The sequence below is a fragment of the Eumetopias jubatus genome, unplaced genomic scaffold (assembly GCF_037043125.1).
Source record: "Eumetopias jubatus isolate StellerSeaLion01/CBP00866 unplaced genomic scaffold, mEumJub1_p1.0 scaffold_5, whole genome shotgun sequence".
In the NCBI taxonomy this organism is placed as follows: Eukaryota; Metazoa; Chordata; class Mammalia; order Carnivora; family Otariidae; genus Eumetopias; species Eumetopias jubatus.
In genome coordinates this window covers 54,266,044-54,387,939 of record NW_028274811.1, presented here as the reverse complement: position 1 = coordinate 54,387,939, position 121,896 = coordinate 54,266,044, and the positions used below count along the sequence as shown (strand labels likewise).

General features: G+C 36.4%; 1 protein-coding gene across 3 annotated transcripts; it reads right to left on the bottom strand.

Moving 5' to 3' along the window:
- Positions 1–796: 796 nt before the first annotated feature.
- Positions 797–87,750, bottom strand: TNPO1 (transportin 1). 3 transcript variants are annotated; one of them, XM_028089614.2, is made up of 25 exons: positions 87,672–87,750; positions 53,450–53,563; positions 50,709–50,784; positions 46,999–47,148; positions 43,638–43,744; positions 41,859–41,992; positions 37,527–37,608; positions 36,349–36,471; positions 34,133–34,251; positions 30,284–30,344; positions 29,545–29,713; positions 26,144–26,296; positions 24,780–25,005; positions 22,783–22,954; positions 21,675–21,761; positions 20,396–20,503; positions 20,103–20,261; positions 19,935–20,022; positions 17,205–17,303; positions 16,897–16,992; positions 13,980–14,055; positions 13,006–13,105; positions 9,831–9,905; positions 8,770–8,912; positions 797–6,551 (listed from the first exon to the last, which is right to left on the bottom strand). In XM_028089614.2, the coding sequence occupies exons 1-24, from the start codon at positions 87,684–87,686 to the stop codon at positions 8,805–8,807; spliced, it is 2,697 nt and encodes an 898-aa protein (XP_027945415.1). In that variant the 5' UTR covers positions 87,687–87,750; the 3' UTR covers positions 797–6,551; positions 8,770–8,804. The 3 variants fall into 3 exon arrangements, with proteins under 3 accessions (XP_027945415.1, XP_027945417.1, XP_027945416.1); XM_028089616.2 differs by lacking the exon at positions 87,672–87,750 and adding an exon at positions 53,697–53,825; XM_028089615.2 differs by lacking the exons at positions 797–6,551; positions 8,770–8,912; positions 9,831–9,905; positions 13,980–14,055 and having other exon boundaries at positions 13,001–13,105.
- Between the last annotated feature and the right edge of the window lie 34,146 nt (positions 87,751–121,896).

Sequence of the window (121,896 nt, the reverse complement as noted above, 5' to 3'; positions counted from 1 at the left end):
CTAAATCCTTAAATCTTATATTCTTTCTTGCAGATGTGATTTGTATTTTAGAGTAAGATACCACCAAGTTTCAATTCTTTTTTCCCCTTTCCGACACAACTGAGGTTATCTCAAATATTTTCATGAGCAGGTAACAAAAGGAAAGAAATTTGAGGAGGCTCATATCCCTTAATGTTTTTTGGGGTGCACTGATCTAATTTCAGGTTCCTTCCTTGTTCTGAGATGTTCCAAATCTCAAATAAAAAAGACTATTCAACAGCTGTGCACACATTTCTCCTGAAATGTATTAATACATTTAATTTTAGTCACATGCAACTCTAATAATGGATTACAACCTGACAACTATTTTTGTAACTATCAATTTCCAAAAACCAAGTCTGAATTTTTTGAAGGATAAATAGGAAGCCTTAATAGGACAAACATTCATACACATTCATGCAGTCTATCCTTACAATGTTTTATTCAGGACTTCGTCTTTTAATTCCTTTTGCAGAGCAGTATTTTTTCCCTCCTGTGTCCACCAAGAGGTAAACCTAGAATCTACTGTTTAGAAAATACACCAACAGCAGTTAAATTAAAACATGGGGCAAAAATTTTTACTGAATTATACAAACAAAAAAATACTCAATTTAAAAATGGTTGTCAAACAAGAGTGTACTATGTGTAAGTTAAGAAAAAAAACCTCAAATGAAAAAAACCCCCAACAACAAAAAACAACACAAGACTTATCTGGATCCAAAATGGGGGGGGGGAGGGAAAGCTCATTTCCTTTCATTAAAAATCAGAGTGAAACATCTATAGTTAAACAACTTTATTAACATAGTCAAGCAGTGATTAACATTCACATCTATTATGTCACATCATACAAATGTAAATACAAAATTACTACAGTACAATATATATTCTCTGCATGATCCAAAATATTTGGTGGCCCCAAAAAACTCTCTTTAAAATTCAGCAGCTTATCAAAAATTAAAACCATATTCTATTTAAAATGAAGATCTGTTAGCACAGAGTTAGACTTCAAGAAATATCAATTTAGTACAGTTTGAGAAGTTGCAGGAGGATATATTTGAAGGACACATTCTAACATAGTGTGGCAGGTACAGGAAACATCAGATTTAAAGCTTTTAAGCATAACTCATACAACCTAAGTTGTCAGCAGAAAGATCCAGTTATTTATAACTAAAGCTAAAACTACTAAATTATTGCACCCAATGTTAACATGAATATTAATTGTAAAACTGCTTTATAATATGAAGTGAAGTCATTAACCACGTTTAAACATCTCTTCTCACAGATGATAATCTATTAAGTAAAATTAATTACAGTATTGTCTAATTATTATCTCCATAAAAATCATCCAATCTTAATTTGGTTATATATCCACATAGGAAAACATCAATAAGGTAATACGGGGAAAGTACAGTAAAACCCCTTTATGAGGCTGGTATTAGGAGGGGACAAACACTGCCTTATAGGCTAACCATGTTATAGTAAGCTTTGAGGAAGATAATTAGATTTGCAAAACAACTAACTCTGCATAATACCAAGCCATAGTAAAAGGGGACTCACTCTATGGTAGATGAACAAAAATTTTAACAAAAGGGAAAATACTATTTTCCTAATTGTTGATACAGTGCTTGGCAAATAAATTTGGTTTGGTTTTAAAATGTACAAGAGGTGAAAAAAACACTCACCATTTTAACTTCCCTCAAAATCATGCATACATTTTTTTTTTTTTTAAAAAACACAATACATTCTGGGATACAAATCACAATAAACGGTTGCTATAATTAAATGTGTACCTTAAAATTAATATGTATAATAATTAGGCATAAAGATAAAGAATCCTCTACATATGTAATACCAATGGGGGAAAGGTCTAAATAAGATTGAAAAAATTAGTCACAAGTCACCTGGAAAGTGTACAAGTGAATGACTTTTATGTAAAATTTAAGAGGCATTAGAAATATCTCCATATTTAATACAATATGAAATGTACTAAGGTATACAATGCTCTTGCATGGTATAATTACTAGATGATATTGTTACACAGCTCTTTATTGATCTGATTTTTCAACTAGATTATCCCTTAATCTGAAGACCAGTTTTAAGATTCCAAGGCCTACACTTCAATAACAGTACTAGTAGCAACAGTTAGTGTTTTCCCCCTTGTAATATTTGCAAAAAAACATAAACAAAAACACCTCAATAAGCAAAGCTGTGTGTATTTTATTTTAAGTACTACTAAAGGATTTAAATTGCAGTTATGCATGGTACACTCTTCTCTTGGGAAGAGTGTCTTTTGCACCGTTATCTGTTAATACATTCAATATGAATAATATAGATTATATGAAGCAAAAAACCCACTTTTTTCTTTATAGCAAAGGACTAAAGTTAAATTTAGACTAAAGGGCTTAAGATATAATTAGTTTAGTTCTGGCATTTCAGCTATGCAGGGTAATTTAATATAGGACAAAAAAAATCCATTTTCCTATCTTGAGGGTTTGGTGAAAAGGAGGACCAAATTGAACTCTCTCTCAAGGTAAACCTGCATGCAAAAGGCTTGCCAGGAGGGATCTTGCCACCCTAGTCTGCTAGAATAAGGACTGGAAAATCCGACTAAATGCAAAAATTCTTAATGAAATATACTAAAAAAACAAATTAAGTATGATGACCCCTTAATAAGCATATGTCACCAAAGCAAAAAGGATACAAGAGTATTCACCTGAGATAAAACTTGTATCTGAATATTCCGTAACTGAGTAGACAAAGCATTTCAATAAAGTCAGTTGAAATTATTTTAAAATATACATCTGATCCTATTTTACAATATATGCAATTTAAGCAATTCAGATCAATGAAAAAGTCTTAACAAAAAAAAAAATCACAGTGTTTATCAATATGTTAATTACAAAATGTAGGCTACTTATTTCGTTTTTAAGATGTAATGGCTTGGTTAAGTGTCTTAAAATCTATTCTTCTGAAACCTAACTTGCGTCACAAAATCAAGTAGCAATAATGTAAAGCATCAGAACTGGCTCTTAAAGATTATTTACACGTTGATTATTTGGGAAATAACCAACTAAAAAATATAAAAAAGTGATTTTTTTTTACACAGTATGAAGTTATTAAAGAGATTAGACAATACAAAAAGCAAAATTCTTTCCTGAATTAATGAATTCTGTGGCACTAAGTTCACCTAATGGACTGACTACAACACTGAACTGCCAAACATGCATTTAAATTATATTAAATACACTTTCTGTTTCCAACTTAGGTTGATCAGCAGCTTTTGTTCTGTTAGAATCCTTCAAAGAGAGAAGCTCGAACAGGAAAAAGAAGGCATATATAAAACAGTAAACACTGACCTCCTGAGGTTCCTACAACATAAAAATATTCAAGTAGAAAATCTACATCACTTAGCAGCGGCTATTTCTGTAGTTGAGCACACTAACAGCACTTTAGTGTGTAAGGAGCAGATGAAGTAAGCCGTGCTTTAAGCATGCCAAGAGGCAGAAACACTGGAATGTAACAAAGACAAACACAAGTTCATAGACATTCAGTCAACATTCAAAACTATTAAGACTACACCACAAGAATTAAGTTGCTTTATATATATCCCATGATGTATTAAGTTTTATCAGAATAATAAATGCTAAATCAGAGCTTACCTCAAAAGATAACTTAAATGGCTTCTGCAAATTCCTATGCTATACTATGTATCTGAAATATAAATTAGGGAGAAACAATAACCTCAAGGGGGGAAAAAACACAAAAAAACCCAACCCAATCAGGTTGCCAGTCATGTTTACTTAATTTTACTTTCTATTTTTAAATTAAATTTCCTTTTAATTTAAAAACAGTTAAGCGACTACAAAAATGGGCACATTCTTATGTTATCTGCTTAAGTGAAAACCAATTTTTAATCGAATAGGTGACAAATTGCTTTTCAGTCAATATAGAATTGTCAATCACAGGTCCAGATAACTTTATTGAAGGTTGTTTTTTTATGTTTGTTTTAGTAAAGTGTTTGGAGAAGAATTCTGCCATATCTTTTTGACTTAAATTTTACTTATTCCAGAACACTAAGGTATCTCCCATATCAAATTCTAAAAAATATTTGAGAAACTATAGACAATCACTAGGATTTAAGGATAAAATAGCTACTTTAATCAGGTTTTGAAGACTATGAAGCAAATTTTGAGCTCCCAGTGAAGCAAGGTACTAGAAAGCAAAATGCTACATACCCTCTGGATCCAACTTAGAATTAAAAAAAAAAAAAAAAAATCGGACATTGTAAAATAGGATTTAATTTCAGGCTCTACAGACTGAAATTTGCAAAGCCAAAGTAGAGGAAAAAAGGTGAAAGAACATGTTTAAAAAAATACACACATATACACACACACACACACACACACACAATAACAAAAACCTTTTCTGCATGCTACCATGCATCTGAAATTTTTTGAAACGGTATTTTTAAATTCACACGCATACAGCTCAAACTTCAGTGCAATGGCTGTATCATTCAACACCTTTAGAAGAACAGAACCATGCAAAGAGGAGCAACTGCTTATAAAAATGGTTATTCAGGATTTATTCTGCAATGCAAAGGTGACAAACTAAAATATAAAAAGGTTGTTATGGCTTAACATTTTTGTTGCAGATTAAATATGCAGCATTGAAAAATGGAAAGGTGTTGGCTTCATCTCTGACCAGCAGAGTTAAAAAGAAAAATCTCTCCATTTTCCTTCATCATCATGGGATACACTGTTCAGGCAATCCAAATTAATAAAGACTTGCACTTTCATATGGACACAAGATCAAGTGTACCAGTTAGGTTTTCACATTCACAGTATATAAGAAAATACACATGGAAGGAAAAGTAAAGGGTTAACTTAACAAGGATTTATTCACAGGAATACATGTAAGTAGAGAAAAATAACAGAAAAGCTAAACAAATGAAATGAGGAGGATCCAAACCAACTTTCACTCTGTAGCTGTTTACTTGCACCCTGTGTGCATATATCTAGGGCACAGAGGGCCACCAACATGCGCCAATACAGTGTAGGAACCCTGCATTACATCCATTAACTTAAACATATCTTTAAGATCATGCTTTGAACAAAAAAAGAAAGCTTAGAAGGCAATATGTTGAGTGGGAATAAACATTGAAATATAGCAATCATGTCTTCAACTTCTACAATTGTCTTTATGTGCCGACTAACATTTATGCAGCCTCTTACAGATCTTTTACCATGTATTGTAAGTTTTAGCAGTTCTGATAACATCACTAGTAGTATATAACCATGCAGAAAGCACATCACACTGACAGCACATCGGCAAAGATTCTGCACAGGTATATCAGCTTTCCACTTTGTGCAGGTTACACACGATACAATATCAATCTTACTCCTAACAAGATCCTAAAAAGATATTTCAAGGCCTAGCTGTAAACTACAGTACTTTATATCTATATTCTTAATAAAAATAAAAAATCCACAAATCTTAAAAAGGAATTTTAAATGCAGGGCTATATTGAATTGGTAAACTGCAACACAAACTGGCGCAACAGAGGTAAATGAATACCAATCTCACTCTATGTGATGCAAGCATGCTACTTTCCCACTAATTTAAAGTACTTTCAATCACTATGAGCCAGAATGCATGCCTGAACCTTAAACTGCACTTTAAAAAGAACGTCTTGGCCTAGAAATTAAATCTAATGAAGTACAACCATCAAATTATATCCACTACATTAATGTTATAATGCAAAATCAAGATGTCAATCTTTAGTCTGATATGCCCAACCCCATTTATTCCTCCCTCCCTGCCCACCCCACAAAGGTAAAAGGAGTGACTCATTTGGCATTTCACAGGGTGCTTCATTGTTTAAATTTGTTTCGTTTTATTTCCAACTTTTTTTGGGGTACCTTAAATTGTAACTTCCAAGAACCTGCTTCTACTATGGGTAGGCAAGCTGATTTTAATTCTATTAGCTTCATTTGTGTAGTTCTTCATCAGCATGCAAAAACAAGGCCCCAACATGTGGGAAAATTTATAAAAATCTTTAAATTAAGGGGAAAAAAAAAAAGCTTCTTTACTGTTTGTAACCCCCATTCTTAGGTTTCCTTTATTGTGCGCTATAGAATTTTTCCTCTTTCTTATTATCCCTATGCATCATTTATGTGGTTCTTGTTTTGGTACAATTCCCCATAATATTCCAGGATGTACTGTTTTGTGAGTAGACTGAATAGGTTTTGTTTTTTTTTTTGTTTTTTTTTTGTTTTTTTTTTTTGTTTTTTTTGCTTCTTCACATCCAGTGCGGAGTTGTAATTGGAGACAGATTTCCACCCACAAAGGCTCCAGATGTTAAAACGTTTCCCAACATCGACTTAATACAGTGACGGCAACACCTCCCTCCCGCCCCTCCCAGTAGGGTTGGGATTGTACTGTATTCCCTACTGGTTTACCCTTCCCCCCTGTAAAGGGTAACATTTTCCCTGGGTGCAGAGGCTCCCTCATAGTCTCCAAGACTGAAGGACCTGTAAGAAAACAAAACAAAACAATTTTATATTTTAACAATGGTTTCTCTTAAAGCCAGTGAACGCAAAATAAATCAAGTAAGAATGCTACCTCTAACTAGAGAAAATGAAAACTGGACAAATTACCGAAGATCATGCTAACAGTCAATGATAACCCATGTTGCTACCTTCCCCTATGGCTTTCAACAGTCATCTACATCAGATATGAAAAGTGACACCAAGCTGGGGACATGCAGAGAGATGTGTGGAGCACTACATTATACAGATGAAATTTAGGTGGCTGCCTTGTAGGATGCTATCAGTCTAATTTTTTATCCCCCTTAGAACAATGGGCCCCAATGGGAATTGGTTATTCTTCACTTAACAAGTTGCCTTACATTTTCAAAATCAAGTAACACTTTCTTTAAAATAATCCTTTACTTGGTGAGAATGAAAACATTATTATTTTTTTGCCAAAATGTCCAATATCAAGCAAACAAAAATTCTAATCCATCAAAAAATAAAAGAACATGACTTCCTGTTGGTTGTCTGGTGTTATAGCTTACAAGGCAACTAAAGGTGTTCACACTGCACTAAGGTTACTACAGTCAGTAAATAGGAAAAAGTAAATTTTAACATCTCCTTCTAGATGTTCCTTATTAATAATTCTTCTGATCCTATCCTACCCAGTCATTTCCTATGTTCTCAGACTTCTTGATTTTCCTATAAAGGACCTTTTCAACACTAGCAGTTTTAGTGATTCTGATGCACATTAAGAAATAAAATTAGATCACTAGGATATTGTAACCAGTGCCTAACAGTGGTCATTTCACAACAAAAATCTACTGCCCACTCAAGCCAAACACTGGACATAGATGAAGACTGATGTGAATTCAGAGGACGATTAGCCCATCTGTGGGAAAGTGCAAGCAGCACCTTTTCTCTGCCTCTGAAAAAAGGCAGGAATAGAAGATCGTGATCTACTTTTTACCCCTAATTAGAAAGCAGGTAATTATTTCATGCCTTGTTTCAGAACACGATCAACTCAATAAATTCATAATTGGTGTTACGATAGAGATCACAGAAGTTAATAAATCTGAAAGTGCTAAAGACTCTGCTCACTGTTGTATCTTTCAGGCCTTGATGTTAAGAGTCATTCCTCATCCATTACACTCTCATGATTTAACATAAAGATGATTAAGCACTATTTCAAAATGCTAAAGCCACAAAACAGCCAAAGGTCTCAACACTACAGGGGGGCAATACACAAAGGGCTCTGAGATATTCCGGAGGCTGCGAGTCCATTTCTATTGCCTTGTAGGTTACACAGCATGTATGTGGAAATCTTCCCAGGTTTAAAACCTAGCTCAAAGTAAGCAAGAGAGCAAACAAAACTCCAATAGAGAACATAATTAAATTTGGTGGACATCTTCTGGACACACATTGAGTATACTCTCTGGCTCTCCAGTCAAGTGTGTCTCAGAGTTCATGTTCAAAACCTAAAGATTCTCCTTGTTCACTGTACTGACCCATATTCCTAACATTTATTGAGCGAACTTAGTGTGTTAGGTAATATACTATGTTCTGGCATCACATATAGTTTACTATTTAATCTTCAAAATAACTCAATGAAGGAACTGAAGCTATGAGATCAGGATTGTTAAAGTACAGAAAAACTGAAGGAACAAGAGTCCAAATGGATTTATCCCTCTACTACCCCAAATCCAAACAGACTCGTCCATTGTCCGTTTTAAAATACAGTGCAGGTCACATGGTAGGTGCTCAATAAAATACATGCTGAAAAACGAATATTAAATATTCCTATCTACTGAGCCCAAAACTAGTTGCAATTTTAGCGGGTTTTTCTCAAAAGCTCACAACACAGAAGTCCTTGATATATCAGAGATTACAGAACCACAATTCAAATAATGTTTACCCTGCCAAAGTGAATGTGGGTGACTTCTTATAGGGCAAAAATTTAAAAACTAGGATTAGTTTGTTGAGTAATCCAAACAGCATACTAATTTGGTTTTCTTTTTACTCAGGATTCAAAGTAGAACCATGTATTTTACCTTGCTTGCTAGTTTCTAAAAAAAATTCTCTAGCCTTAAGTAATTTTAAATTCCAAGTCTAATACTGCAGGAGTTTTATTCAACCTCTGTAGAAAACACAGCAATTTCAGATTGCAGACCTAAGTTTCTTTACCCTGAAAACTTCCCACAAACTTCTTACAACTTACCCCTAATTATGGGACTGCAGCTCAAGTGTATGAGATTAAACACCATAAAAAGCTGCAAGACGCTCTTTTAAGGGAAGCGGAAACTGGTCAGAGAAACGCCTCCAATTTTCATCCCCAACTTGATTTTTAAATCCATGAAGGATCTGCAAAAAGTGAAAAAAATCATTATTCATCACCAAGCAAGAGAAAAATTCCAATCTGCAGAGCTTCTGAAGTAAAACACTTACTGACTTTATTTTTCTAAAATTTTATCCATTTTAAATCAATAATTCTCAAACTTTGTTGGATTCCATATCACATCTTGCCTAAAAGCACCTCATAATATACCCTAAACCTTGCTTTTGAAAAGTTTAGAATTCAAGCAAGTGTCCTAGTAACAGATGTATGTGAAGCAAACTCCGACCTATCACTAATGGAAAACAAACAAAAAGGTACAGAATTCACCCAAGGGATAAATTTCTATGCCACATTAAGTTTTTTCATATTGGAAACATAACAAAACTTTAAGTTCATGTCTGCAACCACAGTTGACTAATTTTAATATCAGAGGGTTCAAATGGGTAACATTTTATTTCTTATTTTGTTATGATTCAGTACTGACTGGAATTAATCCAAAGGGACACTACTAAAACAAAGAACTATACAGATTTAATCCCTGTGGAAACCACTTCAGATTTACTTTGTTCAACAGTTTCCATTATACTCCAAATCTCAGTCAGCCATCTTTGAAAATACATGCTATTTTGGATAGGTGGGATAATGGGACCACATGAATCAGTGGTATTGCTTGAGAAAATATCTTTTAAGTGTGTCCCCCCCTACTGATACGGACTCACTGTTGTACCTTAAGAAAAGACCAAGCCAACTTCTTTGCCAAGAACAAGGGATATGGATGTGTGTGTGTGTGTGTGTGTGTGTGTGTGTGTGTATACACATATGATCTACCAATATTGATTTAAGCAGAGTCTGTTTCATATGAAATATAAAAATAATTTAAGCTTTCCAACTAGTATTGTAATAGTCCCAAGATGTTTATCATCAAGACTTTATGGTTACCTTACCTTACAGAACATGTCTCTCAGATCATCTTTTGGGTTAATCCACGATGCAACAGCATCACAAAAAAATATAAAATCCTGTAACAAGCAGGAAATACACCTTAGACTGCTACTTGTCAAACACAGCAAAATGTACCTATCATGATAGAATCCTACCTGAAAAAAACCATTTTTTTCTTTTTTAAAAAATTTTATTTATGTTATGTTAATCACCATACATTACATCATTAGTTTTTGATGTTAGTGTTCCATGATTCATTATTTGCGTTTAATACCCAGTGCTCCATTTGATACGTGCCCTCTTTAATACCCATCACCAGGCTAACCCATCCCCCACCCCCTCCCCTCTAGAACCCTCAGTTTGTTTCTCAGAGTCCATAGCCTCTCATGGTTCATCTCTCCCTCCAATTCCCCCCCCCTTCATTTTTCCCTTCCTACTATCTTCTTTTTAACATATAATGTATTATTTGTTTCAGAGGTACAGGTCTGTGATTCAACAATCTTCCACACAATTCACAGTGCTCACCATAGCAGCACATACCCTCCCCAATGTCTATCACCCGGTCACCCCATCCCTCCCACCACTCCGGCAACCCTCAGTTTGTTTCCTGAGATTAAGAATTCCTCATATTAGTGAGATCATATGATACATGTCTTTCTGACTGACTTATTGTGAAGATGTCAATGCTACCTAGAGCAATCTACACATTTCAATGCAATCCGCATCAAAATACCATCAACGTTTTTCAAAGAAATGGAACAAATAATCCTAAAATTTGTATGGAACCAGAAAAGACCCCGAATAGCCAAAGGAATGTTGAAAAAGAAAAGCAAAGCTGGTGGCATCACAATTCTGGACTTCAAGTTCTATTACAAAGCTGTAACCATTTTTTTAAAAATCAACTATGATAAGGAATTATAAAATAATGCCTGTCCCTATCATTTCACCATCAAGAAACCTCTACTCATTGTTTATATTGGAATGTGCTTTTGTATTTCTCTTTACATCCCAGAGCCCCAGTCTAGTAAATATTTAGCACCAACAACAGAATGAAAGTACCAAATGAGCACCAATTTTAAAAACCTTCATTTGCTGAAATAAAGAAATACATAAATTCAATAATCTCACAGTTCTGACTGGCCTAGAAATAACTTAAAGCTAAGTATATGCCAAATAAGCTTGATTTAAATTTTTCAGTTTCAGACTGAAACTTAAAATGACCAAAAGCTAGAAAGAAAAACTAATTATATAGTTGTAATTAATAACTAACTCAACCCGACCCAGTGCAAACAAAAAAATCCAATGCTCAATCACTAGAAAAAACTGGGTTATTCTCACTATAAGAACAAGGTGACAAAAGGTATATACTTTAAATGTTTCATTTAAGTATTTTTCAATCTTGACTATCATATTGAAACAGCAGTTCAATACAGAGCATTAAGATACTGCTTATGTTCTGATATGTCAACTATTTAAAATTTTATTAAAGTCAGAGAACTTTCTTAATTTCAAAATTTACTGAAGTATGTGCATAAAACACGTATTTAAGCAAATAAAATTCCAAATGCCTGAGGTTCATGGTTTATTCAAATTGATTCCTTGTCTTCCAATATCAAAGTCTGATGTTAAAAACTTAAATATACACATATCTACAATTTGTGATTAAAAATTTAAACATAAAAAATAAAACTTAAGATATTTTCTTTTAACCACATCCAAATAAAATATGTAAAAAGCAGAGATTTCTACCAACCCTTAAGTTGGTAGTGATTTAATGACCACATACGTATGTGTTACTTACTTTCACGGTCTTAAATGTTAATTCAAAAACAAACAATAAAATCCTGATGGGAAAATGCTTCCTCTTAATATAACATTGTATCAGATAACTCTAAAACACATTTAAGATGACACAAACTTCTTAAGCATTGAAAAAACCAGAAGCTTAATTCCAGGAATTTATTTTGCAACTAGGAACTATTTCCAAAGATAGTACCGGCCTGTTTTCATACTAAGTTATTGTTTTACAAATGTGAAATTAGTCAAAAGATTTTTTCCATTTCTAATTTATAAGTTTTCAATGCCTATCACAACATTAATTTGAGTTTTATGGCTGGTAATTAATAATATTTCTAAACAAATTAACAACACAATCATTAACACAAGACAGGAGGTATCAAAGATATTAATTAAAAGTAATGTTCAAAGCATGTACCTCCTGGAAACGAAAGGCTATTTTCTTGAAAATACCTCCCATACTTTCTTTTCCTTACAACTCATCTGCCGAGCAACCTGGGATACTTAACCTAGAGTTCCACCTCCTGCCTTTTGTTGATTTCAGACACACGCGGTCAATCAACGTGTTCCTGTTTTGTGTGTCTTGCAATTTGACACTTGGATCCAGAGGTTATCAGACTCATATAGGATACTTTTGCCAAAAAATTTTTTTAAATGCTAAAAATGTCCAGATACTATCTAAACACAGACAGGAGACAAAGAGAAATAAATCCTAAACTCTCCAAGTTAAAAGCATTTTCATTGGTTAATTCAGTATTCTGAATACTGGAAAAAACATTTTTTTAAAGATTTTATTTACTTATTTGACAGAGAGACAGTGAGTGAGGGAACACAAGCAGGGGGAGTGGGAGAGGGAGAGGCAGACCCCCGCCGAGCAGGAAGCCCGACGCGGGGCTCGATCCCAGGACCCCGGGACCACGACCCGAGCCGAAGGCAGACGCTTAACGACTGAGCCACCCAGGCGCCCCCACTACTGAATTTTTAAGTTTAATTCTAAATAAGAGAAAGTAACCTACTACACTTGGGTCACTCTCTTAAGTGTCGCTATCTGGAAATTCAACAAACTGAAACTCAATGGAAGGAGGCATGTACAAAGCGAATGTGGACGAAAGCTGCTCTGGCTTAATTCAAGGCAAGACTACAACCTCAATATCCTAATGTGCTATCTGCTTCATGACAAAAGAAGAGTGAGGGAGTCATAAACAAGCATTATCATTTCAAAGTATTCAGAAGTCTGCAGCTTTTTAAAAACACTTCTTTATTATCTTCCACAAATGTGTAATCTATGATACTTCCCTAATCCAAGTGTTAAAGTAATTGGCCCTTCAAGGTTTCATTGCTCAGAGCACTAAAGGTTAGTCAGTCTCGGTGGCTTCTTACTTGGATTACTCCGCTGGGGTTCACACTGATCATGGTGCAAATCCCACGGAAGGCTGAATCCTTTTCCTCATTGTCCCTGATGTTTCTCAGAGAGGTGCACCTACGAAATTACAGACTGAGGTCAGCATTTAAGTAAAAAGCAGCTTCAATCACAATACTAATGGACAGTATTTAATGGAATAAGCACCACAGTAGAGATAATGTTTAAATTCAAAGGATTTTCATAATAAGCTTTCTCATTCTTCCTGCACGTTTGGCCCCTCTAATCTCAATACAGCAGAAGCCTTGCAATTCACATTTTCTTATTAAGAGACCACATCTCTAAAAGGGACAGTTGATTCTAATCTCCCATTTAAAGCATTAATGAGGTTGAGCCAAAAGTAAATTACGAATTTTTAAAACTGTATTATGACTTGTATTCCATTAAACACTACTAAAAATGACTTGAAAGATTATCAATTGAAAGAAGCAGAACATAGGATTTACTGCCACAATATAAACTATTATTACACAACTTATGGTGTAGATGTTTAACTTTAACATTAACAAGCAAATAAGGTTTTTATACATAACGTAATTTAAACATGTATTTCTTAATGCAATCCAAGTTTTCAAATTAATTCTAAAAAAGAAACAATGCAAAAACCTAAATTTATAGAATTTGCATGCATCTTTATTTAACTGGTGGATATTTAAATGCTTTTCATGTATAATCAAGCTTTTTAACACAGCAAGCATGTGACAATCTTATCCCATGCATCAATTAGTCGTTAGCCACAACATAAAATAAATATACATGACGATGCTACTGAAAAACCTCACAAACCTGCTAGGACAAGATTAGTCACATGGTTGGCAATGATTAAGGATTGTGATTTTTGTAACCAACTGAAAATATATCTAAAAGTGAGATAGAAAGAGAAAGAAAGAGTGAAGAAAAATGAATTAAAAAAAAAAGATTGAATAATACACACCAGGGTCTTATAAACTGCTGTAGCATGGGGGCCACCTCTTGAGGACAAACGTAACCAAGACGACCAATTGTTATTGCTAAGGTAACGCAATCACGGTTATACACCACCAAACGCCAACCAAGACATGAGCAAATGAGGGGGAAGGAGAAAAAATAAAGAAAAAACAACAAATAACTCAGAAACAGAAACCAACAGAATTTGTGTATGATAATAAACATAAGATTTCACCAGTGCTGTTTATTACCACCCCCTAAAATAAGGGGCAGCAACATATATGGCATACTCTTGGAAAAAGGAAAACAAAAGGAATTAAAAAAACTTCAAAGGTTGAGAGAACACCAAAAACCATGATGAATTGCTTTTCTCGCTCAATCAAGTAAGAAGATATTCTGTTAATCAAAAGATGAGCGATTAAATGCATGGATTTAGAGATTCTCCATTCAAAGCCAGTTGAAATTTCAGAATTTAATAATGAAATCTATGTTTTTCCCCCAAGAAATATTAGTAAATGTGAATGATTACATTTCTGAATTGTTTACTCAAACACAGTTCTCAGAAGTTAAAACAGTTAAAATTACTTCTCTATGTCTTTTTAAATAAGTGATTTCCAATCTTTCAAAATCAACTAGGAATTTAATCGCAATTTAGGTAGTTTTGTTCATTAACATTTCTGGTGGACCATTTGTTGCCTGATATCAAAATCAACCATCAAATTTTAGGTGTTGCAGTATGCAACGAATGAATGAATTAGAAAATTGCTGTGCTGTGTCAATTCCATTCCAATTAACCTCTGATGGTGATGATAATGGTAACAACTCGGGTAACAGCCCACTAATTTCACAAACCATAATTGACATGAAGGAAATTTACAGTCCACTGCAATGATGTGAAATGTGGACGAAAGGAACAAATAATCTGTCTTTGCTATATAAAAGGCATAGCACAAAATAGATGAAACATTATACTGATCACATGCTAATATTTTACTTAAAAATTTCGAAGTGGGAATTACTCAAACATATTCACCATCAAAATTCATTCAGGAAGTCCTTAAACTTACGAAGAGCTAAAAGAAGTTGCAACTCAGAACTGCATTCTGCAATTCAAAGGTACATACATATAAATACATTTATACACAACGGGAAAAAAAATACAAACAGAAAACAAACCATAAGGTGCTTTAATGGTGTTCTCTCAAAAACTTACAGGCTAACCTTTCATAAAAAAAGGGTGGGGGGGTAAAGAAAAATGTTTAAGGATTACTTGAAGCAAACTACACAGATAATACTAAAATCCAGCAGATTCATATGAAGCAAGAGAAAGAAAACCTATGTTCAAAAGACACAAACTATGCAACATTCTCATTAAACAGGCAAGTATGAACAATCCAATGAAACATGCGATAAAGCAGATGGTGGTCCATTGAAAAAGTTCAGTGTAGGATATACTAGTTGGAAAAAGAGCAAATAACTGCATACACTAAGGAATTGGCTTTATGAAATATTAAGAAAATGGTAATTAAGTTGCTAAAATCTACAGACATTAGCCATTGACAATGGTTTTATTTTTGTAATTAACATCCACCCGCCCCTTTTGGATAAGGAATACTGGAAACATTTTTTGCAGCCACTTGTGATAAGATTAATCCAGCGAATCCCAAGTGTTTTTCAATCATATCAATTTAATCTGTCAACTTGATGGGCATTATCAACTACTTTTTGGTTTAGAGCAGAATCATACTTAAGAATATAAACTTATAAAGCCAATTTGTTAAAGGAATTGTCTAACAAATTCACAAGCTGATATCCCACAAGAAACTTTAATATACATTACATTCAACATTTATCTGCAGTTATGCATTCACATTTAAAAATAAATAGGAAATTTCTTTAGGTTCAACAGTAATTTTATAATGGCAGGTGTTCCAAATCTGAATGTCATGTATAGGTACTGCATTCTAAAGAGATAAAAACCTGACAAGATTTCATAACCATCCTAATACACAGATTTTTGTACTTTTCAGCAAGAAAATCTAATTCACTTTATGATATAAACAGTACCCATACAGCCAAACAGCTATATAACTGTTTCTTAATTCAAAGATTTCCTTCCATACCAATAAACATATCAACTTTAATCACATTAAAATATATACTTTCTATAATTAAAAAATATAAAATTAAAATGTCTTTGAAAACAAAGTTTTCTTATTTAGAAGACCTTATTTTAATCTTTGTCCAGTATTTCGGTAAAACCCTATGAATATATTTACTGGAATTATCTTAGTTATATAAAGAAGAGGATGTGCCTGATTGAAAACAAAATTCACATCTTTTATCATTATTAACAAAAATCAGGGAGGGTAGAAAGAAATCACCCTGAAATGTGTTCTATAGTATGGAAGGTACTCTTTAATATCAACATGCTCTCTATAAATGCAAAAGAGAAACAAGCCTCCTGAATAAAAATCCCACAAGGTACTGCCTAAGTTCTCAATTTGAAGGAAAATATACAATGAAATACAAAATACACATGCCATTGTTAACCAATTAGCCCCTACACTGATGTCTATTTTTGGCCACAATTTTATGGATTAAAAAAAAAAAATTACTTGCCCAGCTGCCAGTTACTCTCTGAATTAACATAAAATTAAAATTCATATTGTTCAATAGTTATTTCAGCTAGGGTCCATTTGAGGGAGGATTAAAACACAGAATAGGGGAGAAGTGTTTTTTAAAGTCTCTGAAAATTGGTTATGCAATACACTTAAAACAGTACGGATCATTACTGAAATCTCAAACAGCTGTTAATGATAAGCTGGGTTTCTAAAGCTAGCTTTGCTTTGGTTTCTCTACGCATCTTAACTTTAAAAGGCAAATAGTTTTCTCTTCACCATAACAGTTCAGTCATATGGTACCTGTATTCTCTAACAACGTCTTTGGTGTGTTGGGTCTGTTAATGATTTCTACAAGCTGGTGCAACACCATAGGAATATAAGGCTGCATCTCTATACCTAAATCACCCCCAAAAGAGAAAACAAAAGAGAAAAATTTTAATGTTAAAATATCAACATAAAATACCTTGCTCCCTTTATTAACTGTGACATAGATTAATAATAAACATATATATATATAAAACCCACTTAAGTTAAAGAGAAAAAGCAATTACAAAAATACAAAGGCATCTAAAAATTTACAGTGCTTTTAAAGGGGAGAAAGATCTTACCCATTTGAATGGAGATTTCTCCAATTGCCCATGTGGCATTATTGCAGACTGAAATGAACTCTGGATTTAGGTTGGTTCCCAGTATAGGCATGAAATCAGCTAGAAAAAAAATTTTTTAACAACCATGTAGTAAACTTTTCAACAGCAGTGTATTGTGCTTTAAAGGAAATCTACTAGGTGGAAACTGAAATCTAGGCAAGAAATAGCAAATTTTAAAAGGTTTTGATAATATTTAAAGTGAAAAAAGCATTATTTGGCCACTGAACTTCCTATGAAGTAGACCAGGAAACGTAAGTTTTGGTCTATTTTAGGTATCATTAAAATGAGTTGGTCAGAGTAATAGCTCGTCATCAGATGGAAAAAATTCAAATTAAAAATGAGGAAAACATGATACAACTTTCTTCAAAGCTAGTTTTTCACACACACAAATTTTTTAAAAAAATCAATGATTTTGGCTTTTAAAGTAACTTTGACCTTAGTGCTCAGATTATGGTCTCTAAACATCATTTTCCACTTAAAAGGAATGAGGAGGGCTCTCAGAGAAATGTCTCATTGCAGGCTAAAGGCAGGAAATGTACAAAACAAGCCTGGACTATTTTGTCATACCAGGAAGGACTAAGGAGCCAGTTTGATTATGCTCCCACTGCCAGTGGTAGGACAATTTGAGCATCATGAATTCATACTGACACTCAAAAAAGAACCAAACACAAACAAAAACTGAACTCCGAAACACAATATAGATACCTGTGGAAGATGCTGGGAATCAATTCATTATTTTGAAAACTGGTAAACAAAGAGAAAGAATCAAGTAATTATCCTGCCTCCCCTATATGGTTTGTACCTCACGGTAATAATACACTGGTATGAGAAACGTCTCTATGTATATATTCTCACTGTTAAATCAAGAATTAGAGTAGCATCTTTTTAAATCCCCAATAAGTTAGCAGATTTATTTTTTTAAAAGACTATTTATTTAAGAGAGAGTGAAAACGAGAGAGATCACAGAGGGAGAGGGAGAAGCAGACTGGCCGCTGAGCAGAGAAGCCAGATGCAGGGCTGGATCATAGGACCCTGAGATAACGACCTAAGCTGAAGGCAGATGCTTTACCAAATGAGCCACTCAGGTGCCCCAAGTCAGTAGATTTAAGCCAGGGTTTCTAAATCTCAGCAATACTAATAATTTGGTCCAGATCTACCTACTAGGTACGAGTAACACACCCCCAGGGTTAAATGTCTCCAGACACTACCAAATGTTTGGGGTTGAAGATGTTAAAATTGCCCCTGGTTGAAAAACCCTGATCTAGAAAATGATCATCACGGTTGATAACATAAAAAAAGAAACAAAAAAATGATAGACACAGTGTACCTCCTGAAGAAGAGATACATGGTTTATAAAGTCTTAAGAAGAAAAATAAAGAAAATCCTTCATACAAGTTTAAATTCATAAAAACTACATCAGGTGGTTAAGTATTGGTAGAAAAAGCCTTCCATAAAATAAGAATTCATTACACTCTCATTTACAGTAGTTAGGCTTAAACTTGAGGGTTTAATATACCATAATTAATGTTATTATCCAAAGTTCAGAAATACAGTTGTTATTCAAAGGCACAACTGGGAAGTGAAGTTGGCCAAAGGGTGCCAACTTCCAATTATAAGTCAGTCCTGGGGATGCACCGTATGACATGATGACTATAGTTAACAATACTGTACTGTATATTTGGAAGTGCTAAGAGAGGTCTTAAAAGTTCTCTTAGTAAGAAAAAAAATCTTTTAAGTATATGAGGTGTATAAGTATATATTTGATATATACCTATATCAAATTGTCGTATACCCAAAACTTACACAATGCTATACGTCAATCATCTCTCAATAAAACTGGGGGCAAAATATATATATCTATATATATAGATATATATATATAGATATATATATAAAAAGTATATATATATCTATATATATAGATATATATATAAAAAGTATATATTTGATATATACCTATATCAAATTGTCGTATACCCAAAACTTACACAATGCTATACGTCAATCATCTCTCAATAAAACTGGGGGCAAAAAGCCAAAAAAAACGCTAAGTACAACTGTATCAAATGAAAAAACCATTTCAGGTCCATGCTTTAAACCATGGTCCACTAAATCGTGTATCATAAGAAACTAACATCCAAAACATTGGGATATAGAAATCAAAGAAAACCAAAAACCCATTTAATCCATGATTTTGAAAGCAATTCAGTTTATGTTATTCGAGGAATCCCTTATTATCGTCACAAAAGGCTACGACAAAAACAAAACCAAATTATTTACTTTCGAAGTAAATTGTTTGAAGTTTACTATGATATCTGAAAAAGTACACTGGTTTATGAGAAAGACTATTATTACTTGTGGGTACCTCTAACCCCCCAAAAGGGCGGCTACTCAAAATTACCAGTAAACTTGCATATTGTACCAAGGTTTCACAGGTGGCATGTCCTTCACACTAAAGTAATACTTTTCCAGCTTTTCTCCAGTCATACGACTGGAGCCTAATGAGCTGCTCAAGTGATTATAAATTCAAGGGAGCAAGGGTGTTCCCATCCTACCTGCTTCACTCAGAGCAGCTTTAACTAGTACATTTATAAATGTTGGAATTCCATGACATTTCAGTTTAATAATACAGAAATATAACTGATGTAAAACTAATGTTAAGCACATCATAGCAGTAGGAAATATTCATACCTATACAAGGCTTAACATGCTGAAAGCAAGCTTTCGTCAGGTCACCTAACAGGGCGAAGGAACTCTGTCGAACTTCTGGCATTTTATCCTACAAGGAGTAAGAACAAATTAACCCCAAGGTGACACAGAGAATCAGGTCTTGATACATTTTAATTTAACAAGTCTCACCTGCATGCATTGATACATTAGCGTTAGAATGTTACTTCGGGCTACTAGCTGTTCAATGTTGCCTCCAAGTCCTTCAGCCAGACCACTGAGTAAATCAAGAGCCACTATCATAAAATCTTTATCAGGAGCCTCATATTGATCTGGTTGAGCATTGTTCAGCTGAAATCAGACCAAAAGTTTTAAAAAACTTAGTCTGAATCAATTAGATTAAAAAATTTGTATACATTATGTCTATCCTTAGAAAAATGTTTACGATGCCAGGGACGGTAGATAGAAATATTTTTTAAAAATACCATGGCTTGTGCAAGAGTCTTCTGTACTAGGTTTACACAACGCTGGTACACAGGTTCACAGTATGGAAGGAAACCAGACTGCAGGGCTGTGGCAACTGAAGATAGGCACTAGAAAGAATAAAGTACAAATGTAAATTTCTGGATATACTTAAAATTATGATAAATGCTTAAGAGCATACTCAGTAAGTTTCTGGTCATTTATGAGCCTGCTCTACTATTCTACAATAGTAGGTTATCTTTTCCAGACCTCTCCTTTTTAGATGCCACCCGTTGCCGTTAAGTTTGCTGCTGGTAAAGGGAGGTTTCCTCAAAAAAGTTTCTGTAATGAACATTATCATTAGAGAACCAGGTTAACTATTGTGTGTGCTTATTTTTTTCATCAAATATAAGAGATATTTGTTTATCCTCTCATCCTGCTCAACGATATGGGTGGACTTTTAATGGGCATATTCTGAGCCCCTGCCTTAAAGTAAATTAATGATTTTTCTCGTTTTGTTGGGCCCAGAATCAGCCATTGCTTAGTCATGTTAAGTTTTTACTTCTCTGGCTAGGGACAAACCATGGCAGAAGTGATGACCCCTGAAATGACAGGGGAAACAAGAATGACGATGATTGAAATGGCTTTACCAGTATCAATTCATTTAAGTTATATTTAATTGCATGTTCAATTATTTGAATAACATCAACTATCAAACCTCAACCTGGACAGAAAGGGTATGAAACAAAGTCCCTCCCTTACCAGCATCAAGACTCAATGCTACTTCACATTTGACTATGTGTGTCTATATACAATAGGTACAGAACACATTAAATAGTTGTGTGTGTGTGTGTGTATGTATATAACACATAATTGGAACTATATTAATTGTCATGGTATAGCTATATGTATCTATATAAAGAAATACAATTAAATATAGGACATATATATGCGGATATGGAAAGACCTCCAAGATAACTGATTATCACTGAAGCAGAGCAAAGCAGAGCAGGTGAGAAAACATGTAATATAATCCTTGGACAACCTTAAGAAAAACAAAACGAAACAAAACAAAAACCAACTTAACACATCCATTATGGTTTTTCTATTTAACAGTATTTCTTAGTATGGATGTACCATAATTAAGGGCAGTTACACACTTATTCAGCATTTTTGACAGAAATGGTTCAAAATGTACATTTATTAACATTTCCTTCTCACACATCCCCACATTTTATATTTACACATGTTTTTGATGAAACACACTATTAGATTAACTAAAGGTTACCCAGCTTAGCATACCTCAAGTAAAGGGAAGAGATCTTTATCTTCATCCTTTAACATGTTCCATTTCTGGATCAGTGGAGGCATTAGCATCTGAATATATTCCTATTCGTGAAAAACACATAAAGCTCCACTATCATATGTAAACAAGTCCATTTTGGGTCTATGAAAATTAAAATCTGTTTAGAGTAATTGTGTAAAATCATTACTGAATGCATTTTAAGACAGTCTGCTCTTCTTAGCACCTTTAAAATTTTCATTTTCTGCTTTTATATAACCTTGTTCTATTTTTAAGTCATCTTATATCCTTTTTGAAATAAAATGTATACAAATATACCACTACCCAAAAACTATTTGATCATAATCAGGGATAATTTGTGTAAGTTTACTCTGAACTTTTTCAGTCCTGGAGCTTGTAACATGTAGTATGGTCCTTGCTGTATACTATGTTAACAAAACCAACACTGAAGCAAACCCACGAAGTGTCCTGCACCAAATTTTAGGTATAACTTCTATACATAATTTTTTAAAGACTTTTCATATAGCAATTATAAACATGTAATCTATTCTTCTGCTGGGAATTCTGAGCCTGAAATTCTATTATTTAAATCCTATTTAAACAAAGCCAATTCCACCATCCTCTTTTTAACTCTACTAAAAACAGAGTTTGGATCCTTAGCCATACCACTATTTAGCATTTCTAACTAATTATTATCCCAATTTCTAACTGTCTTATCTTAGTGTATATTCCCCATACTTCTAAGTTCCAGTGAGAAAACAAAAATGTCTAGATGTGGTACTCTAAAACTTTAGTATTTATGAAGTGGTAGATAAATACTTGTAATTAAGTAAAAGCTGAAACCCACAGGTAAGACGTTTATCATCCCTTTTCTCGAAAGTGTTGGTGCATTCATGTGATATGCTGATATGATTTCCACACCAAGAACTTATTTACTTGTAATATTATCTAAGTAAATATACTTGCTGATATCTTAAGATCTATATTATTAAAGTAGCCCACACTAAGTGTTCACATCTCCCCAATTTCATTTCTAAATATATGTTAACCTTTTGATTATAAACATGGTACATATTCTTTTCTTAATAGTTAATCACAGATACTCACTGGTTTGTTTAAATGATGTCCTACTGAATCTGCTAAAGTTCCTATGGCATCATAAAGAATGAGCAGGTTCTTATGCTGGTATTTACTAAACGCGAAGACCAAGGTATCAAGTATATAAGCAAGGTAAGGAACAAGTTCCGTACAAGCCTCCTCTTCTAAGGTAGCAAAGGCACTACAGTTAAAAAAAAAAAAAAAGAGAGAGAGAGAGATATTATTATTGCTGTAGTTTATGACAGAGATAGGAAAATAAGTCTATAGAACATTTACACTTTATATGCCTATCTCTTTACCTCACCATACCAGAGGCTTATTTTTATTATTTCTTCCCTATTTCTTTCAAAGAGGCTGTCACCTATGGGCATTTGCTTCACCACAGTAGTAAAATCTAAAACTGTTGTTGGTTCTTATATTCAGTCACTCAACAAATTTAGCGTAGTGTCATGACCTCCAAAATGTTTCTCTTAGCTGGAGGGGGAAATGGGATGATGCAGGTGGTCAAAGGGCACAAGTTTGCAGTTATAAGAATAAATTCTGAAGATCTAAAGTACAGCATGGGGACTATAATAATGCAGTGTTGTATACTTGAAAGTTGCTGAGCGTAGACCTTAACCATTCTCACCACACAAAAAGACTTAAACTTATGTCAACTATGTGAGGTAATGGATGTCTTAATGATCTTGATCTTGCTAACTGTTCCATAATGTATATGTTTATCAAGTCATCACATTGTACATTTTAAATATATGGATTATTTTTGTCAATCTTTCTTCAATAAAGCTTAAAAATGTTGGTCTAAAGTTCTACACCATACATTAGAATGCACAGTGTGTTTGTTATTACAGATTTGCCTTATGTATGGTTTACCTACTAAGACAAATATACACAAAAGGCAAACACTCCAGAGTCTGAGTAGTTACTTCAATTTAGGCCTAAATTTGTCTGGACTCTAAGGTGTACCTGGCTTTTCATTTCTAAAATTAAGGTTTGTATTATTTTCTATTCTACCCACTCATAGCAATTTCCTAAAACATTAAGCCATTTGTTAGTGAAAGCCTGGTCTTAAATTGTGAACTATGTTATGTATAACCTTCGCAGCACTTGCCATGAATTTTGATTATATATAGTCGTTTAGTATTCTATACTAGCCTCTAAGTTTAAGATGGCAGGGACTGTAAACACAGCATTTAATATATGCCTAACAACTAATAGTTAAAAAAAAAATCTGCAGGAAACCAAACATAATCTGTATCTGCCCCTCATTTAAAAAAAAAAAAATGTAGTTAGTGCTAGTAATACCAAAGCCCTTTTGGTTCAATGTTCTTTCAATCAGAATGCTTTCAGGTATTTTTGCTTCCCATCTGGTAAAGTACAACTCCACTTAAATTTATTTTCCTCTTTTTCAACAGCTATTTCTTATTAACAAAGTCAAGAGTAAAGCAATTCTAATTAAAAAGTTAAGAGCTATAAATATGTAAGGCCTTTTTAGAACACAAAGGTTTGTTCCAGAAAACTGGAATATTTATAGTAATGAAACTAACTGCTGATCTGATATAAAAACACAGACAGCCCCAAACCCAAACGACAGAGCAGCTACTGGAGTGGATTCACTAAGTGAAAGATGGTAAGTCACTGTAGGACTTTCTATGGAGTTGTGGGAGCTGACCTTTAAAACTAATAACGTGAATCTGCTCAAACTTTGTTATTCCTTTAAGAGCCAGACCCCCACTATCACCATTCCAGATGTCTGCGAGAATTAGGATGAAAGAGAATTCTGTTACCATAGCCACAGAGAAAAAAAATGAGTTGAAGGAACAGCTAAGACTGACACCTAGTTGACTCACGTTTTGATTTACAGAATCATCAGATAAAAACTACAGGTAATAAAAGCTCCATTAATCGTTTAAAACCAACATTCCACCACAAAGCTAAAAGTTATTTTCTCACTGAAATACCTACTCCCTTTCCCCACAATCTACAATGTTATGGATTTGTCCCACCTGCAGGCAGCTTCTTGTACTCTCTTGTTGCTGTCCAGGATTCGCTTTAGCAATTCTGTCATTAATGGCTTCAGGTACGTATCGGGGGGCTGGCTGACTACCCAGTGTGCATAGCGGCTAAGAGTCCAGCACGTTATGGAACGCACAAGAGCCTTTTTATCAGAGAGGCACTGAATAAGGTGAGGAATGAGCTCAGGCAGGTATGGAATCATGCCTTGCATACAACCTGGAAAAAAAAAAAGTAACAAATCTCTCAGAAAGTGTAAAAATTCATTTAAAACAAAATTATTTCAGTTGAATACTAAACTGATAAACGCAGCCATGAAAAATATTCAGATCAAAAAAATAGAAAACACATTGAGATCATCTCCACTGCAATAAATAGTCTCTAATAATCTGTTCCAAAATTTAAAAAAAGAAATGAAAGCTACTTGCTCCTAGGTCTTCTGGTAGGGTTAGGAAAACTTATTTTACTTCTGCTACACAAATTACGGCTTTCAGAAGTGCCTACAAAATACTCTTGTAAATACAGGCTTACCTCCAAGACACAGTAACCTTTAGGGGGGTTAATGAGGCTCCTACCATGTTTCTTGCACTTACCAATGGAGAAAATTATTTTTCTAGCAAGGGGGATGCTTCTGACATCAGTCTTCTCATTCTGCTCCTTTTATTGTAACAGAAGCATTTATAAAATATCTCGGTGGGGTTAGAAATAAGCCTATGGCTGTTTAATAATAGTTAACTGGTTCAAGGTAAAAACTTATCCTAGGATGGCTTTTTTTTTTTTTAAATTGCATTCTTTTACTGTGAGTGAGGTTGAGCATCTTTTCATGTGTTTAAGGGCTATTTGTCTTTCCATTTTTGTTAGTTATCTGTTCATATCATTTGCTAATGCTATTAGGTATCTCTTTTCCCAGTTCATTCCTTTTATTTTTTAAATTTAAATTCAATTAACATATAATGTACTATTAGTTTCAGAGGTAGAGGTCAGTGATTCATCAGTCTTATATAATACTGGTGCTCATTTTATCACATGCCCTCCTTAATGTCCATCATCCAGTTATCCCATCCCCCAACCCCCTCTCCCCTCCAGCAACCCTGTTTGTTTCCTATGATTAAGAGTCATAGGACTTATGGTTCGCCTCCGTCTCTGATTTTGCTAAGACGGCTTTTGAATTTGAACATCTTTTTTAAGGTTTATATAGATCATAGTGTCATCTATTCCACATCAGCAACACAAAAGCAAAAAGGTGTATGAATTCCAGACTGAATAACAATGCTTATTAGAATAACATTCCTTAAAGTGGTCCATCTGCATTAGGGCCTATTAAGGACTTCACAGTTCAGTTTTGACCTAGACTTACCTTCAGCAATTGCTCCTAAAACCAAGATGCCGGATTCTTTAACAACCCATTCATGATGAAAAAGTAATTCTTTCAAAAGGGGCAAAATGTGTGGCAAAAGCTCATCACGATACACATTTGCAAGAACATCTAGGGCAGCAGCAGAACATTTTCCTGAAGAAATATTTAATTCAAAAATATTAAACTCTATTATCATAACCCTATTATTGTATCTGTTACAACACTTCATTCATACATCTAGAGTTTCAAAGAATTCAATTAAATAGGAGGCAGTCTGTCTCTATCAACAAGAAATATTTTATGACCAAGAATTAGCAAACTAATTATGAAGATACTCTATTCTGTACATGACTGTCACACTAGGATTCTTTTGTCTGTACAGAAAAATCAAAACACTGTTCCACTCAATTTAATGCTTCTAGGATATGATGCCCACTTCTACAAACCTGCAGTAAAATGTATACATTTATTATTTCTACTTAACATTCTTAGTGATAGATCATTCAGAATCAAATACGTAATGACTCAGCAGGAGGTTAGGCAAATAAATCTCACGAAGTCACCAGCACATGAAGCGTTAAGTAAGCCAGAAAACATTCCTTCCAGATAAAGGAACTATTAGCCATGGAACTATGTATCAATTCAGATTTCATTTAATGTAATAATTAAGAAACAAAAATTTTAAACAAAGATATAATCAAGTATAAAAAATTTTTCCCAATGGGATTAGACATACTAAACAGTTGAATACAAATCATTAAACAATATTAAAATCCTTTTTGAAAAAAGGCTGTTCAATTGGCTAGAAGTAACACCTTACTCATCTGTAAGGGTCTTAGTTATACTGTATGGTAGATCCATATAAATGAGTACTATACTACCATGAAAGACAAAGAAATCTTTATGTACTGATACAGAATGAGTTAGTTATATGATAAATGGAAAAGAACCAACAGAATACATTTAATCTCATTTCACTGCTGGGAAGTCAGCCTCTTCTCAAAAAAAAAAAAAAAAAAAAATATATATATATATATACATACACACACACCACACACCACACACACATTTTCCTGCATGTGAACAGAAAAACTTCTGGAAGGATATAAAAATGGGTGGGATGTTAAGAGAAGTAGTTCCCTCCCCCAATTCAATGTACATTACTGATTTGTGAAGTTACCTATATTATAATCTTGCTCCAGCCTAAAAGGAGGGATATACTATGAGGTATAGTAGCCCCCCACTGCATCAGTTTTGCTTTCCATGGTTTCGGTTACCCTCTGTTAAGTGCAGGCTGAAAGCAGATGCTCCTCCTTCTGACGTATCACCAGAAGGTTAACAGTAGCATAACACTGTATCATAATGCCTAGTTCAATCACCCCATCTCATCATGTAGACATTTTATCATTCCATATCATCACAAGAAGGGTGAATGCAGCACAGTAAGAAATTCTGAGAGACCACATCACATAATGGTTATTATGGTATATTGTTATAATTGCTCTACTTTAACATTAATGTTGTTAATATCTATGGTACCTAATTTATACATTAAACTTTATCGGAGGTATGTATGTGTTAGAAAAAACAGTACATACAAGGTTTGGTACTATCTGTGATTTCAGGCACCGACTGGGGGGAGGGGGGTTTAGAACATATACCCCTGTAGATAATAGGGGCTACTACAATCTGAGAGCTGTGAAGACCTTGGGCTCTCTTACTGTTGGAGATCTGGGTTCCAAAATTAAGTGTGCCGTTAGTACTAGCCATGTTAATTAGCCAACCTTGGGTAAGTTTCTCTTTTTGCAGTTTCCTTACCAACCTAAGGCTGTTGTAAAGATTAAATGGGATATGCACATGCCAAGTCTTTGCCCTAGTACTGGGCATACTGGACACTCTAAAGGAACTGTTACAGGAAACTAAACGGGAAAGAGGAATTAACATTATTTAACCAAGTGAATTACATAGTCTGGGCTGATGATTCATATCTTTAACTGGTTCATCAGTTACTAGAAATTTCAACACTCTGAATTGCAGCAGTGGTTCTTAACTAGGGGCAATTTTGTTTCCCAGGGGACAACGGGCAATTTCTGGAGACACTGTTGGTTGTCACAACTGTGTGTGGGGTGGGGTGCTGCTGGTATCTATGAGTAGTCAGGGGCGCTGCTCAACATCCTACAATGTACATGACAGCCACCACAACAAAGAATTATGTGGCAAAATGTCAACAGTGCCAAGGTTGAGAAACCCTGAACTAGAGCAGTGAAGCTTTAAAAATCAGCACACCAACAAGAACAAAACACAGGTCTCAGTCCCTCATCTCACTAGACTGTAGCCCAGAATGCCACTTCAACAGATAGGGATTTGCAGCCAAGGCTAATAACTAACAGATTTTACAACACTTCTTTTGTAAGTTTAAGTATGAAAGAAAAGCAATTTATCCTATTTTACACTGATCCTTGATGATTAACTAACGCATGCAAATTATCATGAAAAGTAAGTTTATGTTAAGAAAACAGGAAAAGCTTGTGGCCAATGTTCCTATTTCATAATGTCAAATAAAACGTATGGCCTTTTGAGAAATGACAATTTGAGGTAAGAAGAAGTCTTTAAGAAATAGAGTATCAGATAAGAACAGGTCCACCAGGAAAACACAAACCAAAACCACAATAAGGTAAGCACATCTACTAGGATAGTTACAATAAAAAGGTGAACAAAAGTTGGCAAGCATATGGAGAAACTGGGACTCTTTAAAGACAGTGCTGGTAAGAAAGTTAAATGGTGGGGCCACTTTGGAGAACAGCCTAGTAGTTTCTCAAAAGGTTAAACAAAGAGTTATCACATGACCAGTAATCCCACTCCTGTACCTGCAAAAGAAGTGAAACATATGTCCACACACAAACTTTACGTAAATGTTCATAGCATCAGCACAACAGCTAAAAGGGAGAAACAAAACGTCCATCAACTGATGAATGGATAAATAACATGTGGTATATCCATATAATCATTATTTTTCCACATTATAAAGAAAGAAAGTATGGACGCATACCAGACCACGACAAACACTGAAAACATGCTAAGTGAAAGATCAGTCATGAAGGACCACATATCGTATGATTCCATTTATAGGCAACATCCAGAATAGGCAAATCCAGAGACAGAATAGAGACTGGTAGGAGTTCTGGGCTGGGGGACTGGAAGAAAATGGGGAGTGACTGCTAGTAAGAACAGGGTTTCTTCTTGGGGTGATGAAAGTGTTCCAAAATTTACTGTGGTGATGGTTGCATAACTGTGAATATATGAAAAACCACTGAATTGTACTCTTTCATGAGGGCATTGTACAATGTACGAACTAGTTCTCAATAAAGTTGCTACCAAGGCAACTTTTCTTTTTGACTTACTTAGATTCCAGTCAGAAATTGTATCATCATCATCAATTTCATCGTCGTCATCATCTTCCTCTTCAATTCCATCTTCATCATGCTGCTGAGCCACTGTCCTTGATCGATGAAAACGTGGCCTTATATCCTGTTCACTATCAGGAATTGTTTCATCTTCTTCAACATCACCCTGTTTTGTTTTGTTTTTTTAAAGAAAAATCTTGATGATATTCAAATATCATTATAAGCTAATATATACGTGAGTAAAAGAATCAGAATATTGAGAGATGATGCCATGTACATGGTTCTGAAGTAACCCCCACACCTCTTTATTAAGAACCACTCCCCTCTGCAGAAAATAATTCTTTGTTGAGGAGAGAAAAAACTATCATATAACACATGTTAGGTTCAGGCCCTTTTAACTGCATTACACTATCTCCCATCAGCTGGAATAATCCAGAGTACCTGAATAAAATTCAGACCATATTTAATATATTTTAAATTAAACTACAAATAACTTGAATCAAAAGGAAATTTATGCTAACTCTACCAGTGTCACCATCTGGTTCCAGTGAAGTTAGAGAGCACATTAGCACCCAAATTCATTGTTGGCTTCTATCTTTGAACACTGCAGCATATAATATATAAGAAGAAACATACTTACACAGGGTCTATTTTAAATAAATATGCTATTAGATTCAAAGACTCTAAAGTCAATAAAAAACAACATTGCCTATTCATCAGAAAACAGTTTCCTTACCTTAAGTAGGATAATATCTATATCTGAGTACTTCATGCCATTCACTAATACAGGAATCAATCTATAAAGAAATAAATTCATGAAACAAAGATCTAAAAATCTCATAAGAATTATTAAGAAGTCTTAATGATTTTACATATACTAGAAATACCAAAGAGACAACCACCACTGCTAATCTGGTCTTGGAGCATATTCTGTGATGTCTGCCCTTCTCAAATGATGAGTATTCCTAATACATATCCCAGGCCCCTTACATACTCACGCATGGGATCTACCGGATGGAATCTTATCAAAAATAAGGTAGACTGTCAATAGTGGTTAGAAAAAAACTAGTAACAAAAAATTTAGTAATTTCTCCCATAAGAATTTATCTTGAACATCCTAAGAAACACTCCCAATTCTTAAAGACGTAGGTTTCTTGATGAAGTAACAAAATTGCAAAAAATCTGAATGTCTGTCATTTAGGGCTTGGTTGAAAATAAATTACAGTAAAGTTAAAAATGAAACAAAAGCGTGTAAAACACATTTAGCATGGTTCCAATGGAGTTAGAACAGTGAGATTACCCATGTAATTACTTGTATAAACAGACTACCTAGGAAGAATATACAAAAGAAACTGGTATTTTTGGAGAGAAATTAAGAACAAATTTCGAATAAGAAAATGCTTAAATCAGGGTATCATATCTAATCTGAAGCATTAAGGTAATCATTAAAACAGAACCAAGATGTCTGTAAACATGGAATCCCAGGTACTGTGGAAAAGTTGGAAAAAAAAATTTACCAAAACACATAAAAGGTCAAAATACTAACTTCAGTTCCTTTTGTAGCTATGAGAATTTTAAGCTTTGACCAGTTTCTTAAGTTTTGATGATTTCCTTTCTCACTGGCCCATGACACAACTTAGAAATCTGAGGATAAAAGGTTTTGAGAAAACTTGAGAAACATTTAAGAAGTCCATAGTTATAGGGGCACCTAGGTGGCTCAGTCAGCTGAGTGTCCGACTCTTGATTTAGGCTCAGGTCATGATCTCAGGGTCAGCAGATAAAGCCCCACCTAGACCTCCAGGCTCAGCACTCAACAGGGAGTCTGCTTGGGATTCTTTCTCTCTGCATCGACCCCCCGCCCCACCGTTGGCATGTTCTCTTTCTCTCTCAAAATAAATGAATAAAATCTAAAAAAAAAAAAGTCCACAGTTCTCTGCTTCTGAATTCTACCTTTAATTGTTCTGAGTGGCTTGGGAAATGTGAACAGCCAAAAGAAATTCATACTCATGACTACCAGCTGTGGGTTTATTAATAAGCACTTTCCTTATAATTTAGTGAGAAAGATATTATGATCTTCATTTTACAGATGAGTCAACTGAGGCTCAGAGAGGTCACATTATTTCCACAAGGTCATTAATTTTAAGTAATGGGAGAGTGAGTCAGAATTCAAAATCAGTTTGGCCTGACTCCAAAAATAATTTTCTTTCCCCACACCAGATATAAGAAACTCTCATCTCTATATTCATGTGTTAGGCCTTTGTAGAGGCCTTACTTCAAAGAGTTAAAGCCTTCAATGTCAATTAAATAAATACGTGCAAAACCAATTTTGAGTACAACTCTACCATCCATGAGGTAAGTTTGTAAACACTTGTTAACTAAAGGAATAGTAACTAGGAAAAAGGAGTGGGATTTAAAATTCCCTAAATAGATATAAAAAATGTGGGACAGCCACACTTTCACGTTGAAAGTCCTTCTAAATTCAAATGCAGATTAATAGTAATTTAACATTATAGCTAAAACACACAACTATATCAAATTTATAATAAATAACACTATTTTACAAGCTACAGGCATTTTGCAGCAGTCAGATCCATTTCAATCACCAACAATTAAATCATTTATCATCTCTGTCAGTAATTTGGGGGAAACAGTGAGGACACATGGCAGGCTATAAAATATTGCAGTTACTATGAGGTGAAGTAAAGAAGTAAAGACAGTGAGACCTGTCTATTCTAAGATGGAAAAAATTATAAAGTTATGGAGAAAGAAGAGAAAGAGAAAGTTCAAAGAGAATATAGCTATTTGATGGAGTGAGGTGCCTGAAGAAAAACATTATGCTATCCAAGACCATCAGCTGAAACACTGGTTAGGTAAAAGACAACTCACATGAAAATCTATCTTTAAGTTTTGGGGTAAGATGAAGGGTCACTTATTTTCCCTATAAAGCAGAAGTGCTGAGAATGAAAGAAGAGAATTCAGAAGAGCAATAATGGTTTGAATAGTTGCTCTAGTGAATGGAAGATAAAAGGTGATCTGGAACAAGAAAAACTAGCAGCATGAAGGGTCCACTTGACACTGAAAACCACAGATTTCTATAGCCATCAGTCCTCCTGGTGGTGGACTTTTCCCAACAGCCTAAGACGCAAAGACAGTTTATTAGTCCAAAGCAGGAGAGATGCAGGGTAGCTGGACATTTATGGTCAACAGAGTTGATTTGTGGATCACTGATGTCTGTGCCAGAGAAAGAAAGAAAGAAAGGATGTGCAGGAAATAAGGGACTGATAAAGATGGGTAAGAAAATGAAGTTGGCAAGTAAGATTCGGGATTAACTGTGACCACGTAGCAACACGGCATGTGTCTAATGAATCTTGTATGGCAGATCATTATTTTTAGGTCTAATTGTAAAGGAGCTTTCTCCTAAAGCCTCATGTAGCCAATGAAAAAAGAGAATTTTTTCCCCTTTCTTTTTAAAAGTTAAGCTCTACGCCCACATGGGGCTTGAACTCATGATCCTTAGATCAAGAGTAGCATGTTCTACCAACTGAGCCAGGGAAGGCGCCCCAATAAAAAGAGAAAATTTTAAAAAAAGCTTTTATTTTTATTTATTTCAGATAGAGCAAGAGCTGTCACAGAGGGACAGGGAGAGGGAGAAGCGGACTCCTCATTGAGCAAAGATCCCAAATGCAGGCTCGATCCCAGGACCCTGCAATCATGACCTGAGCCAAAGGCAGATGATTAACTGAGCCACTCAGGTGCCCGCAAGAAGATTTGAGAGAGAGAATGTGAGTGAGCATGAACGGGGGGAGGGGCAGAAGGAGAGGGAGAAGCGGACTCCCCTGCTGAGCGGGGAGGCTGACAAGGCTCAATTCCAGGGTCCCAGGATCATAACCTGAGCCAAAGGCAGACGCCTAATCGACTGAGCCACCTGGGTGCCCCTGAAAATTTCCACATCTTAATGTTCTTCCATGAGGCTGTATTACTTTATTTTCAAAAAAAGGTTAAGCATTACTTCTTCTAAAAGTAAATGATTTTAATACATGTAATCAAATCATTATGTTGTACACCTAAAACCAATACAATGTTTCATGTCAATTATATCTCAATAAAATTGGAAAGAAATATTTTTAAAATATTTTTAAGATATTTTAAATAATTTAAGATATTTTAAATATTTAAAATATTTAATATTTTATATTACAAGCCTAAAAATAGGCTTGTAATACGCTAACCAAAAATTGAATAGCATCACAACTACTGGAAAATCAGTTCTGGGAAGAAAAAAACCCCATCAGAGTCTAGAGTCAAACTGAAATGATTAAAAAAAAAAAAAAAAAGAACCATGCCATGAATTATCCAAAATTAAGATTATGATTTAGAATAAACCATCTGTAATAAAAAAAAAAAACCAAAAAACTGCTTCCTGAAAAATCTCTTTAGTTACAACCTATGGTTATGGCAAGTAAAAGTAAGTCTGACTTCTTTAGAACTTCATTCCCCGATGGCAGAATGCAACATAAAAATGTAAAAATAAGGAATCACTGTTAAATTTAGGAACAAGGTAGCATTCAAAAGAAAGAACACTTACTTAGGAAGATGCCTTACGAGTACATCTTTGCATATGGGTTGCTCAGCCAAAGTGAGCCAGAATTCACAGGCTTCTAAAGCCACATTTTCATCTTGATCTTGCGTCCTCTGTAGCATGTACTGAAAACAAAGAAGCATTAATATTAGTCAGTTTAAATCACAAAATTAGAATAAACCTAATCCTTTCTCAGCAAGTTAAAGGTCCTCTGCTATCGCCTTGAACTCTACAGTGATTCTCAGCCTCAGCTTTGGATTTTTTAAGAAAAGTTTCCGAGTCAATTCTAAAATGCAGTCAAACTTAAGAACAACTGCTTTAGAATGCTGCCTAATGAAAAGTGTTCCAACTATGTATGGTGTATCTGCTTCCGGATAGGCGTGTTTTCTTTTATGAAACCACTGAAATTTTACTTTTTTAAAATTTTTATTCTTTTAAAGATTTTATTTATTTATTTGACAGAGAAAGACAAAGCAAGAGAGGGAACATAAGCAGGGGGAGTGGGAGAGGGAGAAGCAGGCTCCCCAGTGAGCATGGATCCCAGGACCCTGGGATCATGACCGGAGCTGAAGGCAGACGCTTAACGACTGAGCCACCCAGGCGCCCTGAAACCACTGAGATTTTAAACATGTATTAATAAACAGTTTTCTTAGAAACATCAAAAAAGTCCATTATACCTTTCATTAAAAAATGAAGGATTTTTTTATAACAATTATTCAACCTGTCTCTTGTATGTATTTTCACATATGTAAAGTGATATATACATATTATACAATTACAAAACTTAATTTTTTTATATTTGGAAGTAGGGACGTTTCTTAATGCAACTATAGTCTGTAGTGTCCAACATGCCAAGCCAAATTCACTCTTAATTGTAGGAACATCTGATCTGAAATTCAAAGGCAGTGTCTTCCCCTCTTTAAAAAACCTTCACGTGCAAAAACAAAATATACAATCAAAGGTATGCATATGATTTCCCAGTGTACCTGGGCCTGGAAATGGGGTCAAGTGTTGGATGAAGCCTCTGTACATAGCCTCTTCTAGACTGAAACATCTCACATGGCAAAATGTGGCAGCACAAGAGTTGTGATAGGCCAACCCCTATTACATTCCACACCATGTCCTACTATGCTGAGTATTGCTAAATAACTGTAGCATTTTAAATTAGCACCCCCCCCTCGTGACATGGCCCCAGAAAATGATAAAATATCTTTAACTTTCTGGTTAGCTCCAACTTTCACTAAACCTGCAACCTACTCGACCTGATTCTTCTAAGCACTTCAGAGAGAACAGGTTCATCAGATAAAATGTCACTTATTCCCATCTAATGCTGCTACATATCTTTACAACTATATTTTCCTTATGTTTTAGAAAAGAAGTTGCTATACACTGTAGATGCTAGCCTTTTGCTAATAGGTCTTAGACCCCCATCCTTTAAAAAAAGATCTTCCCTCTCCACACCATATAAATCTCTGGAGGTGAAAAGGAGAATCTAAATAATGTATTATTTAATACACTTGGAAAGCTCTATATACTACTCACGTACTATGATCCAGTAATATGAAAATTAGGTGGTACAGTCTGCAGCTAGCAGGACTGAGTATTGCCCAAACAAGTTATTTTGTTCTTCTAATAATTCTATCTTGTTACTATGTATTACTTCCTTTAAATATGGTTAACCAATGATCAACGTACTCAGAATTTCCTAGTAAAATTATTTTAATTGCATAGGGATTTGAAAGAGTTTTAAAATCTAAATGGTTTGCTCGAACTAACTATACAATTACGTATTTTCTACTCCGAAATTTCACTTCTACCATAAATCGTTAAGTGGATCAGATCAGCTTTACCAATAATGGGTGGAAAACAAACACTTATAATTCCAAACTGCAATGACACAAGAATGTTCCACTTAACCTACCACAGTTCTAGTTATCATTTAGCCTAACACATATCTAGTGAACACAAATAATTTAAATATTTTAGTTATTCGTATTAAAAGCTAGCTATTCCTTTAAATAACTTTCCCCCTCTATAAACACCTTAAATCTCACGAAAGAAAAGTCACCATAAAGAGAACTTATAATTTTAAGATAAACATGAACTGTTTTTCATAGTTCACTGCCAACAATGTGTTATACAAATTTAACATTATACATTTTGTTCCCAAGATCTTTCTTGGGCGAAAAAGGAGGAGAGCGCTTTTAAGTCACCCGTGTTACCTCAACTATGTTATGCATGTGAGGAAGCAGGCGATCCATTCGAACTTCAAGCAACATCACAAGTGCCCGGCACACATTTTTCCGTACCTCTGGTTCTTCATCACCAGCCAATGCAAAGAGGTTCTATTGCATGAGAAACATTTTTTTCTAGTTAAGCATTCCAATATATTGGAAAGGTTTATACATAATAACCAGTCATCTGTAAATTAGTAACATTTAAAGAAACCCTAAGAAGATAAGGTACAAATAAAGACTGAATTGAATAACAGGCCTGCAATATTAGGCCATGAATAATTAATTAAATATAGGATGACAAATGCCAAAAAGTATGATTTTGATAAATAATCTAAAGCCATTCTTTTGGCTCAGGTCATCCATCTCATGGGTGTGAGATCGAGCCCCACGTTGGGCTCTGCACTCAGCAGTGAGTCTGTCTGAGTCTCTCCCCACCGCGCCTCCCAACCCAGGCTCACTCTCTAAAAATAAATAAATCTTAAAAAAAAAAATAGCTGGAGAGGAAAAGACTATTTAAGTCTCATTTAACGAACACTGAAAATAAAAGTGAAGTGCTTAAGGAACTTTAACAACTTGAACTTTAACAACTTTAACAAGCTGTTATTAAGTGATAGTAGTTCTGAAAAAGAATTCTATTGCTTTGAGCTCATGGCCAGAAAAATATGCTGGACTTTTTGCTTTTACCAAAAAGGTAAAAGGGCCTTTAGAAATGCTTCCAGAGATTTAATTGTCAAATTTCCCCCAACACCTCTAATTCTACAATGGAAACCAATGGGAAATGAAGCACCAGCCTTTTATTAGTCTGTGCCTTCAGATTCTTAATAAAGAGTAAGTTTAAGGTTAATCTTAAGTTTAAGATTATTCAGACTCAAATGTTTTGTTTCAACTACTGCAAATGAACTGGGAGACTCAATTTACATTTGGAATTTGAATAGTATATTAAAATAAAAAATTTCTAGTTAAGATATTGAACACCCACAAACCATAATCGAGGTTTGTACCATAAGTAAAAAAATCAGTTTAATAGAGGAAAAATGCTTTTATTTTCAGTTAACAAAAATCACCAAGTCTACACTGTATCCAATTTTAATACTATGAGAAATAATTTGACATTTTCTAACTTTCCCAAAAGCAAAAGGGGGAGGGGGAGAGACAAATCTTACCTCAATAAAAGAATCAATGTGCAACATCAGAGCTTGAGTCCTACTGATGATAAACTGATTGACACATGCAACAGCATGAGACCTAGAAATAAAATTTAAAATTTAACACATACTCACTACAGCTTTTTTCTATTTACAGAAGACTGACAAGAACTTAACTATTCCTCCATAAAATAATTATGGTGTATGTATAACCATACTGTATGTGTTTATACATACCTATATATGTATAAACACATACACACCCTGAAAAGCATGAGTTAAATTTCTTTGTATATTTAACACAGAATATAAGTGATATTACGTCAAAAACACAGGTTCCAGAGCATTAAGTTAGTACTTCTCTTCAAGTGTAAAGTGTTGAAAAGGACATGTGCACATTTTTAATAGTGTATACCTCTGAAGAGTGGGAAGGTGGACAGAGGCATAATGGAAATCTGTTCTGTATACCTACAGATTTTAAAATAATGGCTATTTATTCCTTTTAAAACTAAAAATGAGGAAAAGTCTATAGTCTTTGTGTTCAGACATAGCCAATTCAACTCCACAGCAATTCCTAATGGCACTACCTTTAAAGCCAATCACTTCTTTCCCAGTCCAAACCATAATTTCCTATCAGGATTACTCCAACAGGCTCTAACTGGTTTTCTGACTTCCACTATACCAAACCCCACTACAACCTTTTAGACACAGATGAGTAACATCACATTATACCCTTGTACAGACTGCTCCAAAAACACAATCTACTTTTCCTACAAAAGATCAAGTGGTAAATATTATAAGACCTCTGCAGCAGCTTCATTCCCCATCCCCCAAACACAGCCTTTTGAAGTATAAAATCATTCTTAGCTCATGTTATGGGCTGAATTTGACCCCATGGCTCACAGTTTGCTGACTACCGGCCTAGACATTCCACTACAGTGTGGTTACTCCTACTTTCCTAACTTCATTTCTTACCGTGCTACAAAGTTTTCTTCTTTTGTCACTGTAAAAGGCTTGTCCCTAACTCCAGGACCTTTATACTTTCTGTTCCCTGTCTTACATGTCCTTCTCCCTGACCTTTCAAAGATTTGCTACTTTACTTTGTGCAGGGTCTCTGCACAAATGTTACCTTTACAAAAAACCTTCTATATATGATACCTGTGAATTACTGTCTAACCCCTTATTCTCATTATTTTTCCACAGCACTCATCATGAAATTATTTCGTTTGTCCTGTCTCCCTCTTCTGATAACCCAAGAGAAAAAGACAAAAGAAAAAGGTACTACAAACAGCCAATAAACCTATGACAAGATGTTCAACATGACTAATGACAGAGAGGTAAACCATCAAATTCATAATGAAACACAATTTTTTATCTATTTGACTGGCAAAAATTAAAATACATGACAATACTAAATGCTGTGTACCCAGAGAATCTTATGCTTTGTTAATAGAGTATAAATTGATGCAACTACCCCGGAAAACTTTGGTGTTCTTTCCTTGTTATTTGCCTCACGTCCCAGAAATTCCCCCCCCAAAGATTTTGTCTTTCTAGAGAAACTCTTGCAAATAGACAAACGGAGACAAGCAAATAAATGTTTTCAGCTGCACTAACCACAACAGCAAATACCTGGAAGCCACCCAAAAGCTGGCGGGGGCGGGGGGGGGGGGGAGGAACATGAATAAACTGTGTAATCACAATGCCAAGTACTATACAATAGCCAAAACAAATGAGCTATAATGACAAAATATGGATGAATCTTAGCAACATATTAAATTTAAAAAGCTGCCAAAGATTAAATTCATGAAATACTTTTTATAAAGTTAAAAGCAAAGACATACACACACAGACATGCATTTTACATATATATGCAATACATTTATTTTTTAGGGGCACTTGGGTGGCTCAGTTGGTTAAGCATCTGCTTTCGCCTCAGGTGATGATCCCAGAGTCCTGGGATGGAGCCCCACGTTGGGCGCCCTGCTCAGGAGGGAGCCTGCTTCTCCCTCTGCCTGCCGCTCCCCCGGCTTGTGCTCCTTCTCTCTCTGACAAATAAATAAAATCTTTAAAAAAAAATTATTTTTTAACAGTGCAAGAGAAGGAAAAGTTGGGATTAAATGTGGGTTGTCATCAAGACCTTAGCTTTTGTTTTAGGTGGTAGATTTGAGTGATTATTAAAAATAATAAGTAACTGAAGACAAAATGGGGGGCGCCTGGGTGGCTCAGATGGTTAAGCATCTGCCTTCGGCTCAAGTCATGATCTCAGGGTCCTGGGATCGAGCCCCGCATCGGGCTCCGTGCTTGGCAGGGAGCCTGCTTCTCCCTCTCCCTCTACTGTTTCCCCTGCTTGTGCACTCTCGCTCTGTCAAATAAACAAATAAAATCTTAATAAATAAATAAAGACGAAATGGAAGTGGGCCATGATGAGAACGTCATGAGCTAAAAATCATAACCCAACTTTGTGTACCTCTGGTAGGATTTAAAAAATAAAATGGCTCTAATTTTTCAATTGCTTAGTCATGCGATGGATAAAACTACATTCCTTTGCCTCATTCTATATTCTCCAAGTTCAACAGGTATTGAGATGGAAAAACATTTCTAAGAGTACATAGGAAATTATCAGTTAAGCTGTATAAATAAGTTATTAAATAAAAATGTAGAATAAAATCCTATAAAGATGGAGTTTAGTGTACTGCTAAAATATATAGCAGATACATTTATCCAAATATACATTAAAATGGAGAAAAATGTTTAATGGTACGTAGAACAGATTCTCAAATGGGTAATAATGAACATTCACTGAATGGACATTTCTGTATTACTAAACTCTACCTAGTTAAGTTTAAACAAATGACCAGCTACAAAAATGTATTAAAATTACAAAAAACTTTTATGTCTAGCAATGGACATAATTGCCAGGAATATGTTTTTTGGATTTTTCTGTTTTTCTTTTACTTGCTAAGAATTGGACACAAAAAATTGAGTTTCTGAGAAGTAACAGGCAAATTACCACAATTTCTTTCATCACCTTAGTTCAAAGATTAAAAGACAACTTCCTAGGGAACATGAACTCTATCTCGTTAACTATTTAGGGATGAGTAGCATTTTATTTTGAAAATGTTACTACTTATTTGCATGACACTACCCTAAATGAGCATCTATTAAAAGTTTCCTCTCTGAGAACAACACTGCATTAAGTACCACTTAAGATGAAAAGTAAAACTAATCGAGATAAAAGAAAAAGAACTAAATACAGAATTTAAGCAAGAAAAAGATGCCTGATTACCCTCTGGTCACACTGTTTAAACCATAATCCTCTGAATACAGCTTGGAATCTTGGAGTAAGCTCTAAAGGACATCTAAACTAACAGTTATAGCATATGCATTAAAGTTCATGCTGTTGGATGGATATCCTTAAATAACCACATCTAGGATACTGCATAATTTCTACTTTAAATAGTAATATGGTTTTTGATCATTCTACATAAAAACACGAAGCACTGACAACTGGAAACAACAAAAAATCAAAGCAACTAACAATCAGAACAGCAATGACTTTTCCACAGTAACAATAAACAAAAGACAAGTTAGATTAAAACATGTAATTGGAGAAGAGGGAAAAAAAAAGTACAGCAGTTTGGCGGAACTTCTGGTGTAGTTACAGACAGGAATCTTACACACTTAAATAGTGTGAAAGCATCATGATAATTATAGCTTGATAGGACAACAGAAGATAAATTAGTCAAAAGTTAATTTAATATTTAAATATAGTATTTCAACAACTATATGCTAGGCACTGTTCAAGAAACTAGGGATATACGGGAAAACAAAGCAAGCCAAGGTTAACTTCTGGCCAAGCAGGCCTACTGATTTCAAAGTGTACTCATAAAACCTTCCACCTTCATGCTCAAAACGTTTTTAATCAGATGCAAAACTCTTAATCTAAAATTACTAAATAATCCAGATGTCATATTGGCGGAATTTTTACCACACACCTGCAAATGAAGGTACATGTAACTTGGCAAGATCCATAAATTAAAACACAAACAACCCCAAAACACAATGAATTTCAGCCTTACACAAAGTACCTTAAAAGCATGCCTGTTAATCACTACAAATGTAATTAGCCATACAGAAGTTAAAGAACTATCCTGTTCAATTACAATTTCATCAGAAAAAGTTAACAGTTCATGGGTTTTGCTATTAAAAGGAGTAAATTTCAACTACTGAAGTTCACCTTTGTGGAACATCAGTATCTTTTGCCAATCACAAAAATATTAGGTGATGCAAAATAAGAGAGTGTTCAGGCTTAGAGTTCATGAATTAATTTAATATTGGCTACACAGATACCTTATTTTTGGACTACTGTGCTTGAAGAACTGTAAAAATTTGGGGATCATGATGTTAAGAGGACGATCTAACACATCACTATCTAAAATCTCAGCAGAATCTTCACAGATCTTCTGAAGGGCGCCAAATGCTCCCTGTGAAAGACATTTATATTATTAGAATTAATTAAAAATGAAGCCATTTTAAAAGCAAACTGAGGAATATTGACTAATTTGTAATTTGTATGCATTAATGTTCTCAGCCCACATAAAATACTGCCTCGTAAAATCCACAAGTTTAGTCATCAATTTTAAGAGAGAAATCACCATGCCACTAAGTTATCTAAAATCTCAGTCCAAATATAATGGTGCGTTATTTAATAACTTAAAATTAGAGGATATTCTGGTTGGCAGAGACTGCAATAAAAAGCTAACTTCTAAATATTCTTGTTAATTTTAAGTCAGAAAAAAGTCTTAACATCATTTAAAAATTATGTATATGTAAACCATTCACTGGATAATGACAAATTCGGTTAAAAGGGCAGAAAATTCAAACTAGCAACTATTTCCCTATACATTTTTACACCAAAGGAGCCAACCTAGAGCTCCTACACACAATAACCTGCTAATTACCTCAAACATCTAATTTACTGCTTGTAATTCCATCAGCAGCAGAAACCTGGTGCCTATTTCCATGGTGCAGTTAATTGAAGAATACTTTCTCTTTAAAATGTGACTTATATAGAAGCTCCATAATTCCATGATTACTGCAGTTTTAATTTTTTATTTTTGGTAAGTGCTTGTTTTAAAATTCTGATCTCCTGGGGCACCTGGGTGGCTCAGTCATTGGGTGTCTGCCTTCAGCTTGGGTCATGATCCCGGGGTCCTGGGATAGAGCCCCGCATTGGGCTCCCTGCTCAGCAGGAAGCCTGCTTCTCCCTCACCCACTCCCCCTGCTTGTGTTCCTGCTCTTGCTGTCAAATAAATAAAATCTTAAAAAAAAAAATTCTGATCTCCTTTCATATTATTACCACTATACCAAAGCACAATTTAAATTTTAATCAACTCTTACTCAATGTTTGAGTACTAGTATTATTTTAATTTTTCTGTAATCTTAATGTATTTCTAAGGTGTTATTAGAAAATGTATATATGAGAAAGATTTTTTTTTTTCAGGGAGGGAGAAGCGTAACTTTAAAGACCCCTTTGCTCACTCCCTCTCTCCAGTCCAACCTTTCCCTCTTTCAGATCTGGCAACAAACTGCCTTTTTTGTTAGGTTATTCCTTTAAAGAGGCAAAATACCTAAAATGGTTTCCACTCAAAACAGATGTCTACACAAACTGATAAAGTACTGATAAATAGTGAGAAATCCATAGACTCCCTTTCCCACATGGAAAGCTTGCTACTGATCAGTGGCAAACAGGACATAATTACTACATGATTAAAGCTAGATTACATATACTTCAGCCATGTCACAAAATAAGAGGCACAGAAACAATTTAGAGAAGGCAAAAAAGTGCTCATGGTTGGTAAATTTAAGCCTATCTTCGAAAAATACCACATTAATGGATTAACTGATTATACTTCCTTGTAGTAATTATAGTAAAGAGGCTTTATAACTTAACAGTCCTTATAGAAACTGTAAGATAAATATTTGGTCACTAATGTAAAATAAGAGGGTAACTTGAAGATTTCAAGTTTTTGAAGTTGTATGTCTCAGAGAAGTTATTTTTTCCAAAAGTTACAAATCCACAACATGACAAGAAAAAGAGAAGAAAATGTAAGAAGCAAATTTCTTTACTTCACAAGTGTTGTAATCTTCAGAATCCAATAGGCTACAGAGTTTCGGTAGGAGGTCAGGCCAATTCTGCAATTCTCCTTTGGAGGCTATGGTTGTAATCAAAATACCTTAAAAGAAAACACATATATTTAGGAAGTCTGACTGCATTATGTTAGATATTGCCACGTGAATGCACGCATGCACACACATTCATTTAAATGGCCCACATCAGCCCAAGACCTCCAAACTACATAAATAGTAACATTCACCAAGGACCCCCTTTTCACCACATCTGTAGAAAAACCACAGCATAAGTTGGAGGTTTTTAATCTTGTTTTCCAACACTTTACCCTCTTTTGTACTTTTAACAATTATTTGTACAAAAAGTCTATACAACTTGCACTTTTCCAACAACAAGAATAGTTGACTCATTAAAATTATAGCTGACCCTTGAACAATGTGGGGGGCATGAGTGCTGGCCCCCTAGTCGAAAATCGACATGTAACTGCTTACTCCTCAAAACTTAATAGCCTATTGCTAACTGGAAGCCTCAATGGTAGTTGATTAACAAATTTTGTGTATGACATTATTTTATATGGTTTTTACAATAAAGCTAGAGAAAAGAAAATGTTATTAAAATCATAATGCAAATACATTTATTGTACCTACTGAAAAATCAATTCCACACATAAGCAGACCCACGCAGTTCAAATCTGTATTGTTCAAGGGTCAAATGTGTTCCTCCTTCACAGAAATTGTACAATATATAGACAAAGACAATATACCAAAACATGAGCAGTGCTTATCACTGGGTGATGAGTATGAGTCTGTTAGTTTTTCACAAAAATACATAAAGCAAAAATCAGCTCTTTGATCTAAGCTAAGATGGATCACAGCCATGGACCATGGTAGGGAGAATGAAAGTAGATGAGCCATCAATGGGTAATAATCCATGTGTGCAACAATCCCTCTGGTATGGAAAGACCCACACGCTCCTCCACCAGTTTTCACCACTACAGGATCAAGGATGAATCACTGGCAAGGTGATCTTGGATTTTGGAGGCTGAGAGTCACATGCTCACTGATCACGTCACTCTGACTGGATTGTTTCAACGTGTTGTGTAGTTTAGTTGTGACAGTGAATGAATGTGCAAATATACAAATACATAACAAAAGTTTTGTGTTAATGTTTCCCTCTGCCTTAACAATTTAACATGAATAATATTCTTCGTTTGATGATTATAGACCTTTTAGTACCATAATTAAGGTCTGTATAAACTCTGACAGTGGGCAAATTACATGTACTCTAAACTTCAAAACGCTAATTTGTAAAAGTGAAAAAAAAAAGTGTTCTCTTGTTATTATGAGAATTCAGTGACATATGCAAACAAAATCCCTGCCTGGCATACAATAATCAATGATTACTACTAAACAGCAAATTCTATTTGTTTGGGTATATAAATTGTCTTTACGGTTTTGAGAAGGTTGCTCCCAGTGGCAAAAAGAGCTAAAAAACGTAAAGTTGTTGCCCAATATGCACTCTGCACTAAAAACAAAACAAAACCAAACCTAAATTATATGGTAAGAGTCAATGGATTGATAGCATTTTTAAGATATAACCCTTAAAAGTCTTCCAGTAAGATCAAAAAGCATCAAGGCTGCTCCTTCTTGCCAATTATTCTTTCATAAAGTTAAAATTTGTAAGAATTGAGGGTGAAAGAAAGCTCTGGATCTGCCTAAAGAAAACTAAACATATCTTAAAACAAGCAGTAACAAAAATTAAATGCCAAGCTACAACTTGGCACCAACAGACAGCTGACATTCATTACTTGTGCTAGAAGAGCATTAGAGAATGCTGATCGACCAACAAATTCAAATTTAACTGGACCGTATAATTTCATCCACTCCCCCAAAAATCTTTTCCCCATATTATATAAACACACATAAAGGATAGTCACTAAAATAATAAAATTACAAACCAACCATATACTTTTTTTTAAAAAAGATTTTATTTATTTATTTGACAGAGAAAGACACAGCGAGAGAGGGAACACCAGCAGGGGGAGTGGGAAAGGGAGAAGCAGGCTTCCCTCGGAGTAGGGAGCCCAAGGCAGGGCTTGATCCCAGGACCCTGTGATCATGAGCTGAGCCGAGCTGAAGGCAGATGCTTAACAACTGAGCCACCCAGGCGCCCCCCAACCATACACTCTTTAACAAGAGAAACAATTTTACATTTGTCTAATGGATTACCACATAGTCAACGAAATGTGGTCTTTTCAAATAAACTTCCTTGGCAAGATTCCTAATATGTACTGTTAAGATTAAAAATATTTGAGAAGTCTGGCATACCCTCACCATTCTTTTTTACCAGTGTCAAGAGTTGGCAAAACATTAGGAAGGTATATGAGGGTCCATTAGAACAAATTAGGAATTCCCTTTTCTCAAATCACAAATGCCCTCCATCCCATTTAAAATCAGTGTTAATAATGACAGTATTTAAGACATGTATATTTTGAGAGATGTCAGAGAGCCTTTGCTTTTTAAGTAAAAGATGAACTGGGTACTTTTCAAACCCACCATGAGACAAAAAATACAAAAGTAAAGAACTTTCAATGAAAATGATTTAATCATTATGAAGGTTCTTAACTGACCTCCATTCAACCAACCTGCCAGATTAACAGAAGCTTTCCAGGTCCTTGTAAAAATTTAGCTGCTTAAAGCCCACGGCATACTGAATACTGCCCGTTAGTAGGCCACTCTTGAGTCCTCCTATTTCTGCTTCCATGAATGCTATTACCAAAAGTCGGTGTGTTTACTCCCAAACCTATTTATACCAGCTATTATAATTAAACATTTTAATTCAATATTACATAAACTGATAGTTCTTTTACTCAAGCTGGACACTCTGGAAAGACTCAAAAATTGCTGTAATTAGATACAGACAAGGCAAATATTAAAAACAAGGGTAGACCTAGTAAATAGTAAAACCTAAGGTCCTATTCTTAAGTTGTTTTACGAAGTTTTATTTCCATGTAAAGAAAGTGAAGCTGGAAATTATATCTCATGTATTACACAAGGAAGTCAGATAATAAGGAACTCAAATAAAAGGCAGCAGTCCTAAATTAATATCATCTGTTAATGTCCCACTTCAAGGAACTTTGATTAAGCAACTACCAGTTGCTCTGGTCTCACTACTTGAAGGATTTTACTATAATAATGAACATTATTTCCAAACCATTTCAAAAGTGGCAATGAAAAACTCCCTTCCCCCCTCACAATTCAACATGAAGCAGATGACAAAAATTCCTATAATAGTCTATCATCTCAAAAAACAACCCAGTTACAAACCGGATAAGCAAACTACCATAAAAATATAACTTACCTACAGTGGCTCTAATCAAAGGAGAGGAGTCACCAATATTGTTTAAACATTCACTCTTAATAAAGTCTGTCACACCATTTGGGAAGTTCTGAAAATGTGCTTTCACGTTATTCTTCAAAATGAGACCACTCAATGATCTTGTGGGTTCATCTGTAATAAAACAGTATTATTGACTTTTAAAGTAGTTTTCATTTCAAAATACATAAAAGCAGTAACTTTTAAAATACTTATAGTCAAAACTTGATTGCAACATTCCAGTAATTTTGCTATAACCAGGGGAAAAAAAGGTATCATAAATGATTATCGAAAGATTAGCTCCATGATTTGTAGTTCAGAGTTTCTCAACCTTGGCATTATTGACATTTTGGGTCAGATAATTCTTTGTTGGGTGTCGTCCTGTGCATCCTATGATGTTTAGTAGTATCACTGGCCACAGATGCCAGTATCACCCTTCCCAAATTGTGACAACAAAAATGCTTCCAGATAATGTCTGGATTGCTGAAGGGGTGGGAGGGGTGGGATGGGTGGGGTAAACTGCACCTGGTTGAGAACCACTGACTTAGTTTAAGAGTTAATTTAGTTTATATATGGCCACTGTACTCAAGCTTTATTGGAACCTGATATAAACATCAAATTACAGATCTGAAAGTATTAGTGACTAAAAATATCCTATTAAAAAATTAAGTGGACAAAGAATATATGGGATCACCTTCACATACAAATAACTGACGTTCATTTATATCATGTTTCTCACTTGACTCTGAGCTAAAAAAAAAAAAAAAAGGATAAAACAGTTTTAAAATTTCCATAAGTTAAAAATAGAATTTACATGAAAAAATTTAGTCCTTAGATGGGTGCTAACAAATTTTTAAGAAATTTAATACTAGTAGAATGTAACTGATGCTTTACCAATTGACATCACCACCAGTATTAGCAAGTTATTATCTTCTTAATGCTTATTAGGTACTAAACACTGCTAAGTGCATTCCAAATAGTGTGCTTTTAATCCTCACCACCTCGTGAGACAGGAGTTATTACCCCCACCGCACAAATGAAGAAACTGAGGGCTGTGCCAAAGTCACACAAAGCTATTAAGTGGGGAAGCCAAAATATGAACTTCAGGAGTCTGGCTCAAGCCTAGACTCTGATGCATGCTACAGTATCACCCTCCTCACAAGACTGGAGGACATGAAGAGCTGGTGTAGCGAACAGAATACGCTATTACAGGACTACTGTTTTACAAACGCTATTAAAAAATAGAATACTCTGAGCTTATTCTAGGTTGCAGTATGCTCCCATAGTCTGATTGGCACTGAGATATTCTAGGGTGACACATACTGAGGGGCAAAAGGAGAGCAAAGTTTCTTTGCAAATAAACCCCATTCAGGCCATCACAACAATATACTCTAAAACCTTTTATGTCACCGTTTAAAAAACTTCTTTCTGGATTCAATTACAACCCATTCCAATGAATAAATTAAAATGAAACAAAAACAGTTCTAAATTCTCTGGCAAGTTTAGAACTGCCATAAAATAAATGAATATCTAGATATTTAACTTCTTCAAGCAATAATCCTTTTGTCTAAGTTAGCCTTTAATAATTCAGTCATATAATTTTATCTTAAATGGCACGTATTTGTTTGTAAGTCACTACTGTTTTTACAATAAATGCTATAACATAGTCTTAATAAGTCACAATACAAAGCAGAAATGGTTTAAAATTAAAAAGTATTTTATATTAAAATATTTACTTTAGTTAAGGTAAAACATATCCTGTCCTAAATCCAAAAAGCCACCAATCAACCATTTACTTTTTTAAAAAAAGGTAAGCCTTTACTCTATTGGACCTCGATTTGCTGTTAGATGGGCTTATCTCTGAGGTCTCTTCCAGATCTAAAATTTTACTCCATGTAAAAATTCCGTGTAAACAAATTCACAAGAGAATGGTGAACAGATTACTAAATAAGCATTTTGTGTGTCCTCTGAAATAAATGTTAAAAAAAAAAGTCATTTATGTTCCTTCACTAATATGATGACCCCAATGCCAATTTTCTTTTAAATAGAAAACTAGACGTTGTAAACTTGTGTCCCAAATAAGACACAAGAAGAAATATTAACTGTTACACAAATGTTTAGCTCTATGTCCTTTGAGAAATGGTGACTAATGAATTGGAGGTAGTTACACACAACCTCTCTTGCTATTTGAATTCTATGTCTGCTTTTAAAAATACTTATTCAAAAAAATAAAAAAATAAATAAAAATACTTTATTCTTACATCCCCAAAAAGCTTCAAGAAAGTATAATATCCTAACAATCTTTAATATTTGGAATTTAGGATGTGCACACTGACATGAAAGAGTAGATGGCTTGGTGAAAAATAAATTTAAAAAAAAATTTTTTTTTTAAAGATTTATTTATTTGAGAGAGCGAGAATGAGAGAGAGAGTACATGACAGGGGAGAGGGTCAGAGGGAGAAGCAGGCTCCTTGCCGAGCAGGGAGCCCAATGCGGGACTCGATCCCGGCACTCCAGGATCATGACCTGAGCCGAAGGCAGTCACTTAACCAACTGAGCCACCCAGGTGCCCAAGTTTAAAATTTTCAAGTAGAACAATGAGTTTACAAAAATTCATTTACTATATACTAAAGTTCTTTAAAAAACAAGTAACACTGATTTGATTACAAATTAGTATGTGGGAAAAATAGAATTTCTATATTAAGAAACCAAAGTATCAAGTATATTTAAGAAACTAAGAATATTAATTGCTGAATTTAAATTTATGCTGAAAGAATTTCTAGTTTCTTAAAACCTAGATTTAGAAAGTTTTAAAGTTTCCACTACATCCCTCAATCACAAATTAAAATCCCTAAAATTAGCTAGAATATTGAAATTAATTAAAAAATCACTGTGCTGTATAAATTATCAAAATCTTAACAAATACAAGATTAAAGAGGGGTGCCTGGGTGGCTCAATCAGTTGAGTGGCCGATACTTGATTTCAGCTCAGGTCATGATCTCAAGGTCCTGGAATCAAGCCCTGGGTGGTCAGCTAGAAGTAGGTCTAAGGATTCTCCCTCCCCCTTTCCCGTTGCCCCTCCCCCGACTTGTGCACGTGGCTCTAAAATAAACGGGTAAATCTTAAAAAAAAAAAAAAGATTAGTGAGATTTTACTACACCTTAAGGCCATTAACCCCCTAGAACCTTGCGGATGAACCCTTACAGAGAGTCTGGTAGTCCAACACAGGCATTATATAGCTGAAAAAAGCAAGGCAGGTGAATCAGTGTAAGTGTCTGAGACTTGTTTTCCATCTCCAAGCGCCCTTGTTTTTTTTTAACTAATTGCTCTATGGCTTCTGAAACATCACTGAACAGGGTATAATATTTTCATTTAGAGGCCAGTTACTCAATAGTATTTTAGTGCCTATTGTGTGTATGACAATGTTTCAGGAAAGGAATCTTCAATACTCAAATAACTCTATGAAGAACACCTTTTGCTACAATGTAAGTTCCATGAGGGCAGAGATCCTTATTTTGTTTAGTTTTATTGCCCCTGAGCCTGGAAGTTAAGTGGTGCTCAATAAATATTTGTGAAATGAATAAAGTCTACTGGGACTAGTGGTTACTACAAAATGCAAACCTTTGAAATGAGAGTAACTATCATATTTTAATAGGTCTTAAAGACCTTTCCAAGTTTTTACAAACCTTACTTACCTTCAGATTTTAATTTTGTAAGAACAAAAATCAGGTAGTTGTTAAAATCTGGATATTGATTGAGTTGTTCCAGTTTCTAGAACAAACAGTAGTTAAGGAAACTTCTCAATGTAATCTAAGGAAAAAATTAAGCGTTTAAAATCAAGAATCCCTTTCATGATATTTTTAATCTAGCATTCTTTTAAGAAGAATGAAGTTACCTTATTAAAACCATCAACACACTATTCCAAGCGCACACTAATGGTTATGTTAAATCTCCTAGGCGCTTTATGGCTGAAATATTAAACTCAATACTTTATATCAATTATATTCATTACAACATAAGCCAAGTTTCACCTTCAGAATGCTCAACATAGCAAAAAAACTTTCAAAACAGAATTTTTTATTTATTTGACTTTAAAAACTTAATCAGAATGGTATTTAGGTATAAAAATAATGACAAAAATGAAAAGCATTCCAAAGAAAACAGGTCTTTAAAGATCATTTAGAGAAATTAACTTTATAAAAATGCCACTTATACACAAATCTATGTATCAAGTCTAATACTATTACATAAGGTCAGTATGAAATTACTGAATTGCAATAGTTCTACAATTGTCCACACCTCCCCAAAATCTAACATTTCTAGTGACTTAAATTTGCAGGTATTTCATTCTGTTGGCTGTCAACAGTAACATAATGTTCTATTTTATCTTTCTTCACGCCCTCTTAACATCTAATATTCTTAATAATACTAATTGTTTTATTAGACAGAAATATTCAAATGTTTTTACTGAGATCTAAAAGTTTTTTTATTTAAACCCATGGTACAAGCTCTAGGTACATTGTATTAGCTATTTATTTCATACTAGAATACCCTCAATAGTTAGTGGTCAGAACATTAAATAAACTAGCAAAAGACATTCTCTAGAAAATTTCCCAAGTCTACTTTCTTTGACCAAGAAAAAACCACTGGTTTCTTTCTTTAGTAAATAGCCAATATTAACAAGATGATGTGCTAATTTTTCATAAAAACTTCCTTGTAAGATTTACTTTCTTAGAACTTGGGCGATCTACCCATATTACTAATAGTCTTGCAAAAGGTGCTCACGCCTATACAAAAACAACAATAAAATAAATGCTTCCTAAGGACACACAAAAGAACAAAGTCATCCATCATTAGGCACTTTGAAAATATAAAGCAACGTGTATTTTTATTTGTCTACTGAAATTTAATTTGTTCCTTATGCAGAAGGCATACTATGCTCCAGGCCCACAGAATAAACTAAAATTGTCAGCCCAAGCACAGTACCGGACATATAAAAGGTATTTAATAAATACATACCAAAACAGGAAATAATGATATATAGTACTATAGAAGAAATTACAAGATGGTTATGGGCTTGGCTTAACTTAAGAAATAACTGTCGTACAATTACCTGTAATTCATTAAATGTCAACTTCTATCATTCCTACAGCCATGACAACACAAATTAAGTCTGGGCTACAGCAAGGCTTCAGATACAAGGTCCAACACACCCCAAAGCTACCATTCTTACCTCAGTATTAGCAGCATTATACCCTCCGGTTTTAAATTAGTACATTAACTAAAAAGCTAGGTACTTCCTCACCTATTTAAAGTTTTAACTTACAGCAATGCAGTACTTCTTCGACTTCAAAACTTATCTACCAGAGTTTCTCACGGAATTGTATATAATTTCACCTTTACAGTGTATTATATTCAAATAAGCCTAAACTACACTAAAGAGCTTACTTACCAAATTCTATAGTTTTGCTGTTCACTAATAGAAATCAAATTGTTTCTGCAAAAACAGCAGCTTTTAAGTTTTTTTTTTAAAGAATCCCTTAGCCTCAAAGGAACAGACTAAATAAGCTAATGAAAAAGCTTATTTATGACTGGGTGAATCCATCTCCTTTATCCTATCCAGTAAGAGCTCTTTCATTTGTCCACCGTTCAGGGCACCACAGACAGCACACAAGGCAGAGATTTTGCTGCTGCTTTTAACCTTTTCGGTCTCTAAAACCGTAGCAATATGACCGCTACCCCAGGAAACTCGGTAAACACGGAGTAACTGAGCAGTCAGCCTTTGAGCCAAAAGGACTATTTCACTAGGGAGCCAGGAAGCTTGCAACAGGTGTGAGCAAGAGCAGCTCCGGGATGAGACCTGAGGACCCCCCGCCCCCCAACTTGCAGGTTTCCAGCACTTTTAAGGCAGGGGCCTCGAAGAAACCCCAGGCCCAACGCGGCGGCAGTTTAAACCCCGCGCCAGCTCCACCCCATTTCTGGCGACGCTCGGCCCTCCACCCGGACTCTCGCTCGGCCCGCCGCCCCCTCGGCGCGGAGCGCATTGTCTGGGGCCGGGGTCCGCGCCGCCCCCGGGCCGCGCCCGCCCGCGCAGCTCTCCACCCCAAGGGCAGGTTAGCGGTGGGCGGGCGGGGACGTGGCGGCCCGGCTGGAGCACATGTCGCGATCGCGGGCGGCGGCTGGGAGCCCCCGCCTCCCGCGGGCCGGAAGCCGGCGGCAGCACCCCAGACCGGGCTCGAGGGCCGCGTGCGCGAGGCGCCGGGCAGGAGCTGCGGCGGCGGGCGGGCCTCTCCCCGCGGGCGGGCGGGCGGGCGGAGGGCGGAGGGATCCGGGGAGCGGGAGGAGGGGGAGGGGCGGCAGGCGCTACCCGGCCGCCGGGAGCGGGCCCCGCGCGGGGCGAGCCGCGCGGGCGGCGGCAAGGCCTCGGAAAGGATACTTGTTGCACGGTTCTCTGGATGGTGGTGTCTGGGGACTGGGACTCCTTCAGCAGCTGCAGGATTTGCTGAAGCCCTTGCTCGTCAGGTTTCCACTCATACTCCATCTTGGTTTGCTGCAAATAAAGCCAGACACAGGAAGAGACGGAGCAAATGTTACTCCCCGTGCACAGGCCCGAGGGCTTCCCGCGCCGAGCAACCCCCCTTTCCCCGCCAGAACGACCCCTTTACTCCCCAGACGCCTCGGACCTGCTTGGGGTGCCCCGAAAGAAGTCTCGGACGGCGAAACCCGGGGGAACTGATCCTAGCAGCTCGGCCGCCAACGTCTGGTGCTGCTGCTGCCGCCGCGGCCGCCGAGCGCAAGGAGCCGACCAGACTGAGTCACCGCGAATTTGCAATCTGGCCCCTAGATCCGCTCACGGGAGCCCCCTGGGTCCTAGTGCCACGCAGTTTTCTCCAACCCAACCCAACTGGAGTTCTGTCCAGATTATTACTGATTAAAGGACTCATCAGAAGTCGAGTTCTTATCGAAACCCTACGAAACACCTGAAGAGATCTGATTTTGGGTTAGTCATTTTAAGTTAACATAGTGAATAATGAACAATGACTGGAATAGGGAAAAAAGCCTGATAATTCCTGACAATACTTAGAAAAAATTAAAAAGTTTACATTTCAACTTGATATACATAGCACTAATATTTGGTCTAAAATATTAAATTTGTATTGTAATCACAACCCACACCTCGATAAACAATGTTGCATTTACATGTGCAGAACGTGACTGAAAAAACTGCATTCTTTTATGAACTTCTGAACTCAAGTGAAATAAATTCCATCTGAAATAACCACATTTCACAATTAAGGACTTGGGGTGAGGGAAAAACAAGAAAACGTAATTTTATAAGTGGATCGTATTTAATTCCATTAAAGTGTTTTCACATACATTTTCTCATTTCATTCTCAAGCCAACCTGGGGAGGTATTATTAGCTCCCATGTGCCAACTATGGCTCAAAAAGATCTGAGCAAATTACCACGGTTAATTAGTGAAGACTGGGGGGGAGTATAGGTTTCTTAAGCTACTAAGAGTTGCATCTGCTACAATCAGTTGAAACTATTATATCAATGACACAGTTTCATTAAAACTAATGCTTAAACAAAAACAAAACTTAAGAATTGTAAAAACCAAACAGTATGATGAAAGAATATTGCATATGGCTTTATTACTACGTGAGAGTTTGACAGATGAAATTAGTCCCTTCCTAGTAGGAGTCTCTTCCTAGTAGGAGTCCCTTCCCAGCAGGGGTTAAAATTACCTGACCTTAGGGCATGTCTCTAGTTAGCATTGTGTTTTTTTTTTTTTCTTTCCTTTTTTATCTTTTAAACCTTTCCTCTTTCCTTCACCCTTATTTTCTGGTTAATATCTTGTAATGCGGCTTTGCTCACCACCTCCTACAGACTTCTAAACTACCCAAAGTGAAAGCCCAAAAACAAAAACAATAATCATCTAGACATGATATCTGTTAATACTGTGTTTTTATTCCAGTCCTCACTCTGTGTGCTTATATGTACATCATATTTTATAATGGAATTGTCCTGTTTTTTGCCCACCTTCATGTATCATTATTTACTGAATGTATTTTTTTAAAAACATAATCATATTCCCTTGTATTGCTGACGTAATTTTAATACACTTTGATATATACACAACCTATATAAATCAAAGGCAAACAACTAAATGATTACAAACTGAAGATGCCTGTGTAACCAATGCCCATATCAAAATACAGATCATTACCAGTGCCAAGGTCTCCACTGTACCCATTTCCCAGTCATCCAAAGTAATCCCTATTATTAATTTCTATCATTATAGATCTCTCCTCCTTCCCTCTTACTTCAGAAACTTGTTAAAAATTACAAAAATTATAACATCAAACAACATGGTTGTACACATAAAATTTTTTTTTTTAAGATTTATTTATTTGACAGAGAGAGAGACAGTGAGAGAGGGAACACAGCAGGGGGAGTGGGAGAGGGAGAAGCAGGCTTGCTGCGGAGGAGGGAGCCCGATGCAGGGCTGGATCCCAGGACCCTGGGACCATGACCTGAGCCGAAGGCAGATGCTTAACGCCTAAGCCACCCAGGCGCCCCCACATAAAGTTAATTCAATCCTACCTCCAAGCTTATGTCCATGATCGAATCCGTTATAAGTTTGGTATGAATCCTGCTACACCTTTCTTTCTCAAACATACATAGAGTTCTGGTTTTGTTCTGTTTTAGGATCATACTACAAATTATTAATCCTACAACTTTTAAACACATAGTATACCATCATTCCCGGCCAAAGTATAGATTTAACTCATTTTTAATAGCTGCATATGGGTCTTTAGAATGGATAGAACATAATTTGTTCAACCACTTCTTGACTGGCTTCCAGGATGCCTCTACTTTTTTTTTCTTTTTTAACCACAATAAACAACACACACAAAAAATAATCTTCTACTAATGTCTCTACACAGTAGTGGCAACCCAGTGGGACTAATAGACCAAAAGTATGTGCACTTAAAAATTTCTAACAGTTATTACATTACTTTCTAAAAACAGTTATGCAATTCACACTCATCAACAATATGGATGTTTCCCGTATCTTCACCAGCACATTCTTTTAATTTTTGTGAATCTAATGGGTGAAAACTTAATTGCTCCTGATACTGGGGTAGGGGGGCAGGGAGAGGTTAAGAGGAGGGAACCTAAAAATCTGAACTTTAGTTATGAGTTGGAGCTGCAACCATGCACATCACACCAGTGGAGGTGACGTTTGGATAGCCTACTTAACTCCTTAGCTGCCCTTTTGAATAAGTGCAGTTGGGGCCAATAGCAGCCAGTCCAAAAGGCATCTTTATCACATTCATCCTGAGGATGAGTGCCCCATAATATCATTATCATGCTTCTGTCTTTATCCCTGCACCCAAGTATAATTTTTTTTTCCAAACAGTTTAGTATTAAGAACATTTAATTTGATCAGCCTATGATGATGGGATAGGTAGAATGAAGATTCTAACTCAAGTTATTGGGGACAAAAGATTCTCAAAAATATTTGGAAACTGCTTGATAAGGGATCTCAGGTCATTTTGAACTTCTATACCACGTTTTTCTTATTGTGGTAAAATGTACATAAAATTTAGCATTTTAACCATATTAAGTGTACAGTTTAATGGCATCAAGTACGTTCTCATTGTTGTGCAATTACAACCCCTATCTCCAGAACTTACCACATTTTAATAGCCATTAAAATTAGGAAGAATCCTCTGCTAGGGTAGCCAGAGGGATCACAAATCTAGATAACATCTGAAGTACTTCAAGCTAACCGAGGACACCAGAATTCTGAGGCAGAATTCACTAAATAGTAAACTACATCCATAATAAATAGAATATCATGATTAACACTGGCTGTTCTTAAAGTAATTCTTTATACTATTCTTTATTCATGTTGAAGACTAAGATCTAGATGTTTCAAAAAAGGTAAGTAGTACTTCAAATTTTTCTCTTTTACAGTATGCAAATCATGCTGACTGGGCCATGGCATTCCATGGTGACCACCCTCCCCACCAACCAGACTCTTCATTAGGCAAGACAGTTACTTGAACTAGCTAGATAGAAGATGACACCAGAATGGAAAGTAGTCTGCTAAGTTACTCTAAGATACCATTTGGGGCCGTCAGCAAATGAAAGACTCCCAAACTGTTAAGAACTTACAAGTACATAAAAATTTTGAACTTGCCAGAGTTGAAAAATCATGCGAGGTAAAGACACTGGTTGAAAAAAGTAAAAATAAATCTAGTTTCTTCCCTGCTGGAGGGGCTGTAAAATATAGTTTAAAAAGCAGATGGGAGGTCTGGACTCAACCAACCTAAGTTTAAATCCTAGTTCTTCCACTTAGTAGCTGTGAAAACCTGGGCAAGTTAATTAATCTCACTGAAGTTCAGTTTCTCAACTATCAAATGAGACTGTATCAACTCTATAGTAGGATTATACGTACCTGCTTGGCATATGGTATGATTTGAAATATAGTTTGTTTTTTTTTTTTTTAAAGACTTTATTTGAGAGAGAGAGAGAAAGAGAAAGAGACAGAATGTTCAGGGGGAAGAGCAGAGGGAGAAGGAGAAGTGGGCTTCCCGCTCAGCAGGGAGCCCAAAATCATGACCTGAGCCAAAGGCAGATGCTTAACTGAGCCACCCAGGTGCCCCTGAAATATAGTAGTTTTACTTGTCACATCATTGGTTTTCTACTGCCTGCAAGATAAAAATCTAACTTCTTTTTCATGGAAGAGGCCATTCATGATCTGGTTCATCACCTCTAGCAACAGCTTTCTCTCTTATGACTTAACCTCAAACTTTATGCTCCACCAGTACCACCTGAGCCTCTTATACCTCTGAGCCTCTGAATAGGATTTCCTGACTGGAATATTCTCTTTACATTTGACAATTTGGCAAACTCCTTTGCACTCTTCAGAGCTATGCTCATCTATCCAATTTCTAAATATTTATTGAGAGTCTTCCTTGGCACTATGATTAATACTGGATACTATTTTTCTTCCATGGTATTATTCCAGGACTTCCCCATAAGACTTACATGTTTTTTTCATTACAGATCTAAAGTTTATAGCTATCGCCATTTAGGAAACTATCATATTATATTATAATTATTTCCAGTTCTGTCTTAGCAATAGATCATGTATTCCTTGAGAAGAGGGACAGTGTCTTTTGCCCTCTTTGCCTAGCAGAGTCTGATTCAATAAATATTTGTTGAATAAATACTACTGCTGTTGCAATTAATTCAACTGAATATTAAGCTGAGCAACTACCATGTGCTCAATGACCAGCAAAGATTCAAAGGTGAATAAAATATTGTTCTTGCCCTCACTAAACTAAGCTCTGATTTAATGAGAGACAAATGTGTGCTCTATGAATGAAGAATATGAATAAGGTGCAACACGGAGAGAGAGGAACATAAATATATTCTGCCAGGAAAGAGAAACACGCTTTACCCCCCCACCTTTGGTTCAGAGCTTTTTTTCCCTTCTAATTTCAATTATATTCAAAAAAATATTTACTGAGGAGTCAGATGTTTCCACCTCTATGGTGAATTACAAGAATGTGATAACTGTTGCTATCATTGACATAATTTCCCAAAACAGTGAACAACTCCAAAGAACACAAGGCATACTCTTCCTTCAATAGTACAGTAGTTTTATTCCTGGAAAACCCAACATTTAATTAAAATCCTGCAAAAAATTCCATGTGTATATGTAAAATCATGTTAGGCTTTAGGCTAACATTTTTTCACCTATGTGACCATCTAAGTGGGAGAGTCAAAAGTCATTCAGGGCTTAAGATAATTCTTAATGGTAAACATCTAGAATCCCTCAGCCCCACCGACTAAATACCAATAGCACTTCACCAATTCTAGGACCCCCACACTCACCCCAGACAGCAGCACTATGGTAGGAGAACGACTATGGTAGAACAAGTACAAGGGCTGGGGGGACATTAAACTTACCCCTTTAGGAGGTCAGGAAAGAACCTCCCTGAAGAAGTGACTTTTTACCTGAGAATCGAACAGGAATTACCAAAAAATGAACTCTATAATGTATTAAAATTACCTATATTTTGCAGATAAGTAAATTGAGGCACCAAGAAGTTAAATTTAAACTTGCCCAAGGTTACTTACATAATAAACGAAGCCCTGATTCAAACCTAACTAATCTGGCTCCAGAGTCCCGTCTCTAAGCCTCTGATATACTGCCTAACAGAAACATCAATTTCTGTAAACTGGGAAACTAACTGTAAATAAAACCATTTGTATTCTAAAGGAATAACATATATTTGATACCTTTGCCATGAGGTAAAAGAGAAAAGTAAAAATCATATTTCACTATTATAAAATAAATAAATAAAAGCAATAAACAGAGCAGTATGTATATGGGAACATATAATAAAAATGAGATATTTCAATAGTGCTGAGTACACAAGTTCAAGATATTCTAAATCTAATCTTTATAACAACGCTTTGTTGTAACTAGGTGGTATTATCTTCATTTGACAAACAGATAAAACAAAATACAACTTAAGTCATTTGCTGAATGTGAATCAGATTTGTAGACTTCCAAAGTCAATGTCTCTTATACTGGCTTTTTACAAAAAGATGCTATGATGAACAAGGAAGAAAAAAAAATTAGAGATATCCAAAGGGCTAAGAAGAGACTATTTTTTTTTAAAAAGATACTTAATAAAATTTTTATGAGAACTCAATCAAAGTTCAGGTATGAGAGAAAAAAAGGCAAAATCTAAAGGTAGCAGATTATTAATAACTTAAAAAATGAGGTGTTTTAATGTCAAAGAATCAAAATGTCAACAGGCTTGTTAAATTATAGCTATCAGTGAATCTACAAAGTCCTTTAAGAGATTCTATAAAGTAATCAGAGATCAAGGCTCAGGAACGAAAAACAGAAAAAGCAAAACCCAACTGTGCAGCCCAAGCTATTTGAAAGGCGCTCAGATTAAAGAGAAGGGACCACAGCATATGGCTCCTCCGATGTTACAAGGTGTGAGGCACATAACAGGTTTTAAATCATCCCTGATTGATTGAATGATCTAGTTCACTTCTAAGAATTATGCTAAGAGGTTAAAATTGTAATCCTCAGGCATTACAATTTATTGTCATCTAAAAGCAAAAAAGATTAACAACAAAAAAGAAAAGGGAAAACAGGTACTAAGGGAAATTTAAATAAATATATTCTTAGAGTGCCCTTTCAGGAAGACCTTTAAAGATGACTAGACATGTGACTCAAATACTTTACAAACATTAAAAAATAAATAAAAAAAAAGGAGTCTAGTATCAGAGTGAACAGATGGTAAGAAGGAAAACCCGATCTCAAAACCCAATCCAATCTACAACCAGGTACTTCCCATATACTTCAGCTCATTTAATATTCACAACAGCAGTATGAGGTAGATATTAACTCCATTTTGTATTAACTGAGGTTGAGGGAGGTTAAGTACTTGCCTGGCCAGTGTGTGGCAGATTGGGCATTTAAAACCAAATATGTGTGATTTCAAAGTCTCAACTGTGCCTAGTAATAACAGCAACCCTGTTATCATTTACGGAGCACTTCTACGTGCGAGTTATTACACTAAGTGCTTTAAATGTATCATCTCATTGAATTCCACGAGTAGGGACTATTATCATTTCCATTTTACAGAAAAGGAACAGGCTTAAGTCAAGTTAAGTATATCCAAGGTCACAGAGGTCATAATGAACAAAGGCAAGTCCTAAGCCCAGATGTACCTGACTCCAGAGCCTGTCCACTGAAGCATGCTGTTGTATTATTCTCATTCTGCCACTTTCATGGACATGTGACTAACCATTAACAGAACTCTTGGCTAGACTTCTTGAGTAGACTTCTCTTTTCCATGCATAACCAAAAATTCAGTAACTCTATTGATTAGTGTCTACCTTCTTCAGTTCAGGTGTGGTTAACTGCACCTTGCTTTTCAGAGTTTTAACTCCTCTTTCCAGAGTTTAAACTTTTCTTTTTCTTAAGTTTTATTTATTTAAGTTGTCTCTACACCCAATATGGGGCTCGAACTCATAACTTTGAGATCAGGTTACACACGCTTCAAAATGAGCCAGTCAGGCGCTACAGAGTTTAAACTACTCATTTTTATTTTTATTTATTTTTTAAATTTATGGACTAGTTTATTATAAAGGCACTATATCAAAATACCTTTAATACATACCTACTATCTTTACTTCACAGCCCAAGCACAAAAATTCACACTGGTTTTAAAATCACGTTAGCGAAATGTGTTCATTACACACAAAGGTTTTCTTAAATTTTATGTCTATACAGATCAGGAAACTATGGTTCTCCATACTAAGTCATCTCTATACATCAAACTTGAGTTAACTATCTAGTTGAAAATAGTTGGCAATTAATTGGAATAGTAAGATAATGCAAAATATGCCTGTGGGGGGTTGCTTATTAATATTGACCTTAAAGAACTATACAGTTAATTTGCATATTTTGGTCTGATGTCTTTGTGAAGCTTTATCTTCTTTCAAAATGGTAAACTATTTTTATTATTAGTTTCAGAGGTGGAGGTCAGTGATTCATCAATCATATAATACCTGGTGCTCCTTACATCTCACGCCCTCCTTAATGCCCATCACCCAGTTACCGCATCCCCTCACCCCCCTTCCCTCCAGCAACCTTCAGTTTGTTTCCTAGATTAAGAGTCTCTTATGGTTTGTCTCCCTCTCTGATTTCGTCTTATTTTTTCCTTTCTTCCCCTATGATCCTCGGTTTTGTTTCTTAAATTCCACATATGAATGAGGTCATATAATTGTCCTTCTCTGATTGACTTATTTTGCTTAGTATAATACCCTCTAGTTCCGTCCATGTCATTGCAAATGGCAAGATTTCTTTTTTTTTGATGGCTGAGTAGTATTCCAGTGTGTGTGTGTGGTGTGTGTGTGTGTGTGTGTATACGTCTATCTCATATCTTTTTTAACCATTCATCTGTCAATGGACATCTGGGCTCCTATAGTTTGGCTACTGTGATCATTGCTGTTATGAACACTGGGGTGTACATGCCCCTTCAGATCACTACATTTGTATCTTTGGGGTAAATACCCAGTAGTGCAATTGCTGGGTTGTAGGGTAGCTCTATTTTCAACCCTCTGAGGAACCTCCATACTGTTTTCCAGAGTGGCTGCACCAGCTTGCATTCCTACCAACAGTGTAAGAGAGTTCTCCTTTCTCTGCACCCTCGCCAACATCTGTTCTTTCCTAACTTGTTAATTTTAGCCATTCTGACTGGTGTGAGGTGGTATCTCATTGTGGTTTTGATTTTATTTCCCTGATGCCAAGTGATGTTGAGCATTTTTTCATGTGTCTGTTGGCCATTTGCAGGTCTTCTTTGGAAAAATGTCTGTTCATGTCTTCTGCTCATTTCTTGATTGGATTAGTTGTTATTTGGGTGTTGAGTTTGATAAGTTCTTTATAGATTTTGGATACTAGCCCTTTATCTGATAATACATTTCCAACTATCTTCTCCCCTTCTTTCATTTGCCTTTCAGTTTTGTTGACTGTTTCCTTTGCTGTGAAAAAGCTTTTTATCTTGATAAAGTTCCAATAGTTCATTTTTGCCTTTGTTTCGCTTGCCTTTGGAGACGTGTCTATCAAGAAGTTGCTGCGGCTGAGGTCGAAGAGGTTGCTGCCTGTGTTCTCTTCTAGGATATTAATGGATTCTGTCTCACATTTTGGTCTTTCATCCATTTTGAGTCTATTTTTGTGTATGGTGTAAGAAAATGGACCAGTTTTATTCTTCTGCATGTGGCTGTCCAATTTTCCCAACACCATTTGTTGAAGAGACTGTCTTTTTTCTATTGGACATTGTTTCCTGCTTTGTTGAAGATTAGCTGACCACAGAGTTGAGGGTCCATTTCTGGGCTCTCTATTCTGTTCCATTGATCTGTGTCTGTTTTTGTGCCAGTATCATACTGTCTTGATGATGACAGGTTTGTAATACAGCTTGAAGTCTGGAATTGTGATGCCACCAGCATTGCTTTTCTTTTTCAACATTCCTTTGGCTATTTGGGTTTTTTTCTGGTTCCATATAAATTTTAGGATTATTTGTTCCAGCTCTGTGAAAAAAGTTGATGGTATTTTGATAGGTATTGCATTGAATATACAGATTGCTCTACATAGCATAAACATTTTAACAACATTTGTTCTTCCAATCCATGAGCATGGAACGTTTTTCCATTTCTTTGTGTCTTCCTCAATTTCTTTCATGAGTGTTCTATAATTTTCTGAGTACAGATTCTTTGCCTCTTTGGTTAGATTTATTCCTAGGTATCTTATGGTTTTGGGTGCATTTGTAAATGGTGTTGACTCCTTAATTTCTCTTTCTTCTGTCTCACTGTTAGTGGATAGAAATGCAATTGATTTCTGCGCATTGATTTTATATTCCTGCCACTTTGCTGAATTCCTGTATGAGTTCTAGCAATTTTGCGGTGGAGTTTTTTGGGTTTTCCACATAGAGCATCATGTCATCTGCAAAGAGTGAGAGTTTGACTTCTTTGCCAATTCAGATGCCTTTTATTTTTGTTGTCTAATTGCTGAGGCTAGGACTTCTAATACTATGTTGAATAGCAGTGGTGATAGTGGACATTCCTGCTGTGTTCTTGACCTTAGGGGAAAAGCTCTCAGTTTTTTTCCCATTGAGAATGATATTCGCTGTGGGTTTTTCATAGATGGCTTTTATGCTATTGAGGTATATACCCTCTATCCCTATGCTGTGAAGAGTTTTAATCGAGAAAGGATGCTGTACTTTGTCAAATGCTTTTTCTGCATCTATCGAGAGGATCATATGGTTCTTGTCCTTTCTTTTATTAAGGTATTGTATCACATCGATTGATTTGCAGATGTTGAACCACCTTTGCAGCCCAGGAATAAATCTCACTTGGCTGTGGTGAATAATGCACTGTTGGATCCTACTGGCTAGTATTTTGGTGAGAATTTTTGCATCCATGTTCATCATGGATATTGGTCTGTAATTCTTTTGGTTGGGGTCTTTGTCTGGTTTTGGGATCAAGGTAATGCTGGCCTCATAGAAAGAGTTTGGAAGTTTTCCTTCCATTTCTATTTTTTTTCCATTTCTATTTTTTTTCCATTTCTATTTTTTGAAACAGCTTCAGAAGAATAGGTATTAATTCTTCTCTAAATGTTTGGTAGAATTCCCCTGGGAAGCCCTGGGCTCTTGTTAGTTGGGAGATTTTTGATTACTGCTTCAATTTCCTTGCTGGTTATGGGTCTGTTCAGGTTTTCCATTTCTTCCTGGTTCAGTTTTGGTAGTTCATATGTCTCTAGCAATGCATCCATTTCTTCCAGATTGTCTAATTTGCTGGCATAGAGTTGCTCATAATATGTTCTTATAATTGTTTGTATTTCTTTGGTGCTGGTTGTGATCTCTCCTCTTTCATTCATGATTTTATTTATTTGGGTCATTTTTCTTTTTGGTAAATCTGGCTAGGGGCTTATCAATCTTATTAATTCTTTCAAAAGAACCAGCTCTTAGTTTTGTTGATCTGTTCTGTTCTTTGGGTTTCTATTTCATTGATTTCTGCTCTAATCTTTATTATTTCTTTTCTCCTGCTGGGTTTAGGTTTTCTTTGCTGTTCTTTCTCCAGCTCCTTTAGGTGTAATGTTAGGTTATGTATTTGAGACCTTTCTCGTTTCTTGAGAAAGGCTTGTATTGCTATATATTTCCCTCTTAGGACCACCCTTGCTGCATCCCAAAGATTTTGAACAGTTGTGTTTTCATTCTCATTTGTTTCCATGGATTTTTTAAAATTCTTCTTTAATTTCCTGGTTAACCCATTCATTCTTTAGTAGGAGCTCTTTAGCCTCCATGTATTTGAGTTCTTTCCTTTTTATTTATTTATTTATTTATTTGAGAGAGACTGAGAGATAGAGAGCACGAGAGGGAAGAGGGTCAGAGGGAGAAGCAGACTCCCTGCTGAGCAGGGAGCCCGATGTGGGACTCGATCCCGGGACTCCAGGATCATGACCTGAGCCGAAGGCAGTCGCTTAATCAACTGAGCCACCCAGGCGCCCTTGAGTTCTTTCCTAATTTCCTCTTGTGTATGAGTTCCAGTTTCAAAGCATTGTGGTCCAAAAATATGCAGGGAATGATCGTAATCTTTTGGTACTGGTTGAGACCTGATTTGTGACCCAGGATGTGATCTATTCTAGAGAATGTTCCATGTGCACTTGAGAAGAATGTGTATTCTGTTGCTTTAGGATGGAATGTTCTGAATATATCTATAAAGTCCATCTGGTCCAGTGTGTCATTCAAAGCCCTTATTTCCTTGTTGATATTCTGCCTAGATGATCTGTCCATTGCAGTGAGGGGGGGAGTTAAAGTCCCCTACTATTACTGTATTATTATCATTGTGTTTAATTTTGTTATTAATTGGCTTATATAATTGGCTGCTCCTGTATTAGAGGCAAAAATATTTACAACCGTTAGATCTTCTTGTTGGATAGACCCTTTAATTATGATATGGTGTCCTTCCTCATCTCTTATTACAGTCTTTGGTTTAAAATCTAATTTGTCTGATATAAGGATTGCCACCCCAGCTTTCTTTTGATGTCCATTAGCATGATAAATGGTTTTCTACCCCCTCACTTTCAATCTGGAGGTGTCTCTGGGTCTAAAATGAGTCTCTTGCCGACAGTATAGGGATGGGTCTTGCTTTTTTTTAATCCAATCTGATACCCCGTGTCTTCTGATTGGGGCATTTAGCCCATTTACATTCAGAGTAACTACTGAAAGACATGAATTTAGTGCCATTGTATTACCTGTAAAGTCACTGTTTCTGTATATTGTCTCTGTTCCTTTCTGGTCTATGTTACTTTCGGGCTTTCTCGTCACTTAAAGAATCCCTTTTAATATTTCTTGCAGGGCTGGTTTAGTGATCCCAAATTCTTTTAGTTTCTGTTTGTCCTAGAAGCTTTTTATCTCTACTTCTATTCTGAAGGAGAGCCTAGCTTAAACTTTTCATTTTTAATCAAAAAGACTCACAGCAGTAATACTTCCCATACACTTAACTTTTAGTCACATCATTTTCAACAGCTTAAAACAGGATCTTATAAGATTCTGTATGTAAAACTCGTGGTAACCATAGAAGACAAATCTGATAGATTATGAAAAAGGAATTAAAGCATACCAATATAAAAAGTCATCAATTGATGGGAAGAAAGAAACAATCTACAAATCAGTCAAAAGAACAATTATCAAAATGGCAATAATACGTCCTTACCTATCAGTAATTACTTCAAATGAAGTGGATTACATTCTCTAATCAAAAGACAATGGAGAATAGATTAAAAAAAAAAAACAAGATCAACAATATGTTGCCCATTGAGAGATTTACTTTAGCTTTAAGGACATGCACAGGCTGAGGTTGAAGAGATGGCAAAAGATATTTCAAGTAAATGGTAACCAAAACAGAGCAGGGTAGCAATACTTACATTGGACAAAATAGACTTTAAACTAAAAATGGTCTAAACAGACAAAGAAGTTCATTACATTAATATAAATAGGTCAATCCAATAAGAAGTTATATAATTACTGTAAATATTGATGCATCCAACATCCAAGCACTTAAATATATAATGTAAATACAAACAGAACTAAAAGGAGAAATAAAAAGCAATACAATAGTTGGGGACTGTAACATCCCACTTTCAACAATGGGTAGATCATCCAGACAGAAAATCAGTAAGGAAGCAGTAGACTTGAACAACACTATAAAGCAAATGGACCTAACAAACATTCCATCCAACAGAGGCAGAACACATATTCTTCTCAAAGCGCACACAGAAAACTTTTTTTTTAAAGATTTTATTTATTTTTTAGAGAGAGAGAGAGAGAGAGAGAGAGAAAGCACAAGCAGTGGGAGTGGCAGGCAGAGGGAGAAGCAGGTTCCTTGCTGAACAAGGAGCCCGATGTGGGACTTGATCCCAGGACCCTGGGATCATGACCTGAGCCAAAGGCAGACGCTTAACCAACTGAGCCACCCAGGCATCCCCACAGAAAACTTTCTATGACAGATCATATGTTAGACAATGAAATGAAATACACCTCAACAAATTCAAGATAGCAATTATATCAAGTATCTTTTCTGATCACAATGGTGAAACTAGAAATCAGTAATAGAAAGATGGAAAATTCACAAGTACATGGAAATTAAACAACACACTCCTGAACAACCAATGGATCAAAGAGTAAATCAAAAGAGAAATAAAAAAATACCTTAATACAAATGAAAAGGGAAATCCAACATCTCAAAAGTTATAGAATGCCGCAAAAGCAGTTTTTTTAAAAAAAGATTTTTTTTAAAGATTTTATTTATTTATTTGAGAGAGAGAATGAAATAGAGAGAGAGAGAGCATGAGATGGGGGAGGGTCTGAGGGAGAAGCAGACTCCCTGCTGAGCAGGGAGCCCGATGCGGGACTTGATCCCGGGACTCCAGGATCATGACCCGAGCCGAAGGCAGTTGCTTAACCAACTGAGCCACCCAGGCGCCCCTAAAAAAAAGATTTTATTTATTTATTTGTCAGAGAGACAGAGAGAGAGAGGGCGTGAGCACAAGCAGGGGGAGTGGCAGGCAGAGGGAGAAGCAGGCTCCTCGCTGAGCAAGGAGCCCAATGCAGGACTCGACCCCAGGACCCTGGGATCTTGACCTGAGCCAAAGGCAGATACTTAACCAATTGAGCCACCCAGGCATCCCAGCAAAAGCAGTTTTAAGAGGAAAGTTTATAGTCATAAGCACAGACATATATCAAGAAAATATATCAAACAACATAACTTTATACTTCAAGGAAGTAGAAAAAGAACAAAGTAAGGCCAAAGTTAGAAAAAAGAAGGAAATAATAAAGATTAGAGCAGAAATAAATGGAATACAGATTAAGAAAACAATAGAAAAGATCAACAAAACTAAGAGTTGATTCTTTGGAAAGGTAAAATTGACAAACCCTTAAGTAGACTAAGGAAAAAAAGAGGAACCCAAATAAATAAAATTGTAATGAAAGAGCAGCTATTTCAACTGATACTACAGAAATACAAAGGATCATAAAAGGCTACTATGAACAATTATATACCAACAAATTGGACAAGCTAGAAGAAATGGATAAATTCCTAGAAACATATAACCTACCAAAACTAAATCTGAAGAGACTTATAATAAGTAAGGAGACTGCATCAAGTTAAATCCTAATAAAGAAAAGCTTAGGACCAGATGGTTTCACTAGTGAATTCTACCAAACATTTAAAGAAAAATTAACATGAATTCTTCTCAAACTCTTACAAAAAATTGAAGAGCAGGGAAAACTTCCAAACTCGTTTTACAAGGCCAGCAATTCTCTGATAGTGAAGTCACATTAAGGACACTAGAAGAAAACTATAGGCCATTAACTCTGATGAATATAGATGTAAACATTCTCAACAATTACTAACACAATGAATTCAACAGCATATTAAAAAAATCATACACCATGATCAAGTGGGAGTAATCCCTGTGATGCAAGGACAATTCAACAGACAAATCAATCAATGTGATATATCACATTAATAGAATGAAAGAAATCGTATGATCACAAGAAATGCAGAAAAAGCATTTGACAAAATTCAATTTCCATTCATGGTAAATCTCAACAAATTTGGTGTAGAAGGAACATATCTCAACATAATAAAGACCATCTATGACAAACCCACATGTAACATACTCAATGGTGAATGGTTGAAAGCCTTTCCTCTAAAATCAGGAACAAAATAAAGATGCCCATTCTTACCACTCCTATTCAACATAGTACTGGAAGTTCTAGCCAAAGCAATCAGGCAATAAAACCATTTTACCTTTTACCTTTGCATAGCAAAGGAGACCATCATCAAAATGAAAAGGCACCCTTCAGAATGGGAGAAAGTTTTGCAAACCATTATCTGCTAAGGCAGGATGGGAGAAAGTTTTGCAAACCATTATCTGCTAAGGAGTTAATATCCAAAATATATAAGAAATTCATACATCTTAATAGCAAAAAATCCAAGTGATTTGATAAAAAATTGGACAAAGACCTGAATATACATTTTTCCAAAGATATTCAAATGGCCAACAGGTACATGAAAAGATGCCCAACACCACTAATAAAAACCAAAACCAAAATAGCATAACACCTCAAACCTGTTAGAATGGCTATTATCAAAAAGAACAGAGATAACAAGTGCTGGCAAGGATGATGAGAAAAGGGAACTCATATTGATGGGAATGTAAATTGGTGCAGTCACTATGGAGGTTCCTCAAAAATTTAAAAATAGAACTACCATATGACCCAGCAATTCCACTTCTGTGTATTTATCAGAAGGAAATAAAATCACTATGTTGAAAAGATAACTGAGCCCTCATGTTCACTGCAGCATTATTTATAATAGCCAAGACATGGAAATAAATTTGTGTCCATCAACAGATATATGGATAAAGAAAATGTAACAGTTGACCCTTGAACAACACATTGGGTATGAACTGTATGGGTTCACTTAGATGCAAATTTTTTTTGATACAAATACTATAAATGTATTTTCTTAACACTTTCTTTTCTCTAGCTTACTTTAAGAATAAAGTATATAATACATACAACATAATTAATCAACTTTTTATGTTATTGGTAAGGCTTCTGGTCAAGAGTAGGCAATCGGTAATTAAGTTTGGGGGGAGTCAAAATTATACGTGGATTTGCGACTGCACAGTGCTCAGCACCACTAACCTCCATGTTACTCAAAGGTCAACTGTGTGTGTGTGTGTGTGTGTGTGTGTGTATAAAATGGAATATTATTTACCATAAAAAAGGGAAGGAAATCCTGCCATATGTGACAATTTGGATAAAACTTTAGGGCATTATGCTAAGTGAAATAAGTCAGATAGAGAAAGACAAAAACTGTATATTACCTATTTGAGAAATAAAAAGAACACCAATCTTAGAAACAGAGAGCAGACTGGTGCTTGCCAGGGTAAAAGCAGGGAGGGGAAATGAGTAAAGACAGTCAAAGGATACAAACCTCCAGTTATAAGCTGATTAAGTTCTGGGATGTAATGTATAGCATGGTGACTACAGTTAACTAAGTTGAAAGTTGCTAAGAGAGTAAATCTTAGAAGTTCTTACCAAAAAAACAGTAATAATTTAAAAAACTACAACTATGTGAGATAATGGATGTTAACTAAGCTTACTGTGGTAATCATTTTATATATATACATATATCAAATCATTATGCTGTACATCTTAAACTTTCACAATGTCATATATCAACTGTATCTCAATAAAACTAAAACATTTTTCTTAAAATAAATAAGTGTTTTACTATTATTTCTCCCCCTTTTCCCCCCACCAAAAAAGACTTGGGTTTGGAATGGAGGCCTTCCTATTCTTATTCCAACGTTTCTTCTACTCCAAACTGTTCCTTTAATTCACGGCTCATAAAATATTTAAGCATAATTAGTAGTTTGTTTTAAAATAACATTGCTCTACACTATTTATGTGTGAACATATATATTGATAGCTCTTGGTAAAATCCTGGTATTGAATGATTTAAAATATATCAGTACCAGGCAAGTTACTGATTATATAGCTACACTTACTATATTTAAGGAGTTGGTAAAAAAGGGCTATGATGCAAATAGTCTAACATTTTTGCGTAACACATCTGAAATTATAAAGTAAGTCAATACAAGGTATGAGCCAATATTTTAGAATCTATGTGTTTATAAAGTGAGACACTATACAGTTGATAGAAATCTAAGTTGATAATTTTTAGAAAAATTAGCACATTAGGAAAACCATTACACATCATTTTGTTAACTACAAGTATACTGTGTCATTGTGGTTAGATTGCTCCTAAAGTACTGAAGTGACAGAGCCCTAAGAATTTCTCATTCATGTCTATATCCTTGATTGTTATGGTGTAATGAGTTGATTCACTAGTTCACATTTTCAAGTGTAAACAGAAAAAGGGATATAGCACTATACCTCTTGGCAAAGGCTGAATTGGAAAAGGGGCTGGAGTACCTTAGCCAATAAAACAGAAAGGTAGTGGTTAAATGGTTAAAAACAGAAATGGTAAGTGGTTAGTAGGCTGATCACCATTAGCTTTTACCTAATCTTTCCTTTGTTCACTGAAATCTTTCTCACACTTAACAGAGGCACATATCATTCAGATTTTAACTGTAGAAAGCAGAGACAGGAGAAACAATTTATGAAAGGAAATCAATTTTTACAATTTTAGTTCCTAAGCTGAATATTGTTCTACACTATTTATTGTTGGTAAGCTGGAAGATAAAGGAAGCATGGGTTCCAGAGTCCTACATATAAGGGTTCAAACCTCAGTCCTCCCAATTGTCTTTTTGAGAAAACTAGCTTAACTTTCTAAGGCACAGTTTAGTTTTTTGTGAAATGGGATGAAGAGAAGATTAAATGAGAATGCAAAATGCTGCAATGGTAGGTACTTAATATTCATTCCCTTTGCACTTCACCTCCCACTAAAATTATCATTAAGACTGGGCTGCAAGGTTGGTTCAACATCTGCAAAGCAATCAATGTGATACAATACATTAATAAAAGAAAGAACAAGAACCATATGATCCTCTCAATAGATGCAGAAAAAGGATCTGACAAAGTACAACATCCTTTTTTTTTTTTTTAAAAGATTTTATTTATTTGAGAGAGAGAGAGAGAATGAGAGATAGCACGAGAGGGAAGAGGATCAGAGGGAGAAGCAGACTCCCTGCTGAGCAGGGAGCCCGATGTGGGACTCGATCCCAGGACTCCAGGATCATGACCTGAGCTGAAGGCAGTCGCTTAACCAACTGAGCCACCCAGGCGCCCAACATCCTTTCTTGATCAAAACTCTTCAGAGTATAGGGATAGAGGGTACATACCTCAATATCATAAAAGCCATCTATGAAAAACCTACAGCAAATATCATTCTCAATGGGGAAAAACTGAGAGCTTTCCCCCTAAGGTCAGGAACACGGCAGGGATGTCCACTATTCAATATAGTATTAGAAGTCCTAGACACAGCAATCAGACAACAAAAAGAAATCAAAGACATATGAATCGGCAAAGAAGAATTCAAACTCTCACTCTTTGCAGATGATATGATACTTTATGTGGAAAACCCAAAAGACTCCACCCCAAAACTGCTAGAACTCATACAGGAATTCAGTAAAGTGGCAGGATATCAAATCAATGCACAGAAATCAGTGGCATTCCTATACACCAACAACAAGACAGAAGAAAGAGAAATTAAGGAGTCGATCGCATTTACAATTGCACCCAAAACCGTAAGATACCTAGGAATAAATTTAACCAAAGAGGCAAAGAATCTGTACTCAGAAAACTGTAAAATACTCATGAAAGAAGTTGAGGAAGACACAAAGAAATGGGAAAACGTCCCATGCTCATGCATTGGAAGAACAAGTATTGTGAAGATGTCAATGCTACCTAGAGCAATCTGCACATTTAATGCAATCCCTATCAAAATACCATCCACTTTTTTCAAAGAAATGGAATAAATACTCCTAAAATTTGTATGGAACCAGAAAAGACCCCAAATAGCCAAAGGAATGTTGAAAAAGAAAAGCAAAGCTGGTGGCATCACAATTCTGGACTTCAAGCTCTATTACAAAGCTGTCATCATCAAGACAGTATGGTACTGGCACAAAAACAGACACATAGATCAATGGAACAGAATAGAGAGCCCAGAAATGGACCCTCAACTCTATGGTCCACTAATCTTCGACAAAGCAGGAAAGAATGTCCAATGGAAAAAAGACAGTCTCTTCAACAAATGGTGTTGGGAAAATTGGACAGCCATATGCAGAAGAATGAAACTGGTCCATTTCCTTACACCACACACAAAAATAGACTCAATATGGTTGAAAGACCTCAATGTGAGACAGTCCAACAAAATCCTAAAGGAGAACACAGGCAGCAACTTCTTCCTAGAAACATCACCAAAGGCAAGGGAAGCAAGGGCAAAAATAAACTATTGGGACTTCATCAAGATAAAAAGCTTTTGCACAGCAAAAGAAAGAGTCAACAAAACCGAAAGACAACAGACAGAATGGGAGAAGGTATTTGCAAATGACATATCAGATAAAGGGCTAGTATCCAAAATCTATAAAGAACTTCTCAAACTCAACACCCAAAGAACAAATGATCCAATCAAGAATCGGCAGAAGACATGAACAGACATTTTTCCAAAGACATCCCAATGGCCAACAGACACATGAAAAAGTGCTCAACATCGCTCAGCATCAGGGAAATCCAAATCAAAACCTCAATGAGAAACCACCTCACACCAGTCAGAATGGCTAAAATTAACAAGTCAGGAAACAAAAGATGTTGGCAGGGATGTGGAGAAAGGGGAACCCTCCTACATGGTTGGTGGGAATGCAAGCTGGTGCGGCCACTCTGGAAAACAGTATGGAGGTTCCTCAAAAAGTTGAAAATAGAGCTACCCTACGACCCAGCAATTGCACTACTGGGTATTTACCCCAAAGATACAAATGTAGTGATCTGAAAGGGTGCGTGCACCCAGATGTTTATAGCAGCAATGTCCACAACAGCCAAACTATGGAAAGAGCCCACCCATGGACTGATGAATGGATAAAGAAGATGTACACACGTACACACACACACACACACACACACACACACACACACACACACACACACACACAATGGAATATTATGCAGCCATCAAAAGGAAAGAAATCTTGCCATTTGCAACGATGTGAATGGTACTGGAGGGTATTATGCTAAGTGAAATAAGTCAATCAGAGAAACACATGTATCATATGATCTCACTGATATGAGGAATTTTTTTAAGGTTTTATTTATTTAATTGACAGAGACACAGCAAGAGAGGAAACACAAGCAGGGGGAGTGGGAGAGGGAGAAGCAGGCTTCCCGCTGAACAGGGAGCCCGATGCGGGGCTCAATCTCAGGACTCTGGGATCATGAACTGAGCCGAAGGCAGACGCTTAACGACTGAGCCACCCAGGCGCCCCATGATATGAGGAATTCTTAATCTCAGGAAACAAACTGAGGGTTGCTGGAGTGGTGGGGGGTGGGAGAGATGGGGAGACTGGGTGATAAGACACTGGGGAGGGCATGTGCTATGGTGAGCATTGTGAATTGTGTAAGACTGCTGAATCACAGACCTGTACCTCTGAAAGAAATAATACATTATATGTTTAAAAAAAAAAAAAAGAAGATAGTAGGAAGGGAAAAATGAAGGGGGGAAAATTGGAGGGGGAGACGAACCATGAGAGACTGCGGACTCTGAGAAACAAACTGAGGGTTCTAGAAGGGAGGGGGGTAGGGAGATGGGTTAGCCTGGTGATGGGTATTAAAGAGGGCACGTTCTGCGTGGAGCACTTGGTGTTATACACAAACAATGAATCATGGAACACTACATCAAAAACTAATGATGTAATGTATGGTGATTAACAGAACATAATAAAAAATATATATATTAAAAAAAAAGACAGATTTACTGATGGTAGTTCGTACCATCAGACATTAAGATGAAGGTGAAATTATTTTTAAGATTTTATTTTTAAGTAATCTTTACACCGAGCACGGGGCTCAAACTCACAACCCTGAGATCAAGAGTCACATGTTCCACTGACTGAGCCAGCCAGGCACCCCAAAGATGAAATTATTTTTGTACGACTAAAGGATATGCAACAAAACAGGCTGTGTGACTTGTCATTTAAATGAGGTGGTAGTCTCTAAAGAAATAAAAAAATCAAAACAGAAATACTGAAGGAATAAGAATAAGAAGAACAAAGTATTAGAAATAAAATGTTGAATAATTAAATCAGATACAAATGTAATCAATCTATAAAAATTTTATATGGGCAAAAATTAAGTAATTGAGGGTAGTCTTCATAGTATGCAATGAGACAGGAAAAGAATATCACAAAACAAATTCCATAGAGGTAGTCCACAAATGGAAAAAAATAGCAAGAAATAATAACAGATGGTACTATACAACTAATCATTTAGCACAAAAAACAACAGCATACATGTTGTGAGTGTTCAAGTCTGTTTTCCTCTGTGACAGAGACTGAACCAAGACTGAGGCATAAAAAATTAATACAAAACCTAGAATGAAATGTGAGATGGTAAGGCAATCTGAGGACACAAACAATAATGCTAATCTACTATATATACTAACAAAGTGTTCAGCTTATAAGAATATACCCTTAAAACTGAATCTTGGCTTAAAAAGCTTATTGTCCTCTTCCAAATAGAGATACTGAGTTATTAGCCAACTGATTATCACGCCCTTATCACCATCCATCCCCTTCAGCCCATGAAACTGGAATTCATCAACTTTAACTGTACTCAGAGAATAGCAATCATAACATATTATCTTCAGAACGAAAACATTAGACATCTATCCAATTCTTTTATTTTATTTCTAAAGATTTTGTTTATTTGAGAGAGAGAGAGAGAGAGAGGGAGAGCACAGAGGGAGAGAGAAGCAAACCCCTACCCTACCAAGCAGAGAGCCCGATGTGGGGCTCCATCCCAGGACCCTGAGATCATGACCCAAGCTGAAGGCAGACACTCAACCAACTGAGCCACCCAGGCGCCCACAATCCTTTTATTTAAAAAAAATGGGGAAACCAAGACCCAGAAACATTACAAATGAATTAAGAGAAGAATCTGACTTTAACTTTTAAAAACATAGAAGATTCAGTTCTATAACATGAAGTTCTTAACCCCCTTCATTTTTTTATAGTATTCGGATTTTCTGCTTCTTATCTACCAGTAAATCCAAAAGTTTTTTCTAAAGGGAACTGGGTAGCCCTCAGCCCATGCCTAAGTATTGGGTCTAATGGCAAAGTTGTGACTGCATTTCCTAAATGCGACTGATTAAACCAAGACTAGGTACCTGACCCCGCATAGGATGAATCCTGGCATGAAAGGATGAGCTAAATCAACTGAATTTCCTTTCTCATAAATAGGAATAGAAAGTACTAGGATCATTTACCACTTACCAGTTCGCAAGGAAGATGCTAAAATGTTATGATGTGATAGGCGGCGGGGGGGGGCATCATTAGATTGCACATGCAAGACAAAATTACAAAGGGGAGGAAATTCTAAGCAAGCAGAGAGGAGAATGGGTGGCACAGAGAGAAGCAGGGAACCACTGAGCAAGATTACATGGTCCACCAGACTGAGAATTAACAACTCCTGGGAGCTGCCTTGCTTGTGATGCCTTTCTACTTCCACAAATGACTTAAATATAAACCTCTCACTTTCTCTTAAAACAATTTGGATGCATTTTTCTTCCTTGGAACCCAAACAGCTTAATTATAATAGAAATATTGAGTAACTACTATATATATAATCACATGATTATATATGTTAAATGTTATATTATAACAAGCTATTCCCAAATTCTATTTGCTTTAAGTGGAAGGAATTAAACTTTGTAGGGAGTTCTCTAGGAACTGTAAGGAGGCTGATGATTATTGTGGAAATCCATTTCCTTAGCTTGAACAACCAGAGTAAATTGGAGAGCTGACATGTAAGTCTCTGAGAGATATGGAATATAATGAATATACCCAAATGGGTGGAGAATAAACTGAGTAGGAAGACAGAGACAGCCAAGAATAAAACCAGCTGCCAATCCACGTGTACATCCTCTTTACAAACAGCAGAATTTCTTACTCGTTTACTTCTACCTTTCCCCTGCCTTTTCCAAATTATACTATTTTGGTTTTGAACACTGGCAATCACTGCCTCTGCTGCCATCAAGGGAAAAAATTCCTCATGATATTCGTTTTATGAATACTTTACACCTGTGAGAGATGTAGGATTAGTGGCAATTTACCCTCACTATGATGTTAGCTTTCAAGTAATACTGGTTTCCCAAGGCTAGGACAGTCCACATGTCAAAGAACCTCCAGTATCTCTTACATTTCCAGGAGGCACCACAATTTATAAATATGGTGGATAAACACAAGACTTATTTGAACAAATAAAAAAGGGAGCTCCTAGCATATCAGAGCAATACAAAGTTAGATGATGCAACAAGATATTAATATATTAATTATCTGGTAAACTATTTTAGAACCAATAGACAACACACGAAAGAAAATTCTCAAAATACAAGAGCAAACAAACCTGGGAAAATACTGAACCTTATTAGTAATCAATAAATGTAATAATGAAGTAGAATTTTTAGACTAATTAGCAAAGATAATTTTATAACAATAATACCCTATGCTGCTGAAGATATGATGAATCAACTCCAACAAATTGCTGAAGGTAGAATAAACTGATAGAACCCAACAGAAATCAACTCAGCAACCTGTAGCAAGAGCCATACGCATTTTTATACCCTTTGTCCTCATGATTACACTTCTTAGACTGTATCCTAAGAATCCTAAATAAAGGAAAAAAAAGTGTTATTCTCAAAGATTTTATCCTGGGATTATTTCTAATACAGCAATAAAAATATGGGTAAACATTCAACTGTTACTATGTTACTATGCAGTCATTGAAAAAGACCATTAATTTTGTAATGACATGGAAAATGCTTATGATTAGAAAGTGAAAAAAGTGATAAAAAGTTGTATGTAGAGAACAACTACAAATAAGTAAAACACGTATAAGATAAAGAGAATTGTTAAATGAAAAAGACTAGAAGGAAACAATGAAAAGCTAGCAGATTTAGTGTTAAGATTATGGGCATTTTTTGTTTTTAAAAAATTTTCAATACTGTGGTCATACTACTTTGAAAATGAAAATAAATAATAAAAATCTCCAAAAGTGTAACTGAAGTCATAAATAGGACAGGGCAAAAGACCTTAGAAAATATTCATAATAATGATAGATTCATCAAAAAGCTTAAATTACACCTTTTTTACTTGTTAAAAAGTCAAGAAGGTGTGAAATATAGTTTGGAAAGTTTTATGCGAAAATGCTTAAAGGTTATGGCTCCTAAAGGGTTAAATTTTATAAAATTAGAAAATTGAAATACTTGCAGAACTTTTCCCCAGATTATGCCATTAAAATGAGTAGATACAATGATATAAAAGAAGAGAGTGGAACTAAAAAATCTTTATAACAATGGAAAAAAATTCAGTTTCTGTAAAGCAAAAGAATTATACCAAAGAAGTTGTTTTATAATCCCAAAGACCTAGTCTCAGAAAAAGAATGGAAGTTTAACTTTTACTTAGATAATGGAAATTACTATAGTTTCTACATTTCTGATTAGTTTTTTAGATTACAGTTTAAATATCTTATATGCATGGAAAAATTTTTAATGTCATGATAATGAATTAATATTAGGACTTATTTAAATGTTTAAATGAAATACTAAGTAAAGATATACAGAAAAGTAAGATTACTAAAAAATTTAAAAGAAGAATACCAACATTTTGTTTAATATAAAAAAATTTCAGGGCACCTAGGTGGCTTAGTTGGTAAAGCATGTGACACTTGATCTTGGGTTCTTGAGTTCAAGCCCCACACGGGGCTTGGAGATTACTTAAGAAAATTTTTTTCAAATCACCTCTCATCAAGTTCATAATTTTTCAAAATACTGTACATAATTCCAGAAGTACCATTTAAGAAAAAAATCAATAAATAGCTTGATTAAACCCTATGTGGAATGAGAAGAAATGAAAATCCCACGAAAATGTAAAAGCCAAAAGCAAATTAAAATAAATTTTAGCTTAGAAAAGAGGGTCTATAATTCTTCTTCAATGGTTCTTAAGACTTTTGTGGGAATAAATTCTAAAGATTCTCTCAGTAATCACAAGTATGAATATTACAAGCAAAATTTACTAATGTATGATAATAAGATTTCAATTGTAGAAATAAATAAGCACATACTACAAATAATGTGTCATGTAGCATATACTAAACTGATAAAGGTTAGAGTTCTGGTTCTTTTCATTTTACTATTCAATCATTTGTGTCATATACTATTTTACTCTTTAAGAAAATAATTCATAAATCATTTAAAATTAAAACTGTCAGAAAACAGTAAACAAAAACTTTAAAATTTAAAAATTGTTAGAATCATCAATGGATTCTTCTTAATATATTTTTCTGCCTAAGGAAGTTAATGTAATAACTAAGAAGGGATGGAAAACAAATACATGTTTACAAATCATCTTCACTTGAAACCAATGGTAAAGTTCTGTGTACCTATGTAGTCTATGAGATAGATATCATCCATGAGCATACACTTGTAATTTGTAGACAAAGGAGTCTAATGAAATGCTTCAAAAGCACACATTATTTCCATTATACTAAACTGATTCTTAGGAAAAAAAATTGATTCATTTATTATTAAAAAAACCACTTTTCCTACATGATTTCCTTGGAATAGGGTTGGGTGCAAAGAAAGTAAATCTTTAAATCACATGAAATATTTCCATTAAAAAAAATTTCATAGGGGCGCCTGGGTGGCTCAGTCGTTGAGTGTCTGGTTGAGCGTCTGCCTTCTGCTCAGGTCATGATCCCAGGATCCTGGGATGGAGCCTGAGTCAGGCTCCCCGCTTAGCGGGAGGCCTGCTTCTCCCTCTCCCACTCCCCCTGCTTGTGTTCCCTCTCTCGCTGTGTTTCTCTCTGTCAGATAAATAAATAAAATCTTTAAAAAAATAAATAAAATTTCATATAGCAACGAATCCACATTTACAGTTCATAAAATACATAATCTCCAGTCAACTCTTCATTATGCTTTCTTACAGTACTATGCATATTCTAGAAGGAAGGAACTGCAGAAATTAAATCAATAAGCAAACATTCATTAAGCACTGATATATGCAGGATTTTATAGCTGGAAACTACAAACACAAATTCCTAAGATTTCTTTATGTTATTAAGTTCAACAATTCAATGTGTTGTAAGGTATTTGAGGAACCTGATTCAAAACATTTGAGATGTCCAGGAGTTTGTATTTCCAAGATTCAGAAAATGATAATTTTACCTGAAATCACAATTTTGTCCTGACTGCTGAGCAACTGAAACTCTACTAGAATCTCATGGAAGTATGAATGTATCAATTGTTTTACAAATAAAAATTGCCTGCTGTGTACCTGATCAGCAAGTACCAACAACAAAACAAAAGCCTCTAGCCCTCTAGGAAATAAGGGGAAAGTAAAGTTGGGATTTTTATTAGAGCCTTTTCCTTTTCATGCTTCAACCTTTTATTTCTCTACTGGCTTTTAAAATTCCCCATCAAATCCCTACATTAAATCTTAAACTACTATACGACACTCATGAATCTGAGCTTACTATTTGCACTAAAACAAGACTCCGAGAAAACCTCCTACCTTTACAGTTTTTCCAGTGTTTCATCCTTGACTTACAGAAGGATAAAGTGTGAGGGCAGAAGGATGGGCGACACAGACCTTTGAATCACAGCCACAGCCTTTCTGGAGCTAACAAACCCAGTGTAACTCATGGAGCTTTAGGACCAACTGCTTTCGGATCACGGGTCTTTAAGCCTTCTGTGCCATCCACAGCCAAAATAACATCAGGAAAAAAGGCGTATCAGAGATCTGGGGTGATTGTCTCAGTTCTTCTCTACAGGAAGAAGAGCTGGCTGGCAACCCTGCACAAATCACTTACACGCATTTGGTTCATTTCCCCAGCTATAAAGCAACTGAAGACCATGGTCCTCCCAGCTTTCTCTAGAAGTGAAACATTTTGTTGATTATAAACAGTCTGGTCATATTCCACACATAAAAGCCAGACTTTCTTCTTTATACTTGCTACTCAAATTCTCCAAGCCTTCAGCGAAACTTGTGTTCAACTCAACCATTCAAACGTAGTTAATGGGACTACTAAGTTATATGGCATTTGATTCTTTCTGCAAATACTTGGGCTCTTGTATCAGTCTTAGGTCACTTCTTACAGAAGTCACATTCAATAGCATGAACAATCTTTAGTTGAAAATGTCCAAAAATGTTTTATCATAACTTGGGTTTCTATCCAACAGAAGTCTTTACCCATTATCCCTTTAAAACTGTAACAGAGACTCTGTAAAGCATTACTTAATCAACTAAAAGTCCAATGCCTGGGTGGCTCAGTCAGTTGGGCTTCAGACTCTTGGTTTCAGCTCAGGATGTGATTCAGGGTCATGAGATAGAGCCCTGCAACGGTTGGGTTGGGCTCTGCACTCAGCGTGGAATCTGCTTGAGCATCTTTCCCCCTCCTTCTCCCTCCTCCTCTGCTCCACCCCCCTGCTCATGCATGCGCTCTCTCTCTCAAATAAATAAATAAATAAATAAATAAATAAATAAATAAATAAAATCTTAAAAAAAAATCTAATGGAGCATTCTAATTCTTGTTCTGGAGCACCTGTGGTTTCAATGATCCACTGTTTAATGCTCTTTTCCTAAACTAAGTCTCATAATATTTTCTAATAAAGGTTTGATAAGCAGCATTTTTATGAGCTTAAACAAACTCTTTGAAACACAGATCAGGGCTCTTTAGATCACGCCCATATACTGCCAACTGAACTCTATCACAAAAGAATTAACCAAGTATTTTATTTTGCCTTTCTAAACAATCAGCACCAATAACCCTGAAAACATATAATGTATGCCAAAGTCTGGTAAGTTTTACATACAAAGTTTAAATATCTTTACTTTCCTTGCTTTTCTTTTTGTCCTAAAGCTCATCAGGGTGACATATTAAACTCTGATCTACCACTACGAAGAGTTATAATCCAGATCTAGAAAGTTAAAATCATCCTCTCGATATAAGGATCATTGCCTCTGATCTATATGTTTGACTTACCTGTCCATTTCAAACAGGGAATTTCAGATTTTTCCATGCATTACTTGAGAGGCACTGTAGTACAGAGCTTAAGAATGCAAACCCTAGGGACGCCTGGGTGGCTCAGTCAGTTAAGCTCCTGCCCTCAGCTCAGGTGGTGTTCCTGGGGTCCTGGGATCGAGTCCCACATCGTGCTCCTTGCTAAGTAGGGGACCTGCTTCTCCCTCTGCCTGCCGCTCCCCCTGCTTGTGCATTCTCTGACAAATAAATAAAATCTTTTAAAAAAAAGTGAAATCCTGGAGTTTCTCTGCCTGATTTTGAGTTCCTGTCCTGCCACTTATTAGTCAGAGAAAGAATTAACCATGGGGTCATTATGAGGATAAAACAGCCAAGTTTCATACACCTAAAAACCTCTATGTAGAAAAGACAGAGTTGTCTTTTCCTAATGGTTTATAGTGCTTGGAAAGAAACTATTTTTCTATTTTATTCCACTCTTAACGCAAATCAATGTTGTAAGTTTCTTGTTTCAAATCTTCCAATGGCTCATGCTAGGCCCAGTAGGTTATCTCTTCATCAAATCCCTCTACTATAAACTATAGAGATAATTAAGACCCACCAGTCAAATTGGTCAAACCCTTCAGTTTCCATACCGTCCCTGACTGTTTTTGTACCACATTTGAGATGGTATGACTCACAAAGCAGAAAATATTTAGTATTTAGTCCTCTACATAAAAAGTTTGTGGACTCCTGCTCTGTACCGTTTAGGGCCCCTGAACTACTGGGAGATTCAAGAACACAGTAGGTCCTTATCTTTGCTGACATACTCTCTGAAGTGCTACTCCTATTCCCCTGAAATGCCAGAGCCATTTCTCCCACTCTCTGCTTGGAAGCCACTACTAACCTCGCTGGATGCCTCCACAGATTTATATCAAAAAGCTGTAACTACACTTTGTTGTACCTTTTTCATTTACTTCTCTCTCCTCAGTAGTATGTAAATCTCTTAATGAAAAGGGACAATCCCAGCACTAATAAATGTTTAGCAAATGAATAAATGGCACACAAAATAAATCCATCAAAATTTGCCATAATTTTCCTGCTTTCCTATGCTATTTTTATTTTTACTTCATTATTTTTCAAAAACATTATTTTTAATAGCAGCATATTATTAATTTTATGACTATTTCTTTATAGTTTTGGTGGATACCACCTACCTATTTCTAATCATTCATTTGCATCTATTTAGAATAGTCACAATTTCATAAAGTATTTCTCTGCTTTGATTCCTTCCTTAGTAAAGGCAAAAGCAATGAAATCTTAGTCTTTCTGAGATGACCCTTTTTATCTATGGCAGCCACTTCTACACCTGAGGATTAAGGGGCTCTGTCGAATATTATTTTACTAATGGCTTCAGAGTGCTTCAAAGTCAACTGTAAAATCCAATTAAATTTTTTTTCCTTTAGTTTTCAGTATATAATTAATTTCTAACAGCTTGTGGGTAGTCTTCTTCTCCTTAACTGGAATATCTGATTTTTTTTTTTTATTATTTCTCTATTAAGACCTTAGTTAACTTTAGCAGGGGTTTTACTAAATGTATTTTTCAATTTGGTTACTTAATAGGCCATTGTCACTTCTTATATAGACACCCCAAATTTGATAGATTTGTTTTTTTTCTACCCTATTTGTGTTGAGGTCGTTACTAAGAGTGTTTCACCACAAATCATTTTAGAAACGAGCTTTATATATTCATTACCAATTACATCTCACTCAGGTAAGGATATTTTTTCCTTTTGTAAAATATATGCAGATACTTAAGTCCTGTCTGGTTTAACTTTGTAATTTACCAATTCATCACTTCCGGGTCAAGTTTTACTATCTTCATAATGTGGTCCATGATCTACAATTAGTAGCTCCACTATACTAAATTATAAGATTCATTATAAGGTTCTGTATTCATTCGATGTATACGTATTCATTCGATGTATAGGTATTCATTATAAGATTCCTAATATGTATATTACATGAAATTTTACAAATAAAGGACATAAGCTTTGCTATCAGGCAGATCTAGATTCAGATTCACCTTGAACACTCTTATGAGTCCATGGACAAAGTACTTGCCTATCTATAGGTAACTCCCATGCATAATACAGGGCTAAGGAGCAAAATGAATGTAAAAGTAACAATGTATGATAAATGCCTACAAATAATGCCTTGTATATTACATGGAAAAAATGTTAATTCACTCCCTCTTCTTTTCCATCTCAAGCAATAATAAGGGCAATAAATGCTGTGCTCCTCAATTTATTTTAAGCCCATTATTAAATTCCCTTAATTAAAAGCAATATGGGAATATGGACCATGAGCTTTTGATGTTCATATACTCCAACCCAATATTTTCACTTTGGAGAATCTATCTTAATGAAATAATCTAAAACACAGAAGTTTTTTCATGTACAAAGGATGCTCAGTGTAGTGTTTCTTAGAACTGCAAAAAAAAAAAAAAAAAAAATCAGAAACTTGCTAGCTGTCCGAAAGGAAAATGTTTAATTATGAGAAAGCCACATTATGTGGTCATTTTAAAAGATGCTGACAAAATAATAGCTTATTTTGAGAAACAGCTTATGATGCTAAGTGAAAAAAGCAGAATGCAAAGTTATTCATATAGTAAAGTCTCAACTATGTAAAAATCAAATAAACTGAGAAAAAATACTGGAAGGAAATATATCAGTGGGTTTACAGTAGTTATCTCATTGTTTAGATACTAGTGATTATAATTTTATGAGTTGTTTTCTAAAATATTAATGATCATGATGATGATAATAGCAGTTATTATTTATGGAGTGTTCACTACATCAGGCCCAGTTCTCCCATCCAAGTACTAACCAGGCCTGACCCTGCTTAGCTAACGAGATCAAACGAGATCAGGCACATTCAGGGCCGTATGGCCGTAGACACATCAGCCCCAGTTCTAAGAGCATACTTTATTAACTCATACTTTATTAACTCATTTAATCCTCACAGAATTATGAGATGAGAAAATCTGAGGCACAGTGAGATTAGGTAATTTGCCCAAATTCACACATAATTTCAGAAGGTACCACAATTTGAAGTCTGGCCCTAGAGCTTCTGTTCCTAACTGCAACATTCGAAGATTTGCTTTGCTTTTAAATTTTAACCATTAAAAAGGTTCTCCTCAAATCTTGTGGTCTTTCAGTTACCAGCTTTCTTTTAGCTTTAGGCTTTCCTTCAGTTCTGAAATCAAATAATTGCTCTGCCATTAGGTGCCATTTTGGAATAAGACATAGCCACCATTCCTCTATGGGTTCTATACACTCCAGAAAATTCCAAGACAAATCTGCATCCCTATTTCCTGTCCCATTATCTCATTTAACCACTAAGACTCATTTAACCATTCTTAGTTATTACACCTATTTTCAGTACTTCAAAGAATTCTAGTAAGGAGGTCCAGAGGTAACCAGACATGGCTTCTAGGAACTCTCTCCTACACTAACACCCATCCATAAAACTACAAATCTAGTTACCACCCTTACAGACATCCATCTTCCATCATAAAGTTCATCTGCCCTGTGACCCAGGAGACACCCCTCACCTCCCAACTCTCACTGGATATCTACCCTGACCCTGGTTGAATGGGACCAACTAAGAAAGAGTCCCAACATTTGGGGAATTTTTTGTCCCTGATCCCGATTTTTGAAGATGGCATTATTCTCTATTGTTTCTGAAAACAATCATCAGTTAATCAATCATTTTGGTTCTTTCAGCTTTCTCACTTTTGCTGGTAAACCAAATTGGTTTTTTGGAACAAGACCTTTTTGGCACCAATATATATATTCAAGTATCAATCCCAGAAAGAAATATTCACAACTTATACCCTGGGCAATAAAAACAACTCCCACTTAATTGCTGTGCTCCTCTCTGCAGTTTACACTTGATAAATCCATTTCATGACATATGTCACCTGTTTTGCCTTCCTTTATTAACCAAATTTCTTTTTTAAAAACAGTATTTGCAGAATCCAACATGGATAAAAGCAAGCAATTCTTCTAAAGATAGTACATTTACATTTCAATGCAGTTCATTTACAGTATTCAGAAAACCTGAGTTCATGTGATGGCTTTAACATTATATAAAAAAGAAAAACTAGTCATAAAAACAATGAATACATTATCAAGTGTTGATAATGGAAGTATTTACAACCAGAATCATATATATTTTTACCAAAATCTTATCCTGCTCAGAGTATGTAATGGTAATAAGCTTGATTACTTTAAAAGATTTTTATAGATATTTCAGCAGGAGGAATTATTAATTCCCTGAGTACCTAGGAAAAAAATGTAACTACATCAAGGCTGATCAAGGTGGGGGCCCCTTTTAGGAAAAAGAAAATGGAGCACCAATAGTTCATTAGGTTCACATTAAATTAGGTGAAGTAAAAACCGGATTGCTAAACTGTTACGCATTTATGACTACATATGCGGGGGAGTAAAAAAGAAATCTGCACCTTCAAACTAATATTCCCCTTTTGCGGCTACAAGTTTTCAACTTGGTGGAACCATTCTCTAAGAATGGTGTGCAGAGCAGGGTAAAAGTAGAAAACAAAACTGTTTCCTCCAAAAAACGGAATGCTCCCCTGCTTCATTAAGTATAACTTCTTTGCCATTCTAATATGAAAGCTCTGATGTAACAGGGAAACTTAAAATCCAAAAGGAACTTTTGTTATCCTAAAAAGGAGTGGGTCACGATAGCCATTTTACAACCTCACATTTCCAAATAGCTATTAGACGATACAACTTTTTTTTTTTAAAAAAACATCTTTTCTTTAGGCTGAAAAATAAAGTACTATTTATAAACTCATCGTTGAAGTCATCACTGTTTCAAGGCAGGATTGTTATTAAGCTCCTTAGTACAACTGTCAAAATCAATTTGTAGACAGCCGCCAAGTTTAAATTTCTACATCTGTTGATGAACCAAACTGATTAGTGATTGTTAAGACAACGGACTTAAATTGTAAGCAATCCTTGCAACATCCAGTTGGTTTTTACAGTCAGTAGACAAATAGGTGATCATTTTTAAAAAGGAAGAAAGCCGTTTCTTTTTAACTGTGGTAGCCGGTCTGCTCCTCAGCAGCTGTTCCCTGTTGCGTGTTCGCATGGGAGTACAAAAGCGTGGAAGTGCAAAAACCAAACCCACGCAAAGCTCGTACAAACATTAAAATTATGTAAATATGTCGTGAGGCCAAGAGGCCCCCAAGGGGCAAGAACAGCCCAGAGAAAGCGATCAGCCAGCTGAGTGTGGAGGCGAAGGTGTGCGGGCCCCGGGCACCCCAGGGCCGAGAGGGCCGGGCGGGGGGACAAAGACGGGCCATCCGGGGCAGCGCCCCGCAGTGTCCCAAAGCGCCCAGAACCGGCCGGAAGCAGCCGTCCTGGGGCAGCGATCGCGACACGAGGACCCTCAAACGCCGCGTGTAACAAAAAGCTCCCCGGCGAGAAGGCTCTCCCCTTCGCGCCGTCCCCACCGGGCCCTAGGCCCTGACCTCCGACATCTGAGGAGCGCTGCCCGACCCCTGCCCGTGTCCCGCAGGACGCCCCGGCCGGCAGCTGTTGGGCTTAGAACCGCGCCGCCGCCGCCGCCGCCGCCGGGCTCCAAACGGCCGGGAGGGCGGCAGGTCCGGCGCCTCTCCCCGCGGCCCGTCAGGCAGCTTCGGAACAGCTGGCCTCCGCTCCCGCCCTCCAGGCTGGGGCCGCGCACCCTCACGCCACCTACCCGGTCCCACACCATCCCAGAGGTCTCTGGCGCTCGGGCCCTCAGCCGTAGCGGCGCTGCCTCCCGTCCGGGGCCTGAAATGGCTGCGGAACAAAGAGAATCTGGGCTCCGGCGAGCGCGGGTCCGATTGGCCGGGGGGCGGGGCCCGCCTCGGGAACGTTCGGCGGCGGTCGCCTAGGCAACGGCGGCGCGGCTGGGAAAAGCCGGGCCCCGGCCTGCCAGGCCTTCGGACCTGTGCCCGGCGGCGTGCGGCAGCGGTTGTTCAAGCTGCGCTGCAGCCCGCTGCTCTGCGCCGTGAGGCCTCGACCAAAATGGCCCTGCGTGTGTGCATGCTTGGGGGTTGTCCAGGGCCTCCTAGCAGGACCACCCTACACCAGCGAACTTCCGTACCCCGGGGTAATCTCCCAAGTGACAGCCCTGCCCCGGGAGCCTATATAAACACGGAACATGCCGCATATCCCCCAATAATACAGGTCCAACGTCGCTGGTAGAAAAACAAACGGCTTCATTAGATGGATATGGGCAGAAGGCTGCCTGCTCATTAATGTTGCGTGATTGACTTTTGAGGTATACTGCACCTGGCATATCAACTGCTGTGTTTGTTAAAATTAAAAGATTTATAAAATTAAGTTTTACATGTCCGAGTGTGTATTCAAATAAAACTAGTTTCTTGCTCTTAGAAATAACAAGCCCTCCTCTCCGTAAGCAGCCGCCACGAGAAATTAAAATGTCTTCTGTTTTCTAAACAACATAATTCAAAATGGGAGAGGTAGATATTTTTATACTCAGTTATAATAATAGTAATGAATTGATAAATAACAGTTCCTTTCCCCACATTATTCTTATATATAAATTTACTATATATGAATATTTTTAATTTGCATAGCTGGATAATCATTGTATCCTATGGTGATGATGCCGTTGATAATATTCTTCCTCATAAGATCGACGCGTGTAAAATGCCGGCAATTTCGACTATCCTACTTGCAAGTGCTGTATATATTATGTTTTGAAAATGTGTAGCAGTTGTTGCCTTGCAGGCATATTCTAGATAAAAGTCTAGTACCGATACTAGAAAGTTTTAAAAAATTTATATTGATGTAGCTTGTTAACAAACTTGCTAATAATTTTCATTTGCAACAAGTCATTTTACAAAACAATTTATTTCACTTAAATGTTGAGTATAGAAGGACTATCTTTATCATTAGGAAGTGGAACATAGTAAGAAAAAATATTTTTAATAACTGAAATGCTCGTAATTATGAACCCACCATTTCCTAATGTTAATTCGATAGCACTTGGATACAGGAGCATGCAGCAAAAGGAGGTCTCCAAATAGGGACAGATTGCAAGAAAAAAAACTTAATGTAAACCTTCTGAAATGGTAGTTTAGTGTATCTGCAAGAACATTTATCCAAAATATGTATATTTATCCAAATAACAAAAAGGGCTTATTTCTACATTTGAAAAGTCCCAGTGTGGGACTTTTTTGGGACATCAAGGGAGCCTTGAGCCATACCAATCAGGGGATGTGTGGCATCTGCATTTCACTTTGCTAAAGAAAAATAATAGGAATACTTTCTAAATGTAAAGGTTGAGCAAATAATGATGGATGTAAAGAACTACTGACAAAGCAATTAGTCAGGAATTCACCTGAATAATACTTTGGATTATTATATGTAATAATTGAAATTAATTTTAAAAAGTGAAGTATTATTTGATATGAGGATTTATTGACCAAAATCTTTTTAAAGAAAAGATATTATCAAATGTGAAACTGAGACTGAGCAAATTAATATTCATGTCTATGAAATTTAAATGAAAATGAATTAAATATTTAGTATGAAATAGTTCTGCATTGAATGAAGAGATACTTATACATACAGCATTTTTGTCTCTACCTTCTAGGTTAAATTAAAAATACATGTTTTAAACAGTAGATCTTCTTACCATTAACAAGGATTTATTAACGTAGCTTATTTTATCTTACTTTTTCTGTTATTTGTTTACCCTTTGCACACTTTGCACATGAAATAGCAGCTATTCAGTAATGTTTTCTCTTTATACCTAAATACAAAACAGCAGAACTCCTGTAGGAAAACTTTGTCAGTATTTTTAATGACATATACTTAAAAGTGGTAAATAACTTAGATTTTTAACCCCCAAACCTACTACAGATACCTATGTTTAAAATTTCTTTATTAATTCTTTTCTTAGGTGAAAAAAATCAAAGAATGGTAGAAATTACAAAATAGCATTAAGGGAGAAACATACCTATAAGCTTTCCCCTTGGAAGAAAAAGATGCTTACTCTGTCAGATGTAGCATTGTCAAAATAAGCATGAAGCTGGGAGGCAGAGGGCCTGTATGCAGATGATTCCAGTTCAGCCTTTCTGAGCTTCACTTGTCTTAAATGGGATTAAATAAGATAAAGTATATTAAGAGCTCATTAGCAGAGTGCCTGGCAGATAGTTAGAGGGCAATAAAAGATAGTATTACTAGGTATTAATATATATAAAAGAACAAATGTTTGAGAAGGAGGAATGGTGATTGAAAAAAAATTATAGGTTTGGAAATCTAAAAATTGTTAAATATCTTGTTTTTTTTTAAATATTTTATTTATTTATTTAATTGACAGAGAGACAGCGAGAGAGGGAACACAAGTGGGGGAGTGGGAGAGGGAGAAGCAGGCTCCCTGTGGAGCAGGGAGCCCGATGCGGGGCTCGATCCCAGGACCCTGGGATCACGACCTGAGCAGAAGGTAGTCGCTTAACCAACTGAGCCACCCAGCACCCCAAAAAATTGTTAAATATCTTTAATAGGCAATTGTTGGTGAATATATAGAAACACAGTAAAAGATGTGAAACAATCTTTTAGATACAGGCAATCTTCTAAAAGAGAATACCTCTTTTTTTTAAAAAAATATTTATTTATTTTTAAAGATTTTATTTATTTTGACAGAGAGAGAAAGAGAGAGAGACAGTGAGAGAGGGAGACAGTGAGACAGGGAACACAAGCGGGGATGGGTTGGGAGAGGGAGAAGCAGGCTTCCTGCCAAGCAGGGTGCCCGATGCGGGGCTCGATCCCAGGACCCCGGGATCATGACCTGAGCCGAAGGCAGACGCGTAACAACTGAGCCACCCAGGCACCCCTAAAAGAGAATAAATACTTCTGAGAAATATTCTCATCATATACTTTGGGAATGATGTGGGAATTCTCATTATAACCTTTAATAGTATACAGTTTAAGGAATTGCCTTCCATTGCAACATCTTCAGATTGGCATTAAGGAAAAAAAAACATTTTTAAAAGTAATTATTTAGAAGAATTTATTCAAATTCTGAAAGAGAACAGCTATAGTCAATATTTAGAAATGTGTAAATAATCTATAGACATTTTTCATTTAAAGCAAACCCACTATACTGTTTGAATGTACAAAAAGGATAAATTAGAGAGTTATTATTATCTGGGAAAGGATTAACCTCAAAGTTTCTTTAACTATGAATGTCTCTCCGTCATTAAAATATGATTCTATTTATAAAAAGGTCAACTTAGACTTCTACTTCTGGGAAGATGGAGTAGACCTACTTTTTCCTATTCCTCCCAGTAAGTACAATTACAAGCCCCTAAACATTACGTATAAAACAAACATAAGAAGACTCTGAAAGATGGAGAGAAGACAGACCCGCAAGGACCTCAAGACCCAAGGTCAGCACTATGGTTAGTTCCCTGGGGGATTTTGTTTGTTTGTTTGTTCTGTTTTGGTTTTGCCTCATCTATCCCAGACTTGACATGGAAGGTGCCGGAAACATGAAAATGCCAGTGGTTCAGACAAAAAATCCCCAACAAAATACTGCTCTCTTTAGCTGAAGAACCAGAAAAGAGGCAGTATAACAGATTAGAAAAAACAAAAACAAAAAACAACCAACCAAGCAAACAAAGAAAACCACTTAGACAATAACCGATAAAACTAAAGAAAAGCAAACTACAGGAAAATATCATGACCACTCCTCCCCAGCCCCGACTCAAGTCAGCAAAGGCCTAGGGGAAAGCCTAGACTTCCACCTTCACCAGACTGTAACAGGGGCCCCAACCCCATCTCCCATCCCATGGTGTCAGAGAGTTAAGCAGGCAGCCAAGACTTTCATACCCACTGGCCAGTAATGAGAGAGAGAGAGAGAGAGAGAGAGAGAGAGAGACTTTCATCTTGGGTGTCAATGGAGGCCAAGTGAGGAACTTAGACTACTCTCCAACCTGGCAGTAATGAGGTGGTACCTGCTCCCCACCCCCACTTCCTCTAACAATGCTTTGTCAGAAAAAGCCAGCTAAAACAATATTTAAATAAGATCCAAAGTCTTATAACAAGATACCCCCAAATGTTTAGGTTTCAGTTGAAAAGTGCTCATCTTATCAAGAGCCAGAAACATCTCAAACTGTACAAAAAAAAAAAAAAAAGAAAAACAAAAACCCAACAACTAATAGATGACAAAACCAAGACAACAGAGATGTTAGAATTATCTGACAAAGATTTTAAAGCAGAAATAAAACACTTCAATGAGCAACTACAAAAACACTTGAAACAGGGAAAAAATAGTCTCAGCAAAGAAATAGAAGAGGTAAAGAATGGCTGAATCAAATTTTAGAACTAAAACATGCAATAATCAAAATAAAAAACAAAGTGGATGGGTTCAGCAACACAGTGGAGAAGACAGAGGAAAGAATCAGTGAAAATGTAGATAGAGCAATAGAAATTGCCCAATTTAACAATGGAGAGAAAATAAATTGAAAAAATAAATGAATAGAGTTTCATGGAATTAACAAAAGGTCTAACATTCGTGTCCTGAGTCCTGGAAGGAGAAAAGAAAGAGGGTGATACTAAAAAATAAAGAAATAATAGCTGAAAACTTGAGAAATTTGACAAAAGACATACACCTACAGACTTAAGAAGTTGAACAGAGTTCCAGCAAAGGTGCCAAAACAATAAAATGGGGAAAGACAGTTTTCAACAAATAGTCTTGAAACAACCGAGTATCCACATGCAAAAGGATAAAGTTGGATCTCTACCTCATATAATATACAAAAATTAACTCAAAATGGATCACAGAACTAACTGTAAGAGTTAAAACTATAAAATTCTTAGAAGAAAACATGAAAGTAAATATTTATGACCTTCAGTTAGGAAAACTAAAGACTTGTTAGATATGATACCAAAAGCACAGTCAACAAAAGAAAAAACTAGATGAATTGTACTACACCAAAATTTCAAACATTTGTGTTTCAAAGGATATCAGCAAGAAAGGAAGTAAAAAGTTTATCCACGGAATAAGAAAAAATATTTGCAAATAATCTATCAGATAAGAGACTTGTGTCTGGAATAAAGAATTCTTACATCTCAATAATAAAAAAAGATGAATAACCAAACTAAAAAATGGGCAAAGAATCTGTATTTCTCCAAAGAAGATATACAAATGGCTGATAAGTATAGGAAAAGATACACAACATAATTAGCTTTTAGGGAAGTGCAGATCAAAATAATGAAATACCACTTCATACCCAGCTATAATAAGAAGGACAGGTAATACCAAGTATTGGCAAAAATGTAGAGAAATTGGAACTCTCATACTTGCTGGTGGGGATGTAAATGCTGCAGCTGCTTTGGAAAACAGTTTGGCATTTCTTCAAACAATTAAACAGAGAGTTACCATATCATCCTGCAATTCCACTCCTCACGGAAATGAAAACATATCTCTACACAAAACTTGTGTACAAATGTTCACAGTAGCATTATTTATAGGAGCCATAAAGTGGAAACAACTCAAATGTCCATCAACTGATGAATGGATAAATAAAATATATTATATCCATATGTGGAATATTAATTGGTACTAAAAAAGGAATAAAGTACTAATATATGATACTTTGAAAACATGCCTAGTGAAAAGATCCAGTTACAAAAGACCATATATATCTCTATATGTATCTAGAATAGGCAAGTCTACAGAGACAGAACGTAGATTCATGGTTTCCAGGATTAGAAGAGAGAAAATAGAGAATGACTACCAGTAGATATAGGGTTTCTTTTGGGGGTGATGAAAGGAGTTTAAAATTAGATAGTGGAGGTTGTTCAAGCCTATGAATATACTAAAAACCACTTTATGGTACATTTTATTTTTTATTTTTATTTTTTTAAAGATTTTATTTATTTATTTGAGAGAGAGAATGAGACAGAGAGAGAGAGCATGAGAGGGGGGAGGGTCCGAGGGAGAAGCAGATTCCCTGCTGAGCAGAGAGCCCCATGCAGGACTCGATCCCGGGACTCCAGGATCATGACCTGAGCCGAAGGCAGTCGCTTAACCAACTGAGCCACCCAGGTGCCCCTTTATGGTACATTTTAAAAGGGCAAATTTTATTATATATAAATTATATCTCAATACAACTTATTTTAAAAAATAAAATAAACAAATGAAATAGGATTAACCCAAAGAAATCCATGGCAAGACCCACTGTTCAACTTCTGAAAACTAAAAACAAAGGAAAAAACCTTGAAGACAAGGAGCAAGAAATGACATTTTACCTATAAGGGAAAAGCAATTTGAATGACAATGATTTCACATCAGAAATCATGGACTCGGGGGATGGGGGTGGGCGGTTCCTGGGTGGCTCAGTTGGTTAAGTGTCTGCCTTTGGCTCAGGTCTTGATTTCAATGTTCTGGGATTGAGCCCCGCGTCGGCTCCATGCTCACTGGGGAGTTTGCTTCTCCCTCTCCCTCTGCCCCCCCCCCCCCGCTCATGCACACACTCTCAAATAAATAAATAAAATCCGTGTAAAAAAAAAAGAAACCATGGAGTCCAAAAGGAAATAACACTACATTTTTCAAGTGTTGAAAGGAAGGAACTATCAACCCAGAATCCTATATCTGGCAAAAATATCCTTTAGGTGTGAAAGGGAAATCATAACATTTTCAGAAAAAGGGAAAACTAAAAGATTTTTGTAACTAGCAGACTTTTCATAAAAGAATGGCTAAAGGAAGTTCTCTAAACAGAAATGAAATTGTAAAATAAAGAATGTAAGAACACTGAGAAGGAAGAAAGCTTAAGTTAGGCAAAAATATGGGTAAATATAATAGGTTTCCCTTCTCTTTTTTTTTAAAAGACTTATTTTTATTTTAGAAAGAGAGAAAGAGCACGTGATTGGGGGGAGGGGCTGAGGGAGAGGGAGAGAAGCAGACTCCCCGCTGAGTACAGAGCTCCGTGCAGGGCTGGATGTGGGGCTGGATGTGGGGCTCAATCTCACAGACCTGAGATCACGACCCGAGGGGAAATCAAGAGCCGGATGCTTAACTGACTGAGCCACCCAGGTGCCCCTTCCTTTTCCTCTTGAGTCTTCTAAATTATGTCTGACAGTTGAAGCAAAAATTACAACATTGTCTAATGTGAAGAGGAAATATTTAACATAATTAGAATATTAAATGGAGAAGGTAAAGAGATATAAAAGGAGATAAGGGTTCTACAGTTTACTTGAACTGGTAAAATGACACTACCAGTATACTGGGATAACTTATACATTCATAATATTTACTATATAGAACACATATATTATATATAACACACAATATATAATTATAACTATATATATAATGTAATAACTAGAGCAACCAGTCAAAAAGTTATGTAGAGATACACTCAAAAACATTATAGGTAACTCAATATGGAATTCAAAAAATGTGCAAGTAACCCATAGAAAGGCAGAAAAACAAAAATTAAAAACAGAACAGACAGAAAATGGAAAGTAAAATGACAGACTCAAAGCCCTTACATATCAATAATTACATTAAACATAAATGGTGTATAAACATCATTGTATTTTGATTGGCAGAGTGGATCAAAATTTGAGCCAAGTGTTTGTTGTCTACAAGAGACTCACTTCAAATATAATGTAAGAGCATGCTGAAAATAAATAGAAATAATAAAGATAAGAGCAGAAATCACTGAATTTGGAGACAGAAAACAACAGAGAAAAATCAATGAAACAAAAAGCTTCTTGGGAAAAAAAATCAGTAAAATTGATAAACTTCTAACAAGACTGAGAAAAAAGACACAAAGATTGCGAGTGCGCGCTCTCTCTCTCAAATAAAGAAATAAGTAAAATAAAAAAACCCCAAAATAATAACTAGTCAACATCATTAGCAATCAGAGAAAAGCAAATTAAACCACAAAAGATGAGATATCCACCTATCTGAATGGCTGACGAAAAAAGAATAGAAAAGGCAACATCACCCAAATCTGAATCACTCACACATTGCTGCTAGGAATATAAAATGGAATAGCCACACTGGAAAATAGTTTAGCACTTTCTTAAAAACTAAACATGTGATTACCATATAATCCAGCAATTGCACTCTTGAGCATTTACCCCAGAAAAGTGAAAACTTATTCTCACACAAAACCTGTAGGTTTATAGCAGCTTTATTTGTAACAGCCCCAAATTAGAAACAACCCAAATGTTCTTCAATAGATAAATGGTTACCATAGAATACTACTCAGCAATAAAAAGAAACACACAACAACCTGGATGGATTTCCAGAGAACACTGAGTGAAAAAAGCCTACCCCAGGTTTCTTCTAGCAAAGGCCATTCCCCTCTGCTTGATCTTCCAGGCTCCTCTCTCCTGTATCTTCAACCTTTCCCTCTCCACTGGAACCACAACTTTTGCTAATTTAAACTGGGTATGATTTTACTATTTGTAAGAGTTGTGGGGTCCTACATTAAGAAAGAATGCAAGATTCCATCGAATTCAAAGTTTTTTTAGGGTTGGAGGGAGAATGCATTTGCATATCTTATGTCAGAGAAACACAACATTCAGTCAAGTGAGTGGTTCACCAGAATAGAAGAGGCAGACTTCATTGAATAGACTGGGGCTGTTTACTATGTGGAGTTTGGGCACCACAATGAGCAAACTGCCAAGTTCTGACCTTTCTATTATAAAATAGATATAGGGTTCAGTATGTTGCATCAGTGTTGTTGGGAAGACTCCTATAAGTGTCCTGGACCATGGTAACCCTATCAATACCCTATCAAGGTAAAGACCCTGTGTGAGGCCCTGTCCAGGAGAACAGCTCTGCTTCCTCTGTAACATTTTTAGGTTTATGTTTATCCTCAACTTGCAAAACTTTTTAAAAAAAATATTTATTTATTTGAGAGAGAGAGCATGAGCGCACACGAGTTGGGGGGGCGGGGCAAAGGGAGAGGGAAAAGCAGACTCTCCGCTGAGTGTGGAGTCCTGACACGGGGCTCGATCCCAGAACCCTGAGATCACAACCTGAGCTGAAGTCAGACACTTAACCAACTGAGCCACCCAGGCATCCCCAACTTGCAAGACTTTTGAGGAATACATCTATCAAATGACATATGGCACCGGTATACCATTACATCCCCTTCCATTTGCACCCTTACGATACAAATTTGATTTCCTTTTTCTTCTTTGAGAAGTAGTGAACATGGAGGCTCAAGGCAAAGCTTTAGTGCCGGCACAGGTAGATTCAAATCCTTTGTCATCTTGGAGATGTTGAGTGACCTTTAGTATCCTTGGTTTCTGTGTCTGTACGATGGGAATAATAGCAGTACCCACCGACTAAGGCTGTGGAGAGCATGACAAGAGACTATGCTTGTCCATAGTCTGTAAGAGTGCCCAGCCCAAAGTAAGCACTCAGTACTTCTTGGAACAGGTGATGATTTTTGCTCAGTGAACTGAAAATAATGCTCATTCCCCAATATTATTAACCATATAATAGAGGGATGCAAACTTTTTTCTGTAAGAATGTCTCTGTTTTGATAAATGTTTTGAGCAATTGTGTTATACTCTACTAAAGATAAAGATGGCCTGGGCAGAGTGCCTAGTCCCAACAAAGCAGAAATAGTGGCAAATAGTGGCAGAACTTAGTGAGAGTGGTACCTAAAGGGATCTCAAATCCAGCTCTTTTATGGAGAGCATGGCAGGAAACATTCAGGGTTAGTCTTATATCTTGGAGGATATTGATCAAAGTTTAAAAATGAAGTTTTCTTCTACTGCCTGCATTCTCCCCCTTACCCCAAATTCTTTTTATTTTTGTCTCTGCCTTTCATCTTTTCACTTTGGAGCTTTCCTTAAATATCTGGTGAGACTTTGCTCACCATTCAGGCATATTTAAGAGTAAGGCACTGAAAAGCTGACTGGAAGCTCTGTTGTGCTGGAGAAATTATGGACAAGTGGGTGTCTTCATTGTGTGATGGGGCACTGAGACAACTTTTAAGTTGACAAGTGTTCTGACGTCTTGACTAGGAGGAATGAGCAAGCCTGTGGGTGTTACGGTATCTGGAAGGGGTGCCAGGGATGGAGGGGCGAGCTTGCATCTGTCATCATGCCTAACTCGGATTTATTTTCCTTTTGGTGCCTTATCCCTGCCCTCTATTGGGTCTAGAATCCTCAAGTCTAGGGCCTCTCTAGCTCAATTACTGGGGAGAATAAACCTCCCATTTTTCTAAGGTGAGCCAGGAGTCCTGGTCTAGCTTCATAGATAGGGTTCGTGAGTTCTTTTCAACAGGTTCTTCTGTTGTCAGTCAAATTCTGCATCTCTGCCTGTTTCAGTACCACCAGTTCCTGAACCCTTCCTCGGCTCTACAGAGAGAATCAGCTTGCCTCATTTTGGTATTAGGCACTTAGATTTCAGGTTTCTCTGTTCTTCTAAGCCAGTTTCCACTTCTTCATCTGCTTTCCATCTTCGCAAATTTAACATTCCTTGTCTGCTGTAGTCTTTCCAGCTCTCCTTGTGCTTGTGGACTTACACATTTTAGAAAATTTCCTTTACTGCCGTTTTCAGGGGATTTCATACAAGAGAGGAGAGAAAAATACATCTAACGGTTAAACCAGAAATTCTGATCCTGCTTTTAAAAAAGTAAATGGTAGGTGGAACATAAGGAATAATACAGAGAATCATGGGGGAAGGGAGAGAAAACTGAATGGGAAGAAATCAGAGAGGGAGACAAACCATGAGAGACTCTGGACTCCAAGAAACAAATTGAGGATTACAGAAGGGTGGCAGGGGTGGGGGGACGGGGTAACTGTGTGATGGGTATTAAGGAGGGCACATGTGGGGATGAGCACTGGGTGTTATATGCAACTAATGAACGGTTGAACACTACATCAAAAACTAATGATGCACTATATGCTGGCTAACAACATAATAATAAAAAAAACCATAAAAAAAGTAAATGGTAGATAATACACTGGACATGGTTTCATTTTAAATTTTGAGTAAGAAATGAAGTATTTCAATGGATGTAATTTGAGTCAGTAGATTCGGTTAGCAACTGGGAATTGAATATCAAAAATTTAAGCTTAATTCCACTGATATCTTAGGAGTCCTGTTATGATTTTATTACAGCCCATGGAGGACAACTTTAAATCAACCCCCCCAAATACCTTTAAATCAATCCAAATAAACTGCCCTATAATTTTTCATGTTTTGTATGTCACGAAAATTCCTCACAAAATTAATTTACAAGTGAATCTTCACCTCTCATCCAAGGAAGATATTCTGTCCAGAAAGATTTATGTTGTTAAACATAGACTGTCATAGCAAAACTTACAAATTAAATATATATGCACATGTTTTCAAATAAATCATCCCTGGAGACAGAAAATAGGAAACTCTTTTTCTAACTTTTAATTTCTGTACCAGAAATTCTGGGGTTATAATATTGAAGCATTCCACCAAACCACAGGGACTCTCTGCTGTATTTATTCATAAATTTTAAAGCAATGAAAGATTTCCTCATGAAATTTTCCCTTGGGGCTCTGAAGTTACATATATGCTGGACTGGCTTCTTTCCACTCAGGCCCTTCTCTGCATTTTCAGTTCAATTTTCAGCTGCAGCTCTCAGCCATTCCTTTTGTCTTATCGTTGGTATTCCCTGTTGTTCTTCCTTTAAGAGTCACTCGATTGGCAGTTTGTCAAAAGACCAATTTATGATTCCGTATAATACGCTTTTCTTATTACTCCTGTCAGGGAAAATTTAAGGATTTCTGAAATGAGGGCTATCTCTTCTCTACTTGGCCTAAAGTGGAGGTGGTAATTTGGATTTGCTTTGCCTATACTGATCATGATTATACATTCAGATAAGTGAATTTTAAGGCATAAAAGCTGTGCTTCCATCTCACAGGACTTGTGTTGCCTGTGGGGGAAAACATATCTCAGGGTCTCTAAGGACTAAACAGAAGGAAGGCTTTCTAACTTGGAATCGGATTTTTCTGAGGGGATGCGTATTCACAGAAATTAGAAAGAAAAACCATTAGGGAATTTAATTATGAAGAACATATAAGCTGATAAGACATCTGAAAAATCAAAACAAAGGAAAATTTCAATAATAGTTGTGGATAAGCCATTAATTTATGTCCCTTAACACCTTTCCCATTTCCTCATTAACCCTTCTTTCTATGCTTGTTAGTAATAATTCTGCTCAAATAATTTGCATTCCTTCCTCAGAACTATGTTCCAATATATGGAGTACATAATTGCTCTGTTAAAAATGGATGGAATACTGGAATTTGGATTGCAAGGAGGCAGGATGCCATCCCATTGCCATTTGGATGATTTACCATGATTCTAATATATCTTGAGTTGTTTTGCCTCAAATGACTATTTCTTACACATCTTTTATTTTTTTCTTTCACATCAAGATCTGAGCAAATGAAATTAAGGCCCTTCTTACAGGTGCAACAGAAGTATATAGATAGATAGATATAGATATCGTCTATTGATCTGTGTCTATAGAGTTTTCTTTTACAGGAAACTATAGTGCTCTGTGTAACAGAATCTGAAGGAAAAGGGCTCAGAAGTGAAAGAAACAAGGTGAAAATATCTCTTAAGTCATACAGATCATTTTAGCTGTACTTTAGAAAGCACAAATTTTACTAGTTAATGGAAATCTTTCAATTTAAAAGGAGTAACATGAACAGATAACCCAAGACAATATTACAGAAGTCACAGAGATAAACAAGGCTATGAACAAAGTAGTCATCCTTGGCAGGGAAATATTCTGCAGACAAGAGATTCTGATTTTTTTGGATGGAAGTTGTGTTATGTTAGATTTTTGGGGGAAGGGAGGCAACAAAACCAGATTTTGACGAACTAAGGCAAAAATAACTTATTGAATGTATACTGAGGTATTTCTCAAAGAAGAGTTAAACAATCTATGCTAGGGACAGTAATATAGTTCGTCCTTGGACCAACAATGTCAGATCGTCTGCTTGCGTCCTGTTTCTGTAGACTGTCTTTCCCATGGGGAACATGCTACCTGGTATACCCAAGGTTTACTTTTTTTTTTTTTAAGATTTTATTTATTTATTTGAGAGAGAGAGAATGAGAGATAGCACGAGAGACAAGAGGGTCAGAGGGAGAAGCAGACTCCCTGCTGAGCAGGGAGCCTGATGCGGGACTCGATCCCGGGACTCCAGGATCATGACCTGGGCCAAAGGCAGTTGCTTAACCAACTGAGCCACCCAGGTGCCCCCCAAGGTTTACTTTTTATGGCTTCAAATATTAGGGACCGACTCTCCATTTTCTTCCCCGCCCACCCAGACCCAAATTCCTGAGGATGAGACTTACTGTTCCTGAAGGAATGAGGTGTCCAACTTGGACCACAGGTGATTAACTGTGGCCAGAAGGAAGAGTCACGTTGCAATAGGACAGCCCTGCTGTGGATGCATTATAGTGGGAGGGGAAAAGAGGGGGGGAGCAGTTTCTAGAATAAGCAGTGGGGCCCAGGAGATTACCTCAGAGTTTTCCACTGCAGAAGTCTATCTCTAAATCATTTGATTCATGTGATTTAATTTGAAGAGATGATTTGTTGTTCGGGGGGGAGGGGGAATCCCACTAAGCTACCATCATATTCTGGTAAGATGACAGTACCTAAAGGTTTACCAAGGTTTATTTTAACTACTTAGATATAAAAAGAGCAGTTTATTAATATTAATTTTATAAATTCTAATAAATTATTCATTTTCAATTGCAGCTGGAAGGCATTGATAAATCTAATGCAGTTCCTTCATTCTACAGAGGAGAAATCTAAGAGGATAAATAACTTGACCAAGGTCACATGGTAAATAAATGAAAATATCTGGGCTGGAGTCCAAGTGTTATTTCTTATCTAGTGCTGATAATCTTGATCTTATTATTTGCTTAGAAATGGTTTTTATTTTGCTAAGAAAAACTTACATATGATGTCTTATTTGTACAATCTCTGAATAAAAGTATATATAAATCCCTGATCTTGCTGTGTCCAGTGGCAGCAAGACTTAACAGTGGCTTAGAACTTTAGCTCAGAAACTGAAAACTATCAGTTCCATGCAGGGCTCTCTCCTGAGTGAAAGGCCACTTCTGCACAGAGATGACTTGCAAACAGATCTGTAGGAAAAACCAGGATTTAGGAAGCAGCTTTGGATTTCATCAGCTCCAAGATAGCACTGTGGTGCTAGATCAGGGTATATGACAATTTAATATGGCAGTGACGATCTGACCAGTAAGGATTTCAAAGCCACAATACCAGTAAAGCCCCAATACACGGGGGACAGACAATAAATACATAAACAAAAAACAAGAGAATTCCAGATAGCAGTAACTGCCAACGAAGAGAATAAAATGAGAAATGTGACAGAGAGATGGAAGCCTACTCAAGATTGGGGAATCAAAGAAATTGTCTCTGAATTCATGAATGATTCAATCAAAGGGAAATCAAAACAAAAGCCACATATCAATAATTTCACTAATAAAATCATAAAGTCTCATAGCAACAAAAGCCCCAGATGATATTTGATAAAATTCAACATCCAGTCTTAAACACCTTAAAAGTGAGACACAGGTGTGCTCTTTCTTGACATAAAAAAGGAAAAACTAAGAATTTAAAATGGAGTTGATTTATAAATGGTAGAGCAAATCCAGCAATATTTCCTTTTAAAAAAATGAAAAAAGCAAAGGTGCTCTGTGTCATCAGTATTTTCCAATATAATGCTAAAAATTATATACATACATATATATAAAATATATGTTTTAGTAATCTCTATGCCCAACGTGGGGCTCAAACTCATGACCCCAACCCAAGAGTTGGGTTATCTGTTCATGTTACTTCTTTTAAACTGAAAGATTTCCATTAACTTAACTAGTAAAATTTGTGCTTTCTAAAGTACAGCTAAAATGATCTCTATGACTTAGATCAAGACTGCTCCCCCCTTTTTCCCCCCCTCCCACTATAATGCAACCACAGCAGGGCTGTCCTATTGCAACGTGACTCTTCCTTCTGGCCACAGTTAATCACCTGTGGTCCAAGTTGGACACCTCATTCCTTCAGGAACAGTAAGTCTCATCCTCAGGAATTTGGGTCTGGGGGGGTGGGGAAGAAAATGGAGAGTTGGTCCGTAATATTTGAAGCCATAAAAAGTAAACCTTGGGTACACCAGGTAGCCATGTTCCCCATGGGAAAGACAGTCTACAGTCACTGACTGACTCAGCCATACACCCCTGAAAATTATTTTTATAGGATCTCCAAAAGAAGTGAGAACTAAATATTGATGGGGTAGAGGAGGGGAAACAGAAATGTTAATTGAAGAAATAGAAGACCCAAATTAAGCCATTCCCACCCTCCACAAAACTATTTGAAATATTAAAAGCATTCAGTGAAATGGGCAAATACAAGATAAGTCTATAAACACACAAATCTTTGCTAGATATCAGTAAAAGCCAACTAGAAAATATAACTAAAAAGATCTTATTAGCAATGTCAGTAAATTATAAAATACACGGATACTAATGTGGAAAAGTGTAAGGCACATAAAGTAAACTATAAAAAAAACTTTAATGAAAGAATTAAAAAAAACCAATGAATGCAGAGACACACCATGACTGTGGATAGCAGAGATGATATTTCCCAAATTAATATATAAATTTAACATATTCCCATTAAAAACTAAAGAATATAGAGCTCAATAAAGTGACTCCAAAACTGTTTTGGCAAAACGAATGGACAGAATTATCAAATACAGTTGACTCTTGAACAACACAGGTTTGAACTGGGTGGATCCACTTATACATGGATTTCTTAAAATAAATATAGTACATATATTGCACCCCTGAAACTAATATACTAATTATGTTAATTAACTGGAATTTAAATAAAAACTGAAAAAATAAATATAGTACAGTACCGTAAATGTATTTTCTCTCACTTATGATTTTTTAAATAACATTTTCTTTTCTCTAGCTTACTTTATTGTAAGAGTGCAGTTTATAATACATACAACATACAAAATATGCGTTAATCAACTGTTTATGTTATGGGTAAGGCTTCCAGTCAACAGTAGGCTAGTAGTGGTTAAATTTTTGGGAAGCCAAGAGTTACAGTGGATTTTCAACTGTGCAGGGGGTCAATGCCCTTAATACTTCAATGGTCAACTATAGCACTCTAAAGGAAAAAAAAAAGGAACAATAAGGAGGAACAATATTTGGTAGATACTAGAATTTTAAAGGAAATGAATGGAAATGATATAGTATTAGTTAAAAAATGAAGTAAAGGGTATTCAAAAGGAATAGAAAACCCAGTTTATATAAATGCTTAATATATAAGCTCAGTCTACCCAAATGACGGAGATGATTTAAGAGCTAGTAAGAATACCAGGTATTAATATGAAGAAAAATCAACTTAGGACTTCACCTCACACTACATTTTTATCCCTCCCACAGGAGGCTGCCCATCAGGATTGTACTGTTTTTGAAAGCTGGCATTATTTAAAAGCTTCCAGTTTTCTTCTTGTAGAGATGGAGTCATCAATTCATTCTTGGAGAACACTTCCTTAGTTTTGAGGAAAGCAGCAGAATAGACCCTTTTAATTACATAAATGTAGAACAAGTACTTAATTGTTGGTTTTGGAGGAAATTGAAGTCTCCACTAAGCTGACAAATTTGATTTTGAAGCATAAATTGGTTTTATTCACTGGTGTATGTCCTTTTGAAATCAGAGGGGAAAAAACACCCTGTCTTAGGCTGTTCAGGTTGCCATAACAAAATACCAGACTGGGTAGCTTATAAACAACAAAAATTTATTTCTCACAGTTTTGGGGGCTGGAAGTCAGAGATCAGGGTGCCAGCTGGGTCCGATGAGGGCCCTCTTCCTGCTGGTAGACTTCCCATTGTATCTTTACATGGTGGGAAGGCCTAAGAGTATCTCCGGAACCTTTTTTTAATAAGGTACTAATCCCATTCAGGAGGGTTCTGCCTTCTAATTTATGCACTTTCCCAAAGACCCCACCTGCTCCATACCATCACGTTGGGTATTAGGATTTCAACATGTGAATTTGGAGGGGATGCAAACATTCAAACTATAGCACCCCAGAATATGGGTTTAGGCTGAACTGTCTTTGCAAAGTACTATTTATCTTTTTTGGAAGAGAGAGATGGACAGATAGAGTGAGTGTGTGTGTTTTGTTCAACTAATTGCTTATGGGAGATTTTTATACTGGACCATTCAAAGAGGGTTGGGTAGGCCTGATCTTTTTATGCTAGAGATAAAAAGTGTGAAAGGGAAATCAGTGAGACTGGACTCGGTACAAGAATACTTGGTTTGGACCCTGGTGCCCTTCCCATAGTGTTATTTAAGACAGAATAACTCCAACCTAGGAAATGCGCTGCTGACCTTTATTTCTGCCTTGTGTGAGCCATGGGAGCCAGATTACAGTCTGAATGTGTGGGTGTTCCCACTGCCAAATGGTTAATTCGTTTAACTTAATCTTTACAACAGCCACAGGAGGCAGGGTATGGATTTGGAGAGGAGACCTCTCTTTCTGAATATCTCTGTCTCTCTCTTTCTCCTGTGTGTGCATGTACATGTGTGTGCGTGCGCACACACACACACATACACACACACGGATGAACACATACACAGTCACACTCCCATTCCCACCACAGGGGTTTCTGGAGACAGTATTCTAATGTGTGGCAATGCCTGGAGATTTTCTGTTGTGGGTGGAGCTCAGCTGGCCACTGCCACACTGGGTGTTCTAAAAGTGCACAACATCACTCATCATCAGGGCAATACAAATCAAAACTACAAGATATCACCTCACACCAGTCAGAATGGCTAAAATCAACAACACCAGGCTGAACTGTGTTGGGGTTGGCAAGGATGTGGAGAAAAAGAAACTCTCATGCACTGTTGGTGGGGATGCAAGCTGGTGCAGCCACTGCGGAAAACAGTATGGAGGTTCCTCAGAAAGTTGAAAATGGAGCTACCCTACGACCCAGCAATTGCACTGCTGGGTATTTACCCAGAAATACAAAAACACTAATTCAAAGAGATATATGCACCCTTATGTTTATAGCAGCCTTATTTACAACAGCCAAATTATGGAATCAGCCCAAGTGTCCATTGATAGATGAATGGATAAAGAAGAGGTGTACACACACACACACACACACACACACACACACACACACACACACACACACACACACACTGGAATATTATTGAGCCATAAGAAAGAATGAAACCTTGCCATTTACAGCAACATGGATGGAGCTAGAGAGTATTATGCTAAGCGAAATAAGTCAGTCAGAGAAAGACAAATCCCATATGATTTTACTCATGTGGAATTTAAGAAACAAAAGAAGCAAAGGGCAAAAAGAGAGGGAGAGACAAACAAAGAAACAGGCTCTTAACTATAGAGAACAAACTGATGGTTACCAAAGGGGAGGTGGGGGAGATGGGTGAAATAGGTGATTGGGATTAAAGTGTACATTTATCATGGTGAGAACTGTGTAATGAATAGAATTGTTGAACCACTGTATTGCACACCTGAAACTAATATAACACTGTATTTAACTACACTGGAATTAAAATAAAAAACTTTTAAAAGTAACACCTTCTAGCAGTGTTTGTAATCTATACTGAATGTCATTATTGCATCCCTGAATCCACAGTACATTTTTGTTAACTGTTTAACTCTTGTCTTGGCTGTTTCTTGGTGAACTAAGGGAGAAATCAGTGCCCATCCTGGGAGAGAAACTGGTTGGAGAGAATGGCATTCTGGAGAAGCTGATCATCAGAAGCTGGTGGACCCTCTGGACTTCAACAGTGGTGAGAAATGATCTTGAGGACTGATTTAGGGGACCATGTAGTAGGTCTGTGGGAGAGAAATCCCAAGGAAGAATGGGTTTCTTAGAGTCTATGAAATGGTTCATGGTTTTTGTCATTTGGCTACTGAAGGAAATGTGACCTTAGTATGTAGTCCCAGCTTTATGTGGTCTGTGAACTACTGTGGCCAATTCAGTTGCCCCTTCGCTTCTTCATTTATTCCACAAATATTTACAGGTTGGTCACCATGTGCTGGGACTGGGCTAGGCAGCTGGATACCATGGTGACTAACTGAGTCTCTACCTTTTAGGAGAAAACTCCAGGAAGTTAAATATTAACAAGCCAAAGTATAAGAAAATAAGGAAAATAGGAGAGAAAACAGAAATGGAAAAAAAATAGAAGATGAATCTATATGACTCTATAAACATTTTAAGTCTCTATAGAATGAAAATTAATGAAGTTAAAAAAGAAAACAAACAAAGGGAATTACTTGTGCTAAATATGGCAGATGAGCTAAAAATTGTTAAATATATCAGTCTTCAGTCAAAGCTAAAGCCTAACGTCAAATCCCTAAAAGAACAAAAGGACTTTAACAGCATTCAGGCAAGAGAAAACTTAAAAAATACCTTCAGTGGCAATTAAATACATTTGCATTAAAAGCAACAATAAAGGGTGCCTGGGTGGCTCAGTCGGTTAAGCGACTGCCTTCGGCTCAGGTCATGATCCTGGAGTCCCGGGATCGAGTCCCGAATCGGGCTCCCTGCTCAGCGGGGAGTCTGCTTCTCCCTCTGACCCCCCCCATCTCATGTGCTCTCTCTCTCTCTCATTCTCGCTCTCTCAAATAAATAAATAAATAAATAAGCAACAATAAGGTAATATCTCACATTTAATGAACTTTAAAGTATAAGAAATATCATAAAACTATGAACAGGCTGTAGAAAAGTAACAACCCAGACCTTCCTATTGCTGGTATAAATTGATGGAATGACAGTTATTTCTTAAAAAGTGACTTAGCATTAAATATCGAGAGCATAAAAACATAAATGCCTTTACAACCAAAGATTCATCCTAAGACAAAATTTCACCATTAATAGTTAATTACTATCTAGAATGTCATTTGGTGCCAAGGACATTTCTTAGTGCTTCATATAAATTAACTCAGTCTTCACAGAAGGCATATGAAGTAGGTACTTTTATTACTCCCCATTTTACAGATGAGGAGACTGAGGAATGCCCAAATTGCTTAAGATCCCATGGTTAGCTAATGGCAGAGCTGAGATTTGAAGGTTCCAGGTTTGGACTCATGATCACTGCATCACGATGCTTCACTAGAAGAAAAAAACTTCTATCTACAAAAATGCTTGTGGCATCACCATTTATAACATAAAAAATTTGGGGGAAAACTACATGTTCCACAAGGGAAATGGTGAAACATACTGTAGTACATTCATTCAATGGATAATTATTCAACCAGGGTTGGTCAGAACTTTCGTTTTCCTAGGGTGCAATGGATTGAGCCACCAACGTCACAAAAACATTACTTGGCTTTTTGCAAGCCTTCTCTCTGTCCCTATATCTTTGAGCCATTCATAAGGACCAGGAGGCCCTGTCCTAATTGGGCACTCTGTTATTTTCTCCTGCAGCAGCCCGTGGCTCCACATATTATGTCATTGGATGGGCTGAGTGTGGCTGGAGTAAAAGTTCTTTAGGAGGATAAATGACCATCTTCCCTGGACACCTTAGCCACATGAAATGAACTCATACATTTCTTTGGCCTTATAATCTCACCGTTGTTACCTTACCCAGGTAAAGCTCTTTCTTACTACAATATGTTAATATAGTTATCAATGTATGTCTTACCTTAAAGGGCTGTGAAGATCCAAGTAGGGTTTTGTGTTATAAATGTTAGGAAAAGAGTTTCAAAATACTACAACTAATTTTTATTTACACAGTAACAACATTGAAACAAGAGAAGAGAAACACATAAATTATCTATTTTAGCATGGTTCTTCATGTGTTTTCCTATTAATTACAAAAATAATACATCCCATTTGTCAGATGTCTACTATGTACCAGGAAATAGGCTAAGCTCCTTACATAATTTACTGCTTTTAACCCTCTCAATAGCCATATAAAGTAGGTGTTATTTATTATCACCATTTTACAGATAACACAAAGCTTGTTACAGTTGAGTAACTTGCCCCAGGTCACACAATTCATAAATGGAAGAACCAGGACTTAAACTCAGATCTGTCTAGAATCCAGAGATTAAGCTGTTAGTCATACTGATACTGTCTTTTCTTCTTCTTCTTTTCCAAAAATAAATTTAAAGTTTCCTTCTCTAATGTTTAGCTCTATGATGAAGTTCTCTCTGATTGCAAATAACATTATAACTGGTTGCCTTGGAAATGAAGAGGGTATCATAAATTAAAACTAGAAGTGGCTGATGATATTAATATTGAATATGAAAAACAGGTGAAGTTAAGAAGTTTTCTGAAGAGAATCTTGCTGTAATGATGAAATAAAGAAGAAAAACCAAGTAAGGGAATGTACAGGCAGAATACAGGGTATCCTCTCAACAAATTTACATGTTTTACAAATATATTTCATAAAGAAGAATATTGTGTACAATAAGCATTGATGGCAGTAGGGAATGAAAATTTGAAATTATGTAAAAATATGTACTGACCAAAATCAGAACCCATTTTCCAGAATCATCTCCTTTTTCCTTCTTCTACTGGTCAACCATATAAAGTACAACCATACACACAGAAGTATCACTCATACCAAAGACTTCACTATCTAACTTAAAGGATGGCACCTGTTACACAGTGCTAAACTGTACCATTTTTGATATCATGAGTAGCTTCCAATATTTCTCTTATTTTTTCTTCCTTCTTTTATCTTATTTTTGAACTCGGGAATAAAAAGTCACAAATGTCGGAAAAGACTGATTACTCTGGTCATGTAACAAGTGACCATACTGCTTTTAAATCTGTTCGGTGAAACAATAACTCACCTTGGTAAAAGCACTTCCACAAGCTAACCACTCTGTCAGTCGCTCACCCCTGAATCTCAGCCAGTCAGGGACAGACTCACTCCACAGCACACCTCTGAGTGGTACCTAACCAACAACCATCTCACCTGCGTAACCAGGCTTCTATAGATGATGTCAACTCACTCATGCCTCTGAGAGTCCACTAATTCCTGAACCTCATGCTTCCCCTAAACCTTACCTAAGACTGGCCATTAGTTCTGCTTGAAGAGACTGTGCCTCACTGGCATCTCTTACCCTAACAAGCCATAAGTTAGTTTTACCTTTTTATTTCAGGTGTTGAGTAATGGTCTCATTGGACGTTTTTGGAGGTTCCACCAAGATTGTTTAGAAGACCCTCATTTGGCGGCATTCCAGGGAACTGTGGATTCCAACATTCCCAGTGCACTCACGGGCATCTGGTGCAAAATTCTCTTTACTCTGGAGATATGTTTTCAAGTCAGTCAGTCTCAGTAACAATCTGATCTCTACTAGCTTCATTGAGTTTATATTGCTAAATTTATTTTGTTAGTCCAGGATTTGTAATCTAATAGGTCTTTGTTTAGGCCTAGACCTTTGTGTGCAGCAATTAGACCTCTTAGTTTAGAGGTACACGCTTTGGTAAATGATTAGATGGACATCTTTGTACAAGATCATTGGACCTTTGTTTTGGAGGAGTGCCATTTGAGAAATGTTTTTGCCATTAACCTGTATCTTCTCTTGCTGAATGCCTTGTTTTTGCTGCTGCTCAGCTGTATGGACAAAGTCTTGTTTCATGTTTTTGTTTTGTACTGGCTTGCTTTATTTCTTTTGAATGTATAAGGGAACAGATTGAAACATAAGCCTGATAAGTTTCCAGCTCAAGTTAGGCCAGTGTTGAGGGCTCATGATTAGAGGTCTGTTAGATCAGCAATCAATGTGTGAAAAAAGGGTTTGTCAAACATTGTCTAGGGTCCCCCACAAAACCTTCATGAGGGTACCTTCTTTCTTGTTATTTAGCGAAAGAAGCTCACTTTGTTTTGTCCATACTCAAGCATCAGGGGTTGTCAGGTTATCGACTGTACAGCCCCTTTCCAGTCTCTGCCTGCTTAGGGAACCCAGAACCTTTCAAAAAGTCCAAAAGCACTGTCCAAAAGGTTAGTCTTCCTTGTGGGCTATGGGTTTACCTTTGCCAAAGTCCCATCTTCTTCCTGGAAGGAGTCTATTTCCTTTAAGAAGTGCTGCAATTCTAACTTTTGCACTTTTCTCAGAAAACGTCCAAATCTCTAAATTAATATCATTAAGAGAAACTCTAAAAATAATAGGAGCCAAAATACCAAATGATCAGTAATTAGTTTCTTCAACTGATATGCTAAGGCCTCAAAAACAAAACAAAACAAAAAAACCTCTAACTCAAAAGACAGTTTCTCTCAAAGACTTTTTAATCTTTTGAAAACAGTTCATTTTGCAGTTTTATTTTTGTTTTTGTTTTAGTCAGCTTTACTTGATCTTCTAAATGAGCTATTCTTTTTCCAAGGTTTTCTTCAGGAAAGAACAATTATATTGTAAAATTTCTAGGTCAGAAGGTTGAATTACAATTTTTGTCGAGCCAAGTTGAGGAACATAATTAAGGATTTTCCTAAACTTTCAGAATACAGGCAGAAGTTTGTTACAGAATTTCCTATTTTGTTGTATACTTCATTTCCTCTATTGCAGATCTGTTCAGCTAACGCTTAGCCTCTCAGATAGGAAAAACTGTTGATAAGTGGAAAGATAGGAAATAAAAGATTTAAATCACTCACTTACATGAACTCTTAAAAAACTGACTTAAAGGAGCAATAAAAATAAAAAATTTACTATGATAAGGTAATTTCAGAGATGATTACTTTAAGGGAAAGATTGTGAAAAGGTTCAAATTGTAAATAAAACAAAAGATGAAAAAATAGCCTTCAGGAAATATTCTACAGTACACCCACAGCTAAAGTAGAGATGTATCTTCTCTTGTAAATGGGATTAAATCTGAAAGAGAAAATTTGCTAATAAAAAAGAAATTGAAATGTAAAATTGCCGATCTAGAAAATGTTCAGTGTGTGGCTAGATATTTTCCAGAGCCTTTGGAAGTAAATAAGCTGAAACTCAATAGAGGGTTTGGCTCTCTAGTTTAAAAAATCACTAAAAAGTGCCTGGGTGGCTCAGTTGGTTGAGCGTCTGCCTTCGGCTGGGGTCATGGTCCCGGGGTCCTGGGATCGAGTCCCGCATCGGGCTCCCTGCTCCGCGGGAAGCCTGCTTCTCCCTCTGCCTCCCTCTCTCTCTCAGTCTGTCTTTCATGAATAAATAAATAAAATCTAAAAAAAAATCACTAAAAAAGTCTATTCTCTAAAAATTGGGAGCCCATGGATAAGGGTACCTGTAGATACTGTAAACACAACAGTCATTGAAAGAATCAATGTTCCATACTGGCTAAGAAACAGAAGCACAATTATCCACATGCGTCCACTGGTGCTGCTCCAAGGGTGACATGAAACCCCAACACTTCCCTTTTCTCCTTCTAAACTTTCAGAGGGACTAATGCAGTTTTATCGTTGCTATGGAAGTCACTCATCTACCATTAATCTCTTTACTATAGAACATCAGATCCGTCAGAGCAAAATTTTAAAGTTGTTTAAAAACTGAGAAAGACTTTCAATAAGAAAGAAGACAGAAATTTTATCTTCAAGTAAAAATGACTGGTTGTGCCAGATGGTAAAAGAAGATAATAAAAAATAAATTTGAGGGTATACAGTACATTGTGGAATGCATCAGGAAAAACAAGCTTTTTTTGCTTTGGTTTCCTGGAAGCACTAAAATAATGAAAATTTCTAAAAGTCCTAAGTTGTTTCCCAGGTCCCAACCTGTAACTGACACTTTAAAATCATTATCAGGACATTCCTTTCACCTTTGTGAAACAATTCCTACAAATGTAATGGCTAGGGATTTACTTTGCAAATGGAACTGCCTATATAAAATGTACTGCAAAAAGATAATTTTTTAAATCTCAGAAAACTTCTCACACACAATAAAATTATAGCTGATGTGGCTAATAATATATTTATACTATGGATGATTTGAAAAATCACTCAAGGAATAACTGGTCCAGAATTCCAATGGGCAAAACATTCCGTGAACACAGGCAGAGTAATTAGAACAGAGTCCTTAAAAGTATTCCTGGATTATATAAACTCTTCATTTTTTGTACAAATATGAGAAAGTTAGGCCATGCTCCAAAGGTCTTAACTCACCTACATGGCACACAGTTAAGACCTGTTGCTTATTAAAGCTGATCCCTTAATTTAGTAGCTGAAGTTTAGCTTAGTTGCTTCAGTTATGAGCCTCAACTAAATCAGTTAAAACATCTTCATATAGGGGTGCCTGGGTGGCTCAGTCAGTTAAGCATCTGACTCTTGATTTTGGCTCAGGTCATGGTCTTGAGTTGGTGAGATCGAGCCCTGTGTAGGGCTTGTGTTCAGTGCAGCATCTGCTTGTTGCCCCCCCCCCAATATGTGCACTCTCTCTCTCTCTCTCAAATAAATAAATAAATAAATAAATAAATAAATAAATCTTTGAAAAAAATTTTGAGATCTTATACTGTGATCACCTTTAAATCTCATATTCTATATAGTAAGTCCTTAATGCTAATGAAAAACACTCGGCATTTTTATGCTAGTCAATTAACTAATTATACAATATGGATGCTTTCTTTTTCTCTTATTATCATCCACCAGTGGTATACTCTCATTTCAGCACCTCCATTACTCTTATCCAATAGAGGATAATTAATTTCATGCTTAGAATAGAATATTTGGACCCTCCAGTACTAACTGCTGACTTAATATTCTTTGTTGCTCTACTAGTAAGTGCTGACAATATTGTTTGTTGATTGGTCTAAAAAAGAAGACCAGCAACCAGACCAATGGACTGGAATAGAGACCCCAGAAATAAGCCTTCATGCATATGGTCAAATGATACTCCACAAGGGTGCCACACCACTTAATAGGGAAAGTACAGTCTCTTCAACAAATTGTGATGGGAAAACTGAAAATCCACATGCAAGAGAATGAAGCCTAAAACCGTATACAAAAATTAACATAAAATGGATTAATGATTTTATTGTAAGACCTAAAACTATAAAAGTCTTAGAAGAAAACACAGGGAGAATCCTCATGACGTTGGATTTGGCAATGGTTTCTTAGATATGACACAAGAAAAAGCACAGACAACAAAAGAGGAAATAGATAAATGAACTACATCAAACTTAAAAACTTCTATGCACCAAAAAACAGGGAGAAAATACTTGCAAACTGCATATCTGATAAGGAGTTAATATCCAGAATATATAAAGAATTACAACTCAACAACAAAAAATCAAATATCCTGATTAAAAAATGGGCAAAGGATTCAGACACTTCTCCAAAGATGATACACAGATGGCCAACAAGCATGTGAAAAGATGTCTAGCATCACAAATTACAATCATCACAGAGAAATGAAAATCAAAACCACAATGTGATGCCACTCACTCCATTATGATAATATATGATAGTAAATATATATATATATGGTATATATAAATAATACATATATATAAACAAATGTTGGTGGGAATATGGAGAAATTGAAACCCTTGTGCATTGTTGGTGGGATTGCAAAATGGTACACTGCTAAGGAAAACAGTATGGAGATTTCTCAGAAAATTAAAAATGGAACTACCATATGATCCAGCAATCCCATTTCTGGGTATATATCCAAAAGTATTGCAAGCAGGATCTCAAAGATGTTTGTGTCCTCATGTTCACAGCAGCATTGTTCACAAGAGCCAAAAGGTGGAAACAACCCAAGAGTCCAATGACAGATGAATGAATAAACAAAGTGTGGTATGTACATACAATGGAATATTATTCAGCCCCAAAGAGGAAGTAAATCCTATCACATGCTGCAACATGGGTGAACTTTGAGGACATTATGCTAAATGAAATAAACCAGTCACAAAAAGACAAATGCCATATGGTTCTACTCATATGACAACTGAAGTAGTCAAGTTCATAGAAACAGAAAGTAGAATGGTGGCTACTAGAGGCTGCAGGGATAGAGAAGAGGGGAATTGTTGTTGAATGGGATAGAGTTTCAGATTTGCAACATGAGAAAATTTTAAAGATCTGTTTCACAACAATGTGAATACACTTCAGACTACTGAACTAACCATTTAAAAATGGTTAAGATGGTAAATTATATGTTACGTGTTTTTGTCACAAAGACAAAGACCAGGCTTCCTTCACAATATGTAGACCATTCTCTCATAAAATCCCATTCTTTACCAATTGTTCAAATTGTGCCAATGACTGAACTGTGGTCTTTTCCAGGGCATTTCAAATTACTAAAATAAAATAGTAAGTATATAAATTAATACTCGGTATTCTTTTATTTCTTTTTTAAGATTTTATTTACTTATTTGACACACACAGGGAGCGAACACAAGCAAGGAGAGCAGCAAAGGGAGAGGGAGAAGCAGACTCCTCGCTGAGCAGGGAGCCCGACGCGGGGCTCGATCCCAGGACCCTGGGATCATGAGCTGAGCCAAAGGCAGACACTTAACGACTGAGCCACCCAGGTGCCCCAAGAGGTTTTAAAATTTTGCTTAGGTACTCTTTAAAAGTAAACAACAAATATGCAATAAATACATTAATTATGAGATGCCTTCATGGAATCTAAAATAATTGCTGTAATAAAAGTAGAGACTCACAGTAAAAGAAGTCCTATAGAAGCAAGTACATCATGCCATAGATACAATAGAAATACTTTAGAAATACTATTGAAATATTTTCATGAAATGCACACTAAACAGACTGACTAAAGTCCTTATACAGGGACCTCATATAAACAACAACAACAAAATAATAAATTCATGGGGAAGTTCAAGAATTCTGTGATGGATACAGAAAAACCTGGATCCTTAAATTCTTAAAAGAAACACTGGGAACCATCTGTTATGGGATCCATGAAAATGAGATCTGGCAAAAACTTTACCAGGAATGATACTATTTGCATACCATCCATAAAGAAGGAAAATATCCTTGTACCGGGGACCTTACAAAATGCCAATAGTAACGGTTTGTCACACAACACTCAGAGACAATATATTTGCAACTCCTCATGTACAGCTTTTTGCTCTTTTCCTCTAAAGGAATCAGGCTCTTCAATGCCAATCTAGGACCAAGGTGCATTATTCTGTTGAATGACTAGCAGTCTTCAAGACGGTCCCTTGTTAAGTCTTGCTTCTTGGAATTTATGCCCTTTTACATAGCACGCCTCCCACATTTTATCAGAGCAGATCTGTGTGACCAATAGAATATATAGCAAGAGTGAGGCCATGTCACTTCCAAGGTTAGGTTATGAAAGACACTGTGATTTCTGCCTTGTTCTCATATCGTTCACTCTAGGGGAAGTTAGCTGCCATGTTGTGAGCAACCCTATGGAGAGGCCAAGTGGTGAGAAGCTGAGACATTCTGCCAACAGCCAGTGAGAAACTGAAGCATCCAGTCAACAACTGTGTAGGTGAGCCTTCTTGGGAGCAGATGCTACACCCCCATTCAAGACTTCAGAGCCTTGCAGCCTCAGCTGACATCTTGACTGCAACCTCAAGAGAAATACTGACCCAGAACCACCTGGATAAGCTGCTCCCAGATTCCTGCCCCTCAGAAAAGATGGGATATACTGAATATTGTTTTTAACCTGCCCCGTTGGAGATAATTTGTTACGAACGATAGATAACTAATACAATTCCCCAACATCCTAAATGGACTAGACCTCCTTTTAAAGAGTAAAAAAGTGTAAACCTTTTATGGGGGGGTGAACTCTTTTGAATAATGATCCTACCCATAGGAGTTAAACTACGAGAGGCATTCATCCAAAATTTGTTCCATTACTTTGACAGACATTGTAAACAATACAGCTTAACCTCTGGTGCACAACAAATCAGTTACAAGTCCTTAAACCAAGCAGTTATAGATAATAGAACGGCCTTGGATTTTTTTTTTTTTTTTTTTTTTTTGGCCAACCAGGGAGAATTCTGTTCCATTGCTAACACTATGTATTATGCCCACACATTACAAGTGAATTGGGATAATCTATACCTAAGCTAAAAGAAAAGGCAACCTAGCTATCAGAAACAGACTCGGAGAATCTTTGAGACTTGTTTTCATCATCAGGTTGGGGAAGTTTGGGATCAGGGTTCTAAAGTGTCTTCTAGTTCCTTCCAGTTATACTTAACTTATCTCACCGTTGTTACAGTATTTTCCAGAGTCTTAATCGCTTTTGTGCAGCCACTGTCCTGATAGATGATTCAACAAATGATTCAAGGACAAAACCTCCAGAAACAAGCAAACAAATAAAAAACCCAGAAAAAATCATGCCAACAGACATGGAAACTTCAAGTCTCCATCGATGAATGCTCACCTTCAAGGAAAATGGACAGGGGTAAAGATCTGCACAATCCTTGAAGGTCTCTCCTGCAGCTTTACCTGGATAAGAACCGGAAGGAAAAAAATGGAAATAAAGAGGTTCCGGTAAACTTAGAAAAAGCCTGATTTTTGTTGTAGCAAAGGCAACAAGTAGCCACAAGAACCAGTCTTAAACCCGTTCCATTGATCAAGGCTCCTGCCTCAGTAAGCCCCTCATGCACATTAGCCAACCAGGGGCAGACTCACTCCAGTAAACACACCTCTGAGTGCCAGCTAATCAAAAGCAGTCTCACCTGAGTAACCATGGGCTACAGATGATGTCAATCCACTAACACCTCTGAAAGTCTGTCAGTTCCTGGCACGCCATGCCTTCCCCAAACAAAGACCTTTTATAAGGTCAGCAGTTGGCTCTGCGTGGAGAGACTGCGCCTGACCAGCAGAGCTCCCCCCTCGCTATGGTCATCAAGAAATCCAGCTTTGTCTTTTTATTTCACATATTGAATTGAGGTCTCATCACTGTTTGACAAACTTTCCTGATTCTTTTTATCATTTTTTAGCCTTCTTCCCCTTTCCTAGTCCTACTAGTGACAGTCATGATGATGACGGCAACGATGATGATTTAACCTCCATTTGCCAGATACTCTGTGCTATGCCGGGGGCTGCACGTGCATTATGTCATCGCTGAGAGCTGCCAGGGCTATCCGGCTACCCTGTCAGATTTTCAGGTAGCCTCCAGACCTGAAGAAGTTCAGGTCCCTGGTTTCTTCAGAGTGCCAGTCATTTGCTCGTTTGCTTTCAAATCCACGTCTGACCCTTGCCCTTCTCTGCTTAATATTGCAGAGAGCTGACTCCTACAGCCTGAGTTTTCCAGGCTCTTCTGTCAGCCGGCTTCCGGCTCAGTTCTGCTAATGGGAACGTGTAGGGAAAGATGAAAGGCAGGGAGGGAGGAAGAGAGAAGGCAGAGTGCCTCTCCCCTTTCTGCTTCTGGAGGTGGCTCTGGCAATAACTATGTCCATCCTTCCTTGTGCTGCCCCTTTGAATGCACCTTCCTTCTTGGGGGTCACCACTCTTATTATTCTGTTGGAAATACCTAGAGCACTTTCTGATTTCCTGAACCCTTCATGTTATAATCAGAAAGATATGGTGGTACAAACTGTACCAGGTAGATTGGAGAGATTTGAGATTTAGTTCCAAGTCTGCTTCTACATCACTTATGACCTCAAAACAATCACAGTTTGGTGCCTCAGGTTTTTAATTTTTCTTATTCTTTAACTTTTTTTATTTATTAGAGAGAGAGAAAACACAAGCGGGGAGAGGAAGAGGGAGAGGGAGAAGCAGGCTCCTTGCTGAGCAGGGAGCCCAATGTGGGGCTCGATCCCAGGAGCCCGGGATCATGACCTGAGCCAGAGGCAGACGCTTAACTGACTGAGCCACTCAGGAGCCCCGGGGTGCCTTGGTTTTGCTAGATATAATGGAATCGTTGATCTTTAAGGCCCACCCCCCCTCCCCCGCCCAACTAGCACCTTCTAGCATACTGGGCTTGCAAGAATTGGTTGAACATTTGTAGCAGTTATAATCTCTCCCTCTCCCTTGTAACAGGGCTTAGAAATGGCCTTAAGGGCTACAAATACATTTAGAAATATAGCTGCTCCCCTTAACCAGATGAAACATAAAAACACCCTTTTTTTTTTTTTTTTTTATGAACAGGGCAAGCTTCATAATTTGAGGAGCCCAGCACAAAATGAAAATGCAGGGCCCTTGTTGAAAAAGCAGGACAAAAAAATGCCATTAAATATTAGAAATAAAGCTTTTCCTTCAAAAATATTTTGCTTATAACAACAAAAAAGAAGAGATAAAATATTTTCCTTATAAAATACAACAGAGGTAATAGTGATTTATGAGTAACAATATAACTTACAAAGTGTAAAAAATATTTTTGGTTTCATAATTTTATATAATATAATAAAGAATACTTTATTAATGTGATATCTTGATTAATCACTATCCTGTGGCTTGCTTTTCTGCAAATTTATGTACTAGATCATTGAATAAAATTATATTATTTATAATTAATTACAATTATATATATTTAGATATATTTAATATAATAAAATAAAATAAAACAAAACTAGCAATTTTATTTTTAGTTGATACAGTTGAAAGACACATTAGTTGCTCTTGAAACATGAAAGATTGCAAATCATTTCTGATCATTTTCAATTCTGACGAGGATCTCTCTGCTGAGGCAATTATTATTGAAGCTGTTAGAGTATTTTATAGGCTGTGACAACATTTCAGATACATTTCTGATAAATTATTTTGAAATAAAAATTTTAATACATGTAGAGCTGATAATTCTCATGGAACAATTTTTCTAAAATATTTCATTCTTCACACAAATCTGTTTTGTGTAAGTTAAAATTTAATTTTACATGTAAATTTATGCAATGGTATTTTAATGTTTCCTCTGACATTTCCTGTAACTTGTGGAGGTTGTACAAGAAATCAAATGTGGCTTCATGACTTGTATAGAATTCAAAACTCTGGTTTATGCATTCTATCAACACATCCTCAGCTACAAGGAAAAAGCGATTTTAAAATTATTATTCCTCATTAGTAATTGGGAAGATGAACGCAGTATGCTTTATGGTCAAATGTCCTTAAATTTCTTTTCTATTTCGGAGTCTTCACATTTCTTTTCTGTTTCTTAGTCTGTGCATAAGTGCTTTGCAATGTTGAAGCAATTTTTAAAACTGAGATTCTAAACTCTTCAAAGGGTTATAAGGACTCCTTGACATGTTTTCTTGCAGTGTCAATGTGTAAACTTTTGTAATAATTTACTGACAAAGTTTACTGCCTGGGTTCCCGCACTTCCTGCCCATCCTCTGGCCAGAGTTAATATTTGTGCAGACGCCACAGCCAGGCTCCAGGGACTGATGGGCAAGCCGGCCTCCCACCCAGTGTCCCCACGGTGGCCGCCTGGAGCGCCCCTCCTTTCTCCCCTGGCTGCCGCCGGAGGGGCTGTCCCCCTGCTTCTGCCCTGTCCCCATCACTTCTGCCAGTTTCAGTCTCTGTATTGGCCAAGCAGACTTGGTCAGGTCAATAGAATAATTTTGTGTGCCTACGGCCTTGAAAAGATGAACAAAATACTGGAGAAGAGGATCCAGGGATTTTATCTTCTTTATAAGATTATGTAAGGAATGTCTGTAGCCTCAAATGTGAGGGAACTGGGTAGCTGATGCTTGCACCAGTAAGTTTATTTTTTTAAATTAAAAAAAAATTTTTAAAAAATTTATTTGACAGAGAGAGACACAGCGAGAGAGGGAACACAAGCAGGGGGAGTGGGAGAGGGAGAAGCAGGCTTCCCACCAAGCAGGGAACCCGATTCGGGGCTCGATCCCAGGACCCTGGGATCATGAACTGAGCCAAAAACAGATGCTTAATGACTGAGCCCCCTGGTACTCCATGCACCAGTAAGTTTAAAACCAAGGGGCCCAGACAGGGCTACAGATGCCCAGGAAAAACGTTAATAGTGCCAGGGAACCCACGATTGTTTCCAAGATGTTCCAATGACATAGTTGGTATCAGAGATGACTGATAATCTTCTGAAAGTGATGATACACAAAAATTTGGTGTGTTTGGAACCAAATCTATCCAAAGGTGCATTTTTGGATAAAAAGTAGAGTGGAATGAGTTTATGTGGACCTAAATGTGTACTTCCTTCAGGCTATGGTGTCCTTCGTCTCGAAATATCTGACCACCTTGAAGAGACAGGACTTATAGGCACACACGCTATCTCTAGTACTTCTTGAAGATTCTGCAGGATTCATTCACCTTCGGTGTGAAATAAGTTGTAGTACTTTTTACAGTGGTACGTTACAATTTTTTTTTTTTGTTATGGAGAATTTCAAACCTATACGAAAGTGGGGAGAATAGTATAATGAACCTTTCCTTATGTACACATTACTCAGCTTCAATAATTTTACTACTGAGTTTTATCTGTACCTCCACCCACTTTCCTCAGTCCTAGATTCTTCTGAAACAAATCTGAGACATTAAATCACTTTATCTGCAAATGTTTCAATATGTGTCTTTAAAAGATTAGGTACCATTCTTTTACCTAGAAATTTAGCAACAATTCTTAACATTATAAAATAGTTATTTCAATTTCTCTATCTCAATTTTTTTTTTTTTTTTTAGAGTTTCTTTGAATCTCCATCCAAACAAGGTCCCCGCACTGCTTACTAGCTGGTATGCCTCTGAAGTCTCTTTTAATGGATAATTGCCCTGCCTCCCTTTTTTTCCTTTGCAGTTGATTTGTTGAAGAAATTGGGTCCTTTTTGTCCTGTAGAATGACCCATAGTCTGGGGGTTGCTACTTGTATCCCTAGGTGTTAACATGTTCTGCTATTCCTCCTATTCCTATAACTTGGTATTTAAACCTTGAGGCTTAAGAGATTTGGTGTGTGGCTACTTCATAAGTGGTCTTGGGTACTTCCATCTGGACAGTAACGTCTCTTTTTTGTGTGATGTTAACAGCCATTAGTAATCTTTTTCCAGACCCATT

Coding starts and splice junctions, on each gene's coding strand:
- TNPO1 (XM_028089614.2), bottom strand. Junction 17,304..19,934: donor GCATGTTAAGCCTTGTATAG/GTATGAATATTT, acceptor TTTTTTTTCTAG/CTGATTTCATGCCTATACTG. Junction 8,913..9,830: donor TGAGAGACATGTTCTGTAAG/GTAAGGTAACCA, acceptor CACTTTTTGCAG/ATCCTTCATGGATTTAAAAA.